We start from the raw sequence: 144,179 nt of genomic DNA, 5'->3' as shown, positions 1-144,179 counted from the left end.
ATTGGCCTTTCAATTCACGTGAGAACATACGTGACAAGACGATAACCAAAATTCGTGGTTACGTCATCGAAATAAAGATATTCCAATCTACGGCGGCTTTTTATTTTTGAGCTTTTAAGAGCTTGTAATCACATTTCCACATATTTGGCACCTACAACACAACAGAGTAAGACATGGTGAATCTTTTGATACCGAATAACTGTAATGTGAATTTTATTACAAGTCAACCTTTAAACTTCATCTTCTTTGCCAATTTGCATAACCCTAACTCTCTGTATGCCATCCAACAACAACACCAATACCATGTTCTTTTGGACAAATCATATGATATTACTACTATACCTGCTAATACTGTAACCGCTTGTAAATGCTCATCAAATATTGTATTTGTTTTATGTTCGTTTTTTTGTCACTAGTCACGGAAACAGCACAATATATTTTTCACATTCAATTGCTTATGTTCTATCCTTCATATTATATTTTAGCTTCATATCTAGATTAGTGTGTGGTACGTCTTGAAAAACAAGTTTTTTTGTCATGAATGTCGATTATCACAATAAATAATGTAATAAAAAAAACTCTGCTCGTAGCCGAAAATCCGCTTCCCTTTCCTCTTTGGTGAGGTCAGGTTTAGCTAAATTCCCTTTATTCTCTGCCTGCTAATTCTTTTAAGATTGTTTCATTTTTTTCTATCTCGATTCAGTGCATAATTTTAAAGGCCTTGAGAATGTTTTTCCATGTTTATCCTTTTTCAGTTTGTCTATTTTACCCAGTCGGTATAAGTTTAAGTTAGTAACTTTAGTCTGAAGATGACAGCTTTCTATGATTTTCTGCACTTTATCTATAGTTTTTGCTTAGTATTGCTTTCTGCCATGTCATAAATAATCAGATTCTTATATTTTATTCGTTTTTGTTCTTGCTCATTCTGTGTTATTGTTTTTTTGAATTGCTCCAGGCAAGACCGTAGAACTTCTTTCAATGTTCTTCACTGCCGTAGCATAAGATTTTTCAATGGCTTCAAATTTTGGTTCAATCTCTTGTGTTAGAGTAGCTGTAGATTTCAAAATAAAAATAATATCGTTTTGTATAAGATGTATATATTCCTCACGATGATACGCTAGAAGCAACTATTTTCATATGCTACAATTAATATAAGGTAAATGGAAACGGCTGAAAAAATACGGAAACGAGCATTCGTAAAGTGGCGGAATATTGTTTATAAACCGGGTTCCTTACTCACAGTAGAGCTCGTACTCCAAACAATGTACTATATCGGGATTATGAATAAGTAGATCGCTTTCCATGGAACTCTCGTAGGAACGATTACCGCCTGATTCGTGTCGACCTCCATTTTAGATCTATGGTTAGTCACAATCATAGAGAGATAACTCTAAGGTCACAATGACCTCAAGCTTTTAAAATGGCAATTACGTGACTTAACGCTAATAGCGAGACGTAAGGTATGCGCCATATTGGAAAGTTTATTGTGTACTAGTTACGTATGTAAACAAACAGTGGAAAGAACAGAAACGTACATGTTGAATGGTATTTTCTACCTGAGTGTTAATGACACTTCTTCTTAGACAACTTTTAGAGTTTCTGATAGAACAAAACCTATTTATAGCATATGGAGTAGGATATATAATAAATGATAAGTGGATGTAAAATAGGTTTTAGTGGCCCATATTGTTCATACAAACTGTTGTATTACAGATGTATAATTCTAGCAAATAATGTATTAAGGCAAATAAGAACTGTTCCATAATATTATAGACTATATTACAAATGCATAAACTATAATGGAGAAACTTAACACGTGAAGTATTTGTGATAAAAACAACACAAACACTGCGAAAACAGAAGCTGCTTTCATGATTTAAGTGATAATGGCTCATGAATGTATGATATGTGTGATACCGTATCTATAAAAGATAGAACAAACTACTGCAAAAACTAAACGGAAATTAAAAACATTCGTAATAGTGGCCAATAGTGGATAATAAAATAATGCAAACAATGAAATACAGGAAGAGCATTGTGAAAGTATTAAGCACTAAAAAAGCAATGCGTACAAGTACAGATATATGTGACCATAAAACTAGTGCCTCAGAGGTTTCACCTTCATCTTCCTGTGAACCAGAATCTAGATCAATGTACCCTTCCATATGCTTGAGACGTTGGTCATCGTTAAGGTTTTTTCTAATACTCATTCAATTTATCATCAGGCAGACACCAAAAGAACGCCATAAAATTACAGTTCATGCATTACAGAAAATATAACGCAAAGAAATGTACCTAATATGACAAACAAAAATAGCTTAAACTCACTGAGTAGACTTTTCCGGGTCCGTTTCTTTCATTTTTACTAGCACGCTAAGTCTCGATTGGTTGAGACCAGGTATGTCTTCTATTCCTGCCAGTCATCTGCAATAAGTAAAGTATAAGTAGGAACACTTAAGCCACCAGTTCAAAGTGATAACTAAGCTAGAGTAGCATTGTATCAGTATTTTTCAGTAACATACTTTGTGTAAGCAAAAATTACACCGCTCATTGTAATAGACCTTGACAACATCTGCACCCCGCAACCATAGTTTTCAAAAAAAGGCATTTTTAATTTATGATTTACTTGCTTCCTAATTGATCTATGAGAGGGTAATAGAAGTGTAGATTCGAAAAACTCATAAGCCTCTGGCGAGTACAGATAAAGGATTATGGCAGACTTTTTCTGCTTCTCTGCAAATCCTCTAGCATTGTTTTTGAATAACGATATTGGCATATCTAGAACAGCAACGACGTATACCGCAGTCCCTTATATATGTAGTGTTTCTTAGTCAGATTGATGAAAAATTAATCCATGCACTTTTTTCTGAACACGTACGGCAAGCTGAACAACTGAATGTAGTTAACAACTTTTAAAAGAGGACGTACTTGGAATTTAACACACCTTTAATAGCAAGACAGCTTATCCTCTAATTCTGCAGTTAGGAGAATTTTCTTTTTCAGTTTTTCTAGCAGATCTGCACACTTTGTTTTTAATCTTTTCTCCAGATTAATCCCTTTTCGCTTTTTCTTCTCTACTGTAGTTAGTCTTTTCTGCAACTGTTTTACCTTATCCTTTGCTCTCTCGAGCTGAACGCTGTAGTCCTGATCCTAAAAATAAAATAGGTGCAAGTGCAATGTAAAATGAAGGTGTGGCCATTTTCACTGGACGTCATTCACACACATCTTAGGCATAACGCTTGATTTAAATTTCTTTATCAAGCATGCAAAATGAACTGCATTCATAAGATTATTTCAACAGAAATGACAATAAACAAATTGAAAGTATACTTCAAAAAAGTACTAACCGTTGCCACAGATGCATCACTAAAGAGATTCACATCAACATATTCTGCTAAGATGCAGACATCATAATCATGAGCACTTGCTGAGACAGCCGTTGCTGTTTTGCGTACTTTCCAAGGCTTCTGAAAGAAATTTAGATAATTATATCTACTTTAAATTGAACAACCAAGCAGCACTGTGCGTGACAGCATTTTTTCGAATTCAATCATTGAAAAGCACCATTCAACATTGAAAAAAATGAACCTGGGCAGTGTAAACAGGGCGGGCACAGCATCTGGTTTTAGTCATTGAAATGTTTGCTGAAGACAAGGGCCTAAAGACCAGGCTTATTCACTCTTCTGCATTTGCAATACCATTGTAAATAACGAGAGTTTTCAGTTACTTTGTTCAGTAATCTAAAAAGCAAAATGAAACTGTAGTAGTTAGTTAGCAAAAGTAGTAATAGAAGTAATATTATTACTCTTACCTTCTTACTTGTAGCTAGCTATATTCAGGTACAACAATAAATAATATTATAGATACTACAAAAATGTTTTTCAAGCATTTATTTAGAAATGACGCGATGGTTTGTGGTGCTTAAGTAATATAATAACAAAACTTTCAAATTTGAATAACAAAAACCTTCGTTCTAGAAGGTGGAAAAAATTCACTCATTAGGTAGCTTATAAATTCATCTAATCACTGACAATGTATAGTCAAAACTCGCACTCACAGTGGTGACACTGATCGACTCTCCCTCACCCAGTGACTAGTGTAGTAGAACTAGTAGTAGTACTAACTAGTAGTAGCACTGCTAATAGTAGCACTGCTAACAGTAGTAGTAGTAATAGTAGACTAGCAATAGCAATGGTAATATAACTAGTAGTAGTAGAAGTGACTCACTTGTGAAATGCTGTGCCCTTTTCTTTTGAAAGTGCATTCCTGCGGTTCTTGCAGTTGATGGAAGGGCGCTGTGCGCTTACATCCTTCGGTCTCTCGCATAAATTATTAGTAGTAATCTCAGTAGTCTGTTTGTTTCGATTTAGTGGTGTATTCGTGATCTTCCATAACTGAAACTAGAAACTAGATTTTTTTCTCAGATTGGACACAATGAAGTTTACCAGTACGCTTAACTCAACAAGATGCCAGCAGATTTCCATACTCGCAAATGACCTTGGCATTTCAGGTGATTTGAGTTCAATGGGTAGCCACATCAGTCCGGGCAACATCACATTAAACCTACGGAAACAACGATAGTTTCATTAGAAGGGTTTGTACATGAACAATGCATAAACTTGGCCACAAATTTTTATGTTAAATGTGATCACTTTCCCTAATCAATTTTGTATAAAACCTGAATACAGTTCGAAATTATCTGGACCTAAAAGTATTGGCTTATGAAAGTTTTACCTTTTTGTATTGTATGTAACATTTTAATAATGGCTCTAATTAAAGTAAAAAAACTAGGAGACGTGCCACAATTTTTGGTGCAGTTTGCTTTTACCACCAAAAAACACATAAATGAGTAATTGCAGCGAAATCAAACACAATCTCGATTATTAGATCTTTTTGGAACACTATGTTGTGACAGAGATAAGTCAAACTGTTATACATGGTAATGTTCTCATTAACACCAAAGCATAACTCAACAATATATGTACACTATTAGATGAATGCCCGGCGTTGAATGGGTAATAAACATAGTTAACCAATAAATTGGAGTAACTTAAGCTAGTAACATAAGCTAGTCTAAATTTTAACTATAATAAAAGCAGCGTCAATCAAGATCTTTGAGCATGCTAGTAATAACCAACATTATTTTCGAAAGCAAATTAAGTGTGTATATTTCAACCAGTCTAATAAGCATGTGCAAAGTTATCCATTAGTATGACCAGTTGAACGTGTAGTGTATTGGATGGTGCACCTGTCTGCAGTAGCCTGCTGAAGGTTCGGAGTTCATATCCAGTGTGAAGCGTACTGTTCGCTCCTAAACCTTTCGCGATAACTGGACATACAGACTACAAATTACAAACACTGAGATTTATGTATAGACTATATGAATGCCAGATGCTGGTCTGGTAATAAAATAACTATTTGTACAAACAATTATTTTTAATCAACATGTACAACATTTACCATTCTACATTTTAAATGAAGGTGTTTGTTCTTGTCTGCCTGTGTCCGGCCAATACATTATTCAAATAATTAAAAGCTTGAGACGGCTAAAACAAATTATTGAAAAAACATTCTTACTTGTTATGCTACACATTTGCTCAAGATTTAAAACAGCTTATAAACAGTCGCAGATAATGTAGTTGCCATTGGCTAAGTTTCTTTACCTAACGGATTTGAGTAACTTAAACTAGTCGAAGTCTTTACTAGAATAAGTCTCCGCCCTTCTGTATGGATATTAATAAAAAAGATTCACACCTGACAGGATTTGCACCTGTACTTGTACATTTGGGTGCAGAAATGCTAATCCAAGCATGCTATCACTAAACGATGCAGCAACCATGCACAGATTGTAATAATTGTGCTTATAATCGTCAAACATTGTGGTCTCTCAGGGCGCATAGGACTGCAAGCATTGTTTTTGTTTAAATCTGGGCACGTATTTTTCTTTTCGTAGTTCAAGCATGCTTTTAGTAGCTTGCTTCTAGTAGTTTGAGCACTGCAATCGCGCATATTTTAACCAATCGTTATAAACTGGACATACGAGGGATGACAAACAAATACTTAGATCTACATATTATATATATATATGTTTCCTACACTATGTTTCACTCGCTGATAGTTTTTATTGTGACCAATCACGTTCATTGTTATAATAATCGTTGTTATGATCAACTTCCCTAAGTACAGTTAAAAATAAACCTCAAATATTATCATAGATGACCTGTCTGCTGTATGAATGTTTAACTATCAAACATTATAATTGACAACATCAAAGCATAACTAAACTATATACAAGTAGACTGTTTATGTTTATGAAAGATATCACGCATTTCTATTGTTATATAAGGGAACCTTATTCCCCATAAAGCATTGTTTCAGATGTAACTAAACTATACATAGTAAAATGGGATGTTATTTTTGTTTGTAGCTGTTTGAGGATTCTGTGTAGATTGACTGCTGCAGTGTTTCAATAAGTTGTAAATCTCACTAGCTTTGTGATGCTGGTAATGTCCACCATAATAGTTCGAACTTTGTAATTATTGCTTGTAATGTTTCTTTTGCACAAGATATGTATTGGGAACTGCTGGAGTATAATCTAGTAATAGAAGATAGCTAGTAATTCACAATTCATTGACCTATTTTATTTTCAGATGTTCTTTGCTGCATTGATTAGATAACTCCCATGCTAAGTTGATGACCCAGATATCAATGCCTTTTTAGAAACAGTGGTTGAACTACTCCTATTGTACTTTATAGTGGGATAGAACTACACCATTTCTCCTGATATTCACTCACTGCAGATAGAATATGCACGTAATGCCTGCAGCACTAGGCTCCTGGGATACTGGGGTGATTTGCATAATCCAACAAATTTGCTTATTTTTCCTGTTTTGTTAGGCATTAAGGTTTTGCAGCAATTAGGTTAGCAAAAACTGCCAGAAGTTATTATTTACCTTTCTGCATTTAATTCCATTAGAATCTTACCAAGCAATGTCAACAAGAATCAAATCTTTGATCTGATGAGAAAGGCTAGTACCTAAAAAGGTTCAGGCTATCTAGAACTATTATACGCCAACAGACAACTTCCATTTTTCTTAGTGTAGTAGCTGCTCCATTAGAGTTATATGGTTATTTTAATAAATAGTAGGTACAAGTAGTTTCTAAAATGTTAGTTTCTACAAATAATCATTCATTCAGTTCTGGTTCTTAAAATATTTTGCATTGTTCCCTCAAATGTGTGCGGTGCTGCAAGTAGAGAGTTATGAATTCTCACTCAAAAAGGTTAGTAGAGATTCAAACGCAAGCATTCGATAAAAAGGATTGATGAACTTTCGATATTGAAGCTCTTACGAAACATTATTTTGTGGTATATAATACTTTGTTTTCAATTCTGAATGACGACATCAGCTGAGGCCACTCTGTGAATAACTGTCTTAACAAGTAAAATAATGAAAGATCTTTTTAAATCATCTTTCTACATTGTCAACTATTCAAGCTAAAATTTTCAAATACTAGTAATACAAATACTAGTTATTCAAAGTAGTTACAGACTATGGTGCAAAGTAACTACAGACAACCCTACGAAGTAGGCTTAACTAGCAGGAACTGACAGTAGCAGAGCCTGCAGGTTCCTCATAGTTATGTGACTAATATCATGCTCTACAGATTCACACAAAAATGATAAACTACTAAAAATCCAAAAGTTGTAGAGATGCTATGGAGTACCATCACCAGATACAACAGAAGGTTGGCAACAAATAGATCAAACTTAGTGATACATATTCAGGCCCGTATTCCCTGGCGTGGCTGGCCGGCTGAGCCGCCCCAACTAGCAACCAGTGAATACAGGCCTGTACATATTGATCCAAAGTTGCTACACCAATTGTTAAACTGTTTTCACTTGACTAGGACCATGCAACATCAATATTACAACAAGCTGACAAGTAATTGAGCAGCTGATTGCACAAGTAATAAGTCTTGCCTTATTATTATTACTATTATTATTATTATAATCTTTTACGCGTTGGCATTGAGGAGACATAAAAGTTCTCTGTTGATATTAAGAATCTCTGTTTAGAGGCTAAAAGAACTCCCACATTGAAATCATTTTGAATTAAAACTAAAAGTTTTAATTCAAAATGATTTCAATGTGGGAGTTCAATTTCAATCAGTTTTAAACTAAGTTCATTTTAACATGATTATAAATTCTATCACAAAGCTGTATTGTTATTGGTTGCTATTAAGACGAATAATTGCAGGAGCTTTTGAACAGTCAGGGAAGACTTCATCGAGCACAGTCATGTTTCCCGCTTCTGTTAGCGTATCCCAAGATGCTAAACATCCTTTACTCCCACAAGTCTGAAACCTAACTTCTTCTTCTGACATCATATACTGCCACATGTTGAACTCTGCTATATCCACTGGTACTGAGCAGTTTCTATCTAAAACACCATGCAATATGTTTGGCTGTATAAAATTATGAGAGTGATAAAAATGAATGGCAAAGTAATAAAAAAATTGCAATGCTATTTTACTTACCATTTGATTGAACAAAGAGATTATTAAGGTCATTAAGATTGTCAAGTCATACTATCCGATCTTTGATTTTTAGAAAAGAAAAATTAACTACAGTCGTACCAAAAGCCTATAGTGTTCTAGTAAAAATAAAAATGCATTCAGAGATTAAAATAACCATAGTGAGATCTAAGTTCCAAAAAAGACAGTTACACTTGTTATAATTACTCCAGTGTCTATCTGCACGATGAAGAGACCTTATTTGACAGCGCAAACTCCAGGAAGGCTAAAAACCAACTGTCTGTTGTGTGTAAACAACAATGAAAAACTAAAATTTTAACTTGGAGCGTTACTGTATATTGTAAGGATGTTTAGCAATCATATTATTTGATGTGTAATTTAAGCAACAAAAAGTCGTAGATTGTGCAGCTTATATAAGAATGTTTGATAGTATTGAAATAAAAACTTCAGCATTTTAAAGCATGGAAACCAAAAAATGGTATGAATAACTAAGCAAGAGAAGGATTTCAGAAAGAACGAACACTGCAAATTGCAGAAAAAGTAATAGTTAAGTGATTCCTGTGTGAAAGTGAAAGGATTACTAGACAATTCATGATATGGCTTTAAAGAAGAGCATAAAGGGATGTGTTAAGGTGAGTTGCATTATAATAGTTCCTAGCCCTTTGGGTGAAAACCCCTTTTATGTAAACTAATTTTTCTGCTTAGAAGAGTTCATATCATGCTAATCAAAATTTCATTGAATAGATGCTTCAGATTTGCAAACTAACGTTAAATCAACCAGCAAGTACTGCTATGCACATGATGTCACGTATTTTCATACAGAAAGTTATAAAAATAGGGAAAAAAGCAACAGCTCAACTAAAACAAAATCAGTATTTTTGCAAGCAAACAGTAAAGTAGTAGTCGCTATGTAGCACTGGTAATTATGCCAACAGTAAATTACAAGCAAATATTATCTAGTGGTTAGTGTAATGGTGAATTTGGGTTATTTTACTTCTACATACTTAGCAGCTTCACTATACACTAAAAAAATGGGCAAAACGTGGTGAGCCCTATAAGCAAAACGTGAAATTAAGAACACGTTTTAATCAGTTAAAATGTTTACATAGAATTTATTTGACAATTATAAAACATTGTTGTGTGAATCTTATATATGCTGCTCATTTTCCGAGCAAATATTTAAGCAAACTTATAGTTTTACCAGCCAAATGCCCTGCATTGTACTAGTATTAAAACAGCTTATAAACAGTGGCAGGTAATGTAGTTGTCTGCAATTATTAGTAATTATTGACTTTCATCTTACACACTATTAAGTTTTATGTGAAACATAATGAGCAATATTGTAATGTGATTCCTTACCAGAAACATGGAACAAGGGCATCACAAAGAGAGAAGCGCCTGTTGAAAGTGTCTGACTAGTAGAAGGGATGCTAGACATGAGCTCCATATTGTCATCGTTGAGTATATTTGTGTACCACTGAAATACATATACTTGGTGCGACAGTTTTTAACAATAGAGAAAGCAGTTTGAGAATTATAATTCTGTAGGCTAAGGCATGTAGCAATGGCTCTTTCAAAATTAATTATTGCATATAAAGATGGGCATTTTTATAATCGTGGACAAAACTTTTCAATGTTGTTATTTGATGACTTGCAAAGTAAATGATAGATAAAGCTTATGGAAATTGTGGTTTTCATTTAATCACATTGAGTTTTTCCATCTAAACACGTCCGTATTCTGATAAATAAACAATTTGCAAAAGAAGATTGGACAGAAGTCGCTAGAGTTTTCTGTTTACAATATCAAACAAAATAGATATATTCTACCTTGATGTGATCATCCGCTCTCCAGGCTACGCAGTGTTTGTGCCAGCCCATCCAAACCGAATGGTTGTTCTTAGCTGGCAGTTTAAGAATGGTACCTCGTATCTCAAATGATAATATTCCTTCTACATCCCAGAAGAGACTCATCTCATGCTCTGAATCTGTGTAGACAATAAACAAGTCCAATATCGTGAGACCAAGCAAATAAGCAATGTTTTTAGAATGGATATAAATATTTCGAAACACAAAAAGTTACTTGTGCATCACTAACATAAATATTTTATATTAAAAAACATCTATAGCCATGACTGAAGAAGTAACTAGGTTTAGTGTAAAAATTGGAAATTTTGAATAATATATATTAAAGATTTAAAGTTACTGGAATTAGTTTAATGTAAAAGAGTGAGTGTCTAACAAATTTTATGTCTCAAATAAAATACATGCGTTTCAGATGTTGAGTTTATACAAGAGAAAAAAATCATATAATTCTCAAAATCTTCATAAGATAAGCATAAGACTGGGTTTTCAGAGGTCTAAAACGCTATGGCGATTTCCATTTATGAAGATTTTAATAGATTGTTGATAAAAAATAATCCTTAGGGTATTTTATTTGTACAGGTCTAATCTGTAATGCTTGTCTTAAAGCACATCAATTATATCAGCACTTTCATTATATGTTTCAGTACTTCAGAGTCTTGGCTTTCGAATGAGCCTATATTCAATATACAAAGAATAATAGAAATATGAAAAACAGGGTGTTAAAAGTACGTCCTGCAATAAAAAAACACTTGGTTGCGGCTCCCACAATGTGATGTCATATTTAGCATTTAGCCTTAGGTCGTCGATCCCTTTCGCTGCCATTGAGGCTGCGATTTTCTGTGACAATCGGTGCTCTTAAACCCAGAAAGCTCTAATAATAAACTAGGATTCTAGATAATCAGCAATGCCCGGGGATCGTGCTAATGCCGGACGAATACAAACACATGTTCTGGGTTAACAGATTTCAGGTGATTCTTAGAGTTTGCTTTTTTCATCATTTCATTAATTTTAAACATTTATAGTAATTACTATCGTATTATTATTGTTGCTTTCTAAATATGATTATGCTTTAATAAATACACTGTCGTTGATAAAGGTAATAGAATCACATCAATTAAATTGTGACTTGCAGTGGCGTGGCCCTAGGACTATATGTAAATTGCACTCTCGTGAGATCACGCAATGCTCGAAATTAATTAGCCTCAGTCATGACCCTCACCATCACAATAAAGAAGAAGGCTAGTGCATTATATCATTGGGAAAACATAGAACAGTGCTTGGAATCTGAGCTATTTATCATAGAAATAATATGTACATGGAAAGCTAATGACACTGATTCCTTTTTCGTTGGTTCTCTGGAGTTGCCCAACCTTCGCCTGCCACTAGCGTGATTATCGTAGTTGATAAATAAGCGGTAAGAGCGCACAACACCGAATATGAAATTTCATTTGCGAGCCTATACCATTGAACATTTTTGTGGTAGAGCTCTTGCGAAACACCTATAAACACTAACCCATGTCTGTCTCACCATATCAAACAATGGCTCATTTGAAAGCCAAGATATTGAATAACCTGAATAAGCTAAAACAGTACTTATGTGATTGCAATGCTTTAAGTACTAAGAAAGCTAAATATGAATATAAATAAATATACTGGAATATTTGTATGCCTATAAATCATCAATTGAATGCATGTACGAGCAAAATGCCCTACATCGCCTGGGTAATAAAATGGTCTTTGCACAGAAGGTTTATTTGTATTTAACATATACAATATTTACCATTCTAACTTTTAAACTTCATATTTCAATTTCATATGTCAGTTCAAATAAATTAAAGGAAAATATAAAACAACGGTAGATGTGTTCAAATGTTAAATAATTACCAAATAAGGACTTTTAGTCTGTTACAAAGAAATTACTATGAAAAATGATTTAGTATTGATACAACTAATATGAATTGAGAAAACAAAAATATAAATTATGTATATGCTGAATTAATAATAACAATCAGTACATAGAAGTGCGTGTATAAAAAAGTTGCTGTTGCCGCAGAAGCTATTCATCAAAACTCTGAATGCAACCATACTGGTACAAATGTACAGCAGTGAAGCGATTGAGAGTCTTTTTTCTGACAGAGCGGAGAGAGAATGTAGAGGCGATGCCCACACAAAATAACACAGCATAAAGCTCTCCACGTAAAAGCTTTGTGCTTTTACAACATTAGCGATTGCCCAGAGGAAGGACCAAAAATTGAAGGAGAGCAACGACTCATTCGAAATTGAAATGGCACATTTTAAATTTCAAATTTAACAAAAATCACCAATGGATTTTTAAATGGCTTTTAGAAAGCTTTCAAAACAAAAACCAACGCAAAAGGTAATATTAATTAATAAAAGAAAGAACATATTTAGCTTGCACAATTGTAATAAGGATAGATTAAATGGTTGAGAATGATAAGAACTGCTTAGCTTAAAGAAAACTTGTATTTGTACACTTATGATTTGAATGTCGCGAGTTCAAATCCAGTGCAAAAAGTTTTTTTTACTCCAAGATTATAAATGCTATAACTGGACATAGCAATGACAGAAAACAAAAGAAAAATATTGAGAAATATATATAAATAATATATACAAAATATCTATTATAGTAAATAATAGATATGTTATATAAATATATACACTTTATACGCCTTCAAATATATATATACAATTAAATGAATGTAATTAAAAATACACAAAGCGAATTAATATAAACACACATCATTAAATAAATGGGTATATATAATTGAATATTTATATTGGCAAAAGTATACAGCTAAATATATAAGTGCCTATGTATAGATATATAATATTGTATACATTTATATACAATTAAACATAAGCACAATTAAATACCTATGCAATTAAAATTTATGAAATTAAACACATACAATTAAATATACGTAATTAAATTTATATGTAATTAAGCATACATATTTATTTAAATACATACCTAATTGTGTATATGTATAATTAAATGTGTATGCTATAATTTGAATAGTTGCACTCCATAGCTAGTCCGCTCATATACATGTTTAAACACATAATAATTACTAGCTAACTATCAAGCATCTCAACAGTCAATAGCTGCCAGTTTTTCATACCTTCATGAGTTAATGTGACAAGCCTATTGCCTTTTCTTATCTCAGGATCTCCAAGATTTAGCCAGAGGCAAAGTGTGAACTGATAGAGACCTTGAAGATTATGCTGATAAAAGGAGCTCTTAGATCCAAATTCTTGACGATACACTTTCAGTCTCCTGTCTAATATACAACAATGTGTCACTTGGCTTGTACGCTTGCTTTATAAAAAAACTCATTGAAGATGTTTATATGTGGTTAATTAAGATGTATTTTTTGAAATTTGAAATTTTTTAGACACAATTTTGCTGGTTTTAAATTATTTAAATTAAAAGAGATACAATAGGTAAAAGAGATTAAAGCTAATGCAGCAGCAACTGATTCCTGTTTATTACAATTAGCATCAAGTTACTCAAACAGCAATATTTTCTTTTCAATATTCAGCAGTGTAAATTTTAATAGCATTACTGAATTATAATATTATTGTAGACAAAAATGCGTTAAGGTTAACTGACAGCACAATCTATTGCATTTAAATAGCAGATAACATTACAGATTAGTGTTTAAATAATATATTTGTGTAAGCGGGAATAAATACCGAGTTTTATCAACATTTTTAGATCATACAAAAAAATCTTGTCTTTGCAAAATATGAACCGGAAACAGCTGCAACTATATATAATTGCATTTAAGTTGCTCATTTTGGGACAAAATTGTTAATTATTTGATTATCTAAAAGTTATTGGCTCAAAATATGTATATTATATATATATGTATATTATATATATACGTACATGTATGCTGAGCATACATGTACGTTAATGCATGAATTATTAAACATGTGATTTCCGAGGATAGCTGATATTCAAGAAAACTTTTCAAATTTTCTATTTGTGTAATGAAATTTATTTTTGCTAGTGCACTCTACAAACAGTAGTTCTATAACCACCACCTGAAAGTTAATGCTGTTCATATAAATATATTGCAGACTTTTTCGGTCTGTGTGAAACCTGCTTCAACTTTGTGATATTGTGGTGGACGCCGAGCCAATACTTTACACTTCTTGTAAATATTTTATTATATGTTTGTATATATTTTATATGTCTGTAAATATTTTATTATATGTGTTGTCCTTTTTTATTATAGCCTTGTTACTCGTTATGCTATCAATTGTCGTCATTAATGTTGTCCTATCAACGCACTAGCGGGCCTAATTATTCACATTGTTAGCCGGTGTTCTTACTATTCCACTATTTACTATTTTATTGTATATAAGGAAGCAACGATCAGTTAGTAGAGCAGAGCAAATGGTCGTACGCTCCTCGGCTAGTGAATTTCCTTCGCTAATAAAACATTGAACGAAATCATACGCAATTTATTTCTGTATGAAATAATCTAGATCGTGCTAAGTAAAGGCCGGCAAATTCCTTTACAATATATGTTACCTGCCAAGTTGGGTAACCAAAAAATGTAGCATGGTCACTAAAAGGTGAAAATGTATTAGAGTGGAGACAAATAGAAATGCTTTTGTTTAGCATTCTCGAATCAGCTTATAACTGAACATTACATCATAGATCATATGTCTATTTCGCCAAAGCTAGCTCTTAATGTCACAGCTTAGAGTTTGCTTATGTTTTTGTTTCTAAGACTGGCTTTTTGTTCTTCGAACAGCAAAATTATAAAAAATTACCTTTCATAATTAAATTGGTACATATAGATTTAAATTTAAATGTAATTTTAAAATGTGGGCAGCTGGTCTACAAACTCAATTAGCTTTTGAAAGTGACCAAATGGGCTCAGATTAATGAGACTATCCTACCACATCGAGGAGGGTCGAGAGACCAGTTGCCATCTTTGTTACACATAATCAGCATAGACACATTGCTGGAATATCCTCTTAAACATGAGTAAGTGTAGGATTGTCCATATGTCAGTGAAGCAGTTTTTTCAACTGGTTCTGTGTTAGTTCCATTCTCCGGCATTCCACACTCGGCAACTATTGGCAAGGTAAGTACATGTAAGTCACTGATTGTTGCAACATGGTAATGATTTAATAGTATAAAAATTATTTGCTGCAAAACTATCAGAGAATATAAACATACAAAATTATGTTTTTATTGTATTTTACCTTTCAGAAGCCTTAAGAACTCTTTAAAAAACAGGAAAATACACAGTAGAAAAACTCTAGCAAATAAATCAGTTTTTATTAGGTTACAGAATTTACATACATTGTGGAACCTTCCTTCATACTAAGCTATTTTCATACTAAGCTATTTCACATGTATATAAACTTGAAATTCTTTTTACCATAAAGCTTTGACACGTGTCATATCATTGATAATATTGCTTTCAAACCGGATCCATTGACTAAATTTAGTAAAAATCGTTTCAAAACATTTTGAATCATTTTCTGATAATATAGCTAAAGCAAGTACATGAACTAAAATATGTTAGTTTATCTAATAGTTGGGCATGTTTCAATAATTTAACTGTCTCCTACAAAAACTACAACATTTCTTCATAAAAGTATATTTTACCACATTTTGGAGGGACTAGGAGTGACCAAGAACCATTTGTCAAGCATTTAGTTATTGTATCATCTCTGGTTATGTAGCCTTTTATGCAAGCATATTGGTAGTTGTGTCCCTCTGTTTGTCTATATCCAGAAAAAACGGGTACTGTGTTTGTGCCATTTGTAGGAGCTGCGCACTCTCTTACTGCAATAGATCAAAATGTGTGCACGTTACAAGAGACTATAATTGTACCACAAAACAAACATTTTCCAGTAATTAAACTAAAATAATATATCATGCAATATATATAATTTTATTAGGCTTTATTATTTGTAGTATGTTTGTTACACGCCTTTAATTCTACTTTAAATAACTCTATTAATAATGTTAGAAAATAGCACCACAACAGCTAAAGTCACCAACCTTTAGAGCATATTTAGCAGGCACTGAGGTGATCATAATATAATTACTAGTACAGTGGCAGATCCTTGTGAGGTCGCCATGCGCAATAACTATGTACTCAACTTTTTTAGATTTGCAAAAGAGAATGCTATAATTTTCGACAACAATAGTGGCACGGAACTCAACGCTCTCAACTTAACTGCTTAACTTTTTTTGACGCTCTTAGCAACAGCTTCGAGAAATAGATGGATGTGGTTCTTATTACAGTAAAGATGTTTATGCTATATGTTATTAGATTCCAAATTTTATTACTTTTTGAAGACTACATGTTTGCTATTATTATTTTTCAACCATTTTAAACACAGATCAAAATTAACTCAGATTAGTAGATTAACAAAATCAACTTAACTGAAAAAGAAAATTTGGTTGAAGTTGTTTGCTGCTGAAAAGAACTAGGTAGAGGTGATTAAGGTGAGTTTAGTCCATCAACAACTTTCAATCTCTAAACTCAGTCTGTTAGGCTGCCTATTTATTGCAACTGTGGAGAGTCAGCCTACTTTGTGGTTGACGGCCATTCTACTACCTGTTATAGTAGGCTGTTGCTCTGACTATTTCACTCCCGTATTAATAGTCATGGAGCTTAGCTGGCCTACAGCCTATTATACCATCAGTCTTAACCATAGAAACTTCCTAATCTGTAGCAGATTTTTTTTAAGATATGCGCTCAGATTATTATGTTTTAATTTAATTTATTTTTAAATATATAGTCTAGTGAAACTGTATGTAGCTTACAGAATCAATGAAAGTCTGGTCATGTATATGTAGGCTAAGGAAAACAACTTTGTTTAGAAATGCACTGGTCCATTTAAATGGTCACTGTAACCGCCGATTCGTTAAGAACAAAATTGTCGGTTTAGTTGTAGGATGGGCTGTTAAAGGTTGACTTGCAACAAAATTCACATTACCGTTATTTGATATGAAAAGATTCACCATGTCTTACTCTGTTGTGTTGAAGGTGTCAAATATGTGGAAAGGTGATTAAAAGCTCTTCAAAGCTCAAAAACGAACAAAAAATCGCAGCCACACGAGACCGCCGTAGTTTGGATTCCATTTCCAAAACGGCTCAAATGTGACGTAGTTGTGAGTGATGGTTTCTGTGTACACTTTCTTGCAACCTTATTCGTCGAAATATTTTCACAAATATACTTCACGCATTCAATAAAACTATACGTCTATTGTTCTTATGCGTCTGTTTTATCGTCATTGTAATGCTGTGACTATTAGCAGTGATATCTTATAACTTACCGTAAAAATTCGTTTAACTTTTTAGCCTGAGCTTGAAAGAGTACATATCATTGTCTGATAATCATGACGAGCATGTTGGTCACTTGTGATAATCGAAAAATGCTGCAGAAATTATTTGCGAAGTATTGGGTCATTTGATCAGATTACGACTTGTCGATTAGACCAGGCCGAAACAAAACTGTAAAGTAGCGAGCATCTATATTTGATACGGAGTCTTCGGTAAAACCCGAAGTGTTTGTTATAAACTAGTACTAAGATAAGTTTTCTATTGAGCTTTGTATTGGCCTTTCAATTCACGTGAGAACATACGTGACAGGACAATAACCAAATTTTGTGAGTACGTCATCGAAATAAAGAGATTCCAATCTACGGCGGCTTTTCGTTTTTGAGCTTTTAAGAGCTTGTAATCACATTTCCACATATTTGGCAATTACAACACAACAGAGTAAAACATGGTGAATCTTTTCATACCAAATAACTGTAATGTGAATTTTATTGCAAATCAACCTTTAAGTTTTTAGAATACAGTTGGTAAGAGCGATGGCTGTTGGAGCTAGGAACTACGCCTCGTTCATATAACATTCATTATATTTTTATTATTTTGTAAATACTGGCTTTCTACTATTTTCATGGTTACCAATTTTCATGTTCCTCTAGTAGATTATTGTTGGCTAGCTTGAATAGCTAGACGTTACGTGTTAACGCTGTGTGCATAAGCGGGTTGAAGGTTGGGCAGGAGTGAGAAAGAAATACAGTGAAACCTCGGTTCTCGAACGCTTCGGTTCTTGACCAAACCGGAACATGCGCATTTGAATTAAATGTTCGGAACAGCTCCAGAAACAGCATGTTTATACGTTTAACGGCGTTGCTATGAGCCACTTTCAGAACGTCAAAAAAAAGAAGTTCCACGTAATTAATTCTTTACAAAAAGGAGCCATCTGAGAAGACGTCACCTCTACCTAAGAGATTTTTTTAGGGACACAACTCCTCCAGTGGAGTTACCCTAAATTGTTTTGGAGGATTCTTCTTCAAAGATGTGAAGTTAATGAGCCATTGCTGTTTCTAATTTATTTTTCACACAATTTTTGATGCAACTGATTTGTTGCATTTTTTGATGTTTCATTATCAATTTCTGCAATTTTTGGTATTGTATCTTAATCTTTAATGTTTTCGATGTTTTAAGAGCAAAGCATACAAAATGTTTAGTTTTTGTTCTATTTTTTCATCATCATAGATAGAAAATCTTTTATTAAAGTTAAACACAATCTATATTTACCAGTTTTTATTGATAGTATGCAGTATACAATACAGCTTATGGTGTAAAATGTTAAAAAATACTTTACCGAAGTTGTTTAATCGACTTGGAACGAATTAAAACTTACATATATTAATTCCAATGGGAAAACCTGTCTTGGATCTCGAACAACTCGATTTTCGAGATCAACCTTCTGAAACGGATTGTGTTCAAGAACCGAGGTTCCACTGTACATGCGATCAAATTTCAATTTCACTGTCTCAGCTGCACATTACCACATGATGGAGGCGTAGAGACAGACCAATTGCCGTCCTCTTCACAGTAAATCAAAAGGTCATCCCTTGATGTAAATCCGTCTAGACAGTTATATCTGTATAAGTCTCCAAACCTCAACACACCATCTATCTGAACAACTTGCGTGTTGTTGCCTTCTTCTGGTGTACCACATACAGCAACTGTACAAAAGAATCATATTGACTAGATTTAAACCAGATTTCAGGTGTGTAAAGTTTACAAAGACACCATCAAGCTATAAGAAATATGTGTCTACCAAAAGTGTCAAAGCTAAACAAGGCAAATACTACAAATAATTTTTGAAGCTATTGAGTACTCTAAGCGAAACCAAGCTGCAAATATTGCTTATTTTATCAGTTTTTCTTTATATATTGAAGGAACTATACACAAATTAAATAGATAAAAATACGACAATACACACTACTGAATGAAGCTATCTGTATTTCTCACATTAAAAAGAATGAGGAGAAAACCTCTTTAGCTCCCTACCGCAGTTTGGAGGTGTCATAGAAGACCATGTTCCATTGTTTAGACATGTAATTCTCAGTGAATTTTCGCTCTCGTAGTTGTCTAAGCATCTATATTCATAGGTAGTTCCTGGGTAAGCTCTGAAGTTGCTCTCTACCAGTTCAGTATTCGTGCCATTTGCGGGGGCATCACAGATCAGAACTACATAAAATATATTATATCTAAATGTAAACAACACACCGATCTTTTTTGCTTTAGCATTACAGAATAAGCAAGGCCTCCAAGTTTTGGATAAACATTTAATATATGTATATCATTTTGATATAAGCCATGCAGCAGAACACTATAATTTTAGTATTTCTCCTGTACACTTAATCTTATTAATAATTTGAAAACTCAGAATCAAAGTAAACCCTTATGTGTCTATTCCGTTTTTTAGTTTAATTGGCTTACTCAGTTTCCATTACTCAGTATTTATTTTATATATTACTGATTAGGTTTCTTAGCTTGATAGACATCAGGCTTGATAGACATCAGGCTCGATAGACATCAGGCTGTTATTGGTAAACTGGTACACAACCACAACCATCTTTGAGAGCCAAACAGGCATCAAGCCTGAATATATGCTCAATCCATGCTTTATTATTTTATCAGGTGCAGAGCATGCTTCAAATAGCTTTAGTTCCTACTTTTCCGAGTTGGTAATTTTTAGTTCCTGTATGTTATTTGTTTCTTCCACACTGATTAAAAGCTAATCATGTTTAACAACCTATATGCTGATACTGAAATGAAGCACTCATTTACCTCCAAAGGATTTTTTAGTTTTTGCTAAACTGTAACAAAATAATTTTAGCTCAGTGTCAGACTGAGGTTTTAACCATGACAGTTTTTACTCAATTTGTCCAAATACTATGAAAATAGAAAGTTTATATTTAATGTTGAGCAGAGTCAGCGTGAGATAGTTTTACTTGTTTCATGTGTTTGTACTTCAGCAGCAGAGAAGGTTAATAACCGGCCTGATCTGTTATATATATTGACAAACTAGTAATACAATAACTACCTAATGAATTTGAGTAAATTACCTGGAAACCTAGATCTTCACTATAATCTGTACTGGAACAATACTCATGTTTTGAGCCAGCTTAACAACTGTTACACAAAACAGTCAACAGTGCAAGTTGTTAACCTGAGGCACGCAATTTAAGCCTGACTATCTTAACCAATTTAATGACTATTTGCTCAATGATTACATTGTATTTTGTGTAGCTTAATGGTTAAGTTTGCTGCCTTTCAATTTGGAGTTTCCGAGATCAAACCCAGCGCCGTGTGAATCTTTGTCTAAGGTACTTAGGATTTTTGTTTAAGTCTGCTACAACTGGACACTGGGTTAAACAAAAAGTCCAAACACAGATTCATATAGATGTATAAATACACCAAGTCTTAGCTATGATAGCTAAACAGACTGAGGGGCTAGCAATGCACAAATGCTTAACTCCTTTTTGTAATAAATATCTTTAGAAGTTTTTATTTGAAGTACGTCTGATACCACTAAAAGTGTATATTTTTTTACATGGTGTTAGTTAATGCTTTGTTTGAAAACTAATTTTGTAAGACATACATTGCAAAAAGATTTAAGCAATAATATGTCTGTCACTAATCATATAATAATATGTAAGCTATACTATATCATATCTGTAACACAAAAGCTATATGTATATTAAATTGCTACTACAAAATTCAAAATTTGCAGGAGTGTACTCCTGTTTTACTTGAGGATCAAGTTTAATAAAATAGTAACAAAATTATAAAAACAAAGTCTCCCAATTCAGTTATACTAACAGTAAATATAGCCTCTATGCTATATATAATGTATAAATAAATATGTAAGTATATAACATACAAAAATATAAATACATATATGTAAATGTATAAATAAAACATTTATGAGTTTATCAATACAGTATAAACCCATTAATAGGCCTATATAATAAAAAATATGTGATATGCGTACAGTATATTAACAAATATATACATGTATACCAAAACTATATATATATATATATATCTTTGTCTATATTGTGTATATAGCTTTGTCTTTCTACTTCAGATAGAAAAGAAAAAGTAGAAACAAGTAAAGGGCGGCTAATGTTGTGACGGAGACAAGATAACCCGAAATCTTTACTCAAAATAGGCAATTCTCATCACTAGAGACATGTTTGTTTGAACTGTAATGGCTATTGAAAACTTTATAGAAAACACAACTTGTGTTTGACCTTCAACTTGCTGCCAATACTATACATATTGCAAAAAACCTATTTTTTTAATGATCCATTTTGGTACTATTGACTGCACTGTTGTGGTTGATGTAAACTGAATAAATATATTCTACAGTAGTCTGTGTTCCTCCGCATGTGAATAAAGTGAGATAATCAGTTCTCAAGTTCTTACCACACTCTGGAGGTGACGCAGGATACCAAGACCCATCATTCTGACAAGTAACTGTTAGCGATATTTCGCTGCCATAGTTTTTCAGGCAGCTGTATGTGTAGTTGTCTCCAAGGTCAGCTCTGAAATCCTCATCTACTAACTCAGTATTTACACCATTTGCAGGAGCTCTGCATTTCAACACTGCAAAAATATGAAACTACCTTTGCTAGTCTTGAGCAATAAATGTGGTTATTAGGCAGACGTATTCGAAGTTTTTTGAAATAATAAATATTTTTAAATAGCTATAATTTGATCAGTTTCATTTCCACTTTTTTCTCGAGCATGCAGTTGGTTGGTATGATCACTTAAAGATGAGCAAATCGGCAAAACCAAAACTTTTTATATATAACAGTCATGTTACAGTCTGAAAATTGTAAACAAAAACTTAAAGCACTTGCCGTAAACCTTTTTAATCTCTATAAAATGTACTTACATTATTCTAAACTTACAGAACAGTTTCAAGTAGACTTTTTTATAAATGGAATATTTTCAAAAGGTTGTGCAGCCATTAAATTGTTAATTTTCTTGATCTGCGATAAACTTTTGTAATTGCTAATAATGTTTATAGCTGGCACCAGCGTGTATCCCCAGCAAAACCATAGGTTTGCTGCAAAAACCTTAAACAAGCACTAAGTTCCCATTTTGCTGGTGTGCTTAAAGCAAAATTAAAGACAGTATATGAAAACATCATTAACAAGTTAAATATTTTATCAATACAAGTCTCTCTTGGGTTAAAATTAAACCAGTTCTAAGAAGAATGCTGGTATACCTGACTTAAGTTTCTCTCATAAGGCTACTGTTGACATGTACTGTATAATAAATAAGGCTGCTGTTATCGTTACGAATGCAATCACACCTTATCTAAGCTAGTACATCTATGTGCACCTGTTACCGTTAAAAGGGTGAGCAAGGATCCCCAATAAATATTTTGCAAAAATGAAGCATTAAAACTCCTAAAAATTTAATAATCGTAATTTAAAAAGCTACTTAAAATTGTTTAAAGTTCAGATACTCCAAATCTAAAACTATAAATGTGCAGAAAGCACTAAATACAGTATCTTTAGTTGGAAAAGCACATAGATATAACATACATTGTTTACTATCAGATCGTACAACCTTTTAAAGATGACTGATTCTATTGTATCTAATCGAATTAGTTGGTGTTGAAAGTGTAGAAGATAAAACGAATGATAATGAGACCATCTCTCATCTTATCTGTAGTGTTATTGGCTAGAACCGTCAGCACTAAGGACACAAAGATAAGGGCAACTGTACCGCATTGGGGAGGAGTCAACGACCAGCTTCCTCCTACTAAGCATTCTCTTTTCATGTCGTCTGCGTCGGAGAAGTAGCCAGGTAAGCACTGGTACGAGTAGACGTCTCCTACTACAAATACTCTGCCGAATCGCCTCTGTGTGTTCACACCTCTTGGGGGACGGGGACATTTCTCCTCTACAAAAAAGTGTTAAGGTTCAACATATGTACTTGATAAAATGGAAAACAATACAATAAAAGTATATAAGCTCTGTAAGGTCACTTCTAATCTAAATAAGGTTTTTTTTTTTTAATTGAATAGACCTATTTTATAATAGCTAAATTTTCTTTTTTTTTAATTTAACAATGGCCTATAAAGAGTACCAGATTGCTACAACTATACAAAACAGCAATTTGCTAGTATTTCATGATAAGCATGAAATACTTCCGAATTTTATCTTTTCATGCCGTTGTAAAAAGAGCTTGCAATTTAAATTGGTTACATCAATATCATTCTTAAAGTACATAGTGTTTTGAAATTTCACATTGATAAATTTTAAAATAAATGAGTCATTTTCATAATTTTAGTCTTCATTAAAAAATTAAGATGCGCCAACAATCATTTAATGATAAGAAATTCAAAATATCGCTGATTATCATGTCAGTTTGAAACTATTTCATTTTAAAAATCGAGAATAAAATAAACAATTTAAGAGAATCATTGAACAACATCGATGTGTCTCATTGATTCAAAATCACTTCTTTACTGTCATTATTTTGCATATAAAGTGTATTAAAGTAAAAACTCAGCTTTAAAGTTTGTACTGATACTGATAGCAAAAAGCTTTGCATTATCAGAAGGTAGCTTTAGCAATAATGTAAACAAATGACATTGCTGAACATCAACATCATTTGTAGTTTTCTATGCAATAATTTAATTGGAACTCAATCAGGTGTAAACATGGCATGCAGCCTCTACAAAAGTGGCATAAAACTAAATTGCTAGGCTTGGTAGTAAATGATCCGCTCATTCTAGTTAGTCAGATGGAATATACATGTATATGCGCTTGAAAACCACTACAGATGTAAACTTTTTGGCAAATTTTTAAGGCAATTATAAATAAAAAGCAGTGATCATTTTAATACCACTTTATTTTATAACATTCATCATATTAAATGAATACTTATAATAATAATATTGCTTTAAATTTGGACAAATAGACAATATGCACCACATACTACTGTATCTCAATTCAATGAATGAGCTTTATCATTTACTTTAACTTTTAATGAATGCCTTTCACGTGTACTTTAATTCAGAGTATTGTTAGTGTTAATGCCGCTGTCTTAACAGACAAAGGCATTATAAACACTAATTGTCAAAATATTTATTCAACTTTAATATCTACCCAATTAACAGTTTTACGTTTCTAGAACGTTCCAGGGATGTTCCGAAAAGTCCCAGAAACGTTTCATCATAGTTTCATTCTCGTTCTCTTAGCAGAGAAAGGCATTTTAAACACTAATTGTCAGACTATTTATTCAATTTTAATGGCTAACTGTTGCTTTTTTCCTTCTTTTTGTTTTACTATTGTCGTATGGCCTAATTTGAAAAACATTTCTATTTGTGAAATGAAATGATTGCCAATAAAGTACTATATATACCTTTGCTTAAAGTTCGAGGGTTGTTTCTTGAAGGATGTTACCATCTTAAATTTAACAACAACCGAGTGCAGTAAAATCTTTAAAAATTATTTCATTGTCAACAGGAGTTCAGTGCATCAACAATTTTAAGCAAAGGTGGAGAATTACAGTTTCTAGGTTATTATTCAACAATAATAAAGCTCATTTCTAAAGACAACGACTCCTGCTATGGGAGTAGACAAATCATAATTTTGAGTAAAGTTGCATTTGTCATCGGGCAGATAATGCTCGGCAATTCATAGCTTTGTTTATTTTGGGTAACTATAAGAGAAAAATTTCAGTGACCTAATTTTTCTCTTGGAACAAAAAATGAAAAGAATTAATTACAGCTATGTTCTACTTTCATTACAGAGCCATTCAACCCTAAAATTAACCATATTTATCTAAAAGACAATCATGAGCTACATACAGTGAATAATGGCCTATAAGACGTCAAAAGATGTCAAAAGCATCGTACTAATACCATGACTTTTTTTACAAAAGTCATGGTATTAGTACCATGACTTTTGTAAAAAAAACTTAAGGTAAGTACCTGTATGTACAACTTTTATTGGCGTTGGTAATCGTCAACCTAATAATGTTTTTTGTTGTATGCTAAAATGGAAATGAAAAAAAAAACCAGGAATTATTGAATGGGTTGAGCAGAAGCGTTTTAAAAGTTGTTAATCTAATAGTATTGTGGATGTGTTGGGATAGTGAATTGTAGGCTGTACTAACAGAAAGTTCATAAACTAAAACATATAATGGTGAATGTATAATAGTGTATGTAGATGTACGCAGCTGTAGAATCCTTGTTTAGATGCTATGTACATGTGGATGAAGAAAGAAAGGCGAGTCTGCAATGCAAATATGTTTAAACTTTATGTTTCAAGACATTGATACCAAGTTTTACCAAGGTTAATAAACTTTTTGAGGTCAATATTAAGGTTAATCAGCGTAATGTTTTGGCTTGATGTTTTTTTTTTGATTTAGTATAAAACCTACAACCTTGCACAATCATTTACATAAAAATTTTGGTAGTAGGTATAATTACAGGTGTAGAGGTAAGTATTGATTTTTATAAGAGCTAAATCTGACTTACTGCATCTTTATTAATTTTTGCTTTCTCAAAAAACAACGTTTCAGTGAAAGCTATGGTATGGAGTGCCATTTGTAAAATTTTGTGATATTCACACTATAAAAACATATTTAGTATATCAGTTTACATGTTTAATATGTGAAGATTCATGTTTAGTATGCTAACTTACATATTTAGTATGCCAACTGACATGTTTAGTATTTGAAGATTCGTGTTTAGTATGTCAGTTCACATGTTTTATATGGCAAGGTTCATGTTTAGTTTGCTAATTTACATGTTTAGTATGTGAAAATTGTTGTTTAGTATGTCAAAATTCATGTTTGGTATGCTAACTTTAATGTTTTGTATTGCGAAACGCGCATGTTCGCTATTCCGTTGCGATCCTGTTTGATATGCCAATACACATGTTTGTTATTCAACTTTTATTTTATATGCGATCTCCTTTTTATTACATTTCGAAGAAATGCTCCTGAGTCAATCGCGCCCTTTTTACACGTAGCCCGCGGCCCATCGCTAAATAGTTGGCAAACTATTTAGCGTAAGTAGTCAGTAGTCGTAACTCAGTAAGTCGACGGATAACTTCCCCAATATATTAGAAATAAAAAGGCCGATGAAGAAATCCACGTCGTTGTTACTACAAAACAGAACAGCAACCTACAATACCCACTTGCTGAGGTAAAGAAAATCAGATGTAGAAAATTGAGTCTTAATAGAATCTTGCCTTGCCTTTTTTTCAAAGTCCAAGTAACTTGAATTTGAAAGATTTTTTTATTAAACGAACGAATGTGGCAAAGCTAGCTTCGGATGCACGCGGTGAGGAAATCTCGCTAGTGTCTTCGCTCTCCAGGGTCATCGATCGAAATTCTCAAAGTTTGCCAACTATTTAGCGATGGGCCGCGGGCTACGTGTAAAAAGGGCGCGATTGACTTAGGAGCATTTCATCGAAATGTAATAAAAAGGAGATCGCATATAAAATAAAAGTTGAATAACAAACATGTGTATTGGCATATCAAACAGGATCGCAACGGAATAGCGAAAATGCGCGTTTCGCAATACAAAACATTAAAGTTAGCATACCAAACATGGATTTTGACATACTAAACAACAATCTTCACATACTAAACATGTAAATTAGCATACTAAACATGAATCTTGCCATATAAAACATGTGAACTGACATACTAAACACGAATCTTCAAATACTAAACATGTAAATTAGCATACTAAATATGTAAGTTAGCATACTAAACTTGAATCTTCACATATTAAACATGTAAACTGATATACTGAAAATGTTTTTATAGTGTGAATATCACAAAATTTTACAAATGGCACTCCATAGTATGGTTATCAAAATTACTTTTAAAAATTACTTTTTCTTTACTTAAAGTTGTACTTCCACAGTTCAATTAGTTTATTGTAGAACTTTTAAAGCAATTTTCTCTTTGTGTTTAAATACTTCCAAGTGTTTTTAACAGTAAAAATTCAGAAATAGCATCTACATATAAAACTGTTTTATCAATCAATCTGTGCAAAAATATACAGAAGCGAACAAAAAAGTACTTTTTTGCATCAACTAAAGCAAACAAGCTTCAGCATTGTAAACCTCAAGTTTTTGTTTAATAATATGTTAATAATAAAATATGGATATTCATAGTTTGTACCGCAAGTAGGTGTTGCTGTTGGTGACCAGCTTCCATCCAGACACATTCTTGAGAGGCTACCGTGAGTAGCATACCCTTGCTTGCACTTGTATGTGTATGTCTCGCCTGATTGCGCTCCCTGAATCTCTATTGGTGTTGTGTTTTCTCCATCCTCTGGTGCATCACAGACTAAAACTATTTCACAAATGGGTCTATGAGAATGGCTCCTATTACAAAGCAATAACACAAAATGATGTAATGAAATATTTGCAGCTCTATGATCATCCAAAAGTCGAATAACACTTGGGTAACTTTTGAAAAATTCAGATTGGCTAGGTAAAGATGAAGACATTAATCTAGATGGCTTCCAGTTTTGTAGTTTATGGGAATAAGAAGCTTTAGGCTTTGTACAAGATAATAATCAGATCAGATTTTTCAAAGAGCATTTTGCCATAATAAATAAATAGCATTGTATAATGTACCACAGGTTGGAGAAGGATCCAGAGACCAAGTTCCATTATGGAGGCACGTAGTGGCGAGGCTGTTGCTAGTCCAGTATCCGCTAATACATTTATATGTATACGTCTTTCCCACTCTAGAGTATCTTGCTGCAACTATGCGCAAAGTGTTGGTCCCTTGCTTAGGTCTTGAACACTTGATAACTGTAGGTAGAACACATCAAATCATTTTTGTAAAGTGTGAAGAGAAGATATTTTTGCTAGAGAAAATTTAATTGAGAGATTAAAATGCGATTATATTCGGTCTTAATGTTATGTTTTGATGAATGGCTGATACTACCAGATCAAGAGAATGATAACGCAGCCAACGACATTAAATTTCATTATAGGGATAAATAAACAATATGGCTACTTGAATAAAAAAAAATCTTGCACAAAATTGAACAGCCAAAATACCAGACAAAAAATTATTTAATCTTGGTTTTTCCGAAATATAACGTTGATTTTTCGCAAGTTCGTAAAAAAATATAGCAAGCTATATTAAGCAAATTGAATCGTTTTAAAATTACAGACCTAAAAATTAGTTAACAAATTTTTTTCTACTACAATTCTAAATGGATGAACCTATAGAGTTTTAGAACTTACGTTCACCATCAGGAACTGGATCCCACGTCGGTGTATTGGTTACGCGATTGCATGAGACTTGGGCTGATGTAATATCGTTGTTATGAGTCTTCTTTATTCTGTAGCCACTTACACAGTCATACCAAGCAAATTTGTTGACCTGTAGGTGTAGTTTTAGCGCATTGTTATCAAAACACTACACCATTATGCAAGAACAGCAAAGCCTATATCCGTGACAACAAACTTATACCAGAAAACCAGTTCAGTAGCCCACTCTGTACCTAACATTTTCTGACAATTGTATTTACATGTCTAACTGAAGTGGTTTAATTACCAACATTGTTTTATAAAAACGTTTTAATAGCAGAACCGCCCAACAACGGGGACATTAAAACACAAAGTTTAATTCACTCTGAAACGTGAGCAGTAACTTTTTAAGTTGAGCAACTCATGATTTGATTAGTTTTTTAAACATATAACTGCTAGGTGACTAGCCAAAGTGTTGTGGTAGATATTATAAGTGTAGGCTACTTAGGGAAGGTTGTAATCATTTTGTATAGTTTTAAAGTTTTTAGGCTATGAGCACTAACATATTAGTTAAGGCATAGGTGTGTGTGAAGGTCATGTGCAACGACATTAATTAAGAATATAAATTTTTAATTTTCAGCATTAGCTAATTTTGATGGTTTGTATTGTATTTGATTAACTTTCACCACTTCTGCAAAACAACCATTGATTATTTTTGTAAACTGTCTAACTGTCAAATCACACAGAAACGTAGTGCACAAAAATACACTCAAGTTATTTTAGATAAAAGTAGCAGTTACTAGAGACTAGAAATTCCCCTGTCATACAGCCCACGGCCTGATAATGGAATGAGTGATAATGGAAAAAAGAAATGGTAGTGCTGGCTGTTGAAAAAGTAGTTGTCAGCAGGAATGGACAGAGTATAGTGTAAATGAGAGTTGTTGGAGATGATATAAAATAAATTTGAGGGAGCACGACTTCAAAAAGGTGCAACTAACAATGTCAACAAATATAGATAAGTTAGATAAGTTCAGTGTTCTGTTAAAGGTCGCACAATCTAGCCTCCTCTCTTCTATGTTGTAGGATTTGGTCATTGATAGCTAATCGAGTGATGCGCTCCCTAGCAAAGTTGTTAACAAGTCATTAATGTTTTGAACTCGGGAGAGAGCATCAAACGATATTCCAGCAGACATTTCGTGGTGTCCTATATCAATGACAGCTTTAGCCATGGTAAGACCATAAATCTTGTGTATTGTCAAACCCCATTCAAACTTCGATATTTCAATACATTCAATACTTCGATCTTGTAAATTCGAATGCTTATTCTTATAATTAAATCTTATAAAATCAAACAATTATTTTTATAATAAAATCTTATAAAGTCAAATAATTATTCTTATAATTAAATATTGTAATAATCTCATAAGAATCATTAGAAAAAACATCATCGTCATTTCCTTTACTTTCACTGCTTTGGACATCAGTTGGAATACCAAAGTACTCATAAGTGTCAAAGTCTTAGTTACTTTGAAATCGGCAAAAAAGAAACGATTACTTTCAGTACTTCTATGTAAATTACAGAGACCTTCGGCAATTATACAAAGCTATAGACTGGTGAAATGCGCACGTTTTTTTGTGAAAAGCGCATGACTTAATGGTTCCATTCTCTGTAGCTCGGCGTTTCGTTTATCGGTCTTAATTTTGATAAAAATAAGGCTTGGCAAGTTTTAATAACGATTTTAGGCCAAATTAATCTGTCTATTTAGGTATAATCCAATCAGAAAAGTAAGGTTTAGAAAATTTTCTACAAATAATAAAGACTTGGTAACATACGTGTATTTAAATGGGTTTCTATGTGTGTTGTATCGTTATTATACTTAAACGACTCCATTGAAAAATGATTAAATTTGTTGATGAGATTTGGGTACAAGGGTTTGCGACGGCCATTGATGAAAAATTTTTGTAAGTTGTGTGCGCATATGCATTTATCATAAATCTCCCGAACAATCGCTTCACTTGTGTTTGGTCATGGGATAAATCTCCCAAACAATCGCTTCGCTCGTGTTTGGTCGTGGGATTATAGCGACTACAGACAAAGCTGACATTGGAATTCTGTACATAAACAATTCACATGTTAGTTTTATTATATAAAACATTAAAAAATTAACTAAAAGTGTTTGCTAAAGAACAATTAGTAAGAATCCTCGTTATTTCAAGAAAATTTTTACCCATCATGTGGTTACCATGAGATTCAGGTAAATAACTAAAATAAACTGACCAAGTAGGTTCTCTGTGGGTGCCGAGGTCTTATGGTATCCCCAGGAGGGGGGATGCCACAGCTTCTGTGCTTGTCATCAAACCTTGATGCATTAAGCTGTGCACAGCAGCCAATTAGAAAAAAGAAAAATACTGTATTCTTCATCTGTAATAAAGTAGTAATACAATGTTTGGATACAGAATCATAAACATGTCTATGTTGGGCTGTTGTGACTCATGAATAAATAAATATCTCTCAACAACTAGAATAAATTGAGCTAAATTTTAGCTACATGCTATAAATATTGTAAGAGAGTTAGTAACTATCACGGCTTTGTAGGTCATCTTTTTTTCTTACTAGTCTCTGAGATATGGGTAGACCACTACACAGGTTGCGAAAGGCGGCAGGGAGAAAAAAGAGAGTTTTTACTTTGCAACACGCGTAGTACTGTATCTCCAAGTGAACTGAAGGTCAACAGAAAGTCTCTCTTTCATATCTTATTCATTTTTACATAAGGCGGGTGCTCACTGCGAGCTTGGATAAGCAACTATATGCGGTTATGATTAGCTGGTGATACCTATATCTAAACTAGCATTTACCACTTTTTACATACGGGAATATTAAGTTAAATTTTTAGAGTTGATTTTTGTTTATAAAAAAGCATAAGGTGAGTTTAAAACCTTCATTTACAGTCAATGTTTTAATCTGATGCTATCACCCTGTACGCTTATATCTACAAAAGAAATTCACAAATTTTCATTCGATGATGGTATGGGTCCATTAAAATACTGAAATTTATCATTGCTCAAATTAATGGTAAGAGCTCATTGTGAAGTTAATGAAACCTAGAGTGTATAGAGAAAAAGCACCATATCAAAACTTAGTCTTGCACAATTGAGCTCTCCGTTCTTCTGCGCTCTCTAAATATTAAACTCCATTTTATGATTTTTAAACGTCAACTGCAAGCTTATTTACCACAAGTTTTATTACTTTAAAGCTAAAAAATTGAAACTCATTACAGTACTCTAGCAAATAAGTTCTTGCAAAAAAATTGGTATATGAAAACGCAGTGTGGCAAGCTAATCATACATTTAGCCAATACTTTAGTATTTATTTTACATACCATTAAATTTTAAACAAAGAAAAAAATAAATAGCTAAAGTATTTTATTTTTTAATAGTAAAATTTATCTGTTTCATATTCAAGTATTTTTGTCATTATGTTTTTACACAATCAGCTGATAACAGAGCATGCAATGCTATTTAGGTACAAAATTCTTTACTAACCTAAAGTTGTGGTGAGTTCAGCAACCCTTCGCAAGCTCACAATCAGGTATGTTTTTTTGTCGATAAAAAGTGTTTTTAAAGCACAGAAAAACAGCAATGTTCCTATGAGCTGAAAAACTGTTTAAAATCTCAAAAAGTTTTTCAGCTCATAGGAACATTTCAATTATATCACAGTAAACCAGCAAATTATCTTAAAGATGATATAAGACAAAATTACCAAAATTGAAAAATAAGACAAAGGTTGACAGATCAATAAATATATAACTCTAGACAATTTCAATTACTCAACTTGCTTTATCAACTCAACTAGTTACAGAAGAGTTGCACTTATTTGTAAAATTGCAGTTTATCAACAAATAGAAAAAGGTATGAAACTAAGGAAAGCGTGGAGAATCCACAACTCTCTAAAGTAATGCTGCGCATCATTCAAATTAGTAACTGTTATAAAATATTTATTCTACCAAAGTAAGTTACATAAAAAATGGCACCTACAAAAAGTTACATGTGATGAGAATGATGTATTAATATAAAATGGAAAGTCCAGTCATCAGCCCACTGAGCGGAAAATAAAGCAGCTAATGGCAGATTTTTACTTTAAAATTTTTAATTTATAAATTTTCAAAACGGCTGTTTTAAAATTTAATTTTTTTTAACATTGTTTCAAAAAACACTCTTTTTTGCTAATTGTTTGCAAACAATTGTATGATGAAGAATGAGTAATTTTAACTTACACCATTTGAGAAATTGCAACTTCTTAAAGTTCAAATAGATAACTCTTTTAAATGAACCGCTATATTGCGCAGCTTCTTGTAAAATGACCAGCCTTCATGTCTGGTTATGATGGTTATGTAACCTAAGTTTGCTAAACCCCTTAAATTTTCTTGGTTGGATGAATATGTTGCTGCAAGGAGTCTTATTATGCAATCAGTACATAAAGGCATTATATTTCCTCGTTCAGCCTTTGATGTGATCATATTTAACTCAGCAAGCGCATAGATTTATTTGTTGGTAGCTATGAATAGCTACCATTAGGGTTTGGGCTCCCTATAATAGAACACTTGCTAAGTGGCAATTACCAGTTGCCATTAACAATGGCTTTCAACAGTGCTTGGTACAAGCTTGCCTTCATGAAATTGCAACACAAGGAAATCATGAATGGTTTGATCATGTAACTTCTTCCTCCTTAAACATTTGTTGATATTTCCCTCACCAATATTTCTCAACTGTTTTGGCAATGAGCTCAGCAGCACCACCCATTTTTTCTCAAATGCCCACTTACACAATACACGCCACAAAAGCACTAAAGGTGCAATCAACACCAATATTAAAAAACACTCCATTTTTGTGCGGATCCTTAGCAGCTAACCCATTTTTTTTCCACCCAACCCCACCAAGAACTTTCAATATTTATTGAAAGTTCTTGTCTCCGCCTAATCCCTACCCTTTACTTTAATAATAACATTGCCCCAACCAAACTTAAAATTCACAATAAAATAAAAATAGGAAAAAAGAAAGGAATAAACCCAGACTAAGAGTAATCTACTCATGTTACTTAATAAAGAAATTGCTCTAATGCCCCATTATAGGGCGAATGCGATTAATTGATTTGACATAATTTGACTTGACCACTGGATAACTACTATGGCTGTCATTTGACCTCAAATCATAGAAATAGTTAGGCTAATTGTGGTATATGCGTATTCTGAAGGTTTTTTACAGGCCTCTCAGGTTAGAAACATATCTAAAATGACAATACTTGATACAGAGCAATTGCTCAGTCAATGAAAAGGATAAGGATGACCTTTCACAAATAAATATTTCTATACTGATAATTAGACTGTACCAGCTTAGAAAAACTGGTCTTCAAAAAAATTTTGAAGACCAGTTTTTAGGCTGATATTTGATATCAGCCTTAAAATAATTTTCTGAGAAAAATGGATGCATATCCTTTATTGAAAGTTCGGTTGTTAAGCTAAAGAAATACTTGGAATGTAAACTGTGTATATAAATATATATACTGTTGTAGTAAGAAGCTATCTACCTGAATGATAATTACTTGAGTAATGCTACGAAAAAGTGTGGCTTAATAGAGGAAAAACCACACCCTTGAAACCGGCAGTAGTTGGAAGCTCGGAAGCACAATCTATTCTTTAAACCTTTAACATAGACTCATGTTTAACATGAGTGCTAATATATTTTTCTTATAGAGAGTGTATGTTAAGGTTATCAAATGCAAAGAAAGTTCTTTTAGCTCAGATTCTGACTAGGGGATCAGAACGATTCAGTGAAATAACACTGCTCAACTGTGCAGGTCAGTGTTAACAAGCCTGAGCCACATCAAGGTGGTTCACAACCCATATGTCAAAGACTTTTCCAATAAACTTAGATGAAAATACCAAAAACAAATCAGCAATACATTATCAATAATTAGTCATCTATAGTTGAAAAAAATCAGTAGTTGCGTATCTTCCCTTTCATTTTAAATTGTTTAACTAAAGTGGCAGACAACTCTTTATTTCATGTTTTATCATAAAATGTTGTTTAAACCGATTACCTTCAACCCTGTGAGACCGAAACTCCATCATTTGTGCCACTGACCATGCATATTCTAAAGTAGAAAACTAATCTTTAGTATAATAAGAGTGATGGTCAGCGATGTCGACAAGTTCTCACGTGACGGAAGAGCAGACTCATTATGGTTTCACTTACTTCACCTGCCACAGTCACACCTACTTCAAGCTATGCCAGACTCTATCGACAATCTCAGAGTTTTCGCTTTTCCTGTAAATGTGTCTCGATCAGAAACTGACTAAAAACTCAAGAATTCATCTTTGCATGCATCAAGAATGATCGTACTCAATATACCATTATGGTTATTGTAATTTTAAAGATTTTGTATGCTTTAGTACAACAGTATTTGACTTAGTCTGAGATGCCGCAATTTCATACGCCCTTGATATCCTTCAGTTAGTCAATACATACAGTATGTTGTGAGAGGCCACTAGAATTTGTTTATGCCTACTTCAAGTATATAGTACGACTAATAGAATAATTACCTAATTAATTTGAGTAACTTACCTGGAAAGCTAGATCTTTACTAAAATCTTTACTAAAACAATACCGTGTTTTGGGCTAATTTAACAATGGTTACATATGATAATGCTAATTATCAACCCCAAACAAGCACTTTAAGCACGAGTATCTTATGCAATATAATGAATATTTGTATGACCATTGTATTCCTTGTAGCTTAATGGTCAAGTTTGCCACCTCTAGATCTGGAGGTTCCAAGATCATATCCAGTGCCACGTAAGTGTAAGTGAAGTTGTGAGTGAAGTATTACACTAATGCCCTGGCCATCCGGTATACTGTGAGAGATCGTGATGTGTGCCAGTAAAGCACGGCTAATCACTATTTGTGTGTTGTTGGTGAAACAGTAGACAACATTCAATTGGCATAGATATCAGAATTGCGGGTTACCAACCTAAAGCGGGTTACCAAGCTGTATGTTCACATCTCATGTGATGCAATTGTTTTTCCAACTTTCAGCCGTGGCTTCGGATAAACAGACACTGGTCTAATTGCAGTGAAGATTTTCTTGTATTAGATTACACTAAATATTATCATGCTGTATTATGTTATACCACATTTTGTTTTACTATATTGTACTATATTTTATTATCTTTATTTATATATAAAACTTCGGCATTTGTCTGTCTGTCTTTTGTGCGTCCAATTTTAGCGACGTATTTTTTAAGTACAAAAAATCCGCTTTGCAGTAGATTTGAATTTGAAACTGCCAGGTCTCTAAGCAGACATTCTATTCACTAAGCCACACAGTCTACTTGTGATACAATGGATTAATTTTGTAGACAGTTATTACACTTGTCAGTTTTTAATGGCAATCAGTTAAAATACCTACATTTCAAGCTTGAATTACAGCAATTTACTAAGAGAAACTTTACTAGAAGAAAAATGCATGCCCAGACTTTTCCGAAATGCTATAAATATATGTACATTTAAATATAGCATGACATTAATTAAATTTATAGCACACACAGAAATAAACAAAAACCTTCATTTAAAAGTTAGTAAATAAATGTAGATTTATTCAACCTATACAATAGGTTGAATGAGATATATGATCGGGTGTAAGTGAAATATTATACTAATGCTTTGGCTGTCTGGTGTACTGTTAGAGATTGTGATGCGTGCCAATAAAGCACAGATAGTCACTATTTACACACTGATGCTGAAACAGTAGACAGCAGTCAATCAGCGTAGATATTAAAATTGAGAGCCATCCACCTGAAAGCTGTAAGTTCACATTCTATATAATGCAATCCTTTTTTCAAACTTTGGTTATTGCTTTGGATGGATAGGCACTTATCCTTATCTATATATAAACCTCGGTGTTTGTCTGTCTGTCGTTTATGTGTCTAGTTATATTGATAAAGTTTTTAAGTACGAACAATCTGCTTTGCAGTAGATTCGAATTCAGAACCTCTATGTCTGCGGGCAAAAATTCTATTCTTTAAGTCACACGGCCTACCTTTAATACAATAGAATAATTTTGCACATAGTTATTACACCTGCCAAATATTCAATGGTAATTGATTAAAATACCTACACTTCACGCTTGAACTACAGTAATTTAATAGAAGAAAAATACCTGCTCAAACTGCCCCAAAATGCTATAAATATATGTACGTGTAAACATAGCATAAACCTAATTAAATTTACAGCACATACAGAAATAAACAAAAGCGTCAATTTAAAAGTTATATGGCAAATAACTGTTTATTTTGTTGTGTAAAAACAGTTTATTACTCATACAACGCCGGGCATTCATCTAGTGTTATATTATATTACACCGGATTAAATTACTCATATATGCTTTAAACAGTCTGATGCTATCTTACTGGAACAGTTCTTTAAGAGCCATTGGAGTTTGAGTTGTGGGCACATATTGTGTAAGTGACCAACTTTGCTATCCCGTCACTGAGAGAGAACGATAAAAGCGGGAACCTCTGGTTTGAGTACCTATTGCCTCCCAGTAATCAGTATATCAGTTCTGCTATGAAGAGACTTGCTGTCTATACGGTACCAGACTTCCTTCTTTTTGCTAACTACTTACAGCATGTACCAAGACATAGACAGTCCACTTGTCCTATTTAATGTTGATTAACCCAGAAGAAAAGTTTATTCATAAATATTATAAAAAGATTAACAATGTACACAGTGATATGCTCATCAAATAAATTTTTGCAACCGTTAGTAAAATTGTGTAATACTCATAAGCTTTGCAATCTGTGTAACCTTGAGTTGGCATTGATTTAGAAACAATTAAATTCAAATTAAACACACTATCAGTAAATAATTTGTATTCTCTATGTATGGAAGCTGAAACTCTGTAATCTTGTTGGGACCAGTGTTTGAGCATTTTGAGTTTCTAGGAACAAGAGTTTATCTGTTTACAAGGTTGTGTGGCATTCATATATATATCGTATATATTCGCGCATATACAATGCGGAATTATCAATATATGCATGCATGGATATCGGCAATAAAACACTTATCTCTTCGCTTCCTACACGCGGCAGTTGTACAATTTATCTTCTACGTTCGCAATCTTAAACAATCAATCATGTGAAGCTAAGTAACACTACATGGTGGCATCGATTGTCATCCTCACACATTTATAGTGATGGGGGATGAAGATGAACCAGCCCAACGTCCACGTTTTCACACTCCAAGATTAAACCCACCGGATAAATTCGACTTTACAGATCCGGGCAATTGGTCTCGTTGGAGAGCTAGATGGATGCGTTATAGAGATGCCAGCCGTTTAGCCGAACAACCCGAGATAGAACAAATAAACACTCTCGTATATACCCTTGGCGAACAAGCTGAAGACATTATTTTAGCTCGAGGTATTAACGAAGACACTCACCAGAACGTTATTGCGGCATTCAACGACTACTTTGGCGTTCGAACTAACACAATTGTGGAACGCGCGAAATTTAACAAGTTAGTGCAAGGCCAAGATGACATGGATACTTATATACATAAGCTATACCGCCAGGCAGAATACTGCGAATACGGAACTTTGAGAGAGCAACTAATACGAGATAGACTAGTTGTGGGAGTAAACGACGATCGCTTGAGCGAAAAGTTGCAATCGGAAGCAGACTTGACATTGGCAAACGCCGTTGCAATGTGCAGACGCTTTGACGCAGCCAAGCAAGCGCAACCAGTAGTGAGGTCAGGCACAAACGGTACAGGAAGTACAGTAGACATGGTGAAGTCTAGTAGTAGAAGCCAATACACTAAAGACAAACACCGTAGTGACACTGCGTACAAGCCTAAAGCCACAGCGTATAAACCTCAAGCACACGCTTTATCCAAACAGCATCAGTCTAAACCGACCACCATCTCCAAATGTCACAGGTGCGGTAGATTCCCTCAGCACAGTAAGCAGTCTTGCCCCAGCTATCAAATCTAAGTGTGACTTTTGCAAGAGTGTTGGCCACTGGAAAGTAGCATGCCGTAAAGCCAACCCAAACGTGACAGAGGTAACCACAATTGACAATTCAACAGACTTCCTGGGAGAGGTGAAGAACCTTAGTCAATCAAGTAAACTATGGACTTCAACACTAGACATTACACTAGACAATGGTCAGGTATTAAAACGAACTTTTAAACTTGATACTGGCGCCGATGTTTCAGTTTGCAGTGAAATTGGGTGGCATGATAATCAGATAACCCAGTCAGACCGCCGTCTCATAGGCCCTGACAACTTCGCATTACCTGTTGTTGGAAAGGTAGACGCAAAGTTGAGCGTTGGTAATAGACACGCTAACGAGGTCATTTATATAGTTGAGAATCAAACTACTAATCTTTTAAGTAGATCTGCATGCATTTCCTTAGGTTTAGTGCATTATGACGCTGATTATGTAATGAATGTTTCATGTGATAGATCAATTTCTGATTCTAATTGCAGATTTTTTGATGAATATCCTGAAGTTTTTACAGGCCTAGGTAAGCTAACTGAGCCTTATACGATAGAGGTCAGAGGCGACGCCAAACCGGTCGCATTACATGTCCCATATGAGGTTTCACAACCGAGGTTACCCATAGTTAAGAGACAACTAGAAGATCTAGAGTCGAAAGGCGTAGTTTCTAGGGTTACGACACCGACCGACTGGTGCGCAGGAATGGTCCTGGTGCCAAAGGATGACCCGAATCAAATCCGCATATGCGCCGATCTAACTAACCTGAACCGTGCTGTAAGACGGGATACACACCCGAGTAGCTCAGTTGACAGTACATTAGCTAAAGTATCCGGCGCAAAGTTTTTAACCAAACTAGACGCAAACTCGGGTTACCATCAAATACCATTAGCTGAGAATTCTCGACTACTCACAACATTTATCACCCCCTTTGGAAGATACTGCTATAACAGAGTGCCCTTCGGTCTAGTCAGTGCGGGTGACATATTTCAGCGTTGTATGAGAGACATATTCGAGGGAATGGATAGTGTTGTTTGCCATATGGATGATTTGTTAGTGTACAGCACCGTTAGCAGAACCGAGCACGATGCTCGTGTACGTCGCGTATTAGAACGACTAAGATCTGTAGGTATGACTTTAAACCACAAAAAGTGCAAATTCGGGCAAACTTCGTTAAAGTTCTTAGGTCATTATGTAAGTGCCGAAGGCGTTAGCGCCGATCCCGACCGTATACAGGACATACTCGCAATACCCGACCCGACTAACAAAACACAATTGCAGTCATTTCTGGGATCTGTCAATCAACTCGGAAAGTTCTCACCCAGAATAACCGAATTGACCCTTCCCTTAAGAGCATTGCTTAGAAAGGATTCGCCGTGGACCTGGGACATTACACAAAAACAAGCCGTGATAGACATTAAAACAGAGCTCAACGCTACACCATGCTTAGCTTGGTACAGCCCAACAAGGCGCACGGTCATCATGTGTGACGCGTCTAACGAAGGTTTAGGAGCAGTGCTGTTCCAAATACAAGACGATGGCACTCGACGCTTGGTAGCAGCTAAATCCAGATCCTTGACTGACACAGAAAAGACATAGTCGCCTATCGAAAAAGAAGCTTTCGGCATTGCATGGGCTTGCATGAAATTCGAGATGTATATCCTTGGTCATCCAAAGGTGACAATTGAGACCGACCACAAGCCGTTGGTACCGATATTTAATTCAAAAGCCGTCAATGACCTAACACTGCGAATTCAGAGACAAAGACTCAGAACTATGAAGTATGCGTTTACAGTAGAGCATATTCCAGGCAAAACCAACTATATAGCTGATCTATTGTCGCGACAACCTTCCGGAAGACCGAGCCAAGATGATGTTGAGCTGGCAAAAGATGTTGACGTGAGCGCAATTACTGACATAGCGAATCTACCAGCAACTGAAAAACGACTAGTTGAGCTTAGGAACAAGCAACAAGAGGACACAACTCTCCGATCTGTGATTGAGTACACCCAACGAGGTTGGCCAGCATACTTATCCGACATTGACACACATCTCAAGCCATACTGGCATGCTCAATCTCAACTCACACTCGTTGATGGTTTATTGCTGTATGCTAAACGTATCGTAATACCTCCGTCGGAACGCCTGAGTATTCTTCGACGATTACATGGTGAACATTTAGGCATACAGAAGTGTAGGGAGCGGGCTCGCCAATCTGTTTGGTGGCCTGGTATATCCGCCGAAATGGCAGAGATGGTCAAATCTTGTCGCACATGTCAAGTAAACCAAGACGAACATCGAGAACCCTTGAAACCTAGCAGTCTGCCAGACAGACCGTGGCAACGAGTTGGAACCGACTTGTTCTACTGGAATCAATCGAATTACGTCATTGTAACAGATTATTTTTCAAGGTATGTTGAAATCAGCAAGCTGTCAAATCTGGACAGCAAATCGACTATAACATCACTCAAATCGATCTTCGCCCGTCATGGCATTCCAGAAATCGTTGTTTCCGATAATGGACCACAGTACGCAAGTCAAGAATTTCGCCCATTTGCCAAAGATTACTCGTTTCAGAGTGTCACAAGCTCACCACATTATCCTCAAGGAAATGGAGCTGCCGAACGCGCTGTTAGAACAGTCAAAAATCTCCTCAAGAAATCTACAGACCCTTACAAAGCTTTACTTGCATACCGAAATACACCAATTCGAAATGGATACTCCCCGGCTGAACTACTCATGTGCAGACGACTCCGCTGTGATTTACCCGTAGATCCTTCTTCATTAAACCCGATGATACCAAACTATGACTTAGTTAAAGACCGTGAACACACTTACAAACAACAAATGAAATACAGCTACGATCGCCGACACAATACACGACCACTACCACTCATAGAACCTGACGACAATGTTCACATCCGAGACTTAGGTAGGACAGGTACCGTAAGACAGAGACTTCCCGACAATTCGTTTGCAATTCAGACTAGTTCACACGAGGTACGACGTAACCGACATTCACTCACCCCGTTACCTGACAACCATACTTGTGACAACCACCAAGCTAGACCTACAACTCCCACGCTTAGTAGTCCACAGCCGATCAATCAAACTGCTCGGATACCCCAAATTGCTCCATCTCCACGCCGTAGCAACCGGGCGCGTAGACCTCCAAACCGCCTCAACCTCTAGGCTTGGTTAGTTTGCGTAGGTCTGCATTATATTGTATTTTATGTTTATACTTGCTTACAGTTATCCCTTTATTATACTCATACATATTGTCCGCTTACTCAGTTGGCCTTTTGGATAAAAAGGGAGATGTGGCATTCATATATATATCGTATATATTCGCGCATATACAATGCGGAATTATCAATATATGCATGCATGGATATCGGCAATAAAACACTTATCTCTTTGCTTCCTACACGCGGCAGTTGTACAATTTATCTTCTACGTTCGCAATCTTAAACAATCAATCATGTGAAGCTAAGTAACACTACAGGTTGGACACTTTAAGGTAACGTAATTGGACACTATAAAGTAAGGTAATTGGACACTTTAAGGTAACGTAATTGGTGCTTTGAAAATTAAAGTTTTACACATTTTCAGATCCTTTGTTTGACTAGAGACTGATTTATTGATCTTAAATCGTTGTATATTTATCAGCTTTGGTATTTAGTTTTTATGACATAAAATACCAAAAATCATGCCCAAACAATATATCAGTTTTTACCATCATAAAATAATTTGATTGAAAAATCAGTTTTCGTTCTTTTTTTAGTAACCTCATTTAAGTGATTCAAGCAAAATAAATAATTTATTTCAGTGACTGAAAGCAGCTAAACCTGAATAGATGAAATTTGTTAAGTCTGGTATTTAATGTGCAAAACTATTAGGAAAGCAATTCTTATACAATATTATTATTTGAGTCATGGTGATTTATGTAATGTGCATAGTTATTGCTAAAGGCTAAGCTTCCATTGTAGTAGATTGACAGTGAGATTAAGAATCTCACTGTTCACTAAGCATTGTTCACTAAGCAATGTTTAGAAGTCAAAGTCACTTTCAAGCAGTGAGTCTCTCTTTGCACCACGAGGTTTAGGAGGCAATCTGTATCGCGGGTTTCCGTCCATAATCAGGGCTGAGTCATATTCAGCCTGGAAGGTAACAGTATTGCTGTGTCCTTCTTCTACCATCTCATTCAACTCTTCTAGAATGTTCTTTTCTGCTGCTGGTTTATCATCGGTGTTCGTAGGGAAAGGCCCATCAGCTTTGACAGCGAGTGCTGCTTTTCGGCGCATGCCTTTGTTGTCTTTCTCTATCGCTTGAATCAGCTCACTGTCAAATATCAAACCAGCACCACATTTTAATTATACTTTTAGCTTTTCTTCTGTTTTTGTTTTTTTTCTATAACTAATGCTACAGTTCACTCGTAAATGTATCATTTTAATTTACAATTTAGTGTTATTATCTGCGCCTAAATGTAAAATTAAACTGAGTTTGATAATACTTTTTGCACCAGTATAATTAATAAGCTAAATTTCTTTAAGTTTTATTGTTGGCTATTAAAATACACCTGCAGAGTTTATTATATTAAATTGCTATCTTTACAATTCTAGCATTAAACACAGTTACACAAAAACTCAACAAATTTTCAGTAAAAGGAGATGGCATGCATGATGCAGTATATTAAATTTTTGCTTCCCATATATATGCTGCCAGTAGACAGTATTTGCTGCCAATGCACACACTGGTAGTATATACGCGGTCAGTATATATGCTCCCTATATGTATGCTGCCAATATACACAAAGAGTTCATTTTCAAAGCTAGTTATTCCCATATTTTGCTAAATTCAATTTTTTGGCTCATATAACACTTCTTTTAGCTCAAAACAAGTTATTTTTAATATAAAATGCGGTGGAGAAACTGACGTAGTTCTAAGTTTAAATTATTTAGTTTATTTAGTTTATTGATTGTTGTATTATACAACATTTCAAGAAGGACAAGATTCTCTACAATTTCAGCCAATAGTTTTATAATCTAAAATAACGTAACCCTTCTAAAGCTCAAGTCAAACACAAGTGTTACCTAAATTTGCATATAGCTCAAATCAGCAACCCCGATGTATCTGCAATCAGTTTCTTGTTTTGTTTCTAGAGGAATTATATGTTTTTATGTCTGTGTAAAAACCTTTTGTGCTTCTGCTAAACAGTCAATAGATATAGTAACAGCATAGTGACTGACTGTAGTATTCATTTGAATACTGTATGTTGGTGCTTTGTGGTTGTATGAGGATGTCTCATAAGCACGCCAGTTAGATGCTTATCTGCTTAGGCAAGAGCAAAGCAGCAATTGCAATTAAAACGTTATCTCAAAAGGTTTTGAGTATATACCGCATTACAATTCAATTACAAAACTACAAATAATAGAAACATGCAGAGTTGAAATTTTAAATACAAAAAACCGCTTCACTTACATAGCTTCATTTTTTACCTGCTAACACACATTAGAGAAGGTTCTTTCACAAATGTTTAGTAGATTTACAGACAGAGTGTATATGCTGCCTATATATATATATGCTGCCGCTATACATGCTGTCAACATATCCGCCGTTATTTTATATTCTGCCAACATATCTGCTACTAGTACAGTATACATGTTTAGATAGAAAGGAAAAAAGAAGCTAACTACTGAGCACCTTAATTCAATTTCTCCATTTCCATCTCCATCCAGCATCTCAATCAACTCATCTAGTTGGCTCTCTGTCAGAGGTGTGTTGATTGACTGTATTATAAAAAATAGAAAGGATTTTATTCAATGTTACAGCTGCTAATACTATCGCAAATAAACAGGGTAGGTTCACTCAGTCAATGTTCATTTAGAGCACAGCTTGTCAAAATATCATAGCTAGTCTGTTTTGTTTCAACGCTACAAAATTTTGTTATTGATAGACTACTGCCATACCAAAAGTACCAAAATGTTAAAAATAACAGTCTCGTAACAGAATCTATATTAGAGTGTACATGTATATAAATCTAAGTGTTTGTCTTTTTGCGAAACCCTGTGTCCAGTTATAGCAATTTAAATCTAGCAATAAAATATCTATCTCGCAGGACATTTGATCTTGAAACTTCCCATTCACAAGGCGACAAGTAAATTCATTAAGTTTCATGAGATGCAATAGACTTATTGAGCAAATAGTCATAATCTGGGTTAAAATATGCATAGCGACTTTGTGTGACGCGCAACATCACTAAAGCTTATTCTCAGTGCTCTTATTAGTAATTGTAGCAATATGTAAACTAGCTTACACAAATTAGCCATTGGCAGCTACATTACCTGCCATGTTTATAAGCTGTTTTAATACTCGTGCAATGCTGGGCATTTGGCAAGTCAGCTAATAAAGCCTTCTTGTCATACTATATTTTCTACTGCAAAGCAATCTTTCATAAAGCAGTGTATTGGTCTAAAGCTTTGATACAAGAACACAATCAGTGAGCATGTGTAGTAATTTGTACAAATGAAAGAGAGTGGCATATCTAATATTTATTGAAATGCTAGACACACATATCACAGAGCGGGCGTCTATAATGTTTGTCAAAATGTCAGACATGTACATCACAAATAGTGGGTTGTTTAAGGTGATAACTAAACTTGATGTAATTCGCGCTTGAATAAGTCAGGAATGTTTTACTGTTGATAGATTAACTTGTTATAGGCCAAACCGGTATGTATAACAGTTTCACAGCTTTGCAATATGATTATAATAACCTTTTGCGACTGTAGCTACCACACTACTTTTAAAATATGTATTTCTCATGCAGTTTTGTCGGTATCTGCCTGTATCAGGTTAGCCTTACAGATTTTTTAAAACTTTAAGCCAATAGTTCCGTAAGCTAGCCCTGTTCTTTCAGTTTTTGCAGCACAAGTGATTTAATAAGTAAAGGATCGCAAAAATTACCTGCAGACCTTCTTTAAACTCATCTCTGGTCAAGCTCATACTGTTGTCAGCATCCCAGGTTTTGAAAAGGTCAACTATTCTCATTCTCTGAGACTCCATATAGGTCACTACTATCATGAGAGGATTTTCGGTTGAGATTTCTACAATGATAAAAAGTTCTAACAAGTGATAACAGGTGTAAGTAGATGAGCATGGACAGAACCAATGATACATGTCTTTGTTTATTATATCTCATTGACCTCTAAGTAATACTCATAGGCTTACAGGTAATCATAGGAAAAATTATGATCAACGATTGGAGGCTATTGTGTTTGATGAACTTTTGGTATTTTGTAATCTCTGCTATCTAAAGAACTCTAAAAAAACTACCCTGTGTACTCAACCACCCTCCTCATAGCTAAACCTATCAAACAAAAACTACTGAGCACATCAGACATAAACATTTTACCTATCCTATATCTAGAACATTTTTAAATCACAAGAACTTCGTTTTAAATACTATTGATTTCCTAAGGAGGAAGATGTAGGAAAATGTCAAACATTATCTGCAATAGGAAGGTGTCAGCAAAGTTGAAGAGAAGATTATATAGCACAGCAGAAAGGCCAGCTATGTTATATGCTATAGAGACAGTGACTGTGACAAAGAGACAGGAAGAAGATTTAGAGGTGGCTGAGTTGAGAATGCTAAGATTTGCAATGGGAGTGACTAAAATGGATATGATCAGGAATAACTAAACCAGGGTAAGTGCAAGTGTTGGGAGGAATGGGAAGAAATTGAAGAAGTGGAGACTATGGTGGTATGGACACGTATTGAGGGAGGAAGAGTATGTAGGAAAATGGACGCTGGGTATAGAATTTCCAGGGATAAGGAGACAGGGAAGACTCAAGAGAAAGTTTATGGATGTAATGGAGGATATGGGAGACTTGAGAGTGATAGATGAGGATGCAAAAAATAAATGTAAGGGGAAAGACTGTTTACAATGGTGACTTCTAACAGAAAAAAGCCGAAAGAGGTAAAAGAAGAGGAAAAAGATTGATTTCTTGTTATTTTTTCCACACCGTCTGATTTACTTTTGTTGGCCTTAGTTGGTAAAACACGGTTAAGATCAAGTCAAGTAGGATATAAAAGTACACAAATTGCAGCTTTAGCTGGAAATATGAGTGTATAGAACATATTGTTATTTTCAATTTTCAAAATCTTTGTGTTTTGTCACTTTATGTTGTATGATTTTAAAACAGAAGTAATTATAGAATTATCAAAGTTTTGTCACTTCTAGTTATTTTAGATCATTATATGCAAGTCTTGTAGTAAGAAGCTTTGGAGTATTGTAGAAACTGTCACACTTGGTGCAATTTACAAGAATGTCAAAGAATTCTTTCAAATCTTCAAACTTTGTTTAGTTTTTAAATACTTTTATAAAAGTAAAAGGGTTAACAAAATAAAACAAGTTATAAAACAAAAATGAGCAAAAACAAAATTGGACTAGACTAGAATTAATAAACAGTCAATGCGCATGCATTACCTCGACTCTTTCCTGTCTCTAGTTTTATTGCTGGTGAGCTCACAATTTTCCCAACCTTTACTCGGAAACCAGGATTAAAGCTTTTGATTTTCATAACCATTTCCATAAATATATCAAGCACCATAACATCCTACAACAGACATACATGTTGCCTGCATAGATTATAAAACTAGGACTCTGGTTTTCTCGTGTAACAGAGCATGTTTCGTGTACTTTTATTCTGTTAGAATGAGTAAAATACATGACTGTTTGTTGGTACTAGTGCCCTGACAAACTAGTCTGCTGTGAGAGACGTCAGTTGCGTCAATAAAGCACAGAGAACAAAAATTTGCACGATTATACTGAAGTCCTAAAAGGTGTTAGTGTGTCGGCCTCCCAAGCTGAATGTCACGAGTTCGAATCACATTGAAAACAATCTTTTATCTCTATTTCTAGCCATGGCTCTGAGCAGATAAACGCGAATCTTATTATAGTAAAAGTACCACCTTGGCAATCTCATGTACTATAAGAGATTGTTAGGTGCACCAATAAAGTATAGAAATTAGCTAGCTGCACACTCATTTATCTGTGGCTGATCGTGGTCTATCAACGCAGGTGTTAGAGGTCGGTTTACCATGTAGAAATTCGGCAGTTTGAGCCCTGTATAATGCAATATTTTGTCCAAACCTTCAATGATAGTTTTTGAAAGACGGCTGGATAGACAAACAACAACCTCTCTTATTAAAGTAAAGATTTCAGGAGCTCAATCAGATACTTTTAAACAAACCGGTTTTAGCCATTCGACTTGCGGAGTGCGAGCTTATAGCAAGTGATACTTGAGTCGAATTTGAAATTTTTATGTCTAACAATTAGAAAAAAGTGTCAACTTGTGTGCAACTGGAACAGGCTTGAAACAGCAATTTATAAAGACAGTTTCAGTAGCTTTCCTGCAAATAAGCTTTCATAGCAGCAGCAAGTCCAAGAAGCAGCAGTGATCTCTTAACAAAGATCACTTCTACAAAAAAGGATCAGCTAAAATTTAACCTTTTTTTCCCATATGAACTACTCGCTAGATTTGTTTTCAAAATATTTTAGCCGAGCTGAAAGTTTAATCGCAATATATAGGATTAAAATAAAATGGCATATTGTTTTTATGAGACGTTCGTTGCCTGATGCAACACAAAGCTTTAAGAAACCATGTGATGCCATCTGCTTATAACAGTATAACTAGAAGTAGAACAGAAAGAAAATATTGAGAAATATTTGAGTTAAAAATGTTTGTGAAAGTGTTTAGCACAAAATGTTGCAACAATGCCAAATAGTAGTCACACTCAAGCGCGCATGCACGCACGTGCGCATGCACACATGCGCGTACGCATGCACACATGCGCGCACACACACTCGCACACACGCGCATGCACACACTCACAGGCACACACACACGTCAACACACATGCGCATACTCCTACACATGCACTCACATGCACGCACCCACCCACACACGCATGCATACACGCGCAGGCGCACACACATCACAAAAATTAGAGCCTTTAACTTTTGACAAAGTGCTAAACATGCACATCACAGATAAGCGCATTTCTAATATTAATAAAATGCTAGACACGCACGTAAAAGCTTCGAAATACTTATCACAGAGAGAGAAATCTCTAATGTTTATTGCTAGGGTTCAGGCGCGTACTAAACTGCTCTAAACTATGAGAATGAGCAAAGCATAAACATACTGTAAGGTCTAGTATCTGCAGACTCGTGTTATTGGAATCATGAAGAAATTTTATCAAGGCATATGATCCATGAATCTGCATCGGGTTCTGTCCCATCTAAAAAAAATAAAAAATATTGCAAAAAAATCATGCAGGCAATGACAAAAAACAAGTTTGTGCATTTTGTTTCAAGTTTGCCACTGTCATGATGGGCATCAAATTTATAGACTTTGAAAGTCTATCAGCAGGAATAACTCCCTGAGCCTGTATTCAGTATATCATTGAAAATTACCCCTATAAGATTTTATTGTATGTACCTTTAGTTTTTGCAAAGGTTTCAAAAGAAGCACAAAATGACAATTTTGTGTATTTAGGAGTTGTCTACTTTTAAATGCTTTATGGCACAATCCGAGTTGTCTACACTCAGTGTGTTTATGAAACCAAATACATGTAGTATGATTCCTTGTTTTTGCTATTTAGTTGATAGCGGCAGCAATTCTCTTTTAAGATACAATTTTTTTGCTTTGCACAGCTCTTTGGATGTTTACTAGACAGTGATTTCTTTACATGGCAGCCAAAAAAACTTGGCTGTTGAACAGCTCCATAGTTTAGGTAGCATATTTTAGGACAGAGTTTTGTTTGCAATAATGAAGCGAAAAGCTATTTGATATAATGGATTGAGAGAACAAACTACTTGTAGCCTATATTAAAATATTTTAACAAAAAACATTATTTATGTATGAATTACTACATTTTTGGCATCTCAGATATTATCGAAGTTTGTTTCCTTAAACATTGTTGTAAAAGTCTATTCATTTTATAAGTTAATTTTAATTGTTTTTTATTATATCTTATGTGCTAATTAACAAAATCACACAATTTCTTTCTTTTTCAAAAGATAGCTCTCACTCTGAGTATTTCAAGTGTGTCATTGGTCGAAAATATTCTGCCAAATTGTGCCACTCCATCCACAGGAATTCTGTTATTGCTTATGTCCAGCTCTATAAGGCTTGAGTTCTCCTTTAGAGCAAAGGCTAGTGAGAGGGCTCCTGTGATCCCAAAGCCATTCATAGCAAGACACAGTTTCTTGAGAGTTACATTCTCCTGTCAGTAAATAAAAGCAAAAAGGTTGATCTTACTCGCTTTGAAGTTTTAATTTATAACAATTGTTGAAATCCGCCAAGCAATGTAACAAAGCTTCATAAAAAATTTGAACCAAGTTTGGATAAGCTTAAGATTTATTTATTTTCAGCACAAATTATTTCCCGACAGCAATCCATGAACGCATTTGTTGAGCACAATTGTCTTTATTACATGCGAAGGCGCATCCTTGAGTTTCTAATCAGATATATTGTTGCGCATTTGTAAAAAAAACAAAAGCTATAAGATTGCCAACTGAGTTTGGCAATGCTTGAAGTTGTCTCCTCTTGTACATTAAATAAACCATACTGAGTTTGATCTTGTAACCCTGTCCTTACCCAATTTTTAGCCCTACTCATCATTGCTTTTATTACAGTTAAGATTATTCCTTGACCAAATGTCACAAGATCAAGACCTGTACAAAACAATCTTTTATGAACTACTCTAATTACTATTTATATCATTTTTTCAGTGCGACAGTTTCAAGCAAGATTAAAAGATTAGTTTTATAATACATTTTATATATATTATATACAAAAATATATTCTATAGAATATACATATATAGAAAATTATATATACATTATATGCCAACAATATTTCATATTTATGCCAACATTCAATTTAAACACGGAACTATTATATTAATGTATTACATTATCTATTTTAGTAATGCGTGTGCTTATGTGCGCCTGTATATGTGCGTATGTGTACATGGACACACACGCATGTAGGTGTATGTGCGTCAGTGCAGGTGCGAGCATGCATGTGAGCATGTGTGCAAGCATGCATGTGAGCATGCATGTGAGCATGTGTGTGAGCATGCATGTGAGCATGTGTGCAAGCATGCATGTGAGCATGCATGTAAGCATGTGTGCAAGCATGCATGTGAGCATGTGTGTGAGCATGCATGTGAGCATGTGTGCAAGCATGCATGTGAGCATGCATGTAAGCATGTGTGCAAGCATGCATGTGAGCATGTGTGTGAACATGCATGTGAGCATGTGTGCAAGCATGCATGTGAGCATGCATGTAAGCATGTGTGCAAGCATGCATGTGAGCATGTGTGTGAACATGCATGTGAGCATGTGTGCAATCATGCATGTGAGCATGCATGTAAGCATGTGTGCAAGCATGCATGTGAGCATGTGTGTGAGCATGCATGTAAGCATGTGTGCAAGCATGCATGTGAGCATGTGTGTGAGTATGCATGTGAGCATGTGTGTGAGTATGCATGTGAGCATGTGTGTGAGCATGTGTGTGAGCATGTGTGTCTCTACATTTTTTGACCAATTTTATCCAAACTTCACACACATATGAACTTTCCCTTCCGCCAGTTCGCTAGAATATTTTGTTTCAAAATTTCATCTGTCCATCGAAAACAATCACTCAAACACGGACCTGTGGATTACCTGATTAAAAATAAAATACATTGTTAGCATCGCTGGGCTTTCTACTAATTGTTCTACATATTATGCTTCCAATTGTTAAAACAATGTTATATTTATCACTAGTTGATTGCCGAGCTTCACCCAGGCAAGAAAGTAGATTTTATTGATCCAGTCTACCCTCTGTTATTGTAAACATTGCTGTTGAATAGCTCTGGTTATTAAACGTGACACACTTAAAGGTGCTATTGCTGTCTTTAAGTGTGTCACACTGTAAATCTATTTGAAGGTGATTCTTTGTAGAGTGTAACACTTTCTACCCCATAATAATACACTGAGCTTCAAAAAAGAAGTGTTTACCTGCAAGCTGAATGCCAAGACGCTAGTGCCTTTCAGGCGCAGGTGGTTCCAACTGAGATCTAGCGATTTTAAGTGTTCATTATGTGACAGGCCAAGTGCAATACGTCTCGCACCGTCAGAAGAGAGCTCATTGTGACTAAGAATAAGTGAACTTAGGCTACGGCTCTTCTGAAATAATTAAAAATGGTTTTGGTAAGGCTTGCTAGGCAAGAGTCTAAATTAAACACACAAAGACTTACACACTGTATATATTGATTGCCAAAAACAGTTGGTAGTTGCTAAAATTGTCTAAAACTGCAGCTTCACAAACTCTGCAACCTTCATGTAACCTTGAGTTACTATTGATTTCGAAGAATTAAATCGGAATAAAACATAATATCAGGAAATGTGATGATGTCTATGTATGTAAGCTGAATCTCTGTAATCTTGCTACGAACAGGTTTTTGAGCATTTTGAGGGGTTTCTAAAAACAAGAGTTTAACTGTCTACATGGTTAGACAACTTCAAATGACAGAGTAGTTAGTATTTCAAAAATTGAGGTTTTGCACATCCGCAGTCATTTTGTTCAACTAGATGCTGATTTATCTATCATAAATAGTTGTATGTTTATCTTAAAAATTGAACACTATAATAAAAAGTTCCAAGTATGCAAAGAAGCGTTTTTATCCACTTTTCCAAGTTGCTAGTAATAAAACATACTGTAGTTTGAAATGTGCAAACTCTTTAAAATCTTATATTGCGAAGTCTAATAACGGCAACATCTACATTGGTAGCTTTAAATACTTACTCATTATATAGGTTAGATAGTCAACAAGTGCTGCATGTGACTTAAAATTGTACGTAATAATAAGCCATGACTATTCCGAGTACAACACATTGATAATAAATATTATGATTTTTTTCTCATTTCTAAGAGAAAGTTTTATTCTAAACTGATATGCAAACTGAGCAATCCCTTGAAGATCGAGTAAGAATTTGTGCTTAGTTTACTGAAAGCAGAGTCCATGCATAGTTTATTTCGGTTTCAAAAACAATGCCTCTATTATCTTGGCTGAATATGTCTGAGACTCTGAGTCCAGTGGCAAGAGAACCTTGATAACTGGAGACATTACAAAGACACGCAGAGACATTACTGGCCAGTCACAACGAGCAATTTAAGGTTGCATGCCATTCATGTCATCACTAGAATCCTTTTCTGGGTGTTGAACCAGAACTTGCTGTTTGCAGGTTAGGTATTTGAGACCATTATGCCATGGCTGATCTCTATGTGTGTAAAGACTGATCAACATAGAGCTAATTATCTAAATGGTGCTTATGGTTGACATTTCTGTCATGTGGTTTTTTTCAGTTATGACTTTTCATGAATTTTGAGTAATCTTATGCCTTAAATGAGTTTTATGATAAAAGCAGCTTTTACAAGGGTTGTTTCCCCTTAGTACTTGAATCAGAGTGCAAAACATTGTTTCCAGAAAAAAAGAAAAAAGCCATTGATTAATAGCTTACAGTTATTACAAAACTAACTGGCACACAACCGGACAACTTTCTCATCCTACGATAGTCTTTAGATTTTCATAGGAATGTTTTTTAGCGAGAATACAAGCAGAAATTTTATTGGGCAGTTTAAAATAAACATACCAAGTTAGTGACATTATGTAATATTATGTAACGTTTTGTCACACTACTTTTAATTTACGTTGAACTTTGATATGTTGTGCTGAATTCAATTACATTATAATACAAAAAGTTGTAAAGGATTCTTACTCGAAAAGGCTTTGGTTACAAACCAAAGTGAAGATGTTATTACAAAGGTCAAAGTTTTAGTGAAATGCAGTTTCGAGAGGAGAATCAATACAGACACGCTCATTGCATTTCTTTATGAATAGCATCTGCTATCAATGAATGAATGAATGAATGAATGAATGAATAAATGAATTAATTAATTAATTAATGAACGAATGAATGAATAAATGAACTAATGAATGAATGAATTAATTAATTAATTAATTAATTAATTAATTAATTAATTAACGAACGAATGAATGAATGAATGAATGAATGAGTGAATGAATGAATGAATGAATAAATGAGTGAGTGAGTGAATGAATGAATATATTCAAACTATCTTCAAAGTCCAATTTCTAAATTTATTTGTTTTAACAAGAATTGCTTCCACAGTAAGACATCCTATTTAGTCCAGTGCAAAAATATAAAGTTGTGTAATGGCATTATTATCATTAGCCGATAGAATAGAGCAAAGCAAAACAGACACACACTTAACAAAGATTAACATGCAGAACATGGTTTCAATGAAATCAAAGAAGGTTGCAATTATATTGGTAGTCTCATCGATGCCAACCATCCTCATACTACTCCTTCGTAAAGTAAATTAGATTGTAGTCCCACTCACCCTTATAGAAAGTAATATTTTAAGTTCAGTATTATCTACGCAGTATCAACACATCGTACTAACAACATAGAATTAGTTCCGGTTTCAAACCTGCAAGAGGTACTCTAGAGCACCTGCACAGCTGTCTTGTATGTGGTTTCCTGACAAGTTGAGTTCTCTGAGAGTCTTGTTGCTAACTAGCGCGTTACACAAATTCATTAACGAATCTTCTTTGTCAAAAGCACCTTTATTTTCAGACAGATCCTGCAAAATTATTTTCTGTTGTAAATGCTATGAAAATATCTTACTACAAACATGTAGTTGTACCAACACACTGGTTCCTTATCGTTTACAAATATTTAGCTTGGAAAGCTTCGGTAGCCGGCAGCTTGCTCCCCGCAAGGGGGAGAGTGTTAACAGAATTATATTTTCTGCACAGTGCATCTTCCAAGTGTTTTTATTATCTTACAATATTTTGCGCTCATCACATCCTCATTACCATTTAATATTATTATATTTGATATCTAATATGTTTGTACAGCTTTTCTATTGCATGAAACTTTGCAGAACTGCAAAATGCCAGCTTGTCAAAGTGTTTTGTTTTCTGACACAAACAACCTTTTGTTTTACATGCTCCATCATCATGTGCTGTGCTGCTGTTTTTCTATGAACATGTCCTTGAGTGTGTCTCCAACCACAATTATTTATTTTAATTGAATTGTTTTTCAGAGTTTGAACTCAGTCAGAGATTCGAGCGAATCACATTTTTTATACAGCATGTTATATTTAGGTCATTTTTTAAGGAGACAGTTTATAGCAAAACAACAATTGTTTTTGGAGTTACTTAAAACTCCTTTATAAACAGCTATGATCTATAAGATTCTGAAAGTTGGATCTTCTTGTTTTTGAGAAAGCAGCAACAAGCTCAAAATAAATGCCTAAGATTTTCTAGTATCAGCTGATCTTGTCGCATTTATAAATAAAGTAATGTGACTCGCTACGCAAGCTGTAAAAAGTTAAATAGCTCAGGTAATTTTAGACTGACAATCAGTAAACCACATTTGTACATATTTTGAAGTCGTGTTCTCAGAAAATGATAGGCGCTTGACAGCTGCTAAAATTGTTTTGCCTGCAATGTACATGGTTTGTTCTGCCATTGTTTACATAAAAGCAAATGTTCTTAAACTCTGCCATAAATTTAATTAATTGTTAGTAAAGTTTATTACCAGTGTTAATCAAAATTATTTGCTTATCCCACAAACTACATTAATATGTGAGATCTTTTTCCTGTTCTCTTCTTTTTAGTTCTAGCTGAAAAATAAATAGCTGTACAATAAAAGATTCCAACTATAAGATCTGTATTTGCAAATTCATTTATCATTGTTATAGTAATTATAACTTGGAACTAATTAATTAAACCAATTAACAATTTCTAAAACTAAACCTAAACTAAAAGTAACTAATATTAAAACTTGAGTTATTTCCTGTTAAATTTTCTGTACATACAGTTTATAAATAAATGCTATAAAAATATAGCACAAGCACTATATTCAATACGAAGCTACATAACTAATTGAGAAACAAGCATATACTGACTATCTAATTTTACATTACAAAGCAAGAAGTTTTACTGACCAGTGAAATAAGAGTTGTGTTCTCTCTAATTAGCTGAGCAATCCATTTTGCTCCGATACTAGAAAGTAAGTTTTCCTTCAGCTCTAGTCTGCTTATTGAACCATTTATCTGCAGTAAAGCAGAATATTATCAACCATTCTGCAGAGTCTCATTTCGCAATGTTATAGATATTTTTGCATAAAATAGCTGACATCATAAGATCTTTCTACCATTTTATGAGATTCTTACTGTCTGACCAAAAATCTCTCAAACTAATTTTAGTTTAAACATGCTCTACAGACTTTCTAAACTATTTTAGCAAATAGCTCAGACTCAGTCTCAATTTTATTCGGTGATTTAAGATTAACACAAAAAATAAAAATCAGGCGTTAAGAAGCTTTACTTGTATGACATGAAGTTGAGCATCATATCGAAGGCATGCTTACATATCATAACTGACTATTAATCTTGCATACGACAATCTTAGCTGTTCCATTACAATTGGCAAAAATTGATTTAAATTTTATTATTGAGGTAGTTGTATGCTTAGACAAATCAAAATTACCTAATCATTTGTCAGATTCTTCAAAATTTGTTGGGCTTTATAGCTTTTTACACATTTAAGAACATTTACACATTATAACACATTCACTCTCATTTATGTGTACCACTATTAAGTTGTTTGTTTGTGGTTACTTGACAATTTTTTACACCGCTTAACTCTTTAGGCTGATCGTCAGCAAATACTGACAGCGCTTAGAGTCTAGGGTCTCCGAACATCATAATACTCTAACAAACCTGTCGCCGATATTGGCCAAAATGAAAACCACACTCAAGAAAGGTATTCAGAAAAGTTCTAGAAGGCCATAGAATGTTAAATACTGATTTTAAAGCTTGATAAATTGTTATTTTCAGGAATGGTAGCTGTGTGACGTGCTATAAAAGTAATCTTTAATAAAGCTTTGTGGTATAGCAATTTAATTGTTTAGTAATTATTTTAAAAGTAAACGATTTGAAAATCATTGCCATTTAAAGAGACATCACCAATTGTACAAATGTTATAATCGTGTAATGACCATTTATCTCATACTTGACGACTTTCAGAGTGGGCGATAGTGGAACTACAACGCAAGAGCCTTTTAGTCTTATAATAAGCTCATTCTAAGGACATTCACAAAATAAATGTTTTTAACTACCCTAGGACACTTATGTATTCGCCTCATCTAACTTTCACATTTTCGGGGAGTCATCTTCTCGCGAAAATTTCATGAGCGAAGCTAAACTATCATAACAAACGAGCGAAAATGCGAAATTAAATAGCTTTATTAATTGATAGTCCAAGAAACAAATGGCAGCAAGCGATCAAATTGCATCATCGATATTGCCCACACAATTCTACCTGCGGTTCACAATTACAAACTAATCCCAAATTGAAAAAATTTTCTTACCAGTGAACTGGACCTGAGGAATCTAATTATGTTTGTTCCGCTGCATTTATTTTTACACCACTATATTTTCGCACTCATCAGAGCTGCGAAATTAAGTTGCAGCAAAATTTTACTCTGTATGCTACTCACGAAACTAAATATTAGCGAAATATAAGTGTCCTAGGGTATCATGAACACAAAAAAAAATTTTTTTAAGTTCAGATATACAAAACTATTAGCAAAAAATTTTTAAGTTTTACATAACAGTAATATTGCGATATATCGTGAATCACTATTTGCAATATCAAATCACCAAGGGATTTTGGAAAACATTTAATACACTAAACTTTTGGGTGTAGGAATATATAATGCTAATACTTCACTGACCTTGAGACATGGTATATAATATATATGTACCTGTAGCGGTAGAGTCAGAGCCTTGCCTTCTACATCATTGATTTTGCGATAATTGAGGAGACAGCTGGTACGTCCCAAACTTTTAGTATATGTAGAAATAGGAACTATACCTATTTTAGAGCAGACAGTTTCATAAAACTTCACCTGGCTCAGCGGACTTGATCTACTCGGGGGTTCTGTAAAAAAATATAGCTCACTATATCTCGCTTGTGTACATGTTGCCTCAACTTTTGTTTCACTAGTATTAAGAGGTTTTAGCTTGGAAATGTATATACATGTATAATTTAATCATAGACATTCAGTTTTAGCATAATCACTAGCTTATAGCTCAGTCTAGCTTGTTGAGTCATTGCTTTTGTGAAATACTAGAAGTAAGCCTGGCATTGCTCTGGGTTCCTTTTATTTTCAATAAGATTGACCACAGGAGGGTGTTTAAGACCCGGATTCTCAAAAAATAGAAAGAGTTTGAAAACTGAATATTTTTATTGGCCTGGTGGAAGGCGTAAAGCACAAGTGTGTAAAGCTTGAATGAAATTGTCCAAATTATGTAAAAACACGATCAAACAGACTCAAAAGCGCTATGATAAAAGAGTATTTCTTAATATAGATTACTACTTGTTGTTAGATTGCTACTAGCAATTAACAGAAGTAAGTTAGTTAGGATCTGAGAGGCAACAGTGAAAACTGATTGAAGTTTTACACAGTGCACTAACACACTCTGTTTCTGGTCGAAGTCTGTGAAAGAGACTTTTACACGAGCATTCTGTTATCTTAAGCAATCTGAAGAGAGTGACTTTGCTAAGTAAACATCATTGAGACCGCTGTCGGTAAATATTTTAATTTTAACAATCACTGAAAAGGCAAATATTGAATCTAAGAGGATAGAATTTGCAAAGCAAATGCTAGCTAATAAGATTACAGCACCAGTAAGGCATTGTATCAGATGTAATCGGCCACCATCACCTGATGTAGATAGTATTCATTGCGCCAGTCATTGTGTTACAGCGCAATGCCATGGGTAAGCTCAAATACAATTTAAATCATTCAATCTTTACTCGTGTTACCATCGCGCGTTAATGTACAGTAGTTGCCAAGGCAGAGAAGCTATTTAAGATATTTAATGCCCGGCCTTGGTAGAATTGATGACAAATCTAAGGTGTTGCCCAAAGTGAGTTGTTATCTAAACACCGTCAGATAACTTGATATCCTGAAGTCAATACGCAATAAAAAGTGTTAAGACCTAGTATTTATATTACTAAAAATAAAGTACTTGGTTTCCAGGATGATGACTGGCACCACATAAAGCACACAACTTCTCATTCATCTATCTGACGCTCACATCAGCCTTTACTACATGTCGTTATGTTCCAGTATGTGAGCCAAGTATGCTATCTTATTATCTCAGCTCAGAATGATGTTTACCAAAAATAGATTATCAAATGCATAATGAAATATTTTATTGGCTAACTGCTACCTTTTTTGTTATATGTTTTTTGTATAATTTGGAAAAGACCAGCATTTGAAACGAAATGATTGTCAATAAAGTAATATATACTCTTGTATATATATGATATATATATAAATACATTATATATAAATATGCTGTATGTATGTAAATTAGTAGAGAATTAGATATAGTACCTATCTTGGTTAGCTACTACTGGCAGTTTCGTGCTTGCGCAGTCATCGAGCTGTAGTCTCAACTGATACATATATACATGTATATATATCAAATTTATATACTTGATGTATATATATTTGATGTACATATACATATATATATACACATATATATACACATATATATATATATATATTTGATGTACATATACATGTATATATACACATATATATACGCACACATATATATACGCACACATATATATATATATATATATATACCATTTGTACATATCAAATATATATCAAATGACAATATATAAATCACAGTGAAGCATCTACATAATATATAGTTTTTTAGAATTTTATGAGCTGGCTCTTTGTGAGCTGAAAGAATTATCAGCAGCAGTTGCACTTGTCTCATTTTCTACAGCTCACAGAGCTGACCTTGTGAATATACATAACAGATCTTAGCACAAATATAAGTATAGGCCAGTAAAATCTAAACATAGACCCACCACAGTATTTGGTAGGAAGCTCAGTTTCTAGGTCTGTGTCATAGTCTGCATCACTGTCTATTGAGGGACGGGTTGAACTCCCCCTACATCTGCTCTTTTTCTTGGACTGACCTATAGAAAAAGTTGTTTAGTAATCAGAGGCTAGAAATATAAGTTAGAGCATCGCTTCCTAGTTCTAGCTCCTGGCTTCTAGTACACCGAGCTTTTGTTAGGTATAAAATTTAGACTCTTCTGGACTATGAATGTTGACACACATTATCGGTGCTCTAATTCTTTCATTGTAATAGACTAATGTAACCTTTGCACAAAGAGTCCTTCACTTTTCTACCAACACAGATATTATTTAATGGCTTTACATAAAGACAACTAAAATAGTATGTGAACCAGTTCAGCACTAGGTCAGCTGAGCACGCTGCCATTTTAGAAAAGTTTGCATTATTAGCATCCCATAGATTGGCTAATTTGGTTGCAGATGTGCACACATTCTTCTGATTGAAAATTATCAAAAACAGTGTATTCGTCGCTTAATGATTGTTATTGGTAAAAATGGTTTTTAATGCACAACTTTATTGGTGTTTGAATAGCCAATAAATGCTGAACCAAGCTGAAACTATCATAAACGCTGTGTATATTTTTAACCATCTTTTTAGCCTTTTTATGGTGGGGAAGCAAGTGCACAACAATGATGTGCCATCCTAACTCATAGTTAATTTCATAGAGTAAGCCCAGTCAGTCTCATAGAGTTAATACACTCAGTTTCATAGAGTGAATACAGTCAGTCACATAGAATGAATACAGTCAGTTTCATAGAGTGAATACAGTCAGTCTCACAGAGTGAATACAGTCAGTCTCATAGAGTGAACATAGTCAGTCTCATAGAGTGAACATAGTCAGTCTCATAGAGTGAATACAGTCAGCCACATAGAGTGAATACAGTCAGTCACATAGAGTGAGTACAGTCAGTCTCATAGAGTGAATACAGTCAGTCTCATAGAGTTAATACAGTCATTCTCATAGATTGAATATAGTAAGTCACATAGAGTTAATACAGTCACTCTCATAGAGTGAGTACAGTCAGTGTCATAGAGTGAATGCAGTCAATATCATAGAGGTAATTTAGCCAGTCCCATATAGGGAACACATACCAATTTTTAATAGTCAGCAAGTTTTTGTTTACACATTGTCACAAGGTTTTTATTTTAGCAGGAAAGATGGTAAATAGAGTCAATATGTGCTCACAGTTAAATATATTAGTTTTCAAGTTTTCCTTTTATGAGCAAGTGTAGTAGTTGTAATCACTGCGCAGAAGTCAATACAAAAACAACAAATAGCATTAGACAATGATCAACGCATAAAGACTGGAAAAAACTGAATCAAACTGGTGTTTTCTTAAGACCACTGTTATATCTGATTTACCTTCTTTAGATAGAGGAGACCGCTCTCTGTGAGCAATTAATGCTTCAGGGCATGGGTAGACTGAGGCCCCTCCCAATTGAGTTATTAATCCATGGCTAAGATCATGTTTCCTGTATAGATAAAAGTAATGCTACAATATGCTCAAGTTATAGATATTGCATAACTTATGGATTTTTCATAACCCTCTTGTGAATCTCTAAAAATATATCTTGATATATCAATAATAGATATCTGGAAAGTTCTACCATTGGTAACTTATTCTGAATGTTCCACTACCATAGATAGTTCTAATCTACCATAATATATTTTAAAATTATCTCTGGTTAAATTATTTAATCACTTTTGTAGGTTATTCACATCAAGTCCACACATCAAGATGCTCACCAAGCCCACTTTTTATAAACAACCTCTAAATTGGAGATAGTTGTGCCTTGTCTAAAAGTTTTTAGAGCTCATATTACAATGACTGCTTCAAATTTTTGCATTTATGTATATTTTTTATTGTGTATCTTGTTAACTGTAGCGCAATGTGGGTGAAAAAATGTAGCAAAGTTAGCCAGGAACTGATGGTTTCCACTTCAAGTTAATCTTTGTGGTTTCAACTTTGCTTACTAGGATGGTTCGTCATCAAACACTATCTAATTCTGTAATCTTCAATTAAAAAGTGTGTTCTTTACTTGTGTTTCTATTGTCTACTGCTTAGATAACAAATTTTATTTTTAGTAAGATCAAAACAATCCACTAGTAACTATTGCTAATATATTAAAAGGTGCATACAAAGTCACAATGATCTCTGATGTGGGATATCACGCATAGAGATCTCTCATGTTATAATTGATATGTAAGTATGTACTTTCAGAGATATGTTTGGAGTATTAAGAAGCTTGTTTAGTACAATATTATGTAGGCACAAGCCTGCAGCAAAGATAATCCGGGGCTGGTGGATCGTCTTGCAACCCTATTATTTTTTAATATCTACTTAAAAAATTATCCTTTATTTTGTTCTGTTTTCCTCTTTGTGAGTTAATTGTAAGTAAAACAAGCTTGTAAAAATTATTGCTAATGCATTGAAAAATGCATGATAGGTCATAGGTTTCTTTAACATGAGATATCTAAAACGGTGGCTTCTCATGTTATAACTAATATATAAACCTGGGCCTTCAGAGATGTGTTGTTAATATTAAACAGTATTACTATTCCTTTCCTCTACAGGAGTTCATTGCAAGCACAGCTGATACGTTTTTCATAGACTAATAAATTCTTTGGCACGGATATTCATCACATTCTAAAGTCTATTTCAATGTTCACAAAAAACAGGAAGCTAGGTAGAGAAGAGATAGAGTGTTTGTCTATGTTCATATGTAATTCTGTCAAGCACAGAGTTGCATAGTCAAGCTCAAGTCCTTTATTAATTTGATATTTATTGATTGTTCATACAGGCGTGAGCTGAGCGTTTTTAAATACATCTATTGTATTGTTTGTAGTCAGCCAACTCTATGTAGGAAATGGACAGACAATTCTTTCAATTAACTCATTTCCTTTTTATCTTTCAAATTGTAATTTATGAAATATTAAAACTAAACAGCTAGCTTGTGAATTAATGGCTTAAACAATCAGCCTTTACTATAGCTATCAAAATACCAGTACAACCAAACCTCGATTTATTATTTATATTTAACAAAAAACTGTCAAACGGTCTCTTGTTTGGCAAGAGACTAAAACTAACAGACTTCAGACTGTTACACTGTTGATCTATTAGACTGACAGTCTAACAGACCAACGGTGTAACTGCTTTTATATAGCATTGTGAAAAAGATTATGCTTGTAATCATTCCATTGGGTGTTCGGACAACTGCCTATGTAAAACTACTTCTTGGCACACAAGTAGTATTTCATGCATCCAACCGGTTGTTGTTATAAGTTTACCAATGTTGGAGTTCAAAAATTCATAACATGAAAAAGAACATTCTAGTTTCTGTTAGACTAACAGTCTAACAAAAACTAACAGTCTAACAAACTAACAGTCTAACATACTAACAGCCTAACATTCTAACAGACTAACATTCTAACAGACTAACAGTCTAACAGAAACTAATAGTCTAACAGACTAGCAAAAACTAACATTCTAACAGAAACTAACAGTGTAGCAGACTAACAGTCTAACAGACTAACAGTCTAACATAAACTAACAGTCTAATAGTCTAACAGACTAACAGAAACTAACAGACTAACAGTCTAACAGAAACTAACAGAAACTAACAGACAGACTGCTAGCCAAAATCATGCCTGATAACTTCAAGCTTTTTGCAATCATTATGATTAAATAACACATCCAGGTATGTGATGCAGAAACTGAAGAGCTAGCACGCTCTGATACACAAATAATCTGTATAAGTTCTAATCTTGTATGATGTAGCCTTTCTCCCAACTTTCACTAGTAGCTTTGGACGGACGGACAGATGGCTACCGCTTCTATTATAACAAATAACAGTTTAAATCTTTCCCTACTCTTTTTATACTATACATCAGTTTGGTAATGAAAGATTGTTTCACATAAGTTGCTTTTATAATGGACTAGCAATGAAGTATTGTTTAATGTACTAGTGTGTTTGCATTTCGCAAAAAGGCTCCTAGCGAAATAGATTTCCTCAGAGATCATAATTCTCAACACTTAATACTACATGTGAATGGTTTCATAAAATGAGCTGAAATTTTTTAAACATGTTTATTGTTGCAATGCCTAAAGTGGTGCTTTGACAATACATAAAAGTGAAGGCATGTTGCCCAGCCTTAACAACAATAACTACAAATTCCTGTAGCAATTCTTTCAGCATCAACACAAAAGTTGTAATTATTGATGTAAAAAACTTATGACGTGTACTCATAGCTCATAAAATCATCGCTCCATAACTGCTAGTAACGCTTCAGTACTTGCAGAAGATGATGATACAGTACTTACAGGGAGTTAGGTCCCCGCTTCCACGAGGCATTGCTATGCAATTGTGGTAATGCAATCATTTTTTAAGCAATAAATCAGTGCTTAGTAATAGAAATGTTTTTACTAGCAAAGCGAAATTATTTTCATAAGTTGTAACTGACCTTGGATCAAGTGGAGATGTAAGCTGCACTTCAGCAAATGACCTATATATCTTTTCCTTTTTCTCCGGATCTGACATGCTGTCATGACATGACAAGTGCTCTATCCAAGGTGTGTGTCTCTCCCTTAGCAATGTTGTTGTCACTGTATTCTGTTGTCCATAGGCTGTTATTAGCTGTACAGTGTAGTTAATTAGCTTAGCAGGCAGACAAACTTCATGACTATTCAGCCTTTCTTGCCTATAGAATTGAAAAGTATCATGATTCTTACCTACTAGAAGAACAGAGCATGTAGCATTTTTCGTCAGTAGTATCCTTATTCTGCAGTGCTTGTCTTTGCAAATTATATTGTTCACATGTAAATATAAATTATTATGCAAACAAGTTTACTTTGTCTTTTTATAAAAATGCCTTCATTATGAACAGCGTGAGAAAAATTTTTCACAAAGATTGGTGTTTGTATCAATTCAGTGAGTAGTGTGGCTGCTGAAGAGTTTTGGCCACCGTTTAAAACAAGAGGGGAAAAATCCAAACTGCTTTTATATAGGATTGTGAAAAAAATTATGCCTGTAGTCATTCCATTGGGTATTCGGACAGCCGCCTCTGTAAAACAACTCCCTGGCACACAAGTAGTATTTCATGCATCCAGCCGGTTATTATTATAAGTTTGCCAAAGTTGAAGTTCAAAAATTCATAGCATGAAAAAAAAACATAACTTTAACAACAACAACAATATAGGCCGGATTACAATTAGCATAATCTCACTTAATAACTGTGTTATTTTTAGTGTTTTTATAGTCGTTTTCAAAACTTAGTATAAACTTATAAAAGTTTTGTAGAGCTAACTTGCGCTAAGGAGTGATCTACTACTGCTTAACCACAGTAAGAAGGTTTTGGAGCTGTTAACTACAGATGTATTGAGATTCTGATTTCTCAAATATATTATGCTAATATTAAGTTTATTATGCAATACAAAATTCTATCTCATTAGTATGTAGTGAGCTTATCATTGCTGGCAACAAACATTCTTTATGAGCTTCCGATGTTATATTATATATTTAGATAAAAAATTGACTGTCATAGCTAAATTTATTAAAAGAATGACACAAAAAATAAAGCTGCTATTTATTTAAAATAATTATTTAAAATAGTTATTTAAAATATTATTTAAATATTCATCAAATATTCATTCATCATTCGTTCAAGTTTTCATCGGGCTAAAAACTTATGACACAAAAAGGCAGTTCTATTTGGGCAGTATAACAGGGTACCTACCTTAGTATCTAAAGAGAAATGAAAAAAGGAAAAAAGCTACATATTGTATTTCAATATTGTCAAGCTATAATAATCAACAAACAATTGGAAAATGTAAATTTTATTGCATAGTTTAGTTTCAGAAATTAATTTACCTCCAAGAAGGCCGGTTTTAACTAATTGTGAACGCAATTTTTTCAAGTCTAAAAAGGTTTAAATTTGTTGTCAATAAATATGTGTTGTTCTCTGTCAAGTCATATTTTTCATTAAGTACTCTTTTAGCAAGCACAAAGTATATTCTACTTTTTTAATTTGTTAGATTAATTTACGTATTTATTTTCCATTCGGTTACTTTTAGACCCCACTATGGGGAAACAGGCTAGTAGAGAACCAGGCTAGACTAATAGTTTTTATAAGGCTAGTAGAGAAACTGACCTCTCAATAATGCAAGAGCTGAGTAACAAGTTGAGTAGAACTTCTTTAAAAGGTTGAGTTGTTTTGTAAATATTAAAAATAAAAAGCGTGCTCAGGTGTAATGAGCCATAGATGTAATGCAGTAATTTGGTTTTACACTCACTACATGTGTGATTAAAAACATTTTTCTCCCAGAAAGAAGGACTCTGAGCTTAATATCTTTAATACATAATTTTTTTGAAGTAGAAAACCAACCATTTAATTTTTACATAGTGCATAACTAGATCTTGAGAAGAGAGCTTGACCTCTTGTACAACCAATCTCTGTTTTTTTTGTATTTAACTGCTCTTGCATATGTAGAGGGGACAACTTCAAGTTCTTTCCATTATTTCTATAACTTTCTGAAGTACATCTGTGAAATATAGTTGAATATTAGCAATAAGCCAAACTAACGGTAAAAAAGTACAATTTTTGTTAGTAGAATCTTGGGTCACTAATAGCTTTACCAACAGATAGTAAACTATCTACTATATTAATGAGATGAGATTTAAAAAGAACTCACCAAATATAAATTAGGTTGTGTGGCTTGTGATCTCTCTCTCTACAGTACATTTCACTGGTGTCTTCTTTCCTGTTGGTCTTTGCCACAAAAAATTATTTCTCATAATGCTATCATAGCGCTCAAAGACAGCACAGCCTGCACATAAATGGTAATGTGGGATTTCATCATATGCACCCATCTAGAGCCCTCACTTTGAATACATGCATGTGTTCAAAGTTTTACCAGAGTGATTGCTTAACATCATTCTGTCAGCACCAAATCATACAACTATTGTGCATTTTCACAAACAGTAGAGCAGAGAAATACTGCAAAAGAAAGCGAAGTGCCTAAATCTACAGTTTTGAACACCATCAAAAGTTTCAAGAACCGAGGTGTATCGTATTTTAAATTGTTACTACAAAGCTGTTTTCATCTTTTTCAACAAACCCATAAAAATGTTAGGAAAAGTGACTTGTCACCAATAAACCAGCTAGTTTCATGTGTAGTCTGATGCTTAGCCCTTTAAGTGCTATTTTCGCTTTTCTGCGCAAATGCTTAGGTGACCTAAGTGTCATTTTCACACTTCTGAAAAACAGAAGTCACTAATCAGCCCGAGGATGCCCCAAGGGTATGAGCAGATTTTTATAGATTCTTATCTACCAGGCTGAACTTAGACAGCACAAAAAGTCTGCAGCCTAATCTCTACCTTTGGTGTGTATCCTCGATGTACATATGCGTGCAGAATAATATTTCCAATGCCATAAAATGATTGAGGTTTTTTCCTGACATAGCTCTGTACTGAAAATGACTAGCAAGAGTTTCTTTATCTTCATCTGAAGAAGAATAGGTATAGCTATCAATGAGTAGGAGTTAAAAGTGGATACTTAGATATATTTAACATTACCAACATTTAATCATCTACTAATGTGGCTGAATGCAAATTTCTAAAACACTCTGCCATGAGAAACACATTTAGATGTTCTAAATTGTAACAGGTGAGACAACAAGTTAATATAAGCAGAATATCAAATACAACAATGATTACAATGATGAAAAAGAAATAAAAGTCACGAATCAGTCTAACGACAGCCCCATTTCTATGGATTTTTATCCGCTAGGCTGAACTTGGACAGCGCAAAAAGCCTGTAGCATATTCTTTATCTTCTGTGTGTATCTTGGATGCACATATGCATACAGAATAATATTTCCAATACCATAAAAGGATTGAAGAATGTCCTTGACAAAATTTTGTACATAGAAGTACTTAGCAAGAGCATTATTATTTTCAATCAGAATAACAACGGGTATTGCTGCCAATGCAGTTGAAAAGGTAGAATAAAACAAGATGGTTGTTCCTCTTATATACCGAGATTCATTTATCAACAGATGGTCTTCTTCCTTTAAATTGCTTCTCGCTTTCATTTTTTTTAATTCTCTTGTGACTCTGACAAGAAGAACCGTTGAACAACTTATTGTAAGTATTATATTCACTACCGTGAATATTTTCAAAAGTGTTTGAGAAAAACAAGAGTTCAGAATATCTCCGTCGGTGAATATACACGATGTCCACAGGATGAATGCTGTTCGTACAGCCATACTGATAATCAGATTAGCTATTGTCAGCTTACCCATGTTCATCAGCACTTTGGAAGTTTCATAGTCAAATGGCTTGCAGACGGCGTAGAATCTGTCAATGCAAGCTAGCAGAATTTGCCAGTATCGGAATTGAACCGCACCTGCCTTTAGACTGTCGATTGTTAAACAAATCTTCACATTTGGCTGTATAGCTGCTGTGTCACTCGTCGCTAATAGACAAACAGTGCCGGCAATATTTAAAAAGCTGTATAGAATATCAGCCAGTGTCAAATATACTAGGATCCAGAAGTAGTTTAGCTTTCTGACCTCAGACACTCCACACAAAACTTTTATGTGGAGAAGGTTTACAATAACTGAAAAAATGTTGATAAGCATTAAACAAACCCCGAATGGTATACTCTGTTCCCAACTTTCATCTGTGCTACTGCTATAGTTCTGATTATCCGAAGACCCATTCATTGTATCACGATATAAATATTCTGTGTAAACCAACTTTCTTCTTTGAAATCTACACGTATACTGAGAAACCTTTAGATTCTTACTCGTTATATATACATTTAATAATATTCATCTCACAAAATCAATAGGTTATCAATATAAAAACATCATTAATAATGCAGAATTATGTTCATAATTTTAAAACGAGGCAATGTTGTAAACTAGAGACCAACTTGTAAAATGAGATCAATACCATGATTAGGTTTGAGTGTTGGCATCTCCTGATGCCGTTGATGCAAAATAAAAATGGCCAAATTCCTAAGTAAACGGTAATCAGAAATAGGAATGTTAAACTGTCCAAGTTTCCTAAGGTACAGAGACAGTACAATACAGGAATGAATGAAAACAACAATAAAAAGAATGTACAAAAGCACCATAATCTAGAGCAGGGGTTCTTAACCAGTGGGAATTTTCCCACCAGTGGGAAATTTGAGGATTTGAGGTGGAAAATTCTCAAGCTTCAGATTACAAATATATAGGAAAAATATAGAAGGATATAGCTGTTGTACTGTATTTTCACCACATACATGGTGCAAATACATGCTTTTATTGTAGGTACAACTGTATTAATACGGAAACCAAGCCTCGTGATGTATCAAGCAGCTTATTAGATAATTAGTCTGCATTGCATCAGCTATGCATCACTGTCATGATACTGCTGAGGCATCACACAAGCATACACCAAATCAGTGCACTGCTAGCTTTCCAAAGGGCTGTATGTATACTAACACTAGTCTTGACAATATTTACTTGCATTGAATTCATACGCAGTGTAAGATTGAGAATATTTACCCAAAATGTATAATCACACTTTTTTTTAAAACAAATATGTTTACCCATTAGATTACAAAATAACCAAACTAAAAGAATCATCACAGCCATAAAAGTGATATCACTAACCACCAGGATGCTGTCTTTATGACAAGTGCTTGTTTTTTACCAAATGCATGCTTATTTTTAACAACTATGAATCATATACTGCCTTTTATAAAAGAAGTCAGCACAGATACTGTGAACTAGTCAGTATTTTTATTCTAAGCAGCAACAACCATCAATATGCTTGCTCATGGCTTTAGGCTTTTATTGTCACAATTAGCTTGAGATTTTAACTACATTTATACTATAATACTTTTCTGGACAAGAGCACGTTACTATATACTACAACTATTCTACTGTATGACCAGGAAAAGGAGCCAACAAGGTACATAAATATATTATTATGTTTTATTTCGATGTATGTTTTTACTGTGATTTTTATCAAACTAACATGTTTTATTCAAGCATACTACAAACTCTTGACATTACATTACATGACATTACACAGCTTCATGATATCACTGAATAGCTTTGCCATACTTTTGCTTGTCCTTTGATCTATTATAATCAACACATATTTTTTTAATTATTATATCATTCTATATTATATCATTTCATATTTTAGTTTTCACGGTGTAATTTGGTGTAAATTCCACAAGAATAAAGCATCAGTTGTAGCTCTAACACAGAAAACCTGATCATACGGTACATGCAGTGCACTTTGGTAACATGATCTAGACATGTGTAGCTATGTAATTTTTATAGACAAAGCGCATTTAAAAATTATCTGCATATTTACAGGCGATCATGTCAAAGTCCTTAAAGCAAAAATATGATGACAGTTATCTGCATTTTGGTTTTACACACCTTACTAAACAAGGTTTCCAGCTCCCACAATGTGTTCTATGTATGAAGACACTTGAGAATAGTTCTATGAAACCAAATCAGCTCAAGCAGCATTTAAACAGCCAGCATCCAAAATATGCCAAGAAAGAAAGAGCTTTCTTTGAAGCTAAGGAAAGACAACTTAAGCGAGCAAGACTGGACACTACTGGTGCCATTCATCAGGACACACATACTGCATTGGAAGCATCATATTTTGCTTCATACCGCATAGCAAAAGAAACCACATGCAGTTAGTGAAACACTCATTAAGCCCTGTATGTTAGAATGTGTTACACTGGTGCTTGGTGAAGCTGCCTCTCAGAAATTAACTGGTAACTAGCACTTTCAACTGACACCGATAGATCAAGAATCAATGAGCTCTCACTGAATATACAGTCCCAATTATTGGAAAAGGTCAAAGCCTCTTCCATGTTTGCCATTCAACTTGATGAAACTACTGACATTACCAATATTTCTCAATTAATGGTATGTGTTTGGTATGTCTGTCAAAATACAGTTGAAGAGGACTTCATTTTCTGCAAACTATTATTAGACACAACAACAGCAGCTGAAATCATGCATGTGATAGCTGAATTCTTTGAACAAGAAGAGCTAGATTTGGGCAAGCTTGTTGGAGTTTGTACAGATGGCGCTACTGCAATGTTGGGTTGCCGCTCTGGATTTGTTGAATAAGTAAAAAAGAAGAATCCATTGATAGAAAGAGCACACTGATTCATCCACAGAGAGGCTCTAGCTGCTAGAACTCTTTCCCAGTCTATGAACGATCATCTTTCAACAGTAATTAAAGCCATCAACTACATAATGAAGGCTGCATTGAATACACGACTCTTTAACAAGCTATGTAAAGATGTGAATGCATCTCAATTCTCTGTGCTATTCCACACAGAAGTTAGATTGCTTTCCAAGGGCAACATGTTGGCAAGATTCTTTGAGCTGAGATCAGAAATTATGGAATTTTGAACACTCAGAAAAAGAACAACCTGTCCTCTTCGATGACTGCAGTTGGGTTTGAACCAACTTTTGTCTACTTGGTAGACATCTTACCTTGCTCAATGAGTTGAATCGAAAGTTGCAAGGAAAAGATAAGAATGTGCTGGCAGCAGCAGACAGCATCAGTGCATTCAAAGACAAACTTAAGCTGTGGCATAACCGTGTGGGCAAGGGAAACTTTATTTCTTTTTCATCCCTAAATGAAATACTAGAAACCAAAGAAGAACGTGCTCCTGATTGGCTATCTGAGAGTATCTCTGGCTAATTGGTTGATTAGGGAGATGAATTCAGCAAATACTTTCCCAAATTAGATGCCAACAAAGAAACTCTTTGGGATTTAGCTAGAGACCCATACAAGCGGTGTGTTGAGGAAGTTCCTGAGGAGCTCCAAGAAGAATTTTTGGAGTTGTACAATGATTCTATTATGAAAGATGAATTTGGAGATAAATCAGTGGAAGAATTCTGGGTTGCAGCCAGACCTATGTATCCAAACACCAGCTATGAAGTGTTAAGAATGTTTGTACAGTTCTCATCCACATATTTATGTGAAGCTTGCTTCTCAACTTTGGTCAGCGTGAAAACAAAGGCACGGAATAAGCTTGACATAGCTGCTGACTTAAGATGTGCTCTCTCTCTCGCACTACACCAAACATACCAAAGCTAGTAAAAAATAAACAGCAGCAGAGGGTTCACTAAGCGATCATGACTGCTAACTTTGTACTGTGCTGTTTTTTTTATAATTAAATTACTCTACTGTTGTGTTTATCTTAAACTTTATTTTGCCATAAACAAAAAGTATATCATGACAAGCTATTCATAAAATATGATTTCTACCACAGTTCAATTAATACTTGATCCATTTTGACTGTATGTCAAAATGCTATTTGGAAAACCTCCTGCAATCTGAGAGTGGCAAAAATACCACAATTTCTGGCTGCTAGAGAGGGGGAAATCTCGAAGTGTGGTTTGTCAAAGTGGGAAATACACTGAAAAAGGTTAAAGGTTGACTTGCAACAAAATTCACATTACAGCTATTTGGTATCAAAAGATTCACCATGTTTTACTCTGTTGTGTTGTAGGTGCAGAATATGTAGAAATGCGATTACAAGCACTTAAAAGCTCAAAAACGAACAGTTAATTGCAGCCACACGAGACATCCGTAGTTTGGATTCTCTTTCCAAAATGGCTCAAATGTGGCGTAGTTGTAGGAGATGGCTTCTGTTTACACCTTCATGCAACCTCATTCGTCAAAATATTTTTACGAATATACTTCACGCATTCAATAAAACCATGTCTATTGTTCTTACGCGTCTATTTCATCGTCATTGTAATGCTGTCACTTTCAGCACTGATATCCTATAACCTACCGTAAAAATTTGTTTAATTTTTTTAACTTAGCTCGAAAGAGTGCATATCATTGTCTGATAAACCTGACAAGCCTGTTGGTCACCTGTGATAATCGAAAAATGCTGCAAAAATTAATCACCAAGTATGGGTCACATGATCAGATTACGACGAGACGATTAGACCAAACCGAAACAAAACTGTAAAGTAGCGAGTATTTATATTTGATACGGGGTCTTCGGTAAAACCCGAAGTGTTTGTCATTAACTAGTACTACGATAAGTTTTATATTGAGCCTTTTATTGGTCTTTTAATTCACATAAAAACATCATGTAACATGACAATAACCGACTGTAATGACTACGCCAGAGAAATAAACTGATAAACTGATTCCAATCTACGGCGGCTTTTCGTTTTTAAAAAAAGGCAACACAACAAAGTAAGACATGGTGAATCTTTTGATACCAAATAACTGTAATGTGAATTTTGTTGCAAGTCAACCTTTAAAAACCACTGATCTAGAGCATTCTATTTGCTATCTAATGCTTACTGAGGTTACCTTTACTTTCTATTGTAATTGCGTCAGAGGCGCATTTTATTACATAACTAGATGAATGCTTGGCATTGCTCGGGTAATAAAAAATTCTTAGGACGAAAACTCTACATCTATTTAACATATGCAACATTTACCATTCCAACTTTTAAACTTCATATCATGAGAAAAGTGCTATTTGTGCTGTTCAAATAGATTAAAAGAAAGAATGAAACAATGTTTAAGGTTTCCAAACTTTCTCAATCAATTGTAACTTTAAAATTTCAAGTTATGAAGGAAGTGTTTTGTTGAAATAAATTAAGAAGAAAATAAAACTGCAAAGGTGTTTAAATTTAGATGTAAAATCATTAGCAAGTAATTGCCAAATGTAGTCTGTTTTACTATTATTACAGTAAAAATTTATTTGGTATACAATTATATGACTTTAATTCGTTTCAGTGCTGGCATCATAAGGCAAAAACATCGAATAGGGTAGTATAAAAACCCATAGTAATTATCTAATGCAAACACCTCTTGGTAAAAAATCATCAAAATCATCATCATTAAAACATGGTAACAAAACAATATGTTAATCTTAGTAACTATAGTTACCTACAACAACTTTAGTGTATTTAGTGGTTATGATCTGCAAGCAAATATAACTGTGCAATGTACTACGTGCGGTACATACAGTGGAGAGTTCTTACCTTCATGACAGATGTGTAACATAAACGCTAAATCTAACTTAAATGAATTTAGCTTGCTAAACACATACTTAAAGGAAGTTTTAATATGCATTTTACTAAACTTCAAACTTTGAAGTAAAATTTTATCACTTATCTGTTTGCAATTCATTTTTACCATAATGAATAACGCTGAACCTAGATAGAAAGCAAGGCATATCTCTTTCCGGCGTTTTGGGAGGTATTTCAGCAAATAGCATATCAACATTTTTCTTATTTAGTCATAATCAGTACACCAATCGCCGAATTTTGATTTCGTGAGAAATTCTTATTGATATCGTATGGTGGAAAACAAATTCGCTTTGTATGGCGAGGATGAAAAAGCATCGTGTTTCATAGAGTTAGGCAAAAGAGTTTTATAACAGGGGCAGCGTAACCTATGGGCGCAATGTATCAATTAATACGTCATTTAGCGTGTGCAATTGGGAAAAGGGTATACTGTATGTGGTAAGAGCAATGGAATTGTAAGAACTCTGTAGCCTTGTGGTTAGATGAGAGTTTAGAAACTTGTGGTCGCAATCGTTGTGAGTTCAAATTTAGCATCAAGTGAGCTTTTCATTCCAAGATTTTAATACCTATAGCTGGACAGACAGGTGATAATGATGATGATAGATGACAATCTTTGAGATTTATATATATACAAGGCTAAATTTCTCTACTCCTTTCACTCCTTTTTTTGTTGCTGTCAACTGACATTTTTATAATCTGAAATGGTTTTTTACACATTCGGAAAACTCCATATAGTTATAAAAGCAGAGGTCAATATCTGTTGCCATGAAAATTGTATTTTTACACCAATTAAGATTGCACCCGGTATAACCCACAGAATTCCACAGACACTAAGCACAGTTGTCCTTTAATGCATGCATCAGCTTGGCACATTATTGAAAAAAACAGGTTTATTTCTCTCTGCGTTATTCTGAGCTAATGATTACAGAAAATAATTTATCTTTCGTGTCAGGTTACATCACCATTACCTACTTATCTGACTGTTTATCTTTTGTTCAACGGTATTTTCATTTAAAAATAATATAGCTTCATGTTGAGCAGAGCCATCTTGTCAATCAATGATTCCGCGTATGTTTTAAACACTCAGCCGGCTAGTAACCTTCAAGAGCCACCAAAAGGAAATGAAAAGCCAGCTTATTACAGAAAATCATTATCAGCGACACTGACTAATCACCTATTAACCTTTTACATGACATCCATGCTGCTTGCTCTGTTTGCATTCATAGATGGCAACCATACCTATTTAGCTTCCAAGTTTATTCTGAGCTGTAATAATAATTACTTAAACTTGGTCTGTTAAATATGGTACCACATTCAAAGGTAAAAGCAGAACTTCAATTAAAAAAATTTTCTACAAGCTGTAGAGTTGCATAACAGAACATGCGTGAAAAGATGTTGTAGGTGCACAAGTGCTAAAAATGATATATAGAAATTAGTAAAAACTGCCAAAAGGTTTATGACCTTGACCTGACATTGTAGCTTAGAAGGTGTGAGCGTAATGCTCCTAAAAATCTTAGTTGTGCGCAGAAGGTGAAAACTGTCAGTATTCAAGTGTAAGGTATTAGGTTGGTTGGTACGAAAGTATCATATCAATATTAGTTAGTAGTATGTACGCCCCTGTTGTACTCAGGAAGACCATCACTTAGATTTGCGAGCTGCCTATATGATATTTTGTCACGATCATTCTAAATTTGAAGGTCTACTAATACCAAGTGAGCATCGTGCTGCTGAAACAAGTAGTTTGCGTAGTAAAATATGTCAGAGGTTAAACTAATTGTATTTTTTTACAGATTCACTCCTTTGGTAGAGTGTGTTGTCTGACACCATATATAATTTTACATACCGAATCCTGAAATTTCAAACATTTGGAAGATGTAGCTTTTTAGGTTGCTTTCATTTTTTTAAGTTTTTCTTTCTGGCTGAGATGTTTCTGGTTGTTGCCTCATTTAAAGAATTGGTTAATTGACAGTTGTCTGTTCATTGATTCTTTAGATGATTCAGCAATGAGCTGATAATAGGACTCAATGTGAATGTCCTCCTATACAAGCCAATTTGACTTTTTAACCCTTTACATATATTTACAGATATCAAATGATAACCAATATGTAAACTCTGACTATTAAAGTAACACCTAGCAGCAAATTTAATCCTTTTAGTGCTTTGAGTTTTTACATCTCCACTCTTTGTAAACTACTTGTTACTTACATGGTAAGTACCTTGTTACTTACAAGGCATTTTAGTGACCTGTTTACTTATTATAGCAAAGTTCTTGATCAACTCGATCAACTGATCAACTGATCAACTGATCAGCTGATCAACTGATCAACTGATCAACTGATCAACTGATCAACTGATCAACTGATCAGCTGATCAACTGATCAACTGACCAACTCAATCAACTCGATCAACTCATTTGTGAAGTAGAATTTCTTATAAGCTAAAACATTTCTACATCAAAATAAATATTTAATGGAGAGAATAAAATTAATGCTAACAACGACCTCAAAACATAAACTTTGCAATTTGTAAATTATTGCTTTTGTACTAAAAACTAAACACATAACTCATAAACTATTCATTATTCACTACTACCGAATTATTTATTTATTACTACCGAACCTTTCATTGTCGTCCAAACAAGAAAAAGACCAACAATTGTTTCTTTAGTTTTCTGTTTGTTTCCGTACAGTAGTTTTTCGTACAGACTTTATAAGAACCTAAAGTCTTCGAATAAATAGATTTTAAAAACAAACGAATCAAGTTTGTTCTTAACTTTAAAGTTCTTTTTTTGTACTTACTTGTACCTACTTTTTTAGCATAACTGGTCACTTGCTGTAAAACTGCCACAGTCACTAGTGATGAAGTGTAGTGCCTCATCAACTGTATCTTCCAAGTGATGAATTGTTCATCTGCAAATTGTTCATCAACTGTATATACAACTCTGAAAATTTATTGCAGTTTAGTGTATCAAGTGATTGTAAGAGTAATCTCATGAGGTAAAACATTTTTGCGTAAAAACGAAGTTACTGAAAAAACAACTAAAGTTAATTAAATGTTAAGATAACTTCTAATTAGACAAACGCCCATCATTGCTTTGCATGCCAGAACTATACTCTCTGTGATAAGACATCATTGCTTTGCATGCCGGAACCATACTCTCTGTGATAAGACATCATTGCTTTGCATGCCAGAACCATACTCTCTGTGATAAGACATCATTGCTTTGCATGCCAGAACCATACTCTCTGTGATAAGACATCATTGCTTTGCATGCCGGAACCATACTCTCTGTGATAAGACATCATTGCTTTGCATGCCAGAACCATACTCTCTGTGATAAGACATCATTGCTTTGCATGCCGGAACCATACTCTCTGTGATAAGACATCATTGCTTTGCATGCCAGAACCATACTCTCTGTGATAAGACATCATTGCTTTGCATGCCAGAACCATACTCTCTGTGATAAGACATCATTGCTCTGCATGCCAGAACCATACTCCCTGTGATAAGGGATTTATTGCTGACAACTCAAGATTAAAATTGTTAAGTAATAATGAACAGATTGCATTTAAGAAGAATGACAATATAAAAAATCTACTACAAAATAACAAAATAAATATGGTATGTTGTTTTAAGAATCATGTATTGTAAGCTGAAGTATCTCCTACCTACAGATCATTTTTCTCTTTATCACGTAAACTAGACCTCAAATTTTATGTCTATTGAACAAACACGACATAAAAATAAAAACTTTGAACTTAGTTTTTTGTATTTAATTCACTTTTCCCATTCAAATTTGTAAACCGTTTCACATAATGCAGTTGTTTTAACGCTGCATTTAATTAATTAAATATTTACTGTTAAGCATTTGAGCTGTGGAATGGTTTATACAAACCCTGTGAACCCTATTAAAACCTTTGTGAATGATTTAATTTAAATTTAATGAATTTTGTGAATCAAATTTTGACTGTTATGACCTTTACATATATTTAGTAACCCTTTTCACTATCGAACTGTCACAAAATGCCAATGTGGCTGTGTGAAAGTTTAAGAAACCCCTGAAAGTCAGACAAACTATTATTTCAGTGACAAACAGTTAAACGCCTTAAAAGCAACTGGTGTCAAGATATTTGCATCTCTATCTTCTGGTAATAAAATTTTATTTACACAAGTACCGGTAGTGTGTGCATACAAGCTTGAGACGTGTACACTCGGGGCCGCAAGAGTGTACTGCCAACCCGTGAAAAGAAATCGAACTATTTATATGATTTAAAAAAGTCAATTGCAAATCAATCTCTAGCGTAAGTTAAATCTGTTGCAAGCATACAAGTTCTTACTAAAGCTAACAAGCTAGAACAACTGTCAACACGCGAGCATGAGCATAAACAACCCAAAATTATAGACACTTTACTACATTTATTGTCAACTCACCCAGATTGACTGGCTTTCTGTAGTTCAGAATTTTGTGACACTAACATTGTTTTGGCTATTGTCCACTTTGTAAAAAAATGCAGAACACATAAACTCATATTTTGCTATAGCTTAAAAGTTGACTTGCAACAAAATTCACATTACAGTTATTTGGTATCAAAAGATTCACCATGTCTTACTCTGTTGCGTTGTAGGTGCAAAATATGTGGAAATGGGATTACAAGCTCTTAAAAGCTCAAAAACGAACAATTAATCGCAGCCATCAAAAAACCGCCATAGATCGGAATCAGTTTATTTCTTTGATGTAGTCATTACACTTGGTTATTGTTTGTCACGTGATGATCTCACGTAAATTGAAAGGCCAATAAAAGGCTCAGTATAAAACATCTCGTAGCACTTGTTTATGACAACCACTTCAGGTTTTACCGAAGACCCGTATCAATTATAGATGCTCGCTACTTTACAGTTTTGTTTCGGCTTGGTCTAATTGTCTAATCCTAATCTGATCATGTGACCCATACCTAGCGAATAATTTCTGCAACATTTTTTGATTAGCGCAGGTGACCAACAGACTCGTCATGTTTCTCAGACAATGATATGTACTCCTTTGAGCTAAGGTTAAATAATTGACCAAACTTTCGCGGTAGGTTATAAGGTATCAGTGCTGAAAGTGACAGCTTTACAATGACGATGAAATAGACGCGCAAGAACAATAGATAGGGTTTTATTGAATGCGTGAGTGAAGTATATTTGTGAAAATATTTTGACGAATGAGGTTGCATGAAAGTGTAAACAGAAGCCATCTCCTACAACTACGTCCCATTTGAGCCATTTTAGAGAGAGATTCTAATCTACGGCGGTCTTGTGATGGCTGCGACTAACAGTTCGTTATTGAGCTTTTAAGAGCTTGTAATCACATTTCCACATATTTTTCACCTACAACACAGCAGAGTAAGACATGGGGAATCTTTTGATACTAAATAACTGTAATGTGCATTTGTTGCAAGTCAACCTTTTAGTAGAAACTAAATGCATTAGTCTATATCACTCTTTGCATAAACCATGAAGTTAAGCTTTTTTAGTCGCTATAATGTTTTTTAAAATAATTTTACATTTTGTCAAATAATGCATTTACAATAAAAATTATTTTATAGTTTGACTACATACACATTAGAACTTCAGATAGACAATTTAACAAAAACTATTTATGATGTCAGTTCAGCGAAGACCCGAATTTGCTTGGAATTTGATAGAGCTACTTAAGATAGGTTCGAGATAACTGATCAATTAGAATATCACCAATTAATGCTAAGAACAGCCATTTATAGTAGACAGACTTGAAAATGTTAGCTGCAATTAAATTGATCGAGGAGTTATAAATTCACCAATGTATTTATTAGGTATTGAGACATTTGATACATTAAAAGTTTGTGAAACTTGCCAGTTTTTAGGATTATTTCTATAGAGTACTTTGGATTTGTTTAGTTGGGATTTTCAATAGAGAATAGCAGTTAGTTTTTAGGACAATATCAGTGTTCTCACAATGTTTGACAGGGTGTTATGTAAATTGGATTTTTGATTCACGATTATTTTAATTTCACAAACTGCTGAATAAAATAAAAAAATCAATTAATTAATTGTTTATTGCAAAAGTACATTGTTAAAGCAGAACCAATGATAGTCCTTCCTTGAATTTTTTTTATATTTGAGCAAATAATCATATAAGAAATATCTAACATTAATATCCTGTACCCTGAATAACTCAATGGTTTTTGCCTATAAAAACTTGCAGCCGCAGACTTTCAAAAGTAAATGAAACATTTTGGGCAACAGCTAAATGGTTAAGCTGTGGTGATATTTTATTGACAAGTTACAAAAACTGATTGGTAACTTCATTTGGTTGTATTGATTTTATATGTCGGGTTATTTTGCAGGAGGTTAATGGAATATTCCCTCAAAACCAATATAGTTTATGATAAATTCTTGTAACCTAGGCAAGCTAGCATTCCACATTAAAACAAATGCTTCAGATCAAAAAAATCTAAAGTTTATTTTAAACAAAATATTTATACAAATGAAATCTCTTTAGACTAACCATTAATCTAGATATTTGACAGTAACTACAAGGTTTTGAGCTTGTGTAGCCATAAGGCTTTATGAGCTATAGGCATTTTAGAAAAAATATATAAGCATTTTAGTGATGCAGAGACAAAACAATGAGCTAGCTGTTTTTTTAAAGAGGCAAATTTTCGAGCTGCAGGGATTATGCCCCATCAGTACTAGTGGTGCATGTTTCATGCAATAAACATAGAACAGGCAGATATCAATGTGGTATAACAGTTTCAGCTCAGTGAAACTACCATATGAGTAGGCTTTGCTGAAGAATCAAAATATATGAGTCCATGTGTTTTAAGTCCATAAGTCTTGTGTTCTCTTCAGATAAATAGAGTCACCAGCAAGCACATTATGAAAGAAATTTGTGTGGAACTTTCACATCTTTACCAAGCAGAAAATCATGCTGTGTGCTGGCTCAATTGAAGTTGGGAGTTGTTTGCCCATCAAAGTAAGTGCAGATAACTTTAACTACATAACAGTTTTTGACCTTTTGCACCTAATCGAGTAATTATCAATTAAAGGAAATGCTGTTACTTTGGTTAGAGCATCAGTCACATACATCTCAAATTACCAATATAGCAATTTCAATTGCTTAAAACTGACTGTAACACTGTGCCCTTATTGGTGCTTTTCCCCAACAGTGACCTAGCAATATTCACAGCGCTTTCAGCCGTACCATTAGAGAAAGGATGCTTCGAGCTACTGGTGGCCAAAGTGAACCCTGGTTTATTGTTGAATGACCTAAACATTTTGCTTTCATATGATCCCCATTATATGACCTGACCATTTCAGGTGTTTCAAATCTAGAAAATAATTTTTTTGTTACTATAATTATTGCCTCAGATATCTGTGTGGTAATGGGTATGGCCTCTATCTACTTAGAGTAATAGTCAACCCCTACATACACATTGTTATTTATAACAAGTAGATCTGAGCTTAAAACTTCACAAGGCGAGAAAGTATCCTTGCCTCATGCTTGGGCTGGTGTTTTGTTTGTGGATGCATAAAATAAACATTACACTTACCATTATAATCTACAACATCGTTAAAAAAACTGGCCTCAAGATGTACCATTGAGCTCTCCTACAAAACTTTTGCTAAGCTAAGCAAAAAAATTTTGTCAATCATAAAGAAACGCTTCAACATAAAAAAATGTCACAAGTTATTTAATGGGATCCCAGTAAAAACAGCTATTCAACAATGCCAAACATCAAAAATAAAATAAACCACCAAAACAAATGCATACTTAAATCACAGAACAGCACAACAAAACAAAACTGAATGTTCTGAATTAAGTGTAATTTTGACAATTATACTAACTTATCTGTACTATTCTGTTTAAATATAAAAATATATAAATATATATACAAATAGCATATATATATATATATATATATATATATATATATATATATATATATATATATATATATATATATATATATATATATATATATATATATATATATATATATATTATGCTACAAACAGTACTGTTTCGGCTATTGAAGCCTCATCAGTGCAGCTCAGAGCTTAGGCAATGGACAAAAATCCATTACCAATGAGAGTTGACTTCCTGCCATGAAACAACTAGGTTGCTTCACAGACTTTAAGAAAGTCAATGTGCTGGCACCAGAGTGCTCAAATCACAAAAGTGATGAGCTTTGCACAAAGGCTAATAGTGCCGCACCTCTGACAGAGTGCTCAACCAAACCGAAGTGAGGGAGCATATATTTATTTATATATATATATATATAAATTTTTCCTCACCCGGTTAACCCACATGGGTGGTAATTTCTGCTCTAACTCGAGTCTCCTACCAGAAACCTGGGAGTCTGAGCACTCGCCTCAAGATCTTAGCTGTTCTCAATAGCCCTCTTTTCTGCAACTCACCTGAGTTGATTGTTGTTGGTATTTGGGTAAGCCACATTTTATGCGCCGGTGTTATTGCGCCCAGTGCCCCAATGACTACTGAGATTACAGTTGTTCCTACATTCCAGCATTTTTCAATCTCTTCTCCAAGAGGGAGATATTTCTCTACCTTTTCTTTTTCTTTGCTGGCTATATTGTAGTCATTGGGTACTGCTATATCTATTATAGTAGCCCTCTTGTTCTCCTTGTCCACCACCACTATATCTGGTTGGTTTGCTAGGACATGCTTGTCAGTATGAATGTAGAAGTCCCAGAGGATTTTAGCACAGTCATTTTCATTGACCTTGCCAGGAGCTTCCCACCAGTGTTGTGGTTTATTAAGGCCATACTCATCACATAGACTTCTATACACAACACCTGCGACATGATTATGCCGCTCAGTGTATGCATTTCCTGCTAGCTGCTTGCATCCACTAATGATGTGTTAGATGGTCTAAGGTGCATCTTTGCACAGTCTGCATCTAGGATCATCTCTAGTGTGATAGATTTTTGTTTGGAGTTGCCTTTTCTGGAGCACCTTTTCCTGGGTTGCCATGAGTAGCGACTCTGTATTGGCCGTTAGGTTTCCTTTGTTCAGCCACATATATGTCTGGTAAAGATCGCCAACCTCAGATATTTGTTGGTGGTAAGCACCATGAAGAGGTTTCATGTGCCAGTCAATTTCCTCATCATCAGGGCGACAATCTATTGTCAGAGCAGTCGATTGAACTTCAGCTAGCAATTTACCTGAAATAGCCATGGAGGCTGCATAGGCTTTGATGCTTTGTTCTTCCTCTTTCACCGTCTGCTGTACACTTTTGAGTCCCCTACCGCCATCTTTCATATCGAGATACAATCTAGCAGTATCAAATTTTAGGTATAGTGCTCCACGCATGGTCAGCAGTTTACGAGTTGCTATATTTATTTCCTTGATGGCTTCCTCAGTCCACTTTATTATGCCTGCTGAATATCTTATTACTGGCAGTGTGTAGGTATTTATTGCCATGACTTGGTTCCTGGCATTGAGCTGACTCTGTAAGATCTGCTTAAGGCGTTTCTTGTATTTGGTAATGGCTTTGGCTATATGTGTGTGTATATATATTTCTGAAAATTTGTTTTATGTTTGTAGGATTGATTGTTCAGCTATAGATCTTAAAATAAATATTCCATACCGCAGAAGATTCGATCTCGGACCCTGCTGTTTGCCAGTCTGACACCTTACTCACTAGACTACAGAAATCAAATTGCTAGCTTGCCAATATAAGTCATTAAATGACAGCAAATACCTAACTGCTTTGCGTATGATACAGGTCATAGCATAACGTCATGAGAAGCTGTTTGCTCACATTATTAAACTGGCTAATAGCGTGCAACTCTCACTACTTCTCATTGTTAATAAGACAAAAGACACTTTCCTCATGATACGTAGTTTGAAAGTTAGAATGGCAAATGTTGTTGTATGTTAAATACAATTCAATCTTCTGTTCAAAGACTTTTGCATTACCCGGGCAATGCCAGGTGGCGCAGCTAGTATATGTATATATATATATATATATATATACATATATATATATATACATACATATACATATACATACATACATATACATACATATATACATACATATATACATACATATATATATACATATATATATATATATATATATATATATATATATATATATATATATATATATATATGTATATAGAAGTGTTGTGTATAGAAGTCTCTGTGACGAGTATGGCCTTAATAAACCACAACACTGGTGGGAAGCTCCTGGTAAGGTGAATGAAAATGACCGCGCTAAGATCCTCTGGGACTTCTACATCCAAACTGACAAGCATGTCCTAGCAAACCAACCAGATATAGTGGTGGTAGACAAGGAGAACAAGAGGGCTACTATAATAGATATAGCAGTACCCAATGACTACAATATAGCCAGCAAAGAAAAAGAAAAGGTAGAAAAATATCTCCCTCTTGGAGAAGAAATTGAAAAATGCTGGAATGTAAGAACAACCGTAATCCCAGTAGTCATTGGGGCACTGGGCGCAATAACACCGGCGCATAAAATGTGGCTTGCCCAAATACCAACAACAATCAACTCAGGTGAGTTGCAGAAAAGTGCGCTATTGGGAACAGCTAAGATCTTGAGACGAGTGCTCAAACTCCCAGGTCTCTGGTAGGAGACCCGAGTTAGAGCAGAATTTACCACCCATACGGGGTACCCGGGGTGAGGAAACAATTTTTTTATATATATATATATATATATATATATATATATATATATGTATATATATATATATATATGTATATATATACGCATACGTACGTATGTACGTACATATGTACATTGCTATACATAAACAAAAAATATATATATAAAAAATGCAGGGAGCTGGAATTGAACTCCAACATTCAGCTTGTTAGGGTAAGACTGTAACAACTGTGTTAACTGACTACCTACCACTTTCTAGTGATTGTATCTATAGTTATTACAACTCAAAATCTCTCACAGCACACTAGACTGCCATACCTTTAGGTATAAGCTAAGCTCAGTCAGGCTCTTGAACCGAGTAAAATAACAGTATTAACTGTCTAACAGTCTAATTTGTTTCATGAACAGAATGAGTATTGTGATTGTATAAGCAGCTCCTTTCTTTCAGTTGGCTGTAAGGTTGGCGTGTTTGTGTATTTTGCAATTAACAGTTTCTCTAGTTACCTGCTTTCTGTGCGCTTTTGCCTAGCCAGTATGTAAGTTTTATTATATAGTAGAGACATGTAGCTTTAACCACTATTTACTACATTCTTAACTGGCAAAGGCTTGAAACACCAGAGTAGGGCTGTAGTTTATAGCATTAAGCTGTCATAAAATGCTCGTAGGTATCGTAGGGTTATTATCATCCAAGTATTTTCCTATCGCAAAATGCTCCATTTGACCTGAAAATCAGAATTAAAAAAATTGACTGACATTCAAACAGTAAGTAGCGTACCAATTTTCAAAGCCAAAGAAAATTTTATTAAGACAGCTGATCCAAAACAAAAAGAAAGTTAAGCCAAAATCGGCGCAACAAACTAAGTTCGGCTTTCTAACTATAGAACTGTAAACGCATTTACACGAATTGTAATAAAATATATATGATACTAAAAATAAATATTTGAATTGACAAGTCATGAAATATTTTAAAGTAAATAGAACCAGAAGGACTTAAAGCACAATCTAAAAGTTACAGATAACGCGCTAAATATATACTAGAAATTCCTCTGTCATACAGCCCACGACCTGATAATGGAATAAGTAATAATGGAAAAAAGGAATGGCATGCAGTGCTGGTTGTTGAAAAAGTAGTTGTCAGCAGGAATGGACAGAGTATAGTGTAAATGAGAGTTGTTGGAGATGATATAAAATAAATTTGAGGGAGCACGACTTCAAAAAGGAGCAAATAACAATTTCAACAAATATAGATAAGTTAGATAAGTTCAGTGTTCTGTTAAAGGTCGCGCAATCTAGTGTCCTCTCTTTTACGTTGTAAGATTTGGTCATTGATAGCTAATCGAGTGATGCGCTCCCTAGCGAAGTTGTTAACAAGTAAGTCATTAATGTTTCGAACTCGAGCGAGAGAAACAAACAATATTCCAGCGGTCATTTCGTGGTGTAATATATTAACGACAGCCTTAGCCATGGTAGGACCTTGACTCTTGTGTATTGTCAAACCCCATGCTAGATTTAGAGAAATGCCTGTACTGCTAGGAGTGGCATGGCCAGCAGTTCAAGTTTGATAGAAATCTTTAACAGAAAGCAAATATGCGCGCTCACACGTCTGGAAGTTTTCTGCAAACTAGAGCAAATTAAAAAAATGTTCTCGTCATAAAGGGGCATTGTAGTTTGGCCCTAGCTTGTACATAAGAGGTAAAGAATTCCGGCTAACGTTTTAAATAATTTAACGAAACCTTCGGTGATTGGACAAAAAAAACAGGCTGATAAACTGTGTACCACAATTTCGTACCTGTACACTACGCCACAAACGATCTACGTTTATTACAGAAACCTTCGGATAAATTCAAATAATTATTCTTATAATTAAATCTTATAATAATTTTATAAAATCGAATAATTATTTTTATAATTAAATATTTTTGCAAGATATTAAAAACGGGAAAATATTGAAAACCTTCGGCAATTAAACAATGCCATAGACTGGTGAAATGAGCATGTTTTTCTCCTGAAATGCGCGCTGCTAAATAGTTCTACTATCTGTCGCACAGCTTTATTGGCCTATCGTTGGCCGGTCTTAATTATGATTAAAAAAAAAGCTTTTCAACTGTTTTGTTGCAATTTTCGGCCAAATTAATCTGTCTATTTGTGTATAATCCAATCAGATGGGTAAGGTTTAGAATATTGTCTACAAATAATAAAGACTTGATAATATATTTAAATAGGTTTATATGTGTTTTGTATCGTTGTTATACTTAAACGACTCCATACAAAAATGGTTAAATTTGTTGATGAGATTTTGGTACAAGGGTTTGCGACGGTGTTGATGAATAATTTTCGTGAGTTTTGTGCACATATGTGTTTATTATAAATCTCCCAAACAATCGCTTCGCTCGTGTTTGGTCATGGGAAAAAAAGTACATTGAGTCATTGCAATTTTCCCATTTTTTGATCAGTTGAAATAAGAGTAGCTCATGTTGGATCAGTACTTTTATTGAATAACAATATGATTCAAGTAGCCGTGAAAAGTAAAAAATTATCTATTGTAGGCAAATGATACCAGAGTCAAACATAAACAGGTGAGGTCTTCAAGCATACCTTTCGAGCAGTCCAGATTGTATTTGTGCTAATAATATTTTTTACACTAAATTTATATGTTTTATTTACACATTCAGCGATCAAACATGGAAATCTCACATTGAAAATACATACATACCGAGTCAGTGCTGGAACGCATTTGACCTTTATTACAACTCAATTATTTGCCAACAAAAATTAGAAAATCTTGGTTAAAATTATGTGTCGATATGATATTATATGTCACTAGTTTAGGCCATACTGAGAGCATGATCAAAATGATAAGACCAGGACACGACCAGCAAGTAATCGAACAACTTTAAAATCTTTGTCAACTTCAAAGCTTTCTAAAAGTTGCAGTCAATGGGCTTTGTAAAGCTCTACATAACAGAATCTTGACCAAAATTGATTTCCTGAGTCATTTTATACATGTGTATTGTTTCTCATCCTTGCCAACGATGAGTAGTGCGTGTGAAGACGATGAAATACAATAATCCCTTATTAATTTGCAATTCTGCTTTTGCTTCAGTACTTCATGACATAAAACATGCAGTGCAAAATTTAAAAAAAATTCAATGTAGAGCCTAATACACATAAAATAGATAAATTTCTATTATAGTCTGCACTAGTACGATCCCACAGCAAGCATAGTTGTAATACAAGTCTAAGCGTCTCACTGTTTTCCTGTTATGCTTTGTTGAGTGTACAAGTGCAAAAGTACTTTTGAAAGGCTTTATCATACCTGTTAAACGCCCTCAAAATTGAAATTTGTTTAGTAAACCTAAAAAAGAAAAGAATGCTTAACATTAACCAAAAAGTGATTCTATTACATATGAGCTTGTTAGTTTCTACTTCACGCTGATCTCAATTAAGTGAATCAAAAATAATCCAAAGTGAGGTATTACTGTATTGTTATACAGTCCATTGCTTGTACTACTACCACATGTGTATATTGTTTACCCTTTTCTTGATTGCGCAAGCTAAATGACTTATTAATCGATATCTTGTGTCCACGGTTTCCGATACCCCTGTTATAAAATATTTTTTGCCTCAATCAATGAAACACGATGCTTTTTCGTCATTCCATTCCGTCATGCCATTCTAGGGCAAATTTGTTTTCCGCCTTACGACATCAACAATAATTTCTTTCGAAATAAAATTCTGGCGATTGCATTTCAGTTCGAAGTCATCCGTTATGGTGAAGGCGAGTTTGCAAGCAGATAAGGGATAAAAAGTTTATTTACGTTGTAGTACGTACCTTCAAGTACAACCGTAGTACTACCGTACAACGCACCTAGTAAGTTGTAATGTGACATTTTCTTGCAGATCATTACCACAAATGTACTAAAGTTATTGTAGGGATCTATAGTTACTAAGGTTAATATATTGTTTTGTTGTATCATCATATTTTTTAATGATGATGATTTTGATGATTTTATCAGGCAGTGATTGCATTAAACAATTACTATAGAGTTTATACCACTCTATAAGTTTATACGATATTTTCACCTTATGATGCCAAAACTCAAACAGATTAAAATCATGTAATTATATTCCAAATAACTTTTCATTGTGGTTATAGCAAAACAGGCTAAATTTAGCTATTGCTAACAATTTCGCATTTACATTTAAACATCTTTACAGTTTTATTTTTTTCCTAATTTATTTCAACAAAACACTTCTTTCATGAAATGAAATTTAAAAGCGACGGCTGTTTAAAAAGTTTGAAAACCTTGACAGTTGTTATATTTTTTCTCTTAATTCATTCAAACTGAATAAGAACCATTTTTTTCTTTATGTGAAGTTTAAAAATTAAAATGGTAAATGTTGTAATTGTTAAATAAAAATAAATTATTTGTCCAAAGATTTTTGCATTACTCAAGCAATGCTGGGTATTCAACTAGTAGAGTTATTAAATCTACCATCTACTCAGCTTTCTGGCAGGAAGTGATGCATTGTTATCACATCTTTAATTTATTTTACGCATTTTCTAGTGCGTGGTTCAATATATTACAATATTTGTCTCAAATATCAGCTGTTTTACAACAATAGATGCCACGCTTAATGTTTTTTAGGAATGTACCACTATGGGCTGTTAAATACAATTTTATTGCTATTTCAATAGTTTCAAAGTTTGCAAAGAATCACATTACTTTTTTTCAAATTTTGTATCAGTTTTTTGCAATTGCTCTAAAAAGCGTGCATCAGTTTCCATTTTTTGCAATGCCTCAAATATGAAAAGAATAACTTATTTGTACAAAAAAGTATAACAAAATTACAAAAACAGTAAAAAGCTAGCCAGTTGTGAACAGTCAGTTTCAACATACTATTTTATTTTGCTCTCTGATTTTTTAAATGTAACACCGTACCTCAAAAACGTAATGAGCTTAAATATTAAGTAAAAATATTTTAAAAATAGAAGAATAAGAAAGAATAAGCAACTTTCAATAATATACTTGTTTAAAATGTACAAGAATGGCAGCAATGAACTACCACATTACAAATACATTTATTAAAACCCCTTAAATTTTTCTTTCTCGTTGTAAATTATCAAAAACTTTGCTCAAGCTACGACCGATAGTGAGGAGAAAAGCTTGAACCATTTGGAAGTAAGAAAAATGAAATTAGACTACATTGGCACTATTTAATTGCCTAGCACTCAGGCAAGTTGTCTTTTTGGGCAACATACACGCTTCTTCAAATGTCAGATTTAAAATTCGTCTTTTGTTATATCATGATAGCTTCACCGTGCAGGGCCTTAATACTTTGAGCTTGATAGTTCAAAAATATATCAACTATTACAAATACGCTGGTGCAATTGAATTAATCTTTAACAAATCTAAAAAAGATTTTATGTTATTTAGAATCTAAAGAAATTATCTAGTGGGTATTATCATTGGTAATCAAAATAAAATTAAAACAAAACATTGAAATCAAAAAAGTTAATCAAAATTTATACTACTATGTATTAGATTTCCTGAACATATAATTTTTTAACAAATATGCTTGAAGATGTCATTTCTAGCAGAAATATTTTTTAGTCGTTGATGTTAGAAGTGGAAAAGATAGGGAAGCTAGTTTTATAACTCAACATTTTTGTGACCCCTTCAATTACTGTTTTTGGGTTTAAAATTATGTTCCAAAACTTGCACTGAGCAACTAAAAAACACAGTACGTAAGTAGTAAAATAGTACTTGCTAAGTTCCTACTCAGAACATAAACCTTTGATTGCTGTGTGGCAGGGTTTTTCACAGACACTGTGATCTAGGTGAGGAAAGTTTTACGCTGAGGCAAAAAAGTGGAGTTGTCCTCTCAAATACTCCAGATGAATCCCAAAAGTTTTGAATTACCATAAAACCTCTAATTGAACACCACATCTATTTGAATACCACCTTTATTTGATCACCAATATGAGACTAAAGTTGAAAAATAGAGCTCCACCCTTTATTTGAATGCCACCTCTAATTGATCGCCACTTCGACAATCTTTGGTTTTTATAAACCCATAATATCAAGTGATCAGTAGTAAATCGCCCAAAAGATTTTATTAATAATTAATCGCTTGCATTAATACTTACCAATTCTCTGGCTGTCCAACTCCAAAGCTTTTTGCTTTTTTTGTTAAAACGTTGAAAGCGACACCATGGAAATAATTACATGTAATAACAGTCTCAGGCTAATAGTAGGTCATATTTTAATAGTCACAGTCTTAATACTTAAAAGTATATAAAAATAGTTTACATTTACAATGGCAGATCAACTAGCTTTAGACCAAAAGCTTTGAATAGTGAGCAAAACTTTACCGCGTTGTATTTGTGCTAAATGCAACCCGTAAAAGATTTTCTCTGCCAAAAAATAGTTTAAACACTAATATCGACCAGTTTAGCAGTACAAAAAAATGTTGACAGGCTAGACAGGGCTAAATAATTATCAGAATAAACTTTTGTATCAACTTCTCCGTCAACTCCATCATGAACTCATTATTTAACAATAATTTGCTTTTTACGCTTCATATCAGTAAAAATGCTTATTCGTTTACTAAAACTTTATTACCAGGTAAGAGCTGACCCCAGAGAACAAAAATGCTGTCCAAATTAAAAAAATTTTACTTTTTAGAATTTTCAAAGAGCTTGTTATCTTCTGATTAGTGTAAATTTGAATTTGAGTCATGTGGAAGTCATCCTTCAAAGATTGAACAGACGTCAGCTAAAGTACACAGGATGCTAATTTGCGACAAGTAAAGTTGAAATCGGTGCCAAAACTAAAATCACTACTGTTATTTGTTTACATCTCCAGCCTCCATAGTAATGTATTTGTTATTTTACCTGAATGTGTAAATACATAAATTGATTAAAACAATCTGAAGAACTGACTAGTCGACACGCAAAAAACTTTTTTGTCACAGCAAAGTCAGAGGCTTAATAAAGTTTAAAATTTATACCCAGAATCAATTACAAAGAAACAAATAATTGATAACGGTTTAAAAACTATGGCTTTGAATACAAGAGTAATGGCCATGTGAATCTTTCTATTATCAACATTAGATCTGCCATTATTAAACATCACAGAGCATCCACAAAATATCTACAGATCCTATAAAAGGAAATTGACCTTTTGAAAAATGACTTACAGATTGACAGTATCATAAACTTTATTAAAATAAATCACTGAAGACCAAGAAGTAATGTAAGCAGAGCTAGATGTATCAACAGTAAAAGAAAAAGTGAGAAGAAGTCAAGATGTTCGGTTTTAGACTCTGTATGGACCTCACAGCTGTTGTATGGAAATACTGCGAAAACAAGATACCAACAGGGAATGTAGCCAGACCGCAGGATAAGCATATAATTCGTACAAGCAACAAGACACCCAAAGACATTAAAAGATTCAATAATTAGAAAATGTCAAAAGCAAATTAGAAACTTCAAATTTGGAAGAAATCAATCATAGAAACTGCGTCAACACCAGATGGAGAACATGCCAAAGGGAAGTCGAAGCAATTAAACTTACCAACCACTATCATCAAGAAGCCACCAGAGAAACATTAAAGACGAGTCAAATGAGTCACATACAGATCTGCCCCTCCTGTCAAACATGACCTAGATACCAGAAGTAAGTCATGAGCTCCACCCTACATGTCAACATCACTTGCACCAGCTGAAGACAAACAAGATATCTTCACATGCCTGACAGAAAGCATCAAACCTTAACACTCAACTTACACCCACAGGCTAACCATCCCACATGCCAGACATCTATAAAAGAGAACAGCTCCAATGACTCAGCATTCCCTCCATCTCCCTCTCTATCTCCGGCTCTAGCTTGAGCTCTGGCTCTCTCTCTCTCTCTTCCCGAGAGCCTCCTTGGACACTTTCCCATCTGCCTGCTGAGGAGCCTCTCTCTCTTCTCTACCAATGGAGCCTCTTTCTCCTCCACCAGCTGAGCCTCCTCTCGCCACTAACTCAACTGCCGACACTTTCTACCCATGACCTCTCACGACTCTCGTTTGACTATCGAAACTCGGAGCCGCATGGACCGAGCCAAGCAAACACAGACGACCGTTCGAGTAAGGATGTAGTTTTTATTAGCTCTTCTAATTGTTTTGTCATTAATATTATTGTTTTAGAATTTTGTTAGTTGTGTATTTTAATTGTTTGACTTATAGAATAAAGAAGTAATTTGTACTGGTAAATATCAGCATTACTTACAGTAGCTTAACACCTTCACTATACCTGAACCAGTAATAATTAAATTAGCACCCACAAGCGAAGTAAAAGTGCACAAACTAAACATAGTCAAAATAGAATAATATGACAAGCAAATTCGACACTGATGTTGTGTGTGGATTCGGATTAGTTATGCATAACATACTTTCTCCACAACCACACATAACACAGCCTTCAAACTGTAAGTCCTGGTCATCCTGATATTAAATCCTTGCCAATTTGGAAATTAACATAAAGATTCTGAGAGTATAACAGGAGATGAAATCTAACTTAGCAACTGTTTTATGACACCTGAACAATTATAGTTAGACTAGAAGCTAACAAACAAATGAAAGTAAATTAGACTTTACCCCGACAGTTTAGACAAGAATATCAAACATGTTTCTATAGTTCTGTTTATTAAGTTCTTAAGTGAATCAAGTATTATAGCTTTTCATTTTTTAATCTTTTTTTTCTTTACTGTATTAAAAGCCATGTCTGTCTGTCTGTCTGTCTGTCTGACACCATGGTTGGAGGCTGAAAAAAGATATCACGTATCAGGGTTTGATCTCGTGTTTATTATAAAAAGAGTTGAGTCTCTCTCTATATCTCTATATGTATATAAATTGTCTTCATTTGTTTGTTTGTTTTTTATACTTACAATTTCTATGGGTCCACCAATGGTTTCAGGCTATATAGTTTAAGGGTGCTGGGGATAGAGACCTTCTAGTGTCAAAAACATAATCATTATAGTATGTTTTTACTATCACTGCTATAACATAAGCTATAGTTGTCAGGTGTAAATAAAACTTTTGAAGTTAAACTTCTATGGGTTTAAGCATGGTTTAAAAATGTTAATGTCCTGGGAGACAGGGTTGAGGGCCTTTAGGTGGATAAACCTTTTCAATTCAATGTCACCACTACAACTTGGGTCACAGCTTTTACCACTTGGGCTGTAGAATTTAAATCAAACTTTTAAATAGAAGTTTCTGTATGAGTAAGAAAGGTTTAAACAGATTGAGGTGTAAGATGAAGTGGGTTCGAGTATCTCTATTAGCATTTGCTGATACTCCAATTGCTCAATTGCTGATACTCCTAGCAAATACTAGGAGTATCAGTAACTGTCAGTATTAAACTTTGACCACTTTTGAAATTTAAGTTAAATCCTAAAAAAGATAAGTTTTCTAGCATGAGCCACAAGTTCACAGCATGTTAATAAAAACAGTATGTAACAAATCATCTGCAAGTGGTAAATTTGCTGTTCGCTTATGGTTTCATAATCAAACTGCATTGTGTTAGATTTGCTCTAAATCCTTTAGCCTAAGTAACCAAACAACAATTTTGTCTTCCAAACCAATAAAAATCTAATATACACTACAACTCCTTGTGGATTAAACAAAACAAAATATGATATATTTGTTGATTTGAGGTCATTATTATTTTGCTATGGAGATGTATAAATAAACTCAAATGTTGGTTACCATATTATTATTGAGTAGGATGTTTATTTTAGTTGAAACTAAAAAAAATTTTCCTCATTTTTCAAAACCATAATAAAAGCTCCACTACCAGGTTCCGTCATAAGTGCATTGAAAGTCAATTTTTCAGTAGAAGACAGACAGCTGCTGAATGTACATTCTACCAAATTCTCAAAGTTTTTTGGGCTTGAATGCATCCTGAAAAGTGGTTAAAAACTTTGAAAAATATATGTAAGGAACAATTAATACAATCGCGATGTTTAGTACTACAAGAACCACAATATTTTGAAAGCGGTTTCATTGCAATTTTTAGATCCACTGCAAGGGAGGTACAGGAACCACGGGTGCTTTCATTACGATGGTCAGAACAACAACAGCAATTGCCAAGTGAAGTACATGGAGAAGTGTTTATTTGCACAAATCAAGCATGGAACTTACTAAAAATCTTAATTAGACATATGCATACATAATATTTTGCAAACATAGTCAAAGCTGATGTTCTACTTTATTTTGAAAGAATAAAAGACATCATATGTTTCAGTCTATTTGTGACATTAAAATGAAGTCTGTGTTAGGGCTTGCAAATAATAAAGATGTTAAAACTTCTCACAAACAAAGGCTGCAATCGATGCTGAGCATGAATAATCATCCCACTTGAAATTCTCCCAGTTAGACCCTGAAGAAGATCTGGTGTGGTCGAAAGTTTGAACGCAGTAGTTGTTTGCGTTTGGACTAGGTTGCACCTGTTCCCAGTCACCTAGAATAATATCTTTCTGGTCTCTACCAAACCACTGCCATTTTCCTCCAGTTTTCCTTCCTCCAATCCAAGCCCAGCTGCTCTTCCAATCTGTGAATATAATAGTGTTTCCCTTTACTGCTGATTAAAAAAAGCTCTGAGTTGACCTCTGAATGATGCCTATGCTTTTGAGACCAAGGTTTTACTTGTTGAATAATGCTTTCACTATTTAATAACATTGTAAGAAGTAAAATTTTGTCTCAATTGATTTTTAGGCAGACAATACAATCAGCTACATATTATGAAGTTATTATAATATATTAAACTTACATTGAGTTTGAGAGATGAATATAAGTAATAGGAACTGGTTTACAGATGCACTTAATTAATATGGTAGTCAAGGTTCAAATTATATTCAAAGCACATACCTGGGTCTGTCATTCTCAAGTTCTTGTACCAGTTGATGGATTCCACACAGTCAAGCACTGCTAGATATTCTCCAGCAGCTTCACAGAAGGCTTTGGCTTCGTACCAAGTTTTAGATTGTCGAACAATACGTAAGCAGCTGCAGGCAAATGGGTTGTAGGCGTAGCCTGGTGGACAAGTTTTTCCAGCTAAAATGTTTATTTAAATAAGTGCAAGTTTTATGAATGACCTTTGAACTTTTTTAGCGTTTTAATCAGGTATTAATGACAGCCTTATACTTACTGCAACTGCAACAAGCGTTGACTTGAAGGCTGCAGACCACAGCAGCCAATACAAAGAGAGAAATCTTGTATGTCTTCATCTTCAATCTTTACCAGAATATCTTCACATTCGCTGTGAGAAGTCTTATATACGAGTTGAATCGATGATTAATTCATGCAATTACATTGATAGAATCTAACTTAAGCCGTGCCAAATTGTAGTTGTTACATCAAAGCAATTAACTATGGGTTTTTAGTGCTTCAGTGATTTTTAGACAGATAGCTAACGATCAAAGTACAGGTACCTTACCATATCTGGTAAGTGCTATTTCAGATCTTTCAAAGGTCATTTGACATTGAAGATGAGCTAAAGTTTATATCCGATTACCAGCTTAACTTTAATCAAAAATAGATAAATTTTTCAATTTTTCCTTGAGTCTATTTTAAAGAATTGATTACTATCTGTGTCATGCATTACAATTGAAAACATAACTTAACAGTTTACAAAGCTTAACTTATCAATGCTGATGAGAAACTGAGGTCCTAAACTTAATATTTTTAATGATTAAAATTGTGGTATATATTTATTTACTGCTAACAATATTTTGTAAAATTGAAATGCAAATTTGTACAAATATCATTTAAAATTATATATAAACTTTAGTAATATTAATAAAAAGTATTATTTAATATACAACAAGCATTTAGATTAATTTCTATTAAATCATTCTATATCTGCATGGGTTACCGGAAATGCATAGATCAGATCTTGATGAAAAGTTGACGATTAGCTGCTCTGACTGTAGTGCTCCCTGAGTATATACTTAGTTTAAAGTTTTATGAGAAACAAAGTAAATTTCCTAAATAAATAAAGAGGTTTTTATATGAAAAACTAAAGTAACAAAAGAGACTACAAAGTGCAGAGATTAAAACGGCCACATTTAATCTGGCTGATTTAATCTCAGATTTAATTTTAATCTGGACAATTAAATTTGTCCAGATTACAATTTTTTGCAGCATTTCTCAAATGCTCTACCTTGCCTTTTTTTACTGCTTTTTTTAAAGGTTTCTCAAATTAGCAGTTGCCATTGATAGATTTGTTTGTCTTCAAAAGCTGCAAAGCTGACACCGATTATGAAATTCCAAAGACAGCATGTGAAAAGTTACAGCGTTCCAGTGTAGGAACTTAATGAGTATTAGTACAAACTGGAACCCTGGCAGTTCCGTGTGTCATGATGCAACATCAATTATAATAACTATCTTCAGAAATATTCAAAAAAACGTTTTTCTACCAAAGTAAATGTCACGAGTGTGAATTCCACTCAATGCAATCTTTTTTCCAACGCTGGCAGTCTCATCTGCCGTGAGAGATTATAATGTGTAATAAATATGTGCATAATTATTCTATGACACTGCAAGGTGGTCTAGTGGCGCTGTTGGTTGCGTATCTGTTGGTTGCACATCAATTCACGAGTGTGAATTGAAAAAAATCAAAATGTCACGAGTGTGAATTCCAAACAACGCAATCTTTTTTCCAACACTTTTAGCGTGACGTCGGACAGATTGACAAGCACGGCTCTTATTATAGTAATGATTGCCTTGTTGTCTATACAAACCTAAACACGCATTTATTGAGCTGTTGAAAAGAAAGTGCCAATTGTGCACCCGTCCTTTCAAGCGATCAAAAGGTTTATTACTTTGTCAGATTAGCCTCTAAAAATGCTTCAACATAAATCCTATAGATTATATTTGTGTATATTCAATTGTAGAAAATAGAGAACTATGTGTAGGTCCTTCCTATTATAACCAAGCTGCCACCTCTTTTGCCTGTGTTCTTTAATCCAATCTATTTCTTGCCACTTTTCAGATTTGTAATTAAATTTAACATCTTGAAATCTGATTAGACCTGGAATAAGACTAGTAATATTTTTGATAAAAAACTTTACATCCAAAGTTTATGTATTTATTTATTTGATTTATTTCAATATATAATAGCTCTGATACGTTATGTGGCTATGTGATTATGTGACAATATGTGACTTGAATGTACATCATGAGGAGTAAAATTACTGCAGCTACAAGGGAGACAAATCTACAATTCTACTTATGCTGTACTTATGCTGTACATATGCTGACCCTTTGCCAACTTAAGCATCAGTTTCTGTGGTTTTAGTTATCTTAAACTTTTTAGTAAATATTCCTCAAACAACACAAAATTGATTTACCAAAAGGCTATACCTCACTTGAATGTGTGCACACTCTCTTGCAATGAAGAAAGCACACAATGTAACTTTTGTTTTTTTCAGTAGCTCACTACTTTTTTGTGCTCTGGACATACAAGTGACTTCAGGGTTCCCTACAACTCTTGATGCACTGGAAAATGGCAGCAAAATGATTATCTGGTGAATCAAATACAATTTGTGCTTATCACCAGTGAAAAACTGAAACTGTTGGAATCGGTTAAGGAAGTACGCATGTACACCCCTGTAAGACTTCACTACGGGCTGATGGTTTTCACAGAGTGGTACATAAAGTAAAATGAATAAAAAATCTGAAAAACTGCATGCATTGTCCAATCAAGATCATTTATGTTAGCTTCTATTAAATCATTCTGTATCTGCATGGGTTACCGGAAATGCATAGATCAGATCCTGATGAAAAGTTGACGATTAGCAGCTCTGACTGTAGTGCTCCCTGAGTATATACTTAGTTTAAAGCTTTATGAAAAACCAATTAATTTCCTAAATAGATAAAATTAATAAATAAAAAGGTTTTTATATAAAGAACTAAAGTAACAAAAAATACTATACAAAGTGCAGAGATTAAAATGGCCAGCTTTAATCTGGCTGATTTAATCTCAGATTTAATTGTAATCTGGACAATTAAAATTGTCCAGATTACAATTTTTGCAGCATTTCTCAAATGCTCTACCTTACCTTTTTTACTGCTTTTTTTAAAGCTTTCTCAAATTAGCAGTTGCCATTGATAAATTTTTTTGTCTTCGAAAGCTGCAAAGCTGACACCGATTATGATATTTTAAAAACAGCTTGTTAAAAGTTATAGCATTCAAGTGTAGCAACTTAATCAATATTAGTGAAAACTAGAACCCTGGCAGTTCCGTGTGTCATGATGCAACATCAATTATAATAACTCTCTTCACAAATCTGATGGCTTAATCTCAGATCTGGACAATTAAATTTTTTGCAGCATTTCTCAAATGCTCTACCTTACCTTTTTTACTGCTTTTTTAAAGGTTTCTCAAATTAGCAGTTGCCATTGATAACGTTTTTTTGTGTTCAATAGCCGCAATAGCATGTGAAAAGTTACAGCATTCAAGTGTAGCAACTTAATCAGTATTAGTGAAAACTAGAACCCTGGCAGTTCCATGTGTCATGATGCAACATCAATTATAATAACTCTTTTCAGAAATATTCAAAAAAACGTTTGCCTACCAAAGTAAATGTCACGAGTGCGAATTCCACTCAATGCAATCTTTTGTTCCAACGCTGACAGTCCCATCTGCCGTGAGAGATTATAATGTGCAATAAATATGTGCATAATTATTCTATGACATTGCAAAAGGGTTTAGTGGCGCTGTTGGTTGCGTATCTGGCAGCAAATCTGGACATCCAAGTGTAATGCCTGTGATGTGCATTATTTTTTCCAACGCTTTTAGCGTGACTTGGGACAGATCGACAGGCACGGCTCTTATTATAGTAATGATTGCCTTGTTGTCTATACAAACCTAAACACGTATTTATTGAGCTGTTGAAAAGAAAGTGCCAATTGTGCACCCGTCCTTTCAAGCGATCAAAAGGTTTATTACTTTGTCAGATTAGCCTCTAAAATTGCTTCAACATAAATCCTATAGATTATATTTGTGTATATTCAATTGTAGCAAATAGAGAACTATGTGTAGGTCCTTCCTATTATGACCAAACTGCCACCTCTTCTGCCTGTATTCTTTAATCCAATCTATTTCTTGCCACTTTTCCTATTTGTAATTAAATTTAACATCTTGAAATCCGATTAGACCTGGAATAAGACTAGTATTATTTTTGATAAAAACTTTACAGCAAGAGTTTATGCATTTATTTATTTGATTTATTTCAATATATAATAGCTCTGATACTAGCAAGTTTAATATGTGACTTGAATGTGCAACATAAGGAATAACCTTACTGCAACTACAAGGAGACAAATCTACAATTCTACTTATGCTGCATATGCTTTACTTATGCTGTACTTATGCTGACCCTTTGCCAACTTGAGCATCAGTTTCTGTGGCTTCAGTTATCTTAAACTTTTTAGAAATATTCCTCGAACAACACAAAATTGATTTACCAATAGGCTATACCTCACTTGAATGTGTGCACATTTTCTTGCAATGAAGAAAGTACACAATGTAACTTTTGTTTTTTTCAGTAGCTCACTACTTTTTTGTGCTCTGGACATACAAGTGACTTCAGGGTTCCCTGCAACTCTTGATGCACTGGAAAATGGCAGCAAAATGATTATCTGGTGAATCAAATACAATTTGTGCTTATCACCAGTGAAAAACTGAAACTGTTGGAATCGGTTAAGGAAGTACGCATGTACACCCCTGTAAGACTTCACTACGGGCTGATGGTTTTCACAGAGTGGTACATAAAGTAAAATGAATAAAAAATCTGAAAAACTGCATGCATTGTCCAATCAAGGTCTAAAATATGCTGTCATTCACAGAAACAAGGAAGCAGTGAAAATGGGAAACGCTTAAATCTAGCATAAACTTAGCACAAAGCTTTATGGGTATTATCACTTTTTTACTTAACTGTAAAAATGAAGGGTCATTGTATAGTAATTAGAGCACTTAACAAAATGTGTATAATTTATGTTACATAAAATACAAAATTAAAAACTTGATTGGTTTCTTTGTTTTTTGGTTGCCATTTATAGACATTGGTTGACCCTCATGCAAATATATACATGTAGATATGAATTTATGGTGATTATTTTTGGGAGTTTAGATATTTGGGGACATTATTAAACTTCTACAGTTCATTAGTGCATCAGTGCCCTTTTTCAAGGTTAGTTAAAAACCAGCACCAGCTCAACAAATGATTCGCTGTCAACACAGCGGCTATTAGATAAATCACATAAAGATTTCTGCTGCAGTGAATACAGAATATGTTTATGGTTGAGCACATTTTGTAGACATTTATTATAGTTGTCTAAATTGATACACGATCACATTTCTACGCATATCACATGATGGTGTAAGACTTTTTCATTTATATAACTTTTAATAAGTACATGTAAGTGCTCTTATTGCCTTTGTAGCTGCCACTAGATTGACTGGTGTGAAGAAAAAGTAACCGTCAACAAAATTTAAACAGTTTCTTTTACTTGTTACCAAAATGAACATTTTTGTCTTTAGACAAAGATAAAATAATGCATAATGCATGATTTTAACTAATGTTCATCTTGATGTTTTGTAATACATAATCGGTAATAATATGTTCTATATAATCGGTAATAATATGTTATACATAATCGGTAATAATATGTTATACATAATCGGTAATAATATGTCATACATAATCGGTAATAATATGTTATACATAATCGGTAATAATATGTTCTATATAATCGGTAATAATATGTTATACATAATCGGTAATAATATGTAATACATAATCGGTAATAATATGTTACACATAATCGGTAATAATATGTAATACATAATCGGTAATAATATGTTATACATAATCGGTAATAATATGTTATACATAATCGGTAATAATATGTTGTAAATAATCAGTAATAATATGTTGTACATAATCGGTAATAATATGTTATACATAATCGGTAATATTATGTTATACATAATTGGCAATAATATGTTATACATAATCGGTAATAATATGTTATACATAATCGGCAACTGCACTTGAAGATGAACTCGCACAGAATTTTAGTAGTATTAGTAGAATCAAAGTATTTGAATTTCTCTTTTGTGATTGTTTTTTATGTTTGAGGTGATCTGATTGCCAGGATGCTTTACGATTAAAATTGACAAAACTTGATCAAGGTTCTAACGTTCAAATGAGGCAAAAGTGTCATTATAACATCTATACTTGCAAAGAGAATGACAGAATAGAAACGTGTAGCACTTCAACTTGAATGCAATAGCCGATATCAACTATCACAACAATAACAACTAGTGATGTCATTTCACGCGTATTTTTTGGAGCGTTTTAGCCATCATCAAGTTTTGTCAATTTTTAACTTGAAGCATCCCTGTAGTCAGATCACTTCCGACAGAAAAAAACAATTGCAAGTTATAAGAAAGTGCTGATAACTTCTGATAAAATCTTCTAAAATTTTGTGTAAGTTCATCTGTATTATGCTTATGCAAATTAAGTCTCTTTAATACGCACAGTTTAAGCTGATGTCTTATTATCAAAGGAAATATGTGTACATACACGCTCGCACACACGCACATGCACATACACACATGCTCACACACACGAATACACACATGCACACACACATACACGCACGCGCATACATATGCACGCGCACACACACACGCAGACACTTGCACGCACACACGAAAGTACGTGCACACATCTACAATACAATTACAAGATGAGTTTTAGTCAATTCACAACCCATAATAGACACAAGAATATTTATGAGAAGTTTCTGGTATAAATCCTCTAAAGACTCATTGCTTGGATTGTGATTACTTGAAATAAGATTCGCAATTACATGTATGCAGGATTAAGAGCACCTACCTGCATCTGTCATTCTCAAGTTATTGTACCAGTTGATGGATTCCACGGGGTTGAGGACAGCTAGATATTCTCCAGCTGCTTCATAATAAGCCTCAGCTTCATTCTAGGCTTTATGTTCCCGATAAATGAGCAAACAGCTGAAAATAACACGGATTTTTTTGAAGAAAGTTTGACACTTACAGCAATAAGTAATGACTCCAATGCTGCACACTACAGGCAACAACCACAAGCTAATAACTCTGTCTACTTATATAAAATAGTATAATTTTTTTTTCAAGTTAGTTTTAAAATATAGATATTTATTATCAGAAGCTATCAATGATCCCAAATAACCATTTTATATTCCTAGAATATTCCAGGGATGTTCTGGAAATCCCAAAAAACGTTTGCTTGTCATGCTGCAACCAGAAAACATGTTGACATGTGTTTATTGTTTGAGCAATGTTGTGCAAAACGTTCTAAACAGAAATTATGTAGAATGTTCTGCAAGTGGTCTTGCACAACATTTCCGCAATATTAGAAAAATCTTACATAATATTCTACAAACATTCCTTCCATGATGTTGCCTCAAAGATACTAGTTAACATTCCAAGAACATTGCGAGTTGAAACTTAGTAGGATGTGTAGACACTTTCAAACATTCTGTTAACGTTTCACAGAACGCAACTTCCCACAACATTTCTTCTTCACACAATGCTGTTGGTAAGAGCACAAATATTAGTGTGATATAATAGTAATATATATGTAAATAGTATAAAATACCATCAGAATATACAAAATGTAGCTATGAAAATCACATGTGAAGTGTTTATCACAATCATATGCTATAACAAACGCGCTTTAATATCAAAAACGTTTTACTGGAACCTATTCACTTTTGCGATATTTTGTTGTGAATTGCGAAAGTTGAAATTTTTAACAAATTTTATCTTTTATCTTTCAACATAAACATTTAAAGTTAACATAATTTGCCTATAGTATTTTGTTTGTTGCTATATTTGTAATAAAAAATAAATAAAGTTTTTAATTTGTTTCATTTCATCTAATTTTAAATAATGTTTCATTATTAAAGGGGGCAAGTTAAAAAAAATGGATTATGCATTTCTGGCAGAAGTAGTAAAACTAAAGTTAATTTATTTCTAAAAAAAACTGTTGTTAATGTATTTAATAAGGTACCAAAAAAGTTCTAAAAAATCTGTTAGCTGGCAAAAGTTAAATGTTACAATGAAGTTTTTATCAAACAAGTTAAGAGAAACAATGCCTAATAAGTGAGTGGAGCCTAATTGGTATGTTTGTGTTTTAGTCTGGTTCATTTTGAAATTTACATAAACTTTCAATGCCCTTCCTTATATAATGCTTATGAATAAAATATCGTGAATGTACCAATAAAATTTACTACACAATTTGATTCTCTAATCTGGCTGATTTAGTCTCAGATTTAATTGTAAACTGGACAATTAAAATTGTCCAGATTACAATTTTTGCAGCATTTCTCAAATGCTCTACCTTACCTTTTTTACTGCTTTTTTTAAAGCTTTCTCAAATTAGCAGTTGCCATTGATAAATTTTTTTGTCTTCGAAAGCTGCAAAGCTGACACCGATTATGATATTCTAAAAACAGCTTGTTAAAAGTTATAGCATTCAAGTGTAGCAACTTAATCAGTATTAGTGAAAACTAGAACCATGGCAGTTCCGTGTGTCATGATGCAACATCAATTATAATAACTCTCTTCACAAATCTGATGGCTTAATCTCAGATTTAATTTTAATCTGGACAATTAAATTTGTCCAGATTACAATTTTTTGCAGCATTTCTCAAATGCTCTACCTTACCTTTTTTACTGCTTTTTTTAAAGGTTTCTCAAATTAGCAGTTGCCATTGATAGATTTGTTTGTCTTCAAAAGCTGCAAAGCTGACACCGATTATGAAATTCCAAAGACAGCATGTGAAAAGTTACAGCGTTCCAGTGTAGGAACTTAATGAGTATTAGTACAAACTGGAACCCTGGCAGTTCCGTGTGTCATGATGCAACATCAATTATAATAACTATCTTCAGAAATATTCAAAAAAACGTTTTTCTACCAAAGTAAATGTCACGAGTGTGAATTCCACTCAATGCAATCTTTTTTCCAACGCTGGCAGTCTCATCTGCCGTGAGAGATTATAATGTGTAATAAATATGTGCATAATTATTCTATGACACTGCAAGGTGGTCTAGTGGCGCTGTTGGTTGCGTATCTGTTGGTTGCGCATCAATTCACGAGTGTGAATTGAAAAAAATCAAAATGTCACGAGTGTGAATTCCAAACAACGCAATCTTTTTTCCAACACTTTTAGCGTGACGTCGGACAGATCGACAGGCACGGCTCTTATTATAGTAATGATTGCCTTGTTGTCTATACAAACCTAAACACGCATTTATTGAGCTGTTGAAAAGAAAGTGCCAATTGTGCACCCGTCCTTTCAAGCGATCAAAAGGTTTATTACTTTGTCAGATTAGCCTCTAAAAATGCTTCAACATAAATCCTATAGATTATATTTGTGTATATTCAATTGTAGCAAATAGAGAACTATGTGTAGGTCCTTCCTATTATAACCAAGCTGCCACCTCTTTTGCCTGTGTTCTTTAATCCAATCTATTTCTTGCCACTTTTCAGATTTGTAATTAAATTTAACATCTTGAAATCTGATTAGACCTGGAATAAGACTAGTAATATTTTTGATAAAAAACTTTACATCCAAAGTTTATGTATTTATTTATTTGATTTATTTCAATATATAATAGCTCCGATACATTATGTGGATATGTGATTATGTGACAATATGTGACTTGAATGTACATCATCAGGAGTAAAATTACTGCAGCTACAAGGGAGACAAATCTACAATTCTACTTATGCTGTACTTATGCTGTACATATGCTGACCCTTTGCCAACTTAAGCATCAGTTTCTGTGGTTTCAGTTATCTTAAACTTTTTAGTAAATATTCCTCAAACAACCCAAAATTGATTTACCAAAAGGCTATACCTCACTTGAATGTGTGCACACTCTCTTGCAATGAAGAAAGCACACAATGTAACTTTTGTTTTTTTCAGTAGCTCACTACTTTTTTGTGCTCTGGACATACAAGTGACTTCAGGGTTCCCTACAACTCTTGATGCACTGGAAAATGGCAGCAAAATGATTATCTGGTGAATCAAATACAATTTGTGCTTATCACCAGTGAAAAACTGAAACTGTTGGAATCGGTTAAGGAAGTACGCATGTACACCCCTGTAAGACTTCACTACGGGCTGATGGTTTTCACAGAGTGGTACATAAAGTAAAATGAATAAAAAATCTGAAAAACTGCATGCATTGTCCAATCAAGATCATTTATGTTAGCTTCTATTAAATCATTCTGTATCTGCATGGGTTACCGGAAATGCATAGATCAGATCCTGATGAAAAGTTGACGATTAGCTGCTCTGACTGTAGTGCTCCCTGAGTATATACTTAGTTTAAAGCTTCATGAAAAACCAATTAATTTCCTAAATAGATAAAATAAATAAATAAAAAGGTTTTTATATAAAGAACTAAAGTAACAAAAAATACTATACAAAGTGCAGAGATTAAAATGGCCAGATTTAATCTGGCTGATTTAATCTCTGATTTAATTGTAATCTGGACAATTAAAATTGTCCAGATTACAATTTTTGCAGCATTTCTCAAATGCTCTACCTTACCTTTTTTACTGCTTTTTTTAAAGCTTTCTCAAATTAGCAGTTGCCATTGATAAATTTTTTTGTCTTCGAAAGCTGCAAAGCTGACACCGATTATGATATTCTAAAAACAGATTGTTAAAAGTTATAGCATTCAAGTGTAGCAACTTAATCAATATTAGTGAAAACTAGAACCCTGGCAGTTCCGTGTGTCATGATGCAACATCAATTATAATAACTCTCTTCACAAATCTGATGGCTTAATCTCAGATCTGGACAATTAAATTTTTTGCAGCATTTCTCAAATGCTCTACTTTACCTTTTTTACTGCTTTTTTTAAAGGTTTCTCAAATTAGCAGTTGCCATTGATAACGTTTTTTTGTGTTCAATAGCCGCAATAGCATGTGAAAAGTTACAGCATTCAAGTGTAGCAACTTAATCAGTATTAGTGAAAACTAGAACCCTGGCAGTTCCATGTGTCATGATGCAACATCAATTATAATAACTCTTTTCAGAAATATTCAAAAAAACGTTTGCCTACCAAAGTAAATGTCACGAGTGCGAATTCCACTCAATGCAATCTTTTGTTCCAACGCTGACAGTCCCATCTGCCGTGAGAGATTATAATGTGCAATAAATATGTGCATAATTATTCTATGACATTGCAAAAGGGTTTAGTGGTGCTGTTGGTTGCGTATCTGACAGCAAATCTGGACATCCAAGTGTAATGCCTGTGATGTGCATTATTTTTTCCAACGCTTTTAGCGTGACTTCGGACAGATCGACAGGCACGGCTCTTATTATAGTAATGATTGCCTTGTTGTCTATACAAACCTAAACACGCATTTATTGAGCTGTTGAAAAGAAAGTGCCAATTGTGCACCCGTCCTTTCAAGCGATCAAAAGGTTTATTACTTTGTAAGATTAGCCTCTAAAATTGCTTCTACATAAAATCCTATAGATTATATTTGTGCACATTCAAATGTAGCAAATAGGGAACTAAGTCCTTCCTATTATGACCAAGCTGCCACCTCTTCTGCCTGTATTCTTTAATCCAATCTATTTCTTGCCACTTTTCCAATTTGTAATTAAATTTAACATCTTGAAATCCGATTAGACCTGGAATAAGACTAGTATTATTTTTGATAAAAACTTTACAGCAAAAGTTTATGCATTTATTTATTTGATTTATTTCAATATATAATAGCTCTGATACTAGCAAGTTTAATATGTGACTTGAATGTGCAACATAAGGAATAACCTTACTGCAACTACAAGGAGACAAATCTACAATTCTACTTATGCTGCATATGCTTTACTTATGCTGGCCTATGCTGTACTTATGCTGACCCTTTGCCAACTTGAGCATCAGTTTCTGTGGTTTCAGTTATCTTAAACTTTTTAGAAATGTTCCTCGAACAACACAAAATTGATTTACCAATAGGCTATACCTCACTTGAATGTGTGCACATTTTCTTGCAATGAAGAAAGTACACAATGTAACTTTTGTTTTTTTCAGTAGCTCACTACTTTTTTGTGCTCTGGACATACAAGTGATTTCAGGGTTCCCTACAACTCTTGATGCACTGGAAAATGGCAGCAAAATGATTATCTGGTGAATCAAATACAATTTGTGCTTATCATCAGTGAAAAACTGAAACTGTTGGAATCGGTTAAGGAAGTACGCATGTACACCCCTGTAAGACTTCACTACGGGCTGATGGTTTTCACAGAGTGGTACATAAAGTAAAATGAATAAAAAATCTGAAAAACTGCATGCATTGTCCAATCAAGATCTAAAGTATGCTGTCATTCACAGAAACAAGGAAGCAGTGAAAATGGGAAACGCTTAAATCTAGCATAAACTTAGCACAAAGCTTTATGGGTATTATCACTTTTTTACTTAACTGTAAAAATGAAGGGTCATTGTATAGTAATTAGAGCACTTAACAAAATGTGTATAATTTATGTTACATAAAATACAAAATTAAAAACTTGATTGGTTTCTTTGTTCTTTGGTTGCCATTTATAGACATTGGTTGACCCTCATGCAAATATATACATGTAGATATGAATTTATGGTGATTATTTTTGGGAGTTTAGATATTTGGGGACATTATTAAACTTCTACAGTTCATTAGTGCATCAGTGCCCTTTTTCAAGGTTAGTTAAAAACCAGCACCAGCTCAACAAATGATTCGCTGTCAACACAGCGGCTATTAGATAAATCACATAAAGATTTCTGCTGCAGTGAATACAGAATATGTTTATGGTTGAGCACATTTTGTAGACATTTATTATAGTTGTCTAAATTGATACATGAATATAATTTCAAGTACGTCACATGATTGTGTAAGACTTCTTCATTCATATAACTTTTTATGAATATATGTAAGCGCTCTTACTGCCTTTTTGACTGCCACTAGATTGACTGGTGTGAAGAGAAAGTGACCATCAACAAAATTTAAACAGTTTCTTTTACTTGTTACCAAAATGAACATTTTTGTCTTTAGGCAAAGATAAAATAATGCATAATGCATGATTTTATTTAATGTTCATCTTGATGTTTTTGTAATACATAATCGGTAATAATATGTTGTACATAATCGGTAATAATATGTTGTACATAATCGGTAATAATATGATCTACATAATCGGTAATAATATGTTATACATAATCAGTAATAATATGTTGTACATAATCGGTAATAATATGTTGTAAATAATCAGTAATAATATGTTGTACATAATCGGTAATAATATGTTATACATAATCGGTAATAATATGTTATACATAATCGGTAATAATATGTTGTAAATAATCAGTAATAATATGTTGTACATAATCGGTAATAATATGTTATACATAATCGGTAATATTATGTTATACATAATTGGCAATAATATGTTATACATAATCGGTAATAATATGTTATACATAATCGGCAACTGCACTTGAAGATGAACTCGCACAGAATTTTAGTAGTATTAGTAGAATCAAAGTATTTGAATTTCTCTTTTGTGATTGTTTTTTATGTTTGAGGTGATCTGATTGCCAGGATGCTTTACGATTAAAATTGACAAAACTTGATCAAGGTTCTAACGTTCAAATGAGGCAAAAGTGTCATTATAACATCTATAGTTGCAAAGAGACTGACAGAATAGAAACGTGTAGCGCTTCAACTTGAATGCAATAGCCGATATTAACTATCACAACAATAACAACTAGTGATGTCATTTCACGCGTATTTTTTGGAGCGTTTTAGCCATCATCAAGTTTTGTCAATTTTTATCTTGAAGCATCCCGGCAGTCAGATCACTTCCGACAGAAACAAATAATTGCAAGTTATAAGAAAGTGCTGATAACTTCTGATAAAATCTTCTAAAATTTTGTGTAAGTTCATCTGTATTATGCTTATGCAAATTACGTCTCTTTAATACGCACAGTTTAAGCTGATGTTTTATTATCAAAGGAAATATGTGTACATACACGCTCGCACACACGCACATGCACATACACGCATGCTCACACACACGAATGCACACATGCACACACACATACACGCACGCGCATACATATGCACGCGCACACACACACGCAGACACATGCACGCACACACGAAAGTACGTGCACACATCTACAATACAATTACGAGATGAGTTTTAGTCAATTCACAACCCATAATAGACACAAAAGTATTTATGAGAAGTTTCTGGTATAAATCCTCTAAAGACTCATTGCTTGGATTGTGATTACTTGAAATAAGATTCGCAATTACATGTATGCAGGATTAAGAGCACCTACCTGCATCTGTCATTCTCAAGTTATTGTACCAGTTGATGGATTCCACGGGGTTGAGGACAGCTAGATATTCTCCAGCTGCTTCATAATAAGCCTCAGCTTCATTCTAGGCTTTATGTTCCCGATAAATGAACAAGCAGCTGAAAATAACCCGGATGTTTTTGAAGAAAGTTTGACACTTACAGCAATAAGTAATGACTCCAATGCTGCACACTACAGACAACAACCACAAGCTAATAACTCTGTCTACTTATATTATAAAATAGTATAACTATTTTTTCTCAAGTTAGTTTTAAAATATAGATATTTATTATCAGAAGCTATCAATGATCCCAAATAACCATTTTATATTCCTAGAATATTCCAGGGATGTTCTGGAAATCCCAAAAAACGTTTGCTTGTCATGCTGCAACCAGAAAACATGTTGACATGTGTTTATTGTTTGAGCAATGTTGTGCAAAACGTTCTAAACAGAAATTATGTAGAATGTTCTGCAAGTGATCTTGCACAACATTTCCGCAATATTAGAAAAATGTTACATAATATTCTACAAACATTCCTTCCATGATGTTGCCTCAAAGATACTAGTTAACATTCCAAGAACATTGCGAGTTGAAACTTAATAGGATGTGTAGACACTTTCAAACATTCTGTTAACATTTCACAGAACGCACCTTCCCACAACATTTCTTCTTCACACAATGCTGTTGGTAAGAGCACAAATATTAGTGTGATATAATAGTAATATATATGTAAATAGTATAAAATACAATCAGAATATACAAAATGTAGCTATGAAAATCACATGTGAAGTGTTTATCACAATCATATGCTATAACAAACGCGCTTTAATATCAAAAACGTTTTACTGGAACCTATTCACTTTTGCGATATTTTGTTGTGAATTGCGAAAGTTGAAATTTTTAACAAATTTTATCTTTTATCTTTCAACATAAACATTTAAAGTTAACATAATTTGCCTATAGTATTTTGTTTGTTGCTATATTTGTAATAAAAAATAAATAAAGTTTTTAATTTGTTTCATTTCATCTAATTTTAAATAATGTTTCATTATTAAAGGGGGCAAGTTAAAAAAAATGGATTATGCATTTCTGGCAGAAGTAGTAAAACTAAAGTTAATTTATTTCTAAAAAAAAACTGTTGTTAATGTATTTAATAAGGTACCAAAAAAGTTCTAAAAAATCTGTTAGCTGGCAAAAGTTAAATGTTACAATGAAGTTTTTATCAAACAAGTTAAGAGAAATATTGCCTAATAAGTGAGTGCAGCCTAATTGGTATGTTTGTCTTTTAGTCTGGTTCATTTTGAAATTTACATAAACTTTCAATGCCCTTCCTTATATAATGCTTATGAATAAAATATCGTGAATGTACCAATAAAATTTCCTACATAATTTGATTTCTCTTTACACGCAATTTGATTTTGTAGTTTATAATTTTTCACATATCAAATATATTGCTCACCAACTTTTGAAGTTGAAGTTTGGAATAAGAAAAATAGCATTATATTTGGGTGATTATGGTAGATTTTGAGTACTGATAGAAGAGTGGCTGAACAAGAAAAGGTTCTACCATAGAATGCCAGCTGCCTATTTTGGCCGCTATAAATTTCAAGGGTATGTACGTGTGTCAACCAGAGGTCTAAATTATTAATGGAAGTTTATAGGTACAGAAATGCTTTAGAGACAAAACGAATTGGATACATCAAATACTTGAATAAAAAGATGGACACTCAAATCTTCAGAGTAGTGCTGAGGAAAAAGAATAAACATTTCACACTTAATATTAGGAGTTCCATCGAGCAAAATATGCTGTTAAGACTTACAGAAAGTACCAACCTAAGAATTTGATTGGTTTCTTTGCCCTTTGGTTGCCGTTTATAGACATTGTATGATGTATACATTATACGTATTTATGCTGATTATTTATAAGAGTTTTAGGTATTTAGAGAAAATTAATAAACAGCTTCAGCTCATTAGTGCATCAGTGCTTTTCATCAAGACTAACTGACAACCAGTGCAGCTCGAAAATGAGTCCCTGTCAACACAGCGGCTATTAGATAAATCACATAAAGACTTCTGCTGCAGTGAATACAGAACATTTTTATGGTTGAGCACGTCTTGTAGATATTTATTATAGTTGTCTAAATTGATACATGAATATAATTTCAAGTACGTCACATGATGGTGTAAGACTTTTTCATTTATATAACTTGTTATAAGTACGTGTAAGTGCTCTTACTGTCTTTGTGGCTGCCACTAGATTGACTTCGTGTGAAGAGAAAGTAACCATCAACAAAATTAAAGCAATTTTCTTACTTGTTGCCAAAATGAGTATTTTATTTCTAGACAGGGCTTAATCATCAAAATTTGGTTTTGGTAAAAAATTAACTCATCATTTAGAAGTAATTTGCTTTGTATGGTTCATATCAGTAAAAATGCTTTTTTGTTTATCAAAACTTCATTGCCAAATAAGACCTGATACTCAAAAACCAGAAATGCCGCCAAATGCTGAAAGTACTTTTTAGAACTTTCTGAGAGCTAGTTATTTTCTGGTTAGTGTAACTTTTAATTTGAGCCATGTAAAATTCATCCTTCAAAGACTGAACAGACTTCAGCTAAAGTACACAGCATGATAATATGTGACAAATAAAGTTGAAGTTGGAGTTAAAAATAAAAATGCTACTGTTATTTTTCTACATCTGCAGTCTCTATTGTAATACATTTGCTGTTATAACTTGGATAAGATTGCTTGGATTAAGTGAGACTCTTTATTAAACGTATTAGGCCATATTGGCTACATAAACATGACTGACGTAAAAGTGGCCCTAATGCCGTAAACAGGAAGCACGTGAAAAGGTCAAGGACCAATGAGCATTAGCATGTGAGTATATAACAGATTCACCCTTTACAAAGAGCACTCAGTAACTAAGCTGCGACTAGTAGTATGAGTAAAACAGCAACTAACTATGATCAGTAGTCTGAGTAAAACAGTAACTAACTACGACTAGTAGTATGAGTATTACGTTAAGCGAAACATGCTAAATGTATTTACAAGTCCAAACGCTTTAGAGCGTTACGTACCCTGTTAGAGCGCCTAGGTCCTGGCGATATGGTGACAGGTGTATAAGGATGTGGATTACTTACAGTTTCAGGACACGTAGTGCTAGGCTGAGGCTCCACATGCAAGGGCAACCCTTCCACCTGAGAAGAGCGGACTGGCTGTGGAGCTGCATTAGATTGTCTAGAAGGAGCAACATATGGTAAATGGCCTGAATGAGGTGGTACCCTGACATCGGAGTCAATATCAAAATGGACTGCTGAATCAATATCAGTGCCTACCGTGCCACTCTTGAGTTGGTCGATATGGCGTTTCCACCTCCTACCATCTACCTCAACATAATAACAGAGCGGACCGATTTGGTCAACAATAACACCCTTCTTCCATTTCACTGCTCCTAAGTAACACCTCACCCACACCGAAGAGCCTATGCCAAACCCACGCACGACACTACCTGGACAAGGGCCCTGGCGCTGCTTCGACAAAACCTCAGGTTTTACACAATCAAGCCTAGATCTCAATGGGCGTCCCAGCATTAGCTGTGCTGGACTCTCTCCTGTAATCGAGTGGGAGGCATTACGGTAAGCCAATAAAAACCTGTCCAAGTTGCATTGTACACCTCCGCTATCAGCGCTAGACGCTTTAAGGGCCCCCTTCACAGTTTGCACAAACCGTTCAGCCAGACCATTGGTAGACGGGTGGTATGGGGCACCACGCTTGTGCTTGATGCCTAAATGAGCCATGAATGCCTGAAATTCTACACTAGTAAATTGAGGACCATTATCGCTGACAAGTTCCGCAGGCACCCCCCACCTGGCAAACAGCGATCTGAGCATATCAATTGTGTTTTCTGTTGTCATGGATTTAGTAACTACCACCTCCGGCCACTTCGAAAACGAATCCACCACAACAAACAGCATGCAACCCCCAATAGGACCAGCATAATCAACATGAACGCGCTGATAGTGGGCAACCAGGAGTGGGATGTGGTTGCACTGGGATCATTGCTCATTTCCATGCAGGATTCACAACTCTTGGAGACATTTTCAATGTCCTTATCCAGACCAGGCCACCACATGAAGGATCTGGCCACTGACTTCATTTTTGAAGTACCTAGATGCCCCTCATGAAGTTCCTGCAGCAACTTACCTCTAAGACACTGTGGTACCACCACTTGAGTACCCCACATGACCACTCCACACATCACAGACAGTTCGTCCCTGCGAGCAAAGTACGATGACAGATCAGCATCTGCTGGGCATAGTTTCTGGGGCCAGCCACTCTGCACCAGACCAAGCACTTTACCGAGCAAAACATCTCTATTGGTAGCCCTAGCCACTTGCAAAGACGTAACTGGAAGACCAAGGTCAGATACCTTGAAAATAAATGCCTGTGACTCTCCCTCAAAACTTCCACCAACCGTTGGACCAGGGTAGCGGGAGAGGAAATCAGCTTTGTTTTCAACACCGCGGTGCCACTCCAAATCATAATTGTAAGCAGAGAGCTTTAGGGCCCATTGCTGTATGCGCTCAGCTGTCATAACCGGCAGGCCCTGTTTTGGAGCAAATATCCTGCTCAAAGCCTGATTGTCAGTTACCAGAGTAAATTCACGACCGTAAAGATAGTGCCTCAACTTGTCTATCCCAAAAATGATGGCAAGACCCTCACGCTCTATCTGAGGATACAGAACTTCAGCCGAAGTCAACTTCCACGACGCAAACAGAACCGGACAATCTTCCCCATCAACAGTGTGCGAGAGTACAGCTGCAACCCCAACTCTAGATGCGTCGCAGGTTAATTTAACCGGCAAGTTTGGGTCATAGTGAACCAATAGCTTGCTTTCTTTCAACAGGCATTTTGATGCCTCAAAAGCATCATTTTCCTCCTTGGACCTATGAAATTTTGTGCTAGCCCTAAGCAGTGCATTTAAAGGTGCCACAGTACCCGCGAGGTCTGGGAGATAACGGCGATAAAAGTTTAGAAGCCCTAGGTAAGATCTCACCTTAGCTTTGTCAGTCGGAGCTTCAGTGTTCAATATGGTGTCCAGCTTGGATGGGATTGGCCTTGTACCTTCAGCATTAATGCAGTGACCCAAGTAATTCACTTCCGACTTTAGGAAAGAACATTTAGACTTCTTGAGTTTTAGACCATATTCCGCTATACGCTGGAACACAAGCTCCAACCTCTGATTATGCTCTTCAATAGTATGCCCAGCCACAAGTATGTCATCGTAGTATATATGAATACCTTGTATACCACTAAGCAGACGTTCAACCGCTCGTTGCCACAAGGACGGTGCAGTCTTAATGCCGTATGGTAGTCTCGTATATCAATACAACCCTTTATGAGTAACTAGGGTCAACAGATCTCGAGAACTCTTGTCTATGACCATTTGATTGTATGCTTGTGTGAAGTCTAGGTTTGAGAAGTATTGGTTACCCGCCAAATCACAAAGTATGTCCTCCATGTTTATTTGAGGTGGTGCTACCTCCTTGAGCAAAGGGTTCACAGTCGATTTGAAATCCCCGCATGGTCTAATTGAACCATTCGGCTTAGGAACAAACAACAGGCTAGTAGCCCAATCACTACTCTCAACTGGTTCCAAAACACCCTCACTAACCAAACGATCAAGCTCCTTATCTACTGCAGGCTGTAGCGCAATGGGCACTCTATAAGGCTTAGAACGTTTGGGAACGACACCCTCAACCAACTCAAGAGTAGCCGGTGCACTTTTCAGAACGCCTTGACCCTTAAAGATATCAGAGTACTTCGTAAGAAGTTCGTGCAGGCCACTTACCGGTGAACTTACCAGTTTGATCGATTGCCAGTCAATGGGTAACTCCTTAAGCCAATCCTTTCTCAACAGCGTGAAGCGGGACGCCCTCAGCACATGCAGCCATAGCTGTCTAGCCCGGCCAAAATGCTTGACAGACACCAAGAATTTTCCCTCACTCATCACCATATCTCCAGTGAAATTACAGAATTGCATATCAGATGGAGTAAGCTTAGCATTAGCAAAATGTTTTTGGTACACATCATAAGGGATCAAAGAAACAGTTGCACCAGTGTCAATTTCCATGACAAGATCGACACCGTTCACAGATAAAGTAACACAATAAGGATTAGAATTCTGAGAATTTGCTGCTTTTAGGGTTTGTGCAAGTGAAACATTGTCAAAATCAGAACACATTTGCTCAGCTTCGACATGGTCAGCAGCATGAGCAGCATTAGCTTGAGTTGTATTGGCTTGAGCTCATTTCCTGGTGCACATAGGCTTAATATGGCCGAGTCGACCACAGTTGTGGCAAGTAGCATCTCGAAACCTTGCATTGGTCAGCTGAATGATTGGATTTTCCACATCTCCAACATTTTGAAGTAAGATACTTAGCTTTGGTTGCTGGTGGTCCCAGGCCAGGGGCTGAATTTTGGGGGACCTGGAACCTCTGAGCAGCTGGACCTTTCCTGCCAGACTGAGTTGTCTTGATTTCTGCTGTAGGGTTGTTGGACTGCTGAGCCATTGCGCTTGACTGGTAGTCATCCATCTGTGAGGCCAAAGTGACTGCCGCATCCCATGTCAAAGTTGGCCCCTCTCTGATTAGGGATTGACGAATAGCGTCAGACCTCACCCCTGCCACAAGCCTATTTTGCAACTTCTGCTCCAGTTGGTCAGACGGGCTAAAGTTACAGTGCGTTGAGAACCTCTTCAACTCCAAAACAAACTCCGGGATTGACTCAGTAGCAGACTGTGTGCGAGTGTCAAAAACATAGGCCTCAGCTACCTCGTTTCTACGAGCATAATGTCCATCAAGCAAAGTCACACACTGGGCATACGACTGATCATCAAGACGATCAGGTGAACAAAGGTTGATCAGCAGCTGTACCGCCTCACCGCCCAGTACAGCAATCAAAGACGCCTTCTTCTTATCAGCCGCCGTAATATCGTTTATAACCATCCAAGAGGTAAGCCTCATTTTATAGGTAGACCAGTCTTCAACATCGGGTTTAAATTCTTGCAAATTTCCAACAGGCATCGCTGTAGTAGTTACAGAGTCCGATAAACACAACCTCGTCGCCAATCTGTTTTAACTTGGATCAGATTGCTTGGATTAAGTGAGACTCTTTATTAAACGTATTAGGCCATATTGGCTACATAAACACGACTGACGTAAAAGCGGCCCTAATGCCGTAAACAGGAAGCATGTGAAAAGGTCAAGGACCAATGAGCATTAGCATGTGAGTATATAACAGATTTTTAGAGGCTAATCTTACAAAGTAATAAACCTTTTGATCGCTTGAAAGGACGGGTGCACAATTGGCACTTTCTTTTCAACAGCTCAATAAATGCCTGTTTTGGTTCGTATAAACAAAAGGGTAATCATTGCTATAATAAGAGCCGTGCCTGTCGATCTGTCCAAAGTCACGATAAAAGCGTTGGAAAAAAGAATGCGTTGTTTGGAATTCACACTCGTGAATTGATGCGCAACCAACAGATACGCAACCAACAGCGCTACTAGACCACCTTGCAGTGTCATAGAATAATTATGCACATATTTAATGCACATTATAATCTCTCACGGCAGATGAGACTGCCAGCGTTGGAAAAAAAATTGCATTGAGTGGAATTCACACTGATGACATTTACTTTGGTTGACAAATGTTTTTTGGAATATTTCTGAAGAGAGTTATCATAATTGACATTGCATCATGAGACCCGGGGGTGCCAGGGTTCCAGTTTTACTAATACTGATTAAGTTTCTACACTTGAATGCTATAACTTTTCACATGCTGTCTTTGGAATATCATAATCGGTGTCAGCTTAGCAGCTTTTGAAGAAGAAGAAATTTATCAATGGCAACTGCTAATTTGAGAAACCTTTAAAAAAAGCAGTAACAAAAGGCAAGGTAGAGCATTTAACAAATGCTGCGAAAAATTTTAATCTGGACAATTTTAATTGTTCAGATTAAAGTTAAATCTGAGATTAAATCAGCCAGATTAAATCTGGCCGTTTTAATCTCTGCACTTTGTAGTCTTTTTTGTTAATTTAGTTCTTCATATAAAAACCTCTTTATTTATTTAAGAAATTACTTTGTTTCTCATAAAACTTTAAACTAAGTATATACTCAGGGAGCACTACAGTCAGAGCAGCTAATTGTCAACTTTTCATCAAGATCTGATCTATGCATTTCCGGTAACCCATGCAGATATAGAATGATTTAATAGAAATTAATCTAAATGCTTGTTGTATATTAAATAATACTGTTTATTAATATTTCTAAAGTTTATATATAATTTTAAATGATATTTGTACAAATTTGCATTTCAATTTTGCAAAATATTGTTAGCAGTAAATAAATATATACCACAATTGGAATCATTAAAAATATTAATGCTAGGACCTCCGTTTCTCATCAACATTGATAAGTTAAGCTTTGTAAACTGATAAGTTATGTTTTTAAATGTAATGCATGACACAAATAGTAATCAATTCTTTAAAATAGACTCAAAAAAATTTGAAAACGATTAATTATACTTGTCAAATGAGTTTGATCTATTTTTAATTAAATTTAAGTTGGTAATCAGATATGAACTTTAGTTCATCTTCAATGTCAAATGACCTGTGAAAGATTTGAAATAGCACTTACTAGATATGGTAAGGTGTCTGTACTTTGATCGTTATCTATTTGTCTAGAAATCACTGAAGCACTAAAGAGCCATAGTTAATAGCTTTGATGTAACATACACAATTTGGCATGGTTTAAATTAGATTCTATCAATGTATTTGCGGGAATTAGTCATCGATTCAACTCGTATATAAGACTTTTCACAGTGAATTTGAAGATATTCTGGTAAAGATTGAAGATGAAGACATACATGATGTCTCTCTTTGTATTGGCTGCTGTTGTCTGCAGCCTTCAAGTCAACGCTTGTTGCAAATGCAGTTGCAGTAAGTATAAGGCTGTCATTAATGCCTGATTAAAAAATTAGAAAAGTTCAAAGGTCGTTCATAAAACTTGCACTTATTTAAATAAACATTTCAGCTGGAAAAACCTGTCCACCAGGTTACGCCTACAACCCATTTGCCTGCAGCTGTTTACGTATTGTTCGACAACCTAAAACTTGGTACGCAGCTAAAGCCTTCTGTGAAGCTGCTGGAGAATATCTAGCAGTGCTTGACTGTGTGGAATCCATCAACTGGTACAAGAACTTGAGAATGACAGATCCAGGTATGTGTTTTGACTAAAATTTGAACCTTGACTATCATATTAATTGAGCGCATCCATAAACCAGTTTCTGTTACTAATATCCATCTCTCAAACTCGATGAAGTTTTAATATATTATAATAACTTTATAATATGTAGCTGATTCTATCTTCTGCCTAAAAATCAATTGAGACAAAATTTTACTTCTTACAATGTTATTAAATAGTGAAATCGTTATTCAACAAGTAAAGATTTGGTCTCAAAAGCATAGGCATTATTCAGAGGTCAACTCAGAGCTCTTTTTAATCAGTAGTGAAGTGGTACACTGTTATATTCACAGATTGGAAGAGCAGCTGGGCTTGGATTGGAGGAAGGAAAACTGGAGGAAAATGGCAGTGGTTTGGTAGAGACCAGAAAGATATAATTCTTGGTGACTGGGAACAGGTGCAACCTAGTCCAAACGCAAACAACTACTGCATTCAAACTTTTGACCACACCAGATCTTCTTCAGGGTCCAACTTAGAGAATTTCAAGTGGGATGATTATCCATGCTCAGCATCGATTGCAGCCTTTGTTTGTGAGAAGTTTTAACATTTTTATTATTTGCAAGCCCTAACACAGACTTCATTTTAATGTCATAAATAGACTGACATATATGAGCTGTTTTATTCTCTCGATGTAAAATTGTACATCAGCTTTGAATATGTTTGCAAAATATTATATATGTGTATGTTTAATTAAGATTTTTAATAAGTTCATGCTTGATTTGTGCAAATAAACACTTCTTCATTTACTTCACTTGCAGAATACATGTATTCTGTTTCTTGTGGTGCTAAACATCGCGATTTGCATTAGTTGTTTCTTACATATATTTTCAAGGCTCTTAACCACTTTTCAGGACGCATTCAAGCTCAATATACTCTGAGAATCTGGTAGAATGTATTTCAGCAAATGTTTGTCCTCTGCTGAAAAATTGACTTTTAATGCACTTATGACAGAACCTAGCATAGCTTTTATTGTTCTAAAAGGTGAGAAGAAAGGTTTTTAATTTTAACTAAAATAAACATCCTGCTCGATAATAATATGATAAACAACATTTGAGTTTATTTATACATTTTCATAGCAAAATAATAATGATCTGAAATCAACAAATATATTATATTTTGTCTTGTTTAATCCATGAGGAGTTGTAATGTATATTAGATTTTTATTGGTTTGGAAGACAAAATTGTTGTTTAGTTACTTAGGCTAATGGTTTTAGAGCAAATCTAACACAATGCAGTTTGATTATGAAATCATAAGCGAACAGCAAGTTTACTACTTGCAGATTATTTGTTACATATTGTTTTTATCAACTTTCTGTAAACTTGTGGTTCATGTTAAATAACTTATCTTTTTTAGGATTTAACTTAAATTTCACAATTGGTTGAAGTTTAATACTGACAATTACTGATACTCCTAGTAATTGCTTAGAGTATCAGCAATTGAGCAATTGGAGTGTCAGCAAATGCTAATAGAGGTACTCGAACCCACTCCATCTTACACCTCAATATGTTTAAACCTTTCTTACTCATACAGAATGTTCTTTTTAAAAGTTTGATTTAAGTTCCCCAGCCCAAGTTGTAAAAGTTGTGACCCAAGTTGTAGTGTTGACATTGAATTGATAAGGTTTATCCACCTAAAGTTTTTCAATCCTGTCCTCCAAGACATCAACATCTTTAAACCATGCTTAAACCCATTGAAGTTTAACTTCAAAAGATTCATTCACACCTGACAACTACAGCTTATGTTATAGTAGTGACAGTAAAATACATACTCCAGTGATGCTGTTTTTACCCCTAAAAGGCCTCTATTTCCATTACCCTTAAACAATATACCTGAAGCCATTTGTGGACCCATAAAAGTTGCAATTCAAAAGTTTGGTCCAAATTCACTCAATAGTTTCAGAATGCATAGAAGGCAAACAAACCAACAAATGAAGACAATTTATATTACATATAGAGGTACTAGATGTGCTACCCGGCGTTGGCTGGGTAATAAAAAAGTGTTTGGGCGGAAAATTGATTTGTATTTAACATATAACAACATTTTCCATTTTTACTTTCAAACAACATATCATGAGAAAAGTGTTTTGTGAAGTTCAAATAAATTAAAAGAAAAAATGAAAATAGCTGTAAAGCTTTTCAAACTTTGGCAAACAACTGTAACTTTCAAACCTCATATCATCAGGAAATGATTTTGTGCAGGTTTAATAAATAAATAAAAACGACTATAAAGGTTTTCAAACCACTGTAAGTTTAAAATTTGATAATTATCGGTGGCGAATATCTTTTAATAATGTACAATGGAACCTCGGTTCTCGAACATAATCCATTCTAGAAAGCTGTTAGAAAACCGAGTTGTTCGCGATCTGAAACGATTTTTCCTCTTCGAATAAATGTATGTAAATTTTAATCCGTTCTAAGGCGAGAAAACAACTTCGGTAAAGTGTCTTACATTTTACACCATAAACTGTACTGTACACTGCATACTATAAATAAAGAACAGGTAGATATAGATCGTGTTTAATTTTAATAAAAGTTTTTCTATTTATGATGATGGAAAAAGAAAACAAAAACATACATTTTGTGTGTTTCGCTCCTAAAACATCAAAAAACATTAAAGGTTCGGATACAATAACAAAAAATGCAGAAATTGATAATGAAACAGCAAAAAAGTGCAACAGATCAGTTACATTAAAAATCGTAGGAAAAATAAAATATAAACAGCAATGGCACGTTTATTTCACATCTTTGAAGGAGAATCATCCTCCAAAACAAAACTCGACTGGAGGGGTTATTTCCCTAGCAAATCTCTTCGGTAAAGGAGACATCGTCCCAGATGGTTCCTCCTTTTTTGTAAAGAATATATGAAGTCTAAATTGCTTCTTCGTTTGTTAACGAATGTTTCCATGCTGTTTCTAGAGCTGTGTTCCAATTCCAATGCGCGTGTTCCTTTTTGATGGAGAACCGAGTTTATCTTTAAGCTCCGAGACAAACCAATCTCAAAATCCTTGGTCGAAAACTGAGTTGGTCAAGAACCGAAGTTCTATTGTATATAATCAATACACAAATCGCCAACTTTTAATTTGGGAGAATCTATTGTTGGTACCGCTTTGCTAAAAACAAATTAGCCCTAGTATGGCAAGGACGAAAAAGCATCGCATGTCATAGAGCTAAAAGAGTTGGTAGAGTTTCAATTAATACGTCCTTTTGGTGTGAAAATGCGAAAGGATGTATATGTCATGTAGTATGTTCTGCATATCGCAAGAGCTTACACGGTCTCGTGATTAGAGAATTGGATTACAAATCAGAGATCGTGTTCAACAAGAGTTCAAATCCATCATAATGTGAATTTTTATATCTAAGGTTTTAATCGCCACACCTGGGCATACCAAATACAGAAAACAGACAGAAGACAAAGTTTGAGAAATATATATAAAGATAGAGATAGACATAACTGTTTTGATAATAAACACAAGTTCAAACCCCGATAGATGATATCTTTTTCTCAGCCTCTAACCGTGGTTTCAGACAGACAAACAGACAGACAAACATGGCTCTTATTATAGTAAAGAAAAAAAAGATTAAAAAAATGATAAGCTAATACTTGAATCACTTAAGAACTTAATAAACGGGACTATAGATACATGTTTGATATTCTGATCTAAACTGTCAGGGTAAAGTCTAATTTACTTTTATTTGTTTGTTGGCTTCTAGTCTAACTCTTGTTCAAGTATCATAAAACAGTTGCTGAGTTAGATATCATCTCCTGTTGTACTCTCAGAATCTTTATGTTAGTTTCTAAATTGGCAAAGATTTAGTATCAGGATGAACAGGGTTTACAGTTTGAAGGCTGTGAGGCCCATACAGAGTCTAAAACCTAACATCTTGACTTCTTACTTTTTTTTACACATTTAGCTCTGCTCTACATTACTTCCTGATCTTCAATATTTTATTTTAATAAAGTTTACGATACTGTCAATCTGAAAGTCATATTTTAAAAAGTCAATTTCCTTTTATAGGATCTGCGGAAGTTCTGTGATGTTCTGTGATGTTTAATAATTGCAGATCTATTGTTAGTAAGAGAAAAATTTACATAGCCATTATTCTTGTATTCAAAGCCATAGTTTTTAAACCGTTATCAATTTTTTTTGTAATCAACTCTGTGTATGAATTTTAGGCTTTATTAAGCCTCTGACCTTGCTGTGACAAAATAGTTTTTTGCGAGTCGAATGGTCAGTTCTTCAGATTGTTTTAATCAAAGTACATGTATTTACACATTCAGGTAAAATAGCAAATGTATTACTATAGAGACTAGAGATGTAAACAATTAACAGTAGCATTTTTATTTTTAACTCCAACTTCAACTTTATTTGTCACATATTAGCATCCTGTGTACTTTAGCTAACATCTGTTCAATCTTTGAAGGATGGCTTTCGCATGGCTAAAAGTAAAAGTTACACTAATCAGAAAATAACAAGCTTTCTAAAGATTTTAAAAATGAAAATATTTCATTTGGGCAGCACTTCTAGTTTTTGGGTATCATGTCTATTTGGTAATGAAGTCTTGGTAAACAAGAAAGCATTTTTACTGATACAAACCATAAAAAGTGAATTACTGCTAAATGATGAATTAAATTTCTACCAAAAGAATTACACCAAGTTAGCAGAGAAGTTAATACGGAGGTCTCTTTTGATGAATATTTAGCTCTGTCTAAAATTGAAAATACTCATTTTGGCAGCAAATGAAAAAACTGTTTTAATTTCGTTAATGGTCCCTTTCTCTTTACACCAGTCACTCTAATGACAGTCACTTTATCTTCACACTATTCACTCTAATGGCAGTCACTTTCTCTTTACACCAGTCAATTTAGTGGCAGCCACCAAGGCAGTAAGAGCGCTTACATATATTCATAAAAAGTTATATAAACGAAAAAGTCTTACACCATCATGTGACGTACTTGAAATTATATTCATGTATCAATTTAGATAAATATAGTGAATGTCTACAAAATGTGCTCAACCATAAACATATGCTGTGTTCACCGTTGCAGAAATCTTTATGTGATTTATCTGATAGCCACTGTGTTGACAGCGAATCATTCTTTGAGCTGGTACTGGCTTTTGACTAACCTTGATGATAGGCACTGATGCACTGATGCACTAATGAACTGTCGCAGCTTATTAATGTCCCCAAATACCTTAAACTCTGCATTCTAAAAATAACCAACGAATGATTTATATGTATATACATGAATTGGCGCTGTGTTAGCAGCGAACCATTTGTTGAGCTGGTGCTGGTTTATAGTTCTAACGTTCTATAGAACGTAACAAGAATAAACTTTGCTAATATTATCATAAAGTTGTTAGAGAACATTTTTGTTGAATCTCCAAGTAAAGTTCTATGAAGGCTACTTTTGAATGTTTAACCATAAGCCTTTTCATAGCATTGACATGCAATGTAACTGAAACCTTATGGTGCAACATCATTTTTACCAGCAAATAAATGTTCATGCAATATTTATGGGTAAGTTACTCCAGAAGGTTGGACTTAAAGCTTCCATATACATGTAATATTGCTTTACAATGTAAAAGAAGCATTATATGGTGCAACATAATGTCTAGTATTAAATAAATGCTGCAATACTGTTTTGGCAATTTTTCTCTTATGTTGTTTAATAACATTTCCATTGTAACATTTTACTCTTGCAAGTTTGCTGGCTCTTTTAGAACTTTTTTCGATAGATTAATATATTCACTGGCAACAAAACTTAAAAAATATATTAACTTTAGTTTTACTGCTTTTGCCTGAAATGCATATTCCATTTTTTGAAGTTGTCCCCTTTTGATAATGAAAAATTATTTAAAATTAGACAAAATGAACCAAATTAAAAGTTTTGTTTACTTTTTATTACAAATTTAGAAACAGACAAAATACTATAGGCAAATTATTTGAATTTTAAATGATTTATGTAAAAAACAAAGGTCATTACAAAGTTCAATTTTTGCACTTTATGACAAATATTGCAACAATGACTTTGTTCCACTAGAACGCGCTTAGTATTAGAGTGTGTTTGTTATAGCGTATGTTTGTAATAAAAAGTTTGCAAGTTGTTTTTATAGCTTAATTTAAACTCTTTTCTATATTAATAATTTTGCTATTATATCATATTACCATTTGTGCATTTACCAACAGTATAGCACAAGGATGAAATGTTGTAGAAAGGTTATGAAAGGTTGTGGAAAGGTACATTGTAGGAACATTGGGAACGTTCTGTGAAATGTTATCAGAATGCTTTAAAGTGTCTGCGCATTTACCTCCTGCGAATTTTCAGCTCGTACGGTTATTAGAACATTAGCTAGTATCTTTGAGGCAACATAATGGAAGGAATGATTGTGAAATATTTCGTAACATTCCTTCAATTTTGCAAAAATTTTGCACGAGATCATTTGCTGAACATCATACATATGTTGTTGGGTAGGTTTCTCACTATGTTGCTGAAATGTTAAAAATGTGTATACATATTATCTTGTGATAACATTCCTGGCAAACATTTCTGGAATTTTCGGAACATCCCGGTTGTTCTAGGAAAATATAATGATTAGTTGAGATTCTAAATAGCTTCTGGTAATAAATATTTACCCGTTAAAACTAATCTGAAAATAAATATTTATATCATTCTATAGAGGTAGATAAAGTTATTAGCTTAAAATAAATATGTCACAGAACTTTTAACACTTGTTTTCTCTGGCCAATATTTTCAAATATACATTTGTTGATAAAACATTTAGCAGCGATTATTTTAGAATATTTATTGTAATTGACTGAATTGGCCCTTTTGAATATTAATTTTTGTAAAACGTAGAGTCATCTCCCTACATGTACAGTATTAACATGTACCTTTAAATCGCCTATATAGCTATAATCTACTCAGTCATATTTATAGTAAATACATATGAACTTTACTAAAATCAACCTGGTAAATAAACCCATGATGACTATTAGCCCAGGACCACCCATTGGCAGAGGATGGCATAATATGCCCAGCGTTCGACATAAAATCTGAAAACTTTAGGAGCGTTATACATGGGCATGTCCGAAATGACCAGTTTTTGGTTTAAAGGTGGAGATAATACTTTAATTGAGTAAGCATTATACTTGGGTAAATACAGTAGTTTTAAACTACAGTGTTTCTGGCTAGTTTGTCTCTAACCCGCACGCAAAAGATGACATATTTTATAGCAACCAATATTTGAATCAGGTTTTTCCTGTCAGGCTAGAATGTGATCTGGTGAATGTTGTATGCACATGTACATTAAAAACTATACATGACATTTATAATAACTGTGATGTGCAGCATTGGAAACATTGCTTATTGCTGTCAGTGTCAAACTGTCTTCAAAGACATCCTGGTTACCTGCTGGTTAATGATGTTCATATATATCTACTAACTGTGTTACTCAGCGTTGCCCGGGTAATAAAAAAGTATTTGGTAAGAAAATTTATTTGTATTCAACAAAACACTTTTCTCATGATATGTAGATTAAAATTTTGAATGGCAAATGTTGTTATATGTTAAATACAAATCAATTTTCTGTGCAAAGACTTTTTTATTACTAGTATCGTTGTAGAAAAACAGACTTAAATTAGCTATTGCTTGCTAATTATTTCACATTTATATCTAAACCTTTTTATAGTTGTTTTATTTTTTGTGATTTATTTGACCTGCAAAAAACACTTTGCTCATGATATGAAGTTTGGAAGTTACAATTGTTTGACAAAGTTAAAAAACTTTCACAGTTGTTTTTATTTTTTCTCTCAACTTATTTCAACCACGCAAAACACTACAAAAACAACTACACAATCTATACCGGTGCAAATGTAAAAATGAGATATCGTACTTTGTCTGAACGAACGGAGAGAGAATGTCGAAGCTCTTCTCATAAATCTCCACGTAAGAAGACTTGGCCTTGACCCATATATAGTAAGAGAACCTTACAAAATAATTTCTTATCTGTGGTATCGTGTGTGTGGGCGTACTGATAAAATAATTAGTGTGGGGTTACGGTATATTAATTTTGATAACGCCTTAGATCAAAAGTTCTTAACAGGGCATCATGAAGGGTGGGCACAATGCCAAAATAACAGCTATAGCTAGAAAATCAAACCGACGAATACACAAATATACAGTATATACGACCAATTTTGTGAAATATATATAGATGTATATAGCTGTACTACCCGGCGTTGCAAAGTAATAAAAAGTTCTTTGAACAGAAATTGATTTGCTTTTAACATACACTACAACAACATTTGCGATTCTATAGCTATATATATAACTTCTAAACTACATATCATGAGCAAAGTGTCTTGTGGACTTTTGTGTAGTTAAAATAAATTCAAAAAAAAAATAAAAACAATTTCAAAAGTTTTCAAATTTTGTCAAACAACTGTAACTTTCAAACTTCGTATCATGAAGAAAAGGTTTTGTGAAAGAAAACTAAATTAAAAATAAATCAAACAACTGTAAAAGTTTTCAAACAACTGTAAACTAAAAATTTCATATCTTGAAAGAAGTATTTTGTTGAAAAAAATTAGAAGGAAGAATAAAAATGTAAAGGTTTTTATATGTAAATGTGAAATTATTAGCAAATGATGGCTGAATATAGTTGATTTTGCTACAATTACAATTCAAAATTATTTGATATTCAATTATATTATTTCCATTCGCTTCAGTGTTGGCATGCAAAAATTCGCATGTAGGCTAATATCGTAGGCTATAGACGTACATGGAGTGGTATAGAAATCCATAGTAAGTCATAGTCATTAGTCTAATGCGATCACCTCCTTGTAAAAATCATCATCATTAAAAATAGTACCAAAATACTATGTTAAACTTAAAAACTATAGGTATACCTACAATGACTTTAGTGCATTTTGTGGTTATGATCTGCAGGCCCAAGATAATACAACATTACAATGTACTATGTGGAGAGTTTTTACCTTTGAGACAGACATGTAACGTAAACGCTGAATCTAACTTAAGTGAATTTAATTTACTAAACACATACTTAAAGCTAAGTTTTAGGATGTATTTTAGTAAACCTTAAACTTTTAACATTAATTTTATCATTGCAAAACATTTTTGTTTTAACGAATACCAGATATACAGTATAACAAATACGGATAACTCGCCATGGCAAGTTCAGCGACGTATATTTTTTTAAAAGGTATGTAATCAGTACACAAATCGCCAAATTTTAGGTTCGAGATAAATTATTGTCGATATCGAAACGAAAAAAAGGCGAAGAAGCATCGTGTTGCATAAACTTAGGTCCCAAAATATTTCTTAACAGAAGCATCTTAACACGTAATTGTGAGGCTAAAATAATTAGCATGGGGTATTCGGTATATGAAAACACCTTAGACCAATATGTCGTTCTAGCTCAGTGATAGAGTGTCCGAATAAGAAACTTGTCGATGCATTCGTCGTGAGCTCAAATCCATCAAAATCTGGAATTTTAATAACAAGATTTTAATAGCTATAGCTGGACATACCAAAAACAGAAAGCAAACTTTGAGAAACATATATATTATAGATCTACCTTGTTCAGAAGAAAGGGCATGTTCAGCAGGATACGCATACAACCCATTTGCCTGCAGCTGTCTGCGCATTATTAGAGAACGTAAGACCTGGGATGAAGCTAAGGCTTACTGTGAAGCTGCCGGAGAGTATCTGGCTGTCCTCGACTCCGTGGAATCTATCAACCGGTACAAAAACTTGAGCATTTTAACCCTGATCAAATTTTGTTGATATTAATTGTAAAACATTCTGGCATTCAGATCACCTCACACATCAAATACAATCACAAATTATTGAGAAACACTGAAGATTTCTGACAAAATCTACAATAATTTTCTGCAAGTTCATCTTTAAGTGCAGTTACATATTATGTATTCCAATAATAATACTCTTAGCAATTGTTAGGAGTATTATCAATTGTCAGTATTAAACTTCAACCACTTTAAAAATGTAGGTTAAATCTAAAAAAAGATAAGTTTTCTAACATGACGGGTTAACAGCATGTTAATAAAAACAGTATGTAACAAATCATCTGCAAGTGGTAAATTTGATGTTCGCTTATGACTTGAATACAAAATTAATAGAATAATAATGCAGACTCAAGTCATGAATATCTCCAGAAATATTACAAAACAACCTCATAATCAAACTGCAACTTGTTAGATATGCTTTAAAGGCTCTAGTCTAAATAATTGAAAAACAATTTTGTCTTCCGAACTAATAAAATCTAATATACGTTACAACTGCTCCTAGATAAAAACATGAAATATTTGTTGATTTGAGATCATTATTATCTTGCTATACAATATAAATATGTAAAAATATACTCAAATGTTGTTTACTATATCATTATTGAAATATTTTCAATACAACATTTTGCAGTTGCTACCATGTCATGTAAAATGAAAAAGCAAAAACAGCTGTTACTTGTGAAAAAGTAAACAACACATGTATAGGTTAAAAGCCTACCTGAAAAGCCTTGTGTTAGATTACCTTTTCCTTGACTGCCTGAACTACAACTGATAGGTACTTTCTGCTTAACTACCAGGAAATTGCTGGCACCCCATGTACAGACTAATATTATACAATATCTTTTGAAAATGTAATTGAGGTTGAATCGATAACGCTAAAACCAAGATTTTTGCTGAAGAAGTAGTTAGCATGGGAAAGGTTGTGTGCCCATATAACGTAATTGTGCACAATGATAAACTCGCTGCACTTTATAGGTACACCTGACAATCTCTCACATCGTACTGTACTGTTTGGATGTTAAAGTTCACTAGCCAGTCCATAGCCAGGCTCTGAGCCAAGAAATAAAATTGCTTTTACCGAGAGTCCAACTTCCAAGTTGTGGCTTGGTAGGCTGACACTCTACCACCTGCCTTGCAATACTGTGGAATGATTGTGCAGCAAGTTATTACACCTGATGATAGCATATACTCATTGAAGTAATTATAGAGATAAACTTCTTGAAATTTATTGAAATATATCTTTAGCTTAACATACAGTCCTAATTTAAATAGCACCGAAGTGAGCCAGTTCTTATTAGAATATAGTGCATTTAAAATATTTATTATCCTTCACTATCATTATTATAAATATCTTATTATATGTAATTATCATTATATGAACTTATAATCTTATTTACACAATAAAGTTAATATAACTGTCAAGGCCTGCTGCTTGTTCTTTTGCTTCTACATGTTTTCATATTCTTTTACATATTCTTTAGAGGAAAATGGCAGTGGTTTGGCAGAGACCAGAAAAACATCCTTCTAAATGATTGGGAACAAACTCCACCTAATCTGAATGTGGTTGACTACTGCATTGTGATTGTGATACAGATCGACTACATATTGACTTTGACTGTCTCACAACTTTTTTGTTAAAATTTATGTAAAAAAACAATTTGCAGCTGCCTAAAGGTGAGTTTTATTAGTCCACCTGCCTTATAGCATCAGTTGAGCAAATAAAGAGAAACCAGTTAAATATATACCTGTACGTATAAGAAGGGGGATAGCAGCATTCAATATATGTAAAACTCAAACAGGCTAATCACAGTTGTTTTAGCAGAGTTTATAATTATTGTCTATAATAAACAATGATCTAACTGCATTTAAGTATCCTTTCTAAGCATCAGAAGTTTCCCTCTCTTATAAAGAAGTTAGACAACTCCTTAATGCATCTATGTTATACATACTGTGTGATATAGATGTACACTAGCTGTGCTACCCAGCATTGCCCGAGTAATAAAAAGGTTTATGCTGTGATAATTTATTTGTGTTTAATATATAATAACATTTGCTATTCTAATTTTCAGTGTTTTGTGTAATTGAAATAAATTAAGAGAGAAAACTACAGCAGTTACTGTGAAGGTTTTGAAACTTTGTCAAACCACTTTTAAACTTCATATCATGGGGAAAATCTTTCGTGCAGGTCAAATAAATTAAAATAAACAGAACAAATATAAAAAAAATGTTTAGATGTAAGTGTGAAATAAATAGCAAGTAATAGCTAAATTGAGTTTGTCTTGCTACGATTACAATATGAGGTGATTCGGTAATGATACAATTAATACGAACTTAGAAAACAAAATAATGATACTGAATATGTAAAATTAATAATAATAATTCTTGCATAGAAGTTGTGTGTGTGTGCACATGCGTGCATGCGTGTGTATTTGTGTGTGTGTGTAAAAAAGATTACTGTTCTCCCAAAAGCTATCCATCAAAACTTTGAATACGCCGATACTGGTACCTTTTGATACCGATACAAATGTAAAAATGAGATATCATACTGTCTTTGTCTGACTGAGGGGAGAGATAATGTCGAGGCTCTTCTCACAAAGACAATATAATTGTCCACGTAAGAAGAATTGACCTTGACTCCAGATATATTAATTGAACCTACCAAAAAGTATTTCTTAACACGGGCACCGTAATGGTGGCCGCATCGGTAAAATAATCAGTGTGCGCCATTACTGTAGCTATAGCTGGAGTGACAGACAGACATACTTTGAGAAATATATATATAGAAAATATACAAATGTTGTGTGGAATACCCCCTCTTAATGAAAGCCTCATAATAAATATAGGGTGTTTTTAGTAGACAACAAAAAATTTCATATTTAAAGGACTTTTTTGTAAAATCTTAATAATTTTTTGATAAGTTCTACTTCAATTTAGCAATAATTTTTCATGTTTGTCATTTATTGCAAATATTCATGCCCTTTGTTTGCATTTCTCATTTAAGTTATCATAAAAAATGTATTTGAGCTCATTTACTAGAAACCTTTGACTCATAAGTCATAGCTTTTGGGGTAGAAACTGGAATAATCTTGTAATAAAACCTTATATAGAAGTACAGAATAAAACTATGTTTTCATGAATAGTTGTGTTAAGTGCATGATTGTTTTGGCAATGTATAACAAGTTGTTTTGGGTTACATTGTTGAAGAGTAAATAAGCTGCAACATGTTGAATAACTCTAAGAATTTTATAACGACAATTTTTATATTACTAAACCACTGCTGTTATTTTACTATATACAGTACTACTATTACTATGGTATGTTACTTTACTATATACCGTATTACTATTACTATGGTATACTATTTTACTGCATACAGTAATACTATTACTATGGTATACTATTTTACTATATGCAGTAATACTATTACTATGGTATACTATTTTACTATATACAGTACTACTATTACTATGGTATATTATTTTACTGCCCTATACTACTGCTTTGTTGTAACAAAAGTATGAAAGTAAATAAAATACATAAATAAGCTAATGTTTTTCGTTTGATTAGTTTGCAATAAATCTGTGTTTAGTCACTATACTGAGCAACTTTCTATAACTTGGAATAACTTCTCATCAGCTGAAATTCCTATGGAATTTTTTCTGTGTATCAAAATGTAGGTTATAAAAGCGGTGGGGAAAGAGCATTTTGGAAAACTCTGTGGTTATATAATATATGCTGTATAACAGGTTCCCACAAAGTTGATTATTTATTAAATGACAGTAGAACCATCTTAATAAAAAGAGCCCAGTCTAATATCTGAGGAGTTGAGACTAAACCAACAGCAAAAGACAAACATTGAATTATATCTTACTAAAGGTTTTATACATAAGCAGAAACACATTAATTAATACCTTAGAGAAGTATTGGGTTTTCTATAATACTGAAAAGATTAACTTCTAAACATATGGTTAAAAGGATTTATAACTCACATGTGATAGTTAAAGAGTGGCTTTTTTCAAACTGACTAAAGAGATTTTCCTGCTTTAATACTGTTGAGCTCTCAAAGGTTTATATTTACTGAAGCAAGTGGTGATGTGGGTTAATATGAATTTAATACAATAGCAATTATTCAAAGCAACAGAAATAAAATAGAGTTTAGACAGTCAGAAAAACTGGTTCCATACTAAAACTTTTCACAAACGAAAGCCTGGGGAGTTGAAGTGCAGGTTATGTCATCCCACTTAAAGTTCTCCGCGATAAAACCATTAGAAGCTCTGCCACCGTCAAATGTGTGAATGCAATAGTCATCGAGATTCGGACTAGGTTGTGTCTGTTCCCAATCACCCAGAAGGATGTCTTTTCGGTCTCTGCCAAACCACTGCCATTTTCCTCCAGTTTTCTTTCCTCCAATCCAAGCCCAGCTGCTTCTCCAATCTGTAAGTAAAAAATGTGAAATCCCTATTGCTTAGTTAGCACGGGACATAACTTCTGACCATATTTGATGCTGTGAATTTTTGAAAGAAGATTAATAATCCCGAAAGATTCATTTTTGACAAGACTGTATGGATTTCACATTGCAGTAATAAGCAAAGATTAATAAAACTCTTGTTGTTTGAATACAATTCATGGAGATGGACTCAATTGATTATTAAATACACCTCATAGGGATGAATTCAATTGATCTTTAAATACATCTCATAGGGATGAATTCAAATGATTACTAAATACAGCTCATAGGGATGAACTCAATTGATCTTTAAATACAGCTCATAGGGATGAACTCAATTGATCATTAAATACACCTCATGCAGATGTAATGAACGGATTTGGTGCAAGCAATGATATACAGCCCCCAGTGGGCGCTGTATATCATTGGTGCAAGCGAGATAAATGTTCCATAAATTCGTTATCTGAATTGTCAATATTTAAACAAAGATACAAAACTTTTTATGGTTGAAAACACATACCTGGATCTGTCATTCTTAAGTTTTTGTACCAGTTGATAGATTCCACGGAGTCGAGGACAGCTAGATACTCTCCGGCAGCTTCGCAGTAAGCCTTAGCTTCATCCCAGGTTTTACGTTCTCTAATAATACGCAGACAGCTGCAGGCAAATGGGTTGTATGCGTATCCTGTTGGACACGGCCTTCCAGCTATTAAAAACAAACAACTATATATCACAAAAAATTCAGGTTTCTAAGATCTGACTGATCCTAAAGGCAAATCGCTAAAAACTGTAAAAACTAAAAACTTTTCACATAGACAGTTGTATGCTGTGTTATTTTGAGTAGGAATTGATTCTAAATTCTCTTTCCATTTAGTCACACAAATTAGTCCTTTGTGCTTCACTGCTTCAGTGATGTATTTAGTTCCAGTCTCTCATTTTTACGTTTGTACCTGTATATCAAGAGGTACTAGTATCGCTGTATTTAAAATTTTGATGGATAGCTTTTACTGCATCAGTAACATTTTTATCTCACACACTTCTATTTACTCATTGTTATTATTAATTTAACATATTCATGATCTTTTTTCTCAGCTCGTTTTGTTAGTATCAGTATCAAATATTTTTTTCTTGTAATCTTTGTAGTAGAACAGACTTTATCTAGCTATTACTTGCTACTTATTTTACATTCAACCTCCGTTACAGTTGATTTATTTTTTCTTAATTTATTTGAACTACACATAACACTTTCATCATGATATAATCTTTAAAATTTATAATAGTAAACGCTGTATATGTTAAATAATAATAAAGATTTCTTTGCAAAAACTTTGTTATTGTCATGGCAATGCGAGTAATTAAGCTAGTATATAACTAAAGGTAGATGAAATTAAATAAATGAACAAACTTCAACTTCACAAATACCAACTAAAATGGCATGGTATAAAGTTATATTGTTATTTAATTATAGGTATGAATTAAATAACTATATATATTACTATATAATTTAACTATATATAATATAAAACTAAGTGGTGTAAATAACTAAAGGTATATATATATCTACCTATCTAACATCTATAAAAGTAGATTAGTATATAAAGATAAACATCAGGAAGGTCAGCTAAAATGACACGCGATATAAGTTAGCTTTGAATACAATTTGACACTCACAGCAATAAGCATTGACTTGAATGCTGCAGACTGTAGCAGCTACTACAAAGAGAGAAACCATGTATGTCTTCATCTTCGATCTTCACCAGAATACTCTCAACTCCTCTGAGAGAAGTCTTATATACCAACAGTATATTCTGGTGACTTACGATGATTCATAATAAAATTCCTTGTAAAATTACAACATTTCTATGAAAAGTATCCAGTAGTAATACTTATTTACCTTATTGCATCAGTTCACTTTGACATGATTGGTGGTTAATGAAGTTATTACATCAGTTAATTTGATGTCTTTGATTGATTAGCTTCTACAGCTTGATCTGCTGATAACATCTATATTGATAGATGGAAACACGTATATAAACATTGCATCATATTGCGATGTACCACCTCCTTATTTGTCATGTTCATGGTTTCGAATAATTCTTCTCACCATGAGTAGGTCAGAAACTAGTTATAGAGTGAGTGTATGGAGTTCTCTAGCTGTATTATACAGATGAGACTTTACTCTGACATGAGAGGCAAGACGATAAAATGGAAAGATAAACTATATTCTACAATACACTTCTACTGGCTTTACTGTTATATGATTAATGACCTCGGATATGTAAAACATCAAGTATAACGATTTAATGATAATATTTACTATTATAAGAGTAGTGTTCATCTATCAGGATATCTGTAGCTATACTCTGAGGTTAGATAAAAAGATTCCCTTTCACAGGGTTCTAACCCTCAACTTGTTGTTAGATAGACCAACACATTACTACTTGCACCAATCCCGCACTGTTCCACACCTAAAAAATATTGTTCAGTTATCTTTGAATGATTTCTCACGGCCTACCTGACTGTTAAAGTACTACTTTTAATATAATAAAACTTGCAGTCGTTTCCGTAAAGCCATGGCTAAAAGTTGAAATAAAAGATTGTTTTCAATGGGATTCGAACTCACCACATTCAGCCTGGGAGGCTGACACCCTAACACCTTTCAGCACTTCAGTATAATTATGTAGACTGTTATTCTCTGTGCTTTATTGGTGCAACTGATGATCTAACACAGCAGACTAGACTGTCAAGCTGCTAGTATTGATAATGGTGCAAGATCGAGTTACTTGTATAGACATAAAACAGTAAAATCAATAAATGGTTTAAGTAGTTGCGCTCTAAAGATTTCTCCGCAGCCAATGACAGGTCATCTGTCGAGTGTCGAGCATCCTCAAAAACTTCTGATTTATTAGCTTTAGATCGTTAGATGGCTGCCAATATATTCTCTCAATGAAGGATTATCATAGAGTTTGAGCAAACCCTTTGAGTACTCAGAAGTACTCATTAGATTACCAAGAAAGGCATGAACTTTTTTAAAGAAAACCATTTGAGGATGTACCAAAGTTTTTCACGTTTTTGTAGCTATCTAAAATGATCTGTGATTACTTATATTAAGTTATACTAAAGCTAGTTATATAAAGATTTTTGCAACAGTAACGCAGAATGTGTTTATGGTTAAGCACATTTTGTAGAAATTTACCATAACAATTTATATTGACGCTTGCAAATATTTCTAAGTACACTTTATGACTTGATGGTGCAAGACCTCCAACAAATTACAAAGCAGTACACAAGCTATAATATCATCACAGGTTCATTGCAAGCAATAAATATCTACTGGTAGAGATATTTCTCGATTTCTCAATGTAGATTTATTAAGAGATCTTTGACAAGTTAGAGTTATGTTCGCAGAATTATTGCATTCAAAAGGTTTATTATCGTTCCACCGAAAAAAATGCAAAATATAGGTGACATTCACGTCACTTGTAAAAGGACTAAAATTATCTTCCAAAAATTTGTATGAGCCACTTGAAAAATACAATGCCAGCTTCTATCTGAACGCCGCCTTGAATTGATCGCCACTAATAAGAAAGGGGTTAAAAATAGAAGACCATAGCGTTCAATTAGAGGTTTTACAGTGTTCATCAAAAGAGACTTTTAGTCTGCCACTTTCTCTGCCACAGTAATAAAATAAAGCAATAGTGATAATATAATAAACTGATAAAAATAATACAATAAACTAATTATGTGCCGCTAAATTATGTTTATGTTTCTCTTTCATAAAAATTATTTCTGTTAATCAACAATTTAGTTTATCAAAAACTGATAATATAAAAATTATCCTTACAAGACAGATGTTAAACTATATATAGATTTACTAGTTTTGCAAGTATAGTAGACACTCTTATAACATATACCTCACTTAATGTAAATTTCACATAACATAATGAATTTGTGTAAAGTTTATGCTTTGTATCACAGGAACATATCTCTCTAATGTCAAGTGGATGCAAGTACTAATTGATATGTTCGCCACGATTTGTAGCCAAAACTGGGTTTTTGTGTGCAATATGCACATAATATGCAAATAATAATTCAAATAACCCCAATGATGCTATCAAATGATCTGCTAAAAATCTGCAAATTTATAAATTATGTTAAATCTATTAAATGCTACAAATATTCATTCCAAAATAAGTGACACGATAAAGAAAGTTTATAATGCATGCTAATATTAAAATAAAAACTTTTTAAGAAAAAACCTTAAGCGCCGTTTGCTTGGCCATTTTGCTTCTTTTGACTGTTCAATACCTTCTACGTTTTCTTCTAACCCGAAATATTCTGCACCGCTGAACTAGTCAATATGAGCGTCCAAAATTTCAAAAAGGAGCAAAACTTTCATGTAAAGGAAAAGAAACATTTAGCTACTCGTAGATCTTGTACACAAGCGCTAAGGACAAATATTAGCCTTGACATAGCAGTACAGATCCTTTAGTAATTACTCAAGCCTGTAATTCCTTAGTTGTTTTATTAATGTTACTAGGGTATAGTTAACTTTGGTACAAAAAAAGTTAAATTAAAAGGTTAAATATAGTTTTTTCCTATTTAAAAGGCCATAGGTGTGAGTTTGAAGAGTTATGGAGCGGATTAAGAAATTTACGAGTATATTACTGTTTATATAATGTAAAATTTATATGACATAAACGTTTACAGAATGGATTATTTACTTTGTAGGAGCCTCTACTGTAGCCTTAAAATTATGAAAAGCAACGAACTTTGAGGTGTCAGAGAATTGTTTTTATTTTCCATCAGAAAGTTTTCAGGTGTTTAAAAGACTGTTTATGAGAAATCAAATGTGAGAATACTTCACGCATTCTCCTTCTTTCCATGCCTTCCATGGAAGAAGGCATGGAACATATGCAACTGAAATTTGGATGAAATTGGCCAGAAAATGTGAACATGTGTTTACCTGCACTAAAACATGGATGCAGAAACACGCAGGCATGCTCATGTGCATACATGCGAGCATGCATTGGAACAGACTTTCGCATACATACATGCCCACATGCCATGACAAAATGTAGTTTGTTAAACTACGTGTAGATAATCACTGAAACACTAAATTATCACAAAATTGTTATATTTGATGCCTTACATATCCCAAATCGTTAATCATATAACAGTAAAGCTAGTAGAAGTCTATCAGTAGAAGCTAGTAGGAGTTTATCATAAAGTATAGTTTATTTCTCCACCTTATTGTCTTGACTCTGATGTCAGAGTAAAGTCTCATCCTCATACAACAGCTAGAGAACTCCATGCAGTCACTCAATAACTAGTTTCTGACCTACTCATGGTGAGAAGAATTATTCGAAACCATGAACATGACAAATAAGGAGGTGGTACACCGCAATATGATGCAATGTTTATATACGTGTTTCCATCTATCAATATAGATGTTATCAGCAGATCAAGCTGTAGAAGCTAATCAATCAAAGACATCAAACTAACTGATGTAATAACTCCATTAACCACCGAGCATGTCAAAGTGAACTGACGAAATAAGGTAAATAAGTATTGCTAATGTATAACTTGCATAGAAATGTTGTAATTTCACAAGTAATTCTATTGTGAGTCATAGTAAGTCACCGGAATATACTGTTGGTATATAAGACCTCTTAGCGGAGTTGAGGATAATCTGGTTACGATTGAAGATGAAGACATACATGATTTCTATCTTTGTAGTAGCTGCTACAGTCTCCAGCATTCAAGTCAATGCTTATTGCTGTGAGTGTCAAATTTTATTCAAAGCTAGCTTATATAGCGTTTCATTTTAGCTGACCTTCCTGATGTTTATATTTATATGTTAATCTACTTTTATAGATAATAAATAGGTAGATAAATATACCTTTAGTTATTTAGATCAATCACTTATAGATATATTATATAGATATATTATATACATATAATTAGATTATATAGTGTTATATACAGCTATATAATTTATAGTTATATAAGTTATATAGCTATATACAATGATATGTAGAAAGTAATATAGCTTTATACCATGCTATTCTAGCTGGCATTTACTAACTTCAATTTTATTTATGTATTTTATTTCATCTACCTCCAGCTATATGAATGCCCGTCATTAATCTGGCAATAAAAAGGTTTTTGCACTGAAAGTCTATTTTTGTTTATCATATACAGCATTTACCATTCTAACTTTTAAATGTTGTATCATGATGAAAGTGTTTTGTGCAGTTCAAACAAATTAAGAAAAAATAAAACAACTGTAAAGGTGTTTGATGGTAAAATAAGTAGCCAGTAATAGCTAGATGAAGTCTGTTGTACTACAAAAATTAAAATAAAAAAGATTTAATACTGATACAACTTATATAAACTGAAAAAAAATACAAATCATGAATATGTTAAATTAATAATAACAATGAGTAAATAGAAGTGTGTGAGATAAAAATGTTACTGATGCAGTAAAAGCTATCCATAGAAAGTTTAAATACGCGATGCTGGTACCTCTCGATAGTGGTACAAACGTAATAATTAGGTACCAGAACTAAATACATTACTGAAGCAGTGAAGCACACAAGACTACTCCGTGTGACTAAATGGAGAGAGGATGTAGAAGCAATTCCTACTCAAAATAATGCAACATATGACTGATCATGTGAAAAGTTTTTAGTTTTTACAGTTTTTAGCGATTTACCTTAGCATCAGTCAGATCTTAGGAACCGGAAATTGAAAGCGGGTAAAATTGAGATTTTTAAAGAAAGCAGATGTTTAGCTAGTTATAAAGACATCTAGTTTTAAAATAAATAAAGAATTGATGTAAAAACTATAAACAAACAAAAGAGGTGAAGTTTTGTTTGTGGCACGCAATCAATGATCGTGGCATGCAAGCTTTCCAAAGCCAGTTAAGAACGTTCAGAAAAATTGCATTTCACAGGGATCAAACAGGTTTAGAAACACGGCTGTGAAATCAAGCATATTTTGATTGTAAGGCATAATCATATCATAGTATTGCTTATCGGGCATGTAGTGTAATGAGTAATGTACCTGTCTGTCGCTAAAGAGCTCAAGTGCAAATCCAGTGCAATGCAAACTTTCCGTGGCTAGTTTTGAATTGCTATGACTACAAATAGGGACAAAAGACAAACAAACACTAAGCAGTATGTAGATATATCTATTTTTTGTTATATATAGTTATCTGTCCTTAACAGCAGGAATAGCGTGTCCAACAGGATACGCATACAACCCATTTGCCTGCAGCTGTCTGCGCATTATTAGAGAACGTAAGACCTGGGATGAAGCTAAGGCTTACTGTGAAGGTGCTGGAGAGTATCTAGCTGTCCTCGACTCCGTGGAATCTATCAACTGGTACAAAAACTTAAGAATGACAGATCCAGGTATGTGCTTTCAACCTTACATAGTTTTGTACCTCTGTTTGAATATCAACTCAAATAATAATAAATAATAATAATAATAAATAACAATTCAAATTATGAATTTATTGAACAACTAGATGAATGGTCGGCGTTGCCCGGGTAATAAAAGTCTTAACACAAAAAATTGTTTGTATTTAACATATAACAACAGTTACCATTCTAACTTTCACACTTCATATCATGAGAAAAGTATTTTGTGCAGTTTAAGTAAGTTAAGAGATAAACTAAAAAATAAAAGTTCATGAAAACACGAGAAAGCATCACGTTTCATAGAGCTAAAAGAGTTTATAGAGTTTCAATTAATACATCATTTTGGGCGTGAAATGGAAAAGGGTGTATATGTTATGTAGTAAGAGCGATGAATTGTAAGAGCTTTTGTGGTCTTGTAGTTAGAGAATTGAATTGCAAACCTGCGGTCGCAATTTACGTGAGTTCAATCCAACAGAATGCGAAATTTTAATTACAAAATTTTAATAGCTATAGCTGAACATACTGAAGGACAGACAGACAGACCTACAGACAACAAACTCTGAGAAATTTATATATGGTTTATTTCGCTTGCACAAGATCAATTCATTACATCCCTGCAGTAGAGCTGCATCTAAAGATCAATTGAGTCCATCCCTATGAATTGTATCTAAAGATCAATTGAGTCCATCCCTATGAATTGTATCTAAAGATCAATTGAGTCCAACCCTATGAATTGTATCTAAAGATCAATTCATTACATCCCTATGAATTGTATCTAAAGATCAATTGAGTCCCAGGAATTGATCTTTAGATCTTAGAAACATCCCTAGGAATTGTACTCGAACTACAAGGGTTTCATTTATCTATGCTTATCATTGTACATGTGAAATCCATACAGCCTTGTCCAGTATTAACTAAGCAATAGGGATTTCACATTCTTTACTTACAGATTGGAGGAGCAGTTGGGCTTGGATTGGAGGAAAGAAAACTGGAGGAAAATGGCAGTGGTTTGGCAGAGACCAGAAAGACATCCTTCTGGGTGATTGGGAACAGACACAACCGAGTCCGAATCTCGATGACTATTGCATTCACACATTTGATGGTGGCAGAGCTTCTAATGGTTTTATCGCGGAGAACTTTAAGTGGGATGACATAACCTGCACTTCAACTCCCCAGGCTTTCGTTTGTGAAAAGTTTTAGTATGGAACCAGTTTTTCCTAACAGCCTGAACTCTATTTTATTTCTGTTGCTCTAAATAATTGCTATTGTATTAAATTCATATTAACCCACATCACCACTTGTCTCAGTAAATATAAACCTTTGAGAGCTCAACAGTATTAAAGCAGGAAAATCTTTTGTCAGTTTGAAAAAAGCCACTCTTTAACTATCACATGTGAGTTATAAATCCTTTTAACCATATGTTTAGAAGTTAGCTTTTTCAGTATTATAGTAAACCCATATTTAAACCCAAGAACATCTTTATTTGCAAGAAATGTCAAACATCAAAAATTATTGGTAAATAAAAATAAAATTTATCAAATAATTATTGAGATTTTTTGCATAAAATCCTTTCAAATATAAAACTCTTTATTGTCTATCAAAAATACCTTTTATTGATTATGTTGCCTTCATTAGGAGGGGCCATTCCATACATTGTTTGACCACATGTATATCCCACAGTACAGTACATGTGTGAAATTGGGTCATTAAGGAGTTGTCCAACTAACTCCTTTATAAGAGAGGGCAACTTTTGATGCTTAGATATGATCCTATGAACAGAAACCAAATGAAAGAACAAGATAGCTTATTAATAAAAAGTAGTAATTATAAACATTGCCAACTGTAATTAGCCTGCTTGAGTCTTACATATATTGAATGCTGCTAATCCTTTCATACAAGTATATATCTAACTGGTTTCTCTTTATTTGCTGAAACGAAACTGTAAAGTAGTGAGCAAGTACATTTGATAAGGGCTTACCGGTAGAACCTGAAGTGTTTGTCATAAACTACTGCTACAAAAAATATTATATTGAGCCTTTTATTGGCCTTTTATTTCATGTGATAACATTGTGTCAAAACAATAAACCTGCCGAATTGAGTACGTCAAAGTAAAGGTATTCCAACCTACGGCCATTTTTTAACGGTTCATTTCTGAGCTTTTAAGGGCTTGTAATCACATTTCCGCATATTTGGAACCTACAACACAACAGAGTAAGACATGGTGAATCTTTTAATACCAAATAATTGTAATTTGAATTTTGTTGCAAGTCAACCTTTAACACTCTTAGAGTGATTTTAGACGAACAAACAGCTGTTATTATAGTAGAAATTGTTTTATAATCGCTCACCACGTCTTTACTACATGGAAAAAGGAAAGACAACTCTCTTCACTACACCCTCGTATATGTATACTTGGGGAGCCTTAATAAGCTGAAAAAGCTACATACTCCTATAAGCCTGTTAAAAGGAAAAACAACTTTCTTCACTACACCCTCGTATATCTATACTTGGGGAGCCTTAATAAGCTGAAAAGCTGCATAGTCCTATAAACCTATTAAAGAGGCTTTGCCTCCTAAAGCCAACCTGGTGTCCTTAGCCCAAGTTTGTGAACATAGTCATGCTCTCGAGAGACGCCTGCATATACAGCATACCGTTTTTTCCTTAAGTCGTTTAGACTGGTGTGATGATACCCCCCCCCATACACCAATAAGCA

At 34.0% G+C, this 144,179-nt stretch overlaps 9 protein-coding genes across 10 annotated transcripts; 4 read left to right on the top strand and 5 right to left on the bottom strand.

The window, feature by feature from the left end:
* Positions 1–8,175: 8,175 nt before the first annotated feature.
* Positions 8,176–33,829, bottom strand: LOC137400461 (zona pellucida sperm-binding protein 3 receptor-like). Its single transcript, XM_068086785.1, has 14 exons — positions 33,783–33,829; positions 31,308–31,389; positions 29,024–29,162; positions 27,942–28,109; positions 23,517–23,693; positions 22,203–22,382; positions 19,776–19,955; positions 19,268–19,447; positions 16,055–16,234; positions 15,337–15,513; positions 13,542–13,700; positions 10,363–10,520; positions 9,895–10,012; positions 8,176–8,441 (listed from the first exon to the last, which is right to left on the bottom strand). Exons 1-14 carry the CDS (start codon positions 33,827–33,829, stop codon positions 8,227–8,229), a joined length of 2,160 nt encoding a protein of 719 aa, XP_067942886.1. The 3' UTR covers positions 8,176–8,226.
* Positions 33,830–43,133: 9,304 nt separating this feature from the next.
* LOC137400459 (leucine-rich repeat-containing protein 74A-like) lies at positions 43,134–54,733 on the bottom strand. The gene is made up of 8 exons (XM_068086784.1): positions 54,658–54,733; positions 52,161–52,328; positions 50,183–50,377; positions 49,295–49,390; positions 47,574–47,703; positions 46,051–46,190; positions 44,788–44,825; positions 43,134–43,425 (listed from the first exon to the last, which is right to left on the bottom strand). The coding sequence occupies exons 3-8, from the start codon at positions 50,342–50,344 to the stop codon at positions 43,134–43,136; spliced, it is 858 nt and encodes a 285-aa protein (XP_067942885.1). The 5' UTR covers positions 50,345–50,377; positions 52,161–52,328; positions 54,658–54,733.
* A 15,973-nt stretch (positions 54,734–70,706) lies between these two features.
* On the top strand, positions 70,707–72,333 carry LOC137400458 (protein FAM200A-like). Its single transcript, XM_068086783.1, has 4 exons — positions 70,707–70,908; positions 71,212–71,320; positions 71,715–71,832; positions 71,947–72,333. The coding sequence occupies exons 1-4, from the start codon at positions 70,707–70,709 to the stop codon at positions 72,331–72,333; spliced, it is 816 nt and encodes a 271-aa protein (XP_067942884.1).
* A 22,789-nt stretch (positions 72,334–95,122) lies between these two features.
* LOC137400203 (C-type lectin lectoxin-Phi1-like) lies at positions 95,123–96,284 on the bottom strand. Of its 2 annotated transcripts, none has more exons than XM_068086526.1 (3): positions 96,180–96,284; positions 95,894–96,079; positions 95,123–95,576 (listed from the first exon to the last, which is right to left on the bottom strand). In XM_068086526.1, the coding sequence occupies exons 1-3, from the start codon at positions 96,250–96,252 to the stop codon at positions 95,326–95,328; spliced, it is 510 nt and encodes a 169-aa protein (XP_067942627.1). In that variant the 5' UTR covers positions 96,253–96,284; the 3' UTR covers positions 95,123–95,325. The 2 variants fall into 2 exon arrangements, with proteins under 2 accessions (XP_067942627.1, XP_067942626.1); XM_068086525.1 differs by having other exon boundaries at positions 96,174–96,274.
* Positions 96,285–101,979: 5,695 nt separating this feature from the next.
* LOC137400457 (uncharacterized) lies at positions 101,980–109,433 on the top strand (the record flags this gene model as incomplete). The annotated part of the gene is made up of 3 exons (XM_068086782.1): positions 101,980–102,049; positions 105,494–105,510; positions 109,374–109,433. Coding segments are annotated over 3 exons (147 nt in total), but the record flags the coding sequence as incomplete, so codon positions are not given.
* A 7,358-nt stretch (positions 109,434–116,791) lies between these two features.
* LOC137400456 (uncharacterized) lies at positions 116,792–117,547 on the bottom strand. The gene has a single exon (XM_068086781.1). It carries the CDS (start codon positions 117,545–117,547, stop codon positions 116,792–116,794), a length of 756 nt encoding a protein of 251 aa, XP_067942882.1.
* A 1,828-nt stretch (positions 117,548–119,375) lies between these two features.
* On the top strand, positions 119,376–120,387 carry LOC137400455 (P-selectin-like). The gene is made up of 3 exons (XM_068086779.1): positions 119,376–119,460; positions 119,555–119,740; positions 120,058–120,387. The coding sequence occupies exons 1-3, from the start codon at positions 119,376–119,378 to the stop codon at positions 120,306–120,308; spliced, it is 522 nt and encodes a 173-aa protein (XP_067942880.1). The 3' UTR covers positions 120,309–120,387.
* Positions 120,388–133,288: 12,901 nt separating this feature from the next.
* Positions 133,289–135,785, bottom strand: LOC137400178 (C-type lectin lectoxin-Phi1-like). The gene is made up of 3 exons (XM_068086497.1): positions 135,711–135,785; positions 134,560–134,745; positions 133,289–134,026 (listed from the first exon to the last, which is right to left on the bottom strand). The coding sequence occupies exons 1-3, from the start codon at positions 135,781–135,783 to the stop codon at positions 133,776–133,778; spliced, it is 510 nt and encodes a 169-aa protein (XP_067942598.1). The 5' UTR covers positions 135,784–135,785; the 3' UTR covers positions 133,289–133,775.
* A 3,960-nt stretch (positions 135,786–139,745) lies between these two features.
* On the top strand, positions 139,746–142,798 carry LOC137399210 (C-type lectin domain family 17, member A-like). The gene is made up of 3 exons (XM_068085220.1): positions 139,746–139,820; positions 141,272–141,457; positions 142,416–142,798. The coding sequence occupies exons 1-3, from the start codon at positions 139,748–139,750 to the stop codon at positions 142,664–142,666; spliced, it is 510 nt and encodes a 169-aa protein (XP_067941321.1). The 5' UTR covers positions 139,746–139,747; the 3' UTR covers positions 142,667–142,798.
* Positions 142,799–144,179: the final 1,381 nt, after the last annotated feature.

The sequence above is a fragment of the Watersipora subatra genome, chromosome 7 (genome assembly GCF_963576615.1).
Source record: "Watersipora subatra chromosome 7, tzWatSuba1.1, whole genome shotgun sequence".
In the NCBI taxonomy this organism is placed as follows: Eukaryota; Metazoa; Bryozoa; class Gymnolaemata; order Cheilostomatida; family Watersiporidae; genus Watersipora; species Watersipora subatra.
The sequence above is the reverse complement of the archived record's forward strand: the minus strand, read 5'-3'. Positions and strand labels throughout refer to the sequence as shown.

Excerpts from the sequence above, each read along its gene's own strand:
- LOC137400458 (XM_068086783.1), top strand. The coding sequence starts at position 70,707 with ATGAAACCAAATCAGCTCAAGCAGCATTTAAACAGCCAGCATCCAAAA. Across the intron at positions 70,909-71,211 it reads AGCAAAAGAAACCACATGCA|ACACAACAACAGCAGCTGAA; the intron begins GTTAGTGAAACA and ends AACTATTATTAG. Across the intron at positions 71,833-71,946 it reads TTAAGCTGTGGCATAACCGT|GGAGATGAATTCAGCAAATA; the intron begins GTGGGCAAGGGA and ends TTGGTTGATTAG.
- LOC137400178 (XM_068086497.1), bottom strand. The coding sequence starts at position 135,783 with ATGAAGACATACATGGTTTCTCTCTTTGTAGTAGCTGCTACAGTCTGC. Across the intron at positions 134,746-135,710 it reads TCAAGTCAATGCTTATTGCT|CTGGAAGGCCGTGTCCAACA; the intron begins GTGAGTGTCAAA and ends TGTTTTTAATAG. Across the intron at positions 134,027-134,559 it reads CTTAAGAATGACAGATCCAG|ATTGGAGAAGCAGCTGGGCT; the intron begins GTATGTGTTTTC and ends TTTTACTTACAG.
- LOC137400459 (XM_068086784.1), bottom strand. The coding sequence starts at position 50,344 with ATGAATGGCTTTGGGATCACAGGAGCCCTCTCACTAGCCTTTGCTCTA. Across the intron at positions 47,704-49,294 it reads TGCAGATACTAGACCTTACA|GATGTTATGGTGCTTGATAT; the intron begins GTATGTTTATGC and ends TGTCTGTTGTAG. Across the intron at positions 44,826-46,050 it reads AGTTTAAAGAAGGTCTGCAG|ATGCTGGATGGAGATGGAAA; the intron begins GTAATTTTTGCG and ends GAGTTGATTGAG.
- LOC137400455 (XM_068086779.1), top strand. The coding sequence starts at position 119,376 with ATGAAGACATACATGATGTCTCTCTTTGTATTGGCTGCTGTTGTCTGC. Across the intron at positions 119,461-119,554 it reads TTGTTGCAAATGCAGTTGCA|CTGGAAAAACCTGTCCACCA; the intron begins GTAAGTATAAGG and ends TAAACATTTCAG. Across the intron at positions 119,741-120,057 it reads CTTGAGAATGACAGATCCAG|ATTGGAAGAGCAGCTGGGCT; the intron begins GTATGTGTTTTG and ends TTATATTCACAG.
- LOC137399210 (XM_068085220.1), top strand. The coding sequence starts at position 139,748 with ATGAAGACATACATGATTTCTATCTTTGTAGTAGCTGCTACAGTCTCC. Across the intron at positions 139,821-141,271 it reads TCAAGTCAATGCTTATTGCT|CAGGAATAGCGTGTCCAACA; the intron begins GTGAGTGTCAAA and ends TGTCCTTAACAG. Across the intron at positions 141,458-142,415 it reads CTTAAGAATGACAGATCCAG|ATTGGAGGAGCAGTTGGGCT; the intron begins GTATGTGCTTTC and ends CTTTACTTACAG.
- LOC137400461 (XM_068086785.1), bottom strand. The coding sequence starts at position 33,829 with ATGGGTGGTGCTGCTGAGCTCATTGCCAAAACAGTTGAGAAATATTG. Across the intron at positions 23,694-27,941 it reads AACAGCAACACCTACTTGCG|AGGAGAAATGTCCCCGTCCC; the intron begins GTACAAACTATG and ends ACTTTTTTGTAG. Across the intron at positions 15,514-16,054 it reads CCTAGTCCCTCCAAAATGTG|TTGCCGAGTGTGGAATGCCG; the intron begins GTAAAATATACT and ends CCTTGCCAATAG.
- LOC137400456 (XM_068086781.1), bottom strand. The coding sequence starts at position 117,547 with ATGCCTGTTGGAAATTTGCAAGAATTTAAACCCGATGTTGAAGACTGG.
- LOC137400203 (XM_068086525.1), bottom strand. The coding sequence starts at position 96,252 with ATGAAGACATACAAGATTTCTCTCTTTGTATTGGCTGCTGTGGTCTGC. Across the intron at positions 96,080-96,173 it reads CAACGCTTGTTGCAGTTGCA|CTGGAAAAACTTGTCCACCA; the intron begins GTAAGTATAAGG and ends TAAACATTTTAG. Across the intron at positions 95,577-95,893 it reads CTTGAGAATGACAGACCCAG|ATTGGAAGAGCAGCTGGGCT; the intron begins GTATGTGCTTTG and ends TTATATTCACAG.